We start from the raw sequence: 113,921 nt of genomic DNA on the forward strand, positions 1-113,921 counted from the left end.
GCAGAAGAAAGGTGTACCTGAGAAAGCAAAGCATTCAAGAAAAACATGGAGAAAACGTCCTGGGGAAAATTTTAGCACTGCTGAATGAGTTTTGCTAGTGAGTTGCATAAGATGAGGCTTTTTCCCGCTTGCCCCAGGAAGCACTGCTGGTTCTGCTGCTGGTCACTGGGAACCCAGGGACCTAACTGGTCAGAAGGGATGGCCCAGGACACAAGGACTGCATGGGTATTTACCTCTGCCTTGTCAAATCTCTGCAAGCACATCAAGGCTCAAAGAGTTATCACAAATACTAGCATAGCTCGTCATCTTTGCTTACTCTCCCTTCCACTACTAACGTACCCAAGATCCTCTAAGATACTTATATTTTTCAATAGTTTTCAGAATCTCAGCCATGTTAATGGACTCTACAGTCCTGGCAATACTGACCCACAGACACATCCCCAGAGGACTGAGAAGATGTATCAAGCAAAAGTTAAAACCATTTGGAGAGGCAAGGGTTATTCCTGTTTGCTCCAGGTTTTCTGGGTGGCTCTGGGTATGTCACCAAATCTCCATGTGCATCAACTGCCCATGGCATTTTGCTTCATGTTCTCTTTTTACAACCTAATTCAAGTATAATTAATGCAACAAAGTATCTAAAGGGCCTCTGACATCTTTCTTTTGCTCCTTCCCTCTTTTAATCTTTCTCCTTGTCCTTTTATCAGCTACACTTTATGCCATAATGCTTAAACTAGGTTTTAAAAACAAACTCAAAGCCTACCTGATTTTTGCACGTCATTACTGTGACCTCTGTTTGCACATTTTGAGAAGTGATTCTGCAACATAAATACAGCTACACATATCTAGCAGGGATATTTAAAGAAGATTCTCAGATCAAAAATAGTGGGTAATATAAAAGATCCCCATATGCATGCATGCATGCAGGATACACAGGTTGAACTAAGACTGAATGAAATTTGGGGTTAAGTCACAGTTTTTAATTCACAATTCAAATGTGAATTTGGGAGATTATGATGAGAAGGCCAGACTGTGTCCAGTTGCCCTCCACATCCCATTGGCAACAAAGGAGAGAAGTTCACAGTACTCTAAATACAGTCGCATGCTAAGATATAACCTAGAGCATCTTTCCTTCAGAAACTAGGGATGGTTCTGCTGCTTTTATTTATAGTTCATGCAAAATTCCCAGACAACAATAGTTCTGCAAGTGTAAGAGGGTTAGTGGAAGTACTCAGAATAAAAGCAAATCAGAAATAGGTCTGGCATGGCTTCCTGTGGCCTTGGAGAGCTCCTCTAGTCATTCTTCTGAGAATGAGTAATGCTGGGCATGGGATCTCCCATTCAGCAGTGAGGCTGTGTTGACTGTGAAAACTCAGAACTGTAGGTTAATCTGAAGCACACAGCAAACTGAATAAACACAGCAGCAGTGGCAGATACCGTGAGAACATAAAGTGAAATTTCAAAGCAACAGAGAAAAGTTCAGACCGAGGTGACTCGGTTGCTGAGCATTTACCTTGGCCCAGCATGCAGGTCTGTAAATAATACAGTGTATTAATACACTGGCATGCTTTCAGCCACTGCTGTTTCAGCAAAAAGCAGCTATGTCCTGACAGATATCCACGTGTTTGCAAAGGCCAGATGCCATGAGGTGACAGCCCCAGGGTCTCTCTGGACCTGCTTGATTGAAGGCAGGGGAGAATCTGCCCCTGGCTTCTAGAAATGTTAGCTCAAGACCTATGGGCATGTGAGACAGAAAACAACAAGCATCTCTCACCTCAAAGGCAGGGAGCTGGCAGAAGTGTTTCATTCACAGATTTCATTAGCTGTGTACAGTCAGGTGTCGCATTAGCACAAATTGCTGTGGTTCAAAATTATTTGATTTAAAAAACATGCCTTTGGGTGCTTCTGCAGCATCCTGGCACTTAAAATGTGTACTATTTTATGCCTGCTTTTCAGCGGATTTCTTCCACTGTGGTATTTTTAGCTCTTTACTCTCTCCCACCAAATTGCATATCAAGAGGAACTGACATCCACTGCCCAAACACGTAAATCACGGGGTGTCTGGTCTTGTACCTGCAGAGTGGCTGCAAGGTAACGCTTGGGACCATCCCAGTGCCGTAGGCACAGCTATGGACAAGCCAGCGTGCTGTGTCTTGTTGACAGGCTTTCCTGTTCCTTGGAGGAAGAGGGAAAACACAAAAAGGAAGAGAATAAGACTACCTTTTAGTCCTTTGGTTTCTAGATTATTTTTATTGTACAGGAACGTGAAAACAAAGGGAAGGATCAGCCCAAGGGTGAACACTACGGACCAAACTCACCCTGACACAAAGAGGGAGCAGCTTCCTTCAGGAGCTGTACCCGCCTACTCATTGTCTGGAGGCTTCCCATCCTGCAGTATCTGTTCACAGGTTTTGCAGTGTGCTGTTTTTCTGCTCTTTTGGCATCACTATTGGGATCAGGAAACAAGAAATCTTCTGATTTTTGGTACAAAAAAAAAAACCCCAAATGAGCAAATTTTTATTCCTGCAAGTCGCAAGAAGGGGTGGAGGTGGAATTGCTTTGCTTTCCCCATTTCCATGTGCCCCCTGGCCAGTGCCACTTGAGCTCAGCAGCTCCAGTGCCAAGGCTGGTGGAGCCATGGGCACAGGCAGTGCCATGGAGAAGCAGCCACAGCAGTGCAGGAGTGTGACTATGCTGCTGAGCCAGTGGCAGGGACACTGCTGGCTGTTTCTGATTTAAGGCTTCTGCCAGGGCACAGTGTGGCTCAGGGACAGCACAGAAATAGGCTGTGCAGGCAAGGCTGGCTTTCTGCAGCAGCAGCAGGAGTGGGCCTGTGGAGACACAGCTTCCTACAGCTTGTCACGCTGCTTTCAATTAGAAGTCTGTCAGGGAAATAGTCATAGTTACCAAATCACAGCAAAAGATCTGCAAGCATATGTAGGTGCTGAAATAGGGCATAGCATGGAAAGTGAAAATCCCTGGGGATGGCTTAACAGTCTCAAGGGGAACAAATATTTTCCTTATAAAATACTGCATAGGAATGCCTTGTGCTACTCGTAATGAAAAATTTATGGTAAATATTTGACCCCTTTTCTCTCCATGATTTCTCAACAACTAGGCCCAATTCTTTATGATTTCCCTTCTTAAAGTAGTCTATAAATGTTTTATATGAACACATTTCAACCTAGGCATGCTCTTGAATGCTGTATGGCTTCAGTCTGGATGTTTGTTTACCGTGTTTGATCCATGTTCCCTCATTGCTCATCTAAACAACAGAAGTTATTTTTCTTCCATATTAGACCAGTGAGCCTGCACAGATGGGGAAATCATTTGTTATTACTATGCTGAGAGCATACAAGTGACCACGTAAGAGATCCACGTTTCAGATAAGAAGGAAAGCATTTACTTCCCCAACATGTTTTTATGCTGTTACAGACCCAAGAAAACCAAAGCAGTCCCTATATTAAATTAATTCTCACTGAATTCTAGTGTTCTACTAGCCATATGTTACAAGTAAAAAACATGGAATAAAGAACCAAAGACATATTTTGCTATGAGGTCTTCTTCAGCAGTGACGCTACTCTTCATTTTTCCAAAATGTCATCTTCTGGTAATTAGTGAAAGAGCACTATCAGAAAGCAGGAAATTTTATTTTTCTGTTTCTGTAGTCAAATCTCTGTAGTGAGATTTTGAGGTAGATGAAGCAATGAACTCTTCACTTTTTGAATGGATCGAGTGCTTACCCCACTTGATTTTCTGGAGCAACAAATTATGTCAGTCTGTGTGTGTGTCCGTCTCTCTGTCTGTTTGTGCTGGCTGGTACATGCTCTTTTCTTTCACTTTCTTCACAAGTCATTTCTTTGCTCATATGTTGCTAATCGGGTGTCTTCTATTGATCAATTTTCATTGCATTTCACTTCTGCCTCACTGGTTATGAGGAGCGAGCCATGAACTGTAGACCATATCTCATCCTGTCCAGGGGAGATAAATCAAAGAGATGCTTAAGCCTGGATCCTATGCAGTGTGATAATATTAAGCAATAATATATTCTTTTTAATCTCTCTTCCTTTTCTGACCTCTGTGAATGTGACTTATTAATCAGAGCTTCAAATAAAAGAGGAGGGGGAAAATAAAACTATATACAGTACCATATTGTGGCTCAAATTAACAACATTGTGATACAAGTAATTCTCCCTTGGATTCAAAACTGCAGTAGAACAAATCACATTCTTAATCTTTCAATTAGAATTTTTAAAATCAGAGTCTTTTGAAGTTAACTTGATAACATAAAACCAAAAATGTGACACTTAGCAGAGGTAGGTCCTGAACAATTCATAACAAACTGCCAAGAATCTTCAGTTGATTCTTGTTATTTTTGAAGGAAAATATGTGTGGAGAAAGGACTTCTGTTTTATAATGTTACCAGAGACTTATCTGAAAATCAGAAATTGCACCAAAACAATAATGCAATCCATTGTGTATTTCAAAATTATCAGAGAACAGCTGTGAATATGTTTATTGTTGATGCTCAGTTTTGGACTCCTTTGGCATACAGAAGTTCTGATTTACTAAGCATTATAGCCCTGTTATTCATGAATCCCAAGTCTCTAAAAAATCATTGTATTGATTTGATATCCATAAGATTTAAGTTCTTCTTACTCAAATCTGGGAACTGTACATAGAGGATTCAAAGTTTAAAAGTCCTGAGTACTAAAATACCCCACCTTTTTTCTCTTGCTAAAAATTAATGTAAGATCACAAGAACAGATACACTGGATCAGATTCAAGGTCTAGCTAGTTCAGGATCCTGTCTCTGGCAGCAACAAATATTACCTACTTTGGGTAGAACATAAAAATAGGCAGTAATATAGAAACATTCTCTTAATATAGTTACCAGCCTTTTTTTGACTGCAGCTGCAGAGATGGCATCTTGCTGTTCCACTGCCCCCGTGGATTTTTCTTTCATTAATGTATTCAATCACTTTTAACTCTTTTAGATCCGTAACATCCCATGGCATTGAGATCCACAGCCTAGATACCTGTTGTGCAAAAACAGCACATTTGTTCTTGCATCTCTTCCCAGTCTGCCACCTAAATCTGTGTGGTATACCCCAAATTCCTTTATTCTGGGAAAAAAAACCAAACAATTACTCCCAAATTATTTTTTCAGGTCTTCTCAGGACTTAATAGAGGTCTTTATCATATTACCTCACTTGCCCTTTCTCCTGGCTGTAGAGAGTCCATTTGTCACTCCTTGAACAGAAGAGGTGCCACATTTTTGGTCTGGCTGGTTTCTTCTTTGTGTAGCTTTTCTTCTCTCATTATATATTTATAACAGAGAGTGGGAGAGAGAAACTAGATCCAGATGCACTATGAATTTTTATATGTTATGGCATAATGATAAATAGCATAAGAATGTTGTGCACAATGCACATTAAAATCAAAGAACACTTTGGGCTGGAAGAGACCTTAAAGACCATCTAGTTCCAACCACGCCTGCCATAGGCAGGGACATTTTCCCCTAGACTAGGCATTACACTTGTCTCAGAAAATTCCAGTCTTATGGAAATGATGAAAATATTATACACCCCAGTCTGACATGTCAGTTTAGGCCCAGCTAGGGTTTCAGGCTCAATTTTTGCCTTCAACGCCTCAAATATTTTCAAGTTTCTACTGGTAACATTTTCAAGTTTCTCCTTGAATTATTTCTGGTTCTATTTTGGTGTAGATTATTTCAATTAAAATGTAAGAACTAGGAAAAATGCAGGTTTTTGTTTTATTTTGTTTTGGACAACTTTTCAGCATATCTGTACAGCTGAAGTTCTTCCATGCCAAAATGAAATTTACCATGGAATGTCTCCAGTTACTGAAAAGGTCTTTGAGTGTTTTGGTAGAACTGATTGTGTTTTAAACTGATTTAAGTCAGCCTAGAGACCCATCACTGCACAGAAGTGTTTGTTCTGTACAGGGAGTAGCAAAGTCAGGCACCACAGAGAGGAGTGCATTGAAGAGTAGCAAAGTCAGGCACCACAGAGAGGAGTGCATTGAAGCTACACTGAAGAAAGTCATGCAGAAATATTTGTTTGGGAGTCCATAGGTGAAATGCCCTCAAATGTTATCCAGAGCTTCTTTGTAACTCACCACTGAGGACAGACAATCTGTGAGTTGTGTTTCGTGTATCTAGGAGTAGCAATCAGTCCTCAGGTTACTGTGCCGAAGGTGCCCCCCGTGGAGAGCAAGCTGCAAAGCCCTGAAATTGCACACGGTGTTTCCTTCTTGTTCCTCATCACCTCATGTGGGCTCAGGCGCCGACTTCCCTGCAGCTGGTTTTCAGTTTCCGGAGTTTTTGTGGGATGGGTGGAGAAGAGGGAGAGCCAGAGCTCAGCATTGCAGAGCGGGATGTGATGCAAGCTCAGATTACTCCCCTTTGTCCCTGTTCGATCACAGGGGCAGCAAGCCAGGGCGCTGGCAAGGCTTGTGACAAGTGACAGCCCTTGGGACATGGGGCCCCCTGAGCTGGGACCCCACCCCACAATGGAAGGCCAGCCCACTTTTGTCTTCAGGGTCTTGCCGCTGCGCCAGCGACACCTCCTTATCCCGAGGTGCATGGGGCAGCAGCGATGGACGCGTTCCTGACCCCCACTCCTCCCTTGGGCTGTTGTCTCTTTGAGACACTGGGAGTGCTGCAGGGCAGGGGGAGCGCGGCTGTGTGTGCAAAGGACAGATAACAGATCGCCTGCTCCAGCCCCAGCGCAGCAGCGCAGGAATGAGCGCGGCAAAGCTCATCTCCTCTCCAAAGTTCCTCTGCGACTGCCGCAGCTGAGAGAAGCTTACTTTTGTGGACAGCTAATTTTTTAAACACAGTAATGTTGGATAGGGAAGAGAACTTGCAAGGGGTTTAGTTGCAATTCTTTTTTATATTTGCTTCCCCCAAAGCACATGGAGTAGTGAAAAGCAAAAACTATTGGTATTGGGTGTCTTTCCATGGACTCTCATTAGTATCAGGGCATCTGGAATGCAATTAATTGTGAGTACTATTTGTTTACTAAACTATTACAAGCAGCTACTTTTTGGACAATTTGTAACAAAAATATCTGTGTAATTCTCTTCGCTCTTTCTCCCACCATTGCTACTCCTGGCTTTGCTCCCAGACAACTATCCTCTTTAATACAGAAAATGTCCTTTATTACAAATCAAAATCAACACATCCCAATGAATTTAAAATGTTTGCTATGGTATTTTTTTATTTATTTATTCCCACCTTCTTTGAGTCTACAATGTATATTCTGTGTCTATTACAGTGATACTTGCTTTCAAATTTCAAGCTTAACAAATAATACCATGCAGAGTTATATTTCTCCATCTTCAAATAAATCATTAAACCCAGAAGGATGGTTTTAAGTGACAAGACTGATATGACTTTCCTTATTATCATCATCATCAGCCTCATCATGAAAAATTGGAGGCTGTTTGAGAATAAAGGCAAATATTCATGCCAAATACTAACAAATTTCTGAAATTTCTGGAGTTATTTAGGTGTCTCTTTTGATTCTAGGACTTTGGACAACTGATTATTTTTTAAGTAAGCTTAGGCAAGACTTGGGGAATTAAATTCTGGGGACTGAGATCTTGTTGAAACTCTGCAGGTGTGGAGCATGGTGAACTCCTTGGCTCACTTGAAAAACTCTGCTTGCCTTTTGCTGTTGATGAAAATTGGAAACTCCAAGCCCAGTCACTAAAAGACATGTTGACATGAAGATTTTTATTCACATCAGGAGTGTTTCTTGAAGGGAATCACCTGGCTTTCCTCACAGGGCTGCTTTCCCCACTGTGCAGCAGGTGCAGAAGCCACAAAATGGACTATTTTTGTAAAAAAAGTAAACCAGATGATACCATGCATTTACACATATAAATGCATTTAACAAACTCCAAGTGCTAAAGGCTTCAATCCACAGCACTAGCCCACATCTTGTCCAGGATATCCCCTCTCTAGCACACTTGTGGCCCTTAGGTTCACTGGCACTTCCCTCTGCAAAGCCACTGCCTGCTCCTGTAAGCAGAGCAAATGCCATGCCAAGGATAACACCCTTGGCTAAACAGCTGCCAAAATGTTCAGCTCATTGCAAAATACAGTCCCTGACAATTTAAATATGTTGTTGCTGGAGTGCTGCGCTACCCACAGCACTTACTGACAGAGACATGCATGTGGTGCAGGAGAGAAAGGAGGCAATGGTGTAGGGCAAGGATACAGGATGCATTTTCTTATCATGACTGAGAGAAGCTGCTCTTTTAACATCAGCAGGGCACTGCAAGTCCAGAACTGCAGGAGTTTGCCCTTTGTAACTCTCCAGACTTGTGCTTTTCTGCATTTATGACAGCATTTCAAAGAACTCCTTTAAATCCCGTATAAACTGAGCTGTTTCACCATCTCATATTAATCCATCTTTTTTCAGAGATCTCTATTACCTGTTTAAGTATGGTCAGTGACATCACCAAAATCACTTTAGCTGATATGTGTGTTGTCAGCAGTTATACACAAGTTTCCATTCTATAGAAACAGCATGCCTGGATTTTCAATGAAACTCTGAAGCTGTAAATCTGATATCAGCAGTCATGGTACAGACCTCTATTCACTTCTTTCTTGTGCTATTAGGATGGCACAAATATTTATATTTTTATGTAAGTGACAACCAGGGAGCTTTTAAACTTCAACAATGATGGTATTTGCTCATGAGTCTGTTATTTCTCCCTTATTTCCTTTTAGGAGTGTTTCTGTCATATGACATTTAACTTTAAATTTTACTGTCTCTGAGGGAGAGAAAGTGACCTGTGGAGGTAGGCATTGCTTATGCAAATTGTTCAGTCCCATGGGAAAAGGTTTAGTCACTTGTCATTAGTTTTCTTATTAGCCACTGTAATATATTAACAGTTACTAATTTGGATATACCTTTTCAAAAGTAATATTTAACAAAATCTCTTCTTTTATACAGCAAAATAATTTGTGAACCGCTCCTAGAAAATCTACAGCCTGACGGGGAAAACGTGTTCGTTTTTGTTCTCTTACTGTTAGTCACTACTGTGAGACAGCCAAATGTGCGTGCACGGATAGTGCCCAGAATTAATTTCATCGAGAACAAAGAAACACATGGTGGCGGCGTGAACAATGTTAGGGGCTTTCAATGCTCTGCTGGCTGGGATATTCAGACCCGGAACTCTTCCACCATTGCTAGTTTTATTCCTACAGAATCAATAAGACCTGAGCCAGCTCTGTACACACAGTTCATTTACTTCTTGCATGGCTTGTTTCTATGGTAATACTAAAACAGGAGATATCTGATTACTCATGCTTCCTTATTTAGGAAAAACTCAGTGTCAGATGCCATAAACTAAATCGTTTTAACCCATGCCACTAAGGAAGCGCATAGCTTTGCATCTGGTTATGGCAGTGCATCTTGCTCCTGTGATTACCCAATGTGACCTCAGCTTTACAGGAAGAAAAAAAATAGTGGGTTTTTTCAGATGAGACGGTTCCTCATTTTACCGCTCATATCATTGCTTCCGCTCCTGACAGTCATGGAAAGAACAACATGGTTCCCTCCAGCATCTGTTACAGTGAAATATGCACAATGTTTTCAAAGAGGAATTACCCTCCAAGTTCCAAAAGAAAACCACTGTAAAGGGAAAGTGTGGTTCAACACTAAGTTTCAACTCAGCTGCCTAATTATTCCCTCAGGGAGCAGAATTTCTTCCAGTTGTAATCACGGTAATCCTGGCCCTTCAAAACTGAAGATTTCCTGAATTCTGCACAGTTTGGGGGCCACCTGTAGAGGGTGAGGAGACCTTGTAGAATGGCACATTGCCATTAGCAACCTTTTCCACAGAATCAGAGACTCACAGAATGATTTGTCAGTTTTGCTGCTTTCCAGGAGCAGAACTTCCCACGGTGCTGTAGGGGTACAGGGACCAGCTCCACACTTGGTTAGGTACTATCTGCCTCCTCTGCTGAGTGCCACAGACAGTGTCTGCTCATCCATCTGCTTCTGTCCCACAGATACCACTATGATCCCATCTCTGGGTAGGTGAAGTTTCCAAGGAAAGAAGATCTTCAGCCTCACTGCTTTTCACATTCTCAACATATTTCCCCCTGATTAGCATCTGGTAGGTTCCAGCAGCTGGGGACTGTCCCCATGCACAGTGGGAATCCTTTTTACACTATAACCACCTTTTGAACAACAACCTCCTGCCGGTCCACTACAACTGCTGCCTAATTTTTCTTTACTGTTGATGACAAGTGTTAGATTAATCTTGTAGGGATTTCTTCTTTCCTAACTTATGTAATGACAATCCAATCCAGAAATCCTCCTGGCATTAGGGAAGCAGTCCCTAGCCTTGCAAAAATCTTTCACACTTCACGGACCCAGAGAGATTTAACTTCACGACTTCAGCAACTTGATTAGCCAGGCTCTCACTGATAGAAAACTTCTTCCATCTAATGAAAGACAATCTCAAATACTGCAACTTTAAGGTCGAAGATGAATCAGAAGAGACTGGCTAAGAAGGATTTGTGCACTCCTTTGGAAATTAGTGGTTTGGCATACATTCAAAAAACCATCCTAGTCAGAAAAACAGATGTGGGCGTGATACATGGTGCATACATAGGGGCTTCCCTGAAAAGGACCTTAATAGATAGCATTGCATAAGTGCTTGTAAAGAACTTGAGTGTAGCATCTATTTTATTTTTTTTTCAAATGTTGCCAATTTCCTTTAAATGAATACATTTATCACCACTATCTGATTATTTCAGAGTTTGAAAAACCCCCTCCCTGGAGAAAACCATTTTAAAAGGCTGCACTTGGGTCTGACCTCATAAAGGGGTCCTAACCCCTTAAATTAAATGCATTCTTAAAACTCATTCATTCATTCTAGTGAGAGGGGATATCAGGGCCATAGAGAGGTTAGAGAAGAGGGATTGCTCTCCAGGGAAGCTGGTAGAGTGGGCAAATATGTAGATACAGCTAAGAACCTAATTTTTAATTCTGGAACTGGGCTGAGACAATTACCACTTAATGCTGCTCTTCCCTGACACAAGCAAGATGAGTGAGGACAGGACCATGCCAAAATGTCCTGCTTTGGCCCTGCTGGAAATAATGAATTTGGATGGCAACAGAAGCAAATGATCATATCTTGTATGGGCTGGGAATTGCTCTATTTGAGCCTGCCTTTGAGAACAGAACACAGAAGGTGATGACCTTGAGTGAGACTTTTCAGACTTAACCCCTAAAAATTTCTATAAAATATTAATAGTGATAGCTGATATATCGTTCCTGTTCCACACACACCAGGTAAAATAGGTTGTGTGTATCCAACCAAACTATTTAATAGACCACTAAAGCATCCTGGGGACTGTTTTATGAAGGCTTTGATAGAGAAAAGACTTCTGTAAAAAATACCATTCTGTAGATACCAAAGTATCTATCAGATTACCTTGTCAACACAACACAAGTCTCATTCCTTCCCCCTTCCCTCCCTGTGCTTTGCTCACTGTGGCTGCTGGAAAAGAGGTAGCAGAGGCACTGTGTACAGCTGAGACCCCATGGCCTTCAGTGTGCCACACAGGTGTGTGTGTGCAGGGCTGCACACTTGCAGCATGATGGTGCACCCCAGGGGACAGTGACAATTTATCTCATTTATCTCATTCTTGGGTTTCAGATTAGCCTTCAGTGGTGCTGGGCAGAGTCACCAGCTTTGGGCTGCTTAGTGCTTCCTGACAAACTGGAGGCACCTGGGTTAGAAAGCCAAAAGTAAATAAATATCCCAACGAAGAGAGTAAGGAAATGAGCAAAAGTAAGAGATTATGGTTTCCTGAGGATTTCCTCAGATGGTTCTGGATACCAAGTGGTAAGATTTGGCCAAATGCAACATTTTGTGGGAAATGTGGTTTGGGAGGACAGTTGTTCAGGGGAGAAGAGGGAGGGGAAAAAAAAGTCTGAAAAGGTTTTATTCAGGTAGAGTAGAAATTTTGCATGAGGGAAAACCAATTCCTTCAACAGGTTCTACAAAACAACAATATAAGCTAATTGTGACTTTTAGGAAGTGCTATTACTTATCCTGAGACAAATTTGTTTTCTAGATTTTCTCTAAACAAAGGCTGCTGTTATGTATAGGATATGTTGGTTTTAACTCTCCTTTTTTTTTTTTTTAATGGGAAATATCTGACATATTTTGGGATACTGTAAATAAAAAAGAAGTCACTATCCAGGAGTAATGAAATAGTAAATGAAGAAACAGAGAAGCACCTGCAAGTGACAGTGCTAAGTTTTATATTCAGATAGATGTATTTACATGGATGTTTAAGTGCATGTCCTTGCTAGAAGACTCAACCACACACTTGGCTTGTACTGTGGGTTTGGTCAGATCCAAATGCTGGCAGAAGAGCACCTAAATCAGTTCTGCATTAGACAGACTTATGTCCCTTTTATTCCTCCTTTAACTGCACTCACTGATGAAGATGATGCAGAGAATTAATTACAGCTATGAAGAATGAAAGTGAAAGGGCCATATTCCCTCCTCAGCCATGACCCTGCAGAGGGCTGACATCAAGGAGGTTGCAGGGTCAAAGGAATTCAGGAAAAAGCCTTTGGTAATAAATTCTACTGAGATTATGTCCTGTAACCCAACTGCAACTCTTCAATCAGTGACTGGAGATCACATGCAAAGAGCTCTTAAAAAACGGAAAGCCATCGTTTCTTCCTGGAAGCAGAGTGCAGTTGAAGGTGGGTGCACTTCCCTGAGGCTCTGACCAGGTCACGGTTGTATCTGTAGGTGCTTCTCTTGCTGCGTTTGAAGGAAAGCTAGGACCCAGGTGTGTTGCTTTGACCTTTCCTTTGCCAACTTTGAATCACCTTCTGTTTTTTCACTTGCTGCAAAGCAGGTTTTATTAAGAGATAGCCAACAAACATCCAGTTTTAGAGATGAGATAAATGTTTATTTTAAAAACTGTTTTGGTAGGTAAAGACAGTTTGTCAGCCCAGTCCAGCACCAGCTGCTACTTCTAGCACCATTGGTGGAACATGGCACAAAACCAAACTGGCCACAAACATATTGTTTGCCTGTCCAGGATGCCTGTGATGCTAGGGAATGTGCGTGATCCTAACATCTGTCTGCCAAGGGAAACAAAGTTGACTGCAGAGGGACTATAGCAGCAAGTGACTGTTTTTGCAGCAATGGTTCTTGTGCTCATGCTGATGTTGGTATAAAACAGAAACATGGGAAGTGTCTGAGGGAAGGAAGCATGTCAGGATGTCTCACAGACAACAGCCTCCATGTTCTAGGGCTGATAAATCCACAGACCTTACATGGACCTTATAATAAGCCTCTCTATTTTTAAAAGTTCTTGTTTCTGGGCATTCAAAACCTGAAGGCTGTGAGAGATGATATCCATCAGACGAGGCTGTTTAGGCTTAGGAAGTCACAGGTGTGGAAGCACCTGGCCAAAGCTGAGACCAAATACACCTCTCAACCTCTGATGCTAGGGGCCTCAAGCAGTAGAGAGGGACCAGTCAGCACTGACCTGACCACAGGTCCCCTGAGTCGGCAGATTTTCGTGGGAATTTAGACTGGTTGTGCTCATGGGTGAGGTGATTTTTAGCTTGACTCTGTCTCTCGGCTCTGCACAATGAAGATTACAACTCCTGAAATACTTAGGCACATGCTGATGGCAAAATCATCCACCAGGGCCTCAAACACTGCTGTGTGGAGTCACAGAGAAGACCATACAAAAATAGCATATCTTTTGATCTTCAAACTCAGTTAAATGCAGTCTGCAGATGCACTAAAATCCTCTAATTGTTCTGCGGGCACAGAAATAGGTTTTTGTCACTATGACATAAAGCAACAGGATTAGGACAAAATTCAGGTGTTTTTAGATGAAACAAAACAAAAACAAACAAAAAAAAGCCATAAAATTTCTTTGGTTTTGAGTGGTAGGTTTTTAAGGGGCTAACCACTCTGCATTACCTGAGAACACTTATATTTGGGATTCCCCTCTGCTCCCCAAGGGACATCTATGACCTCATGAGCATACTTGGCCTCCAAGCCCAGCTTCATAGTTTTAGCATCATCTCATCAGCAGCATGGCGCTGTCACTGCTCTTCTGCCATGAAAGATTTAGCTGCCATGAGCCCTACTCTGCACCCTTCAGACCACAGGGTCACTCAGTGGTGGTGAATGCCTCTGCACCTCAAATTCAGGCTGAAACTGCTCCTAAAGAAGGGGGGGTGGTCTCTTTTTCCAGCAATGGGAAGGGTTGGAGACTCCATGGGTATCCCTCATGGCAATTTTAGGCTGCCCTTTCTTTCAGTTAATTGGGACAGCAGAGCTGCTGTACCAGCTCTGTAAGGGGTCTAGGCATCCCTAGGGACATGGGGGTCCCTTGAAATATGCAGCAGAAGAAGTCCCATAAACATTGGAGAAGAAGCTGAATCCTAGCCCTGCTCCTTCACGCAGAGCTGTCCAGAAGGGAATGGCACAATTTCCTCTGACATGCATAATCACAGAACAGCTTGGGTTGGGAGGGACTTTCCCCCCATTTTAAATTTCATCTTCATGTAAATGATGTACCCTAACATAACTCCTGGGGGAAATATCAGGTGTTATTGCAAGGGCAGGAAGACTCTGCACTATTTCCCTTTTTCCCCAAGCCTTAACTGATAGCTACCCTTACAAAAATAGGAGAAACCATCCTACACAGAGATCACCTCCCCTCAGCATTTATGGCTACATAACACAGAGCTTAACAGCACAAACCACTAGACTCCATGTGGGCAGGGCATGACTAACAGTCCGTCTGTGGAGCAAAGAACTAAAGATAGGCCTGACAGCTTCCCTGGCTAGCTCCGTTTCCGAGAGCAGGTGGGACGGTTTTGCCGCAGGGAGTGATTTCGGAGAGCCTCTGGAAATCAGCATCTCCTTCTGCAGAGCCGGCTCTTGCGCTCTGCCCCTCCGGCGGGTCCCACCGGCCTCACAGCCGAGCCGTGGGGATTCAGCCGGCCAAGAGTCGCGATGCTGGAGATGCTTCCCAGCCCCAGCGCCGTCCGACGGGCGCCCCAGGGCCGGCGGCTGGGAAGAAGCCGCGGGGGCTGCACGGTGCCGGGCTGCGCTCCCCTGGGAACCGCCGTGACCCGCGGCTTAACCTTGCACGAAAAGAAAAGTATAAACTAGAAATAATAAGTAAATAAAACCAACAAAATAATAATAATAATAATAATAATAATAATAATAATAATAATAATAATAATAATAATAATAATAATAATAATAATAATAATAGTAACTGCATCCCGGCGCGGGTTGGTGCAGTCGATCCCCAGTGCGTGGAAGCCGCCGGGGCGGGATGCTGTCAGCGGGGCAGGGAAGGGCACTGTCCCGGGGCTCCGCTGCCGTGCCCGGAGCGGTTCCCGTGGCACCTCCCGCGCGGGGCGGAGCGGAGAGGGGCGGGCGGACAAAGCCGGGCTGTCAGCGGGGCGGGCGGGAGAAAGGAAAAGAGGCGGCTGCTGCCGGCGGGGAGCGGAGCAGGTGAGGCGGGAGCCGGGGCCGTGCCACGCTGGCACCGGGAGCGGCCGGGCGCGCCCCGCGGGAGGGGCCCCGCGCCTGGGGGGCTCTGGCGGGGCGGGGGCGGCTTCGTGCGCCCCGGGCGAGCGCCTCGCCCCGCGGGGAACGGGACGGGCGCGATCCCTTCACCCGTGGGCAGCTCGGGGCGGAGGGCGGTGGTGGCCGGCGCTCTGATTCACCCACTGCCTGTGGGGCCCAAAGTACTTTGGGAAAGCAGAGAAGAGCTTACTGCTCCCTGCTCTTAAATTAAAAAAAAAAAAAAAAAAGGGAGTGAATTTTCAGCGCTGTGACGGTGCTAAAACAATCTCCTGACTCGAACCGAGTCCGCTAAGCTGTGGCAGTGAAGCCGGAAAAATCCCAGGAGTATTATGCTGAGTTGCATCACTTAGAGACTAATTAGTATTTAGCGGGCTGAAGCACCGAGAAGCGTGTTTGTGTGTTTGTTTTGTTGCTGTGAATAGTTGGGAAGCAGGAGAGTTGTTGGCTGGCTCCGTGGTGCGCTGTGTTCATGAATTTAAAATCCTTCGATATATAACCAGTTTGCATGCCCCTGCTGAGCTGTGAGCATCCAAAACAGCTTCTGGTAACGGAGCTTTCCTTCAGTGTGCTGCATGGTAGGAAAGCTTTGTTATGAATAAATCCCATTCCAGGGAAAACACTTAAAAGCCTGATGATTCAGCATGCTGCATCCACTGACCAAGGGTGACAGCTCCTGCGAGGAAGGATGCAGCACTATGGGCAGATACAAACATTACCTGAAGCTACAAGCTTCCCATGCAGTAGTGGCACAAGTGAGTGAGGCTGTGCAAAACACCCCCCACCCCCACCCCACCAATTACTTCCAGTTTTTCATTTTGATCAGCTTCTTCTGATAATTCAAATGAACAGCCCTCTGGTGCTTTCTGTGGCGAGTGAGTTATAGTCCTTTTTGTACTTGCTTCCCAAAGGGATAGTTGCTTTTTATCTGTGGCCCCAAAGTGTGTAGCAAATGAATTGAGGCTAATAACTTATAGCTGATAACTTAATGTAGCAAGAAACCTAGAGCTGTGAAGAAGGTGAAAACATTTTACAATAAATACTCTGACAATTTTGCTGTGTTTTAAGAGAAGATAAACACTGAGACTGAGATGACATTTGAGAAGTGGAATAGCAGAATAGTATTTCAAACAAAGCCTTATGCAGCTCAAAGGTTATTTTGGTAAGTTGCACTTGCTCTACAAAAGACAATCTCTTTTAAAAGTCAAATGAACCATGTAAAGACTTCTACAGGAACACTATTGCAGGGTGAATCTAGTCAGGCTTCTGACTACTTCAGTGAAGAGCTAAGTATTTAGAAGTATCATCTCAAGGGCATGTTGAGGTATTTATTATTCACCAGCTGTATGAGCAGCTGTACTCACTGTCATGTCAGGATGCCCAAGTCACGAGCTGAATGCACTTCAAATCCTCAGCATACACACACTCTGTGTCTTTTCTCTGAGGTACAGGGACCCCTGCTTTAATCCTTGTTTATGTCTTTACTCACACAACTGGATGTGCAGGATGGGGCTTTGCCCAATGAGTGAGAAAATACAAAGAGCACAAACTGTCTTTGTCTCACACGGGGTTTGTCAGCAACCACTGCTGAGATTGAATGGCTTCTTGTTAGTGAAACCCTTGCAGTGAAAATCATCCCCAAAGTCCAGGGCAGGAGGGTTAAGACCCCTTGACTCACCTACTGCCTTATCCTGTGGGTGAAGGTTTGAGTTACAGGAAACTCTCCATCTTTCCAAAATCACTCAAGCTTTATGGTACTGCTGCAGTAGTGAAGTTTCATACTGTCCCTAGTAGGGAAAGTTGACTGAGATGCTATAAAATCTATTAAGATTCCACCAAGGGCTTCAGAAATGATTAGCAATTGATAAATTTGACTTTTTCTGAAGGTAAGTATGGTTTCTTTCAGTCTGCCTCTAACTTTGCCTACAAAATCCATGAGCTACTTGAGTTTCCTAAGGTGAAAAGATCAGCTTATTAAGGAAGGAAAAGGTCAGGCACAGCAGCAGGTGGGGCAGCCAATGTCTTGCAGGCTTGGTGTGTATGAGACACCTATGCCTTTTGGAGATATTGCAAAGTCAGGAAAATACGGATATTTTTCTATGACCTCACTTTGTGAGATGTGCCATGGGAGGGAGGATGGTATAACTTGGCCAATTGTCCTGTCAGGCTGTATCAGAATACCTGGTGGTCAGATTTGGTCATTCAGTGGTATTTTCTTCTTATTTAAAGCTTTTGACATTTGGCCACTTGCCAGGTACCTGTTTGGGTACCTGGAGCTCCTGGAGTTGGTCCAGCAGAGGGGTATGAAGATGATTAAGGGGCTGGAGCATCCCTCTGATGAGGAAAGGCTGAGGGAGTTGGGCCTGTTCAGCCTTGAGAAGAGAAGAGAAGACTGAGAGGGGACCTCATCCGTGTCTGTAAGCATCTGGTGGAAGAGTGTCAAGAGGATGGGGCCAGGCTCTTCTTAGTATGCCAAGCAATAAGACAAGAGGCAATGGGCAGAAACAGATGCACAGGAAGTTCCACCTGAACATGAGAAAGAACTTCTTGTCTGTGCAGTGGCTATGCACCGGGACAGATTTCCCAGACAGGTTGTGGTGTTTCCCTCACTGAGAGACTGACTCAAGAATTGGATGCAATACTGCACCATGTGCTTTAGGATGGCCCTGCTTGAGCAGGGATGTAGGACCAGCTGGCCACTGTGGTGGTTTTCCAGCCTTGCCCCTCCTGTAATTTTGTTTCTGTGGTTCTTGAAAGTTAAGTCCTCCTATAGAATGCCCCTTCCTCTGAGAAGCAAAAGGGTCTCTTGTGTCATCACTATTGCTTCTCAGGCAGGAGAAGCTTCCTGTCCACAGGGACAGCAGGCATCACTTCCTTGGGAGGACATAAAGTCTGTCTGAAGTGCATTGGAAAAAACCTATGCATTGATGATACTGACTAGTAGTCTTGGGCTGGGATAGTTATTTCAGCCTTACGGTGTTGTTTGCAATGGCCTCTATTAGTTTTACTGATATTCTAAATTTAAGGCCCCTCTCTGATGACAGAACTCACAAATCAGGTTTCTTTCAGCTCTTAGAAATCCAAGTATTCTCAGCTATTTGTCATCTGGCTATCTGGCATTTTTCTGTATTATTTTTGAACATTCTTCCAAATGCCAGTGAAACATTAGGAGGAGATAAAAACCAAATTATATCCCCTCCACCACACTACACCCACCCTTCCAAATGGATAACCACAATAATTTATTATTGTGGTTTAACCCCAACAGGCAATTAAGTACCATGCAGCAGCTCGCTCCCTGCCCCCACAGTGGATTGGAAAGAAAAAGTAAACCTTATGGTTAACAACAATGTAAGGTTTGAAACAAAATATAGTAATAATAGCATACCACTAATATTAAATATGCTGTCCTCGCTGTGCACCCTCCTGAATTCTTCTGTGTCTCCTCACTTGCAGAGTAAGAGACACTGAAAATCCTTGACTTTGGGTAAGCACTACTTAAGAATAGACAACACATCTGTGTGCTATCAACATTATTCTCATACTAAATCCAAAAAACAGAGCACAGTACCATCCACTAAGAAGAAAAAGAACTGTGTCCTGCCCAAACAGGGACATTTAATAATTTTTGGGGCTTTCAAAATTACAAAAACTTTGGCTGAAACATATAGTTCGAATTTACCTTACAATAGCTTTTATCATGATCGTCTTTCCCTTAAGCCTTGCAACACTGAAACCTTAATACAGTATTTTTTTTTTTAATAGCTTAATTCCAAAAGAGGGAGAAACATTAGACTAATGCAATTAGGTGAGTGGAATGCATTTTCCCTCGGGCAGCTCTGGGGAGTGATACTATATCATGTTAAAAACTGCAAGTGGTTGTGTCAGACCGAGTTGGGCTGGGCAGATTTTGGCATGAAGCATGGGAGGGGGAACTGCAGCCGATGCAGAGTCCCAGTGGGAGCATGCTGAGTCAATGAGGGCCCAAAAAACAACTCTGTCATGATGGCACACACGGCGATGTTGGGTGAAGTTTAAGTGAGATTGTGAGCCTTTCAGCACCTTTATGTATATTATTTATTTTACTGCAGGTACAGGTACACGTGTGTATATAAAAGTCAGTGTTTTGGCCCAGGTCCTCTGAGCAAAGCCACAACTGCTAATGTGAAATCCTTGCAGTTTCAGTGGGGCTTGATTTGTCACTGATGGAAAGGTGAGGGGATGTGGGCAATTCCCTGTACAGCTTTTGCCACATGGATCATGCAGATCCTCTCTGCTGACAGCCTCCACTACATCTGTCTGCAGGAGAAGTGAACCTGAAAACTGAACTCTAGCAGAGCAATGGGTGCTCTCAGGGCAGCAAGAGAAACTGGTGTTTAGTCTGCCTGCAGGAAAGGTGGGGAAAGAGCAGTGACTTGTCTTCTACCTTTTGGAAAGTCAGATGACAGGAAAGGGTGCTGGCAGCAGGGTTCAGGAGTGGGGAGAGGAGAATGCAAAACCTGAACTGCTGGGAAAGGATCCCAAAAATAAGAACGTTCTAGGAAAGGTGTCAGGGAAAGCATTTATCATATTATTTTTTAATTGGATCTCAGAACAGTTTCATGTTGTGTTTGTCCCCAGCGAGCTGGAGCGCAACCCCAGCGCGCAGTCGCAGGGCAGACAGGATTAAGGCACAGACCTGCTCTGGGAGCAGTGCCCAGTGTCAGCAGCCAGCAGCAGGGCTGACCTGTGCTATTTATATTATAGCCATGAACAAAAAGTATTTTAAAAGGACTGAAGGAAAGCAATCCTGCTAACAGAGCCCCTCAGCAAGAGAATAGCTTCACAAGGGGGAAGTATGCTCAGATATGATTAGCAACTGCCGCCCTAAAGAGGGGACAGTTCTTCACAGTGGTCCAAAAAGATGCCCAATGGTAATGAGGAGGAGAAGGACATGTAGTACAGAAGATGAAAACATGACAAAATTTGGGGGGAGAGCTTCAGTGATCTTGGTTGAATGCCTCCTCAGTCCTAGAAACTTTTCTCTTGTGCTGAAGAGTTTTACAGTCAGCCAGCTTCATTCCCCTGAGCCTTTGAAAGCCCCAGATGTCAAATTTGTCCTATTTAAAAGTTTAGAAATGATTCTCTTAGTAGAAGCTTAGTCTTTAACCTGGTCTCTTCTGAGAATGGCTCACCATGTTACTTTTCCCCTTTCTGTGAAGAAGCCAGTAGCATTTCTTCAGCAGAGCAATTTCAGATATTGAGTACACCATTTATTTGATAAAAAATGATAAAATTAGTAGGGTCCTAACACTGAATAATCTACCATACACATAAATGTAAACTTTCAGGTTGGTCTAATTACCAATACCAAAGCACATACATATATCAAGTTGTCAGAAAATACAAATACTGCATAAATTTGACAGGTGAGAAGGATGTAATAATACAGGTCTATCAGCTGTAAGCTTCAGACACCTAAATTGTTTTAATCTAGTACATCTTGATAGAATCATTAAAGTCCGCAGGGGAAATGTGTCTCTCATCTCTCTGCATCACTGGTTTGTACAACATGCAATGTGAAATGGCTGAATATCTTCTCAAGCTGCTACTTATGGAAGAGTTTTATTAAAATAGGCTTTGATCTGGTAACCATTTTATGCCTCAATTAATCCTGGGTTGAATACAGAGTAGTAACAATCTCTTCAGAGAGCTTGAATGACACCGCAAGTAAAGCGTATTACATTTTATCACAGGAAAACAACGTGTTTTGTTTGGCATTACTATATTCAGACTGAGTAGAAACATGCATTCTGGAAGCTTCTTTGCAATATGGCATTTGAAACTGACCTTCGATCTCATGACTCGTCTCTGCTGGGAATGTGGCATCCCTTACAGTTCTGGATCCAAGAATATTTGTGAGCCAGACGCAAAAACACAGACTAAGAAGCAAAATGGAAGAAATAGATTAAGACCTCTCTTGGTTTCCATCAGAGTCCAGAATTCTTCATGTCTGATAGAAGTTCAGAAGACACTGTCTTGCAGGAGAACCTGCAAATGCAAATATTGTTTGGCAGTGTTTAAGTCTTGTGGATTTAATGGCCAAATAAACACATTTCCAAGCACCTGCAAGTATTGTCTGCTGTGTGTTGTAAAGTTGGAAATGGCTCCTTGGCAGATGGCATGAGCACATAGTTAGTATTAATAGACCCATACACAAGGAGAACAGGGGACTTCTGTTTGTAATTAAGCTAATCACAGAGGCAGCAGAGAGCTCCTGCCTCATCACTTATCATTGCTTAAATTCCCACTACCAGACTGCACCAACAGGGCAAAGAGTTTCCTTGGCATTTGATGCTCCCCAGTATCATGTGCTTTGGGTTTTCCCTGGAGTTGTAAGTAGGCAGGGTAGGACATTCCACTCATTGAGCTCTGTTCTGCTTCAACAGGTTAGTCTGCAGGTCTGCTCTAGAGCTAAATGATTGCCAAACAATTGGGTATTTAAATCCACCAACCCAAAGTGTGCCACATATACAGAATAACACTTAGAGCTGTTAATTTAGTTCTTTTCTACTAGCTTTTGCATCTTTTTCTTGCAGCTCAAGTTCTCAGACATTATTAATTGCAGTAACTTTTTATAGTCAGTGTTGCTCCTTTCAACTCCATTAACCCTTTAATTCCCTCATGAATTTTGGTGTCAATCATAATAATGGGAAATATTATCAAAAGAAAGCAGGAAATTTAGAGGTAAAAGAGACTAGGTATTGACAATTGGTTGTGAATATCTCAAGTCTCATTAACAAGCCCTAGAAATTTTCTAGGAATATACATTTCTGTAGAAGAAGGGCTTGTGAGGGGGCAGCTGAAACCAGTCTGGGGAATTTCACAGGAAAATTGCATTTGGTGAAGTTTTGAACAGCAGCTCTAGGTAGGCTGTCTCTTGGAAGACCTTTGAAGTGCAGATTAAATAATTCCAGATGATGGCAAAGAACTTTGTTAAGAAAACAAAAGATCTGGGCTTCGAGCCACTTCAGGGTAGTTGGTTTTGTGCCTGGGAAAGAACCTTGCATCCACGCACTGCTGATCTCAGGCTGCTCCTGGAGTGCCCCTTTCTTTCTTATCTTACAAGATGATCTTATAAGATTTTTCACATTCTTTATCCGTGATGCATCCTGACTTCACCGCAAAATTGGCAGTAATTCTATTCTGTCAGTTTGTTTTTTAATTTCCTCTGGCCTTTGCCTGAAAGGATGCCCCGCTTTTCGTAGTAACAGAAGAGATCGTAGAATGGTTTGGGGTGGAAAGCACCAGTAAAGGTTACCTAGTTCCAAGCCTCTATCCCTGGGTGGCCTTGGACCACCAGTCTTGGACCAACAGTAAACACACTGACTGATTGTGCCACAGATACTCCCCACTCTGCTTGCTGTGCACCTGAACCCCACCTTTTACCAGGCAGAGCCTTGGTTGCTGTTTGACAACTCTCTTGTTTCCCAGCCTGGCCCTGGGTTCAGTAGGAAAGAGGTACCACAGGTTAGCCTCAGCCCAGCTGTGCAGCAGAGCCAGAAAATGCTGTGCTTGACCAAGGGGAATGAGAAGCAGCCTCTGCATTCAGAGGTTGAACATGCTGCTTTATTAAACCAAGAGCTTCTGATCCAGGGGGACCCTGAAGAGAAGAGAGGGGACTACAAAACCAATCAGAACTAAAACTCAGTCGTAAGTTTCCCCCTGAATGTGAAATGTCAGCAGGCAGATAAATTCTATACTTTAAAACATTGCTTCCTCACTAGATACAGGCAGATTTAGAGGAGGTCTTGTAACTATTCTTGCTCAGGAAAGCAAAATGTGGTTTTAAGACTGGCCTTTGCATGCCTGGAAGAAGCTGGCAACAGCAAGTGACATTATCAGTACAGGTACTGCTGAAGTGCCTCCTCAGTAAAGACCAACCTACCAGCCCCTTGCTTGCAGGTGTGTACTCACCTCTCCTGCTTTTGGCTGCTAAAATCTGGTCAACTAAGTTTTAGCAATTTCCTCTGGTTATAATGGTAAAAAGTGTGATTACATTTACAGCTGCATGGTGCTGTGTTTATGCTTATGTTTATGACATGCTAGTACTCCTATCCTGATTTCTGGTCTTGCTCATCTCCTGTGATATTCCTCCTCCTTTCACCCACACCTGCAGATTTCCCCATTTTGTCTGGCAACATCAATTCAAAAGAAGGGATAACTCAACCAAGAATGTCAGAACTGACTAACTGTTTAGTCAGTCATTGCTGAAGTGGAAAGAGAGGAAGCTGGCCCAGAGAAAGCACCTCTGCTAGAGGACCTCACAGATAGGAAGGAAAATGAGATTGTCTCAATTTCTCACAACTCTGCATTTCAGTTGAACTGCTTTCTTTTCTCTCACATGCTCTGTTTAATTTGTGAACTCACTCAAAACTTACAATTTCCTTAGAATCATCAGACTTTCTATAAGGAGTAGAACTGTTTTATTAGCCTTGGAGAATGCTGCAGAATTTTTTTATTCACATACAGTAGAACACGAGATTACAGACTTCCTGCCACAGCAAGAGACATAGGTATCTCTGTCCTTTGAATATGGATTTTAAAGTCAAAGATGCTTTTATCCTGCCTGCAGAAGTACAAAAGCAGTGAAAAGTGAATGCTGTCGTTTATTATGCAACATTCCTTGTTGCTATAAATGTGGGTTTCTTCCTTCATCTGACATCTGGGAGTGTCTAATATTGAAGTAAAAGTTCCACATGGATATATATTTTTTAAAGACCAGTTAGCATTTTTGGACAGAAATGGCCTGGTACTGTGAAAAGCGATGGACCTTTCTCTTTTAATACTCTTTAAAGTTGAGGTTTGGCCCAAGTCACTAATTCTTAAGAAAATACCTCTGCTCTTTGTATCAAGATGGAACAATCACTTCAACTTAAATACAGGAAATGTTGGGTATAATAGTCATTATTTGCACAGATCTTTTTAACAAGTACATAATTTCCTAATCGCTCCCTTGAAAGCAAACCCAGATGATAGAAGCATAGTTGAACTCCTGCCAAACACCTCAAGAACTCTAATTTCACACCCAGCCTCCTTCAGGAGTGCCATGATAACCTCAACTATTCAGTGAAAAATAAACCCCAAATATAAGCCCTATGTTTATAGTTCGTCATACTTGTACCCTTGAAAACAAAAAAACCTATCAGTTGGAATAGTACAAAAAATTAAGAAACAAGAGTGCAGCCACCTAGATGTGTTTTCATTACACACCAAGGCAATATAAAATTCTGCAGGCAATATTGTCTTAGTGGCAACATCCTAATCCATCACCCCATCCACTTGAATTAGGCCTTGAGAGGAAAGAAAGTTGAGGGATTTTAAAATACAGAGTACTTGGAGGACTAAAAAACATGTTTGAATTTTTATTGGTGGTCACTCTGTAGAGAAAGCATGTGTGATTTAATGAGTCATGCAAAGGGCTTTGATGTTGCATCATCTTCATTCTGTAAGTGATGAAAACAAGAGCCTTCACTGGTGGTGGAGTCTTGTCTTGAGGTGATGCAATTGGAAGATGCTACAAGTTCATAGATATGCTACTTTTCAATATAATGCATCTCTAATACCAATAAACACTCAAAGCTGATACACTTCTCTCAGGTTGTTACAATACTGCTTTTAAAAAGCAAGCAATTGAGCAAGTTCACCCACCACATGGTTGTAGACCACGTTGCAGGAACTGCAAATATGGGAGACAATTTTAATTTTGTCTACATTTTCCCCATCAGCTTGTGAAACTGTCAACTAGTTACCTACTTAAGGAAAAGAAAAAACAACCCCAAAACAGCACAGGAGTAGTTGATAAAATTATTATATTGCTTCAGAGAAGATTGTGGATTTTTTTTTTTTTTGTAGGATTTCTAAATAGGATGAAAGGTGGAGCTAGTCATTTAGCCACACCCATGGTGAGGTTTATAAAGGGAGGTTATCAAAGGGAAGTTCTGTTCTACCAGTGTATGACAACAGGCAGTTTTATTTAACAGGTTTTTGTCTTAAAAAATAATACTAATCCTACCATGTCAAAGCTTCTTAAAGGTTCCCGTACTGGAGATACTCCTCTAAATGAACCTTTGAGACAGCAAGGAAAGGTAAGTCATGGGGTCTGCTTTACTACCTTAATTCCTTTTTTACACCTAATATTTCTCTGTCAGAGAATGGAGTATTAATGTAATTTCAAAGGTCTGTATTTTCTCTGCCATTTGTGATTGAAGTTTTTGTTCTCTATAACTTTGTAATCCTCTATCATTAAGTCAAATGGAGAAAAAGCTGCCTTAAAAAAACATCCCCAAAACTGGAGAGGTTGTTCTTTGTCCTAGGGTAGTTATGATTTCAAGACTGATGACTTTGAGGACTAATTTGTACCACCTGGCCTCAACACTGAGGTTAATGTGGCTGGTGTAATTGTGCTGCTGTTTGTCAGTCATACCAATATTAACTTCTCAAGCAGACAAATAAAAGATATGCTATGCTTTATTGCACAATTGCTGTGACTTAGTCATTAGACTTTTTGATACACCCAAAAAGTCTGCTATAATTTTAGGTTTCTACTGTATCACAATTTCCTTATATATACATGCACAGGATTGCTTATGAGTTACTCTGTTCAGCAGAGGCCTTGTGAGTGCCAGTGCATGTCCCTCTGTGAGATCAGGTGCTATAAAAGTTTGTTTGCTTTTGAACACAGGTGTTCACGTTGGTACAATAATTCTGAGGACAAGTCTGTATCAGTTTACAAGATGTCTGGATGAAATCTTTCAGAGTCTTCTACTGAAGTCAAATGCAGTGTATTAAAAAGTGATCACAGCAATGCAGGGTGTGTAGCATGGATGTGGCAAGAACACTGGTCAGCATAAAAAATACCTCTCTCATTACACTGTTTACCGAGCTCTGGGTTTATTGCTGGTGTGATGGTAAAGCAGAACTGTGAGGAATTGGAGAGAGGGAGATGAACCTTAAAAGTGCTTTTTAGGAGCTCCTTTCAGGCTTCTGGGAAACTGGAAGGAAGTGTGGATGGACTTCTTTGAAAATTTAATGTGCAACCAGATACAAGTGTCTTAATTTCTCCAATTACTTTATCTGTACGTAACTAGATCAGAGAAGAGTAGTAAGTTTCCTTTTATAAGCTTTCAATATAGAAAGAGTAGAAGTCACTAATATTTTTTCTTATTAATTGCATGCAAAACATGGGAATATTTGAAGGTCACTAGTGTACCAGTGCTCTGAGCATATTCTGGAATAACTAGCACCGGCTACAGAAATAATCAAAGTAATGTTTTCCACAAAACTGGTGCTCTTGATGGGTTCTCTTTTTCAAGGTATAAGCAAAACTGTGAATGAATGTATTGGCAAAAACTGACTGATGGTGTCTTGGGGAAAATGTCATGATGCAAGCTGGAGAGTGTCACAGCATTTTGACTTTGTGTAATTAGTAGATGTGAGAAAATAAATGCATTTGATAAATACATTTGAATACACACATTTTCTACCTTGATAATGCTGTGGCATTTCTTTTGGAGCTTCTGCTGTCAATGTTAAACTTGTAGGATGCTTAACTTGAGCAGTGTGGTCATTTCTGCTGCCTACCATATGTTTTCACTGATATGCAGCCAATTGTGGCTGTGCTGGATTGTGATGAGAAGAGTCTTGTTTGACAGCATAGCATCTCCTGCAAGGGCAGGCCCTTGGCTTTATCCTCTGCCATTCTTCCGGGAGGTTGACATGCTGTGCTTACATTGTTCCTAGCTATTTTTAAGTGCATTGCACTTATTTTAAGTAACTTATGTTGATTAAACTTTAAAAAAATACTTACTGATATCTCTTGCTGTACTAGTACAGTAGATTGGGGAGATGAAGGAGGAGGAAAATACTGTTAATACTGGCAGAGAGTCTTAGATGTCTCTACTCTTGGATGCTTTTGGATGGGTTTTCTGGATCAGGGAAAAAGTTGAAGCTTTTTCAAATGTGTGATGCAGAGTTACTTACTTTTTGACATCATTACACAGCTTAACATCTTTGTAAATTTGGTCATCTCCCGAGCAGGGATTAAAGTGACTTGGAAAGTAATAACTGTGGAATACTTATCTGGCATAATTCTGGCACCTGCTATTCAACACAAATTACTGAAGTGACACTGACTGTCCTGTGGCTGATTACTTATTTTATTTGATAAATTTAGATAAGTCTTCAAAAGACTACTTCTGAGTAGCCAAACTACAAGCCTTTGGTTGCCACCTTCCTTTTCTGATTTGATTTTTGGAGCCACTTATGTACTAAATGCAGGAAGACTTCTTGGTGGTGAGCTGAATAATTAGGAGACAGATGGCCAATGGCAATCTGTTGTAACTTCCTTGTAACTTCCTTGAGGCAGTGTATGAAGACTGCCACTGACAGAGGCATTACCTTGACATAGTATTCCATTAGTCCCTTCACGTTTCAAAGCTTCTGCTGTCAGAAGATTTAAGCAGAAAATTCAGCATATATAGGTGAATATAAAGTCCATTTTACCTCTACTGCTGAGAAGACCCAAGCTGACCCTGCTCAGCTGCATGCCTTACTGCTTTATGTGGAGTCCTCTGTTCAAATGTTATTTATTTAAATAGTGGGATCCTTAAATCAGAATGCTCTACAGATCTTAAAGTAACTGCAGTTTCTTTTAACATTATTTGATGCACTTAAGTAATGTATTTTTTCTCAGGGCAGTGCTGTCAGAGGACAGAGACAGCTGGCTTTTTTTTTGCCCTAGTTGCAGTCAAACCAACTTTCTAAGTTTAAACAGAAAGACCTGTAGACTTGCAATTTTTCAGGTTTTGTCCACCTGACAATCATGCATATAGGCAACAATTTCCAACACAAGGATGACTGAAATTCAGCTCCTTTGTGTAAGCTGGAAGGGGAGTTGCAAAGGACATGGTGTACAATAAAAACTCTGCTTAGATAACTGAGATCTAAATAATAAACTGAGAAAGAAATATAACTGCCAGTCAGATGTCACTTGATGTCACTGAAACAAAGTTTTTGAGGTGTGTTTGTAAAATGCTTGAAGCCTACATCAGGTAAAGGATTTGCTTAATATCCTGTGTATGGCTTTAGGATGATGTATTGTCTCTGCTGCAGCAAAAATCTTTCACTGGGATGCAGGGGCTACAGGCAACATGTGATCATGGTAGAAAACCAGATAGAGAAATCCTATGATGGGCTTGTCAGATGACAGATGAACTTACTCTGTAGCTGTGGAACAACAAGAAACGTTTGTCTGACGGATGGCAGTGATATCTCTGGTCTCCCTTTGAAAGGAGCGCCTAGCTACTGGTACAGTCCCGTCCATTAAAACAATGTGGCACTAAGGGATTGATGATGCTTTGTTGCAGCATTCCCTGGGTGCTACTGCAAAAAATTTGAAGTGCTGCCTTCTGATTTGTGACAGTGAAGGTCTTATTTCAGGTTTTATTGGTTTCAGTGATACATAATAAATCATAAATAAAATGTGTCTGTTCTGCAGTAGCCTAACTGTACCCATTTAAATCCACTAAATGGATTGCTGGTACAGGATATATGGCCTCTGAGTTTCCTGTATATGTCCTGCTGTACGGTGTGGTGTTATTATATGTGGGTTTTTTTTCTTGATTAAACTGTTTAAAACTTGAAATTGCAAGTAAAGACTTGTTCAGAATTATGTCTGAGGTAAAACTGAAAGGTATTTCTGCTTTACTCATAGACCTGAGCATATGGGTTGGTCCTGGAAGGGGCTGGAGAGCCCACTCAGAAGTAACCAGTGGGAGCTGGGTGTCAGCCTGTATGCAGCAGGGCCTGAGCTTCACGGGGGAACCACACACTCTTTTATATGAGCTTAAGTGAGGTGTTAGGGGCTTCCAGCCCACAAAACTGATTTTATTAGAACATAAAAATAAATGTGAGGGAAAAAATGCACTTACCAACAGGAGAGAAATCTGGTAGGTGGGATTAAAGCTCCTTAATAATATATACCTTCCATGCCCTATGTATCCTGTGCAGGAGGGTCCTTTCTTCCTATCTTTTCTAGCTGTCTAATTTTGTGACTTTTGATTGTTGTTTGATTGTTTGTGACTTCTGAAGTTGAAGAAATTTTGTGCTGTCTCCAGTTTATTTCCACTTCTTGTTGAGTTTGCCTTTTGGTTCAAGTCCCTGGCACAAGCCCAGTACTTTGCTCAGGCATCTCCCATTGTCCACTTGTACATCCCATTGAACACGGAAGGGTTTCACTCCCAGCTCACCCCATGGAGTGCACTCACAGCAGTTAAATAAATAGCTCTGTGTGTGTATAAACATAAAACCTCTTTGAGTTGGATTCTCTTGCCATGCTTCAGGATGCCTTTCTGTTCATATCAAGCACAGACAGGGCCATTTCTCTGGGATGGGGACTGACAAAACAGTGACCTTATTTCAGTTAAAAAAAAAAAAAAGACTATAAAAGAAGCAGTAACTTGTGTTCCTGGACTTATTGAGTTCTTAGTGTCAGAGAAATGTTACATTGGCTTGAACATCCTGTTTTTCTGCCTGGAATAGTAGGGGAAAGAACACAACACTTCAAACAAGAAAGGCTGTAAGCATCTCTACTGAATAAGGAAAGCAGGAGTGTTCCTGGGTTTAGAAAATACTGCACTTCCCAGGGTAGCATCATGTCACCTGGTTAAAGTTGGGACAAGTTCAGTTGTATTTTTCTTTACATGTCTTGTATGTCCAAATATATTGATAATTTTCATATACTGGAAATTAAACTTCAGCATCAATTTGTCATCAAACAGGGGTATGAAAGCTAAACCCTGACATCTTGTCTTGGATTCAGCAGTTTCTCACAACCAACACTTCATGCTGAGGGAACAGAACAACGCTGAAGTAAAATGATGTGCTTGTGCTTTTGACAGGCAAAAGGCATTTAGTTTGATAAGGTGCCAAACAGTGTCACTTGAGAGTGTTGTAAAGACTTCCAGCTGTCTTGCATATTCTAACTAACTCTCTGGGTGACTTGGAATTCATCCCTGTGAGTATTTCACAGTGACCTTGCCTGATCCAGTGACTTCAAGTGCAGCTTGTTGCATTCTCCTAGTAATATTTTTGACCAAGGCTGCATTTCTCTGAGCATCCTGCTCACTGCTGAAGGATAGACTATGTTTTCACAGCCAGGCTCTCCTCTCCACAGCCTCCCTGCTTGCTGCAGGAGATGCTGCCCTGCTCTGTTGACTCATGTGGAAGGTGTGGCATGTTTTTACCAGGAGTGGGAGGGTGTAAGAGAGTTGCAGTAGAGTGCAGCAGACTCTGAAATAGGCCCTGCAGGGAGATCAGTCTTAAGGGAAAACGTAGGTTGAATCTCACATTTTTGCTACGTGAGTTAATTAACAATCTGACTACCAAAAAGGGAGAAAAATTGGACTTGTACCACCAGCATGCATAAAACTGCTCACTGGCTTGGAAGAGACAGACCTGCCTTCAGCTGATGCTGGATGCTTCAGCTGCAGACATTATGCAGCTGCTCATTTTTTCCACAAGTTATTACCTTGATTCACCTTGGGCATGTTCAGTTGAGTAGTATCTTGTTATGGGGACTTTCAATAGCTGACTAATCTTGATGAAAACAGAAAGGCTTTGTTAAATGAGTTCATGACTGGGAAATAAGGACTGTGTTTTCACAAGTTTTATTTAGAGTCCCAAAACACATGTTCACCTTTTGTATATATATTTTCTATCTAGCACTAAAGCAGTCATGCCTGAAAATATCTGATAGTTGCCATCTCAGGAGCCTTTGATGCAAAGAGTGTGAGTTTATGCAAGGCAGGAGATGTGCCAATTGTTCTTTCAGGCTCAGCTGAAGGACACTCTGGTCTTTCCAAAGAAAAACAGCTACTGGGAGGCTGCTGCTACAGCAAGTGCCACAGATTGAAGAGAGCTTATCTACAACATTAACACAGGCTGGGTTCTCAAGGGCAGATTGCATGTGCCTGAGAAGAAACAGTACGACTTGTTACTCTGCACAGAATCTGCTTTACTGACAGGTTTATGGAAGAAGGATACAAATAAAACCAAACCCTCCCAAACACCAAAAACTGCCAGTTTTGCTAATCTAAGCTAAAAGGCTTTGTCATCTAAATGTGAAAAATTGGTTCTTATATAAATCTATGAGGGAAATAGTGTGCATGTAAATGACAAATCAATCCAAAGTAGCTGATTCTTCAGTTAAGTGATGACTTTTCTTAATTGGTTTGGCCAGCAAACTAAAAACATAAGTGTCTGGGAAAGCAGTGAGAGAAGTATCTACACTTAAATTGTGGATACTATTTAAATTCGTTTAGCACTCTTCCAAATCAGTGCTTACACACAGTGTGTTGAAGGAAAAGCTTTGCAGAGCAGAATGTTGTGGAAGTTTAAATTCAACCTGATACTGTAAAATAACTTGAAAACTTTGTAATTAGCTTTTTTCCTAATGAATAAATGATGCATGTGTTCATGTTAGTGGGCTGGTCCACAGTGGCTCTTGTCTGCAGAACAACATGAAGAAACAATAATTCCTGTGAGCTTTGTACTGCAGCTTCTTGGTGGAAATATTGCAGCTCAATAATGCAGCCCAAAAATTTCTGATATGGTAGAATTCAAATGCAGGCTATCCTTTCAGAACAAAGCAACATTGACTTGAGGGGTTGAGGCTTAGCAACCCATCTTTTGAACCCCCTCCCATATGACTTGTTTTCTTGTGTCGTATCATGGAGTACTTAAATAAGGTAAAAAGCTGTCACTCTTATCTCACAGACTGGAATATTTTTCCTTCAACTTGAAATTCACAAGCTGTGATCAGGTAGCAATGCCATTGTAATTGAAGTAGTAAAAAGTATTTATGCAGTTTTCATATACAGTCCTGCCCTGAAGAACACCTCCACCCCTCCGTGGCCTTTTTTGAGTTTCCCTTAATGGGGAAACTTCCAGCTCTACATGCACTCTAGATCCCAAAAAAGCTCAGTTGGTTCTGTGCTCTCTTTGTCAAATATACAGGTTTCCAGTTTTAGCTGTAATTATTTGTGTGGGGCCATTACCACAATGCAAGTGTCCTCAAGCTTCAGTGCATTTTAGCTTTCCCATTTTGCAAGCAGGAGCCCCCTGCTTTCTGCCAGACCTTTTGCAAGTGCAGGTTTCTGATCCTTACTGAGAATGTAGGTAGCTGTTACATTTGTCAGTGAAGTTCTTCTCTTAGTGATGAGAGATGCTGCACCTCGGTAGAGGAAGCAAATCAGCGTTCACTGCTTTGAAACATGAAGAAATACCAAGTTGTATTTCTCTGCCTACTCCCCCAAGAGATCCAATCCTGTCAAATCCCCAGATTTTGTTACCTGTGCCAAGCACAACAATCGCTTCCTGCTTTCAGTCAAAATATGTGTGGAAGAGTGTGAAGTGTTGGTGGGCTGTTCCTCCACCATGTAGATGAGAAGGGCTGAAGGATTGATTCAAAACATGAGATACTAAAGGGGATCTGCCCCTTAGCAGGTTGGAGCAGGCTTAAAACATGCTCCTCCAGTGTTTAATGATCACTGGGCTGTGACAATATCACTGGGACACCCTGCCCACGTTTCTCCACTGATGAAGTAGTGTAAAAGATTAACACGGTCCTTTCAGCAGAGATGGGAACACATGGATGATTGTCACACTGTGGGTCTATGGAAAAGTGATTCTTGCATTCCTCCAAGGAAAACTGGGTGGTTGGGATTGATTAGATCAAAAGGAGAGACTTCTTTGGGTTTTGGTTTATGGGAGCACCTGTGATGGTCTGTGCAGGACAAATGAGGTGATGCTACACACCCTTCAGTGTCCTATCAGTTGTCACATGAGCACCTTATCTAATCAGAGGTTCACAGGACGTTTCTACAAATTATAGCCTTAAAGCCTTCATAGGTTTGTACATACATAATTGACTGCAGGTAATCCATTCTGCTGACACAAGACAGGAGTCCAAGAACTCTTATTTGCTTCACAGTGCTGTAAAGAGAAAAACTTTCAGGTTTAGATTTATGTATTAAATATTATTTATTATAAATATATTTATATAGTGTATATTTAGATTTCTAAGGACTGAAATAAAAATCAAGTCACAAGTCTTGAGCTGCTTTAACTATTGCCGCAGATACTGGAATCTATCTTTACATCTTTGAGTTGGTCCCCTTTTTCTGTTCAGCAATTTAAGGTAGAGAAAGATGCCAGAACTGTTAGAAGGGCTGAGATGGCAGTTCATAACCCTCACTCTTTCCTGGGTAAGGCAAGCAGGCAACAAGTAGCCTGCAGTGATACTTCTACATGGAATCACTGGATGATACTGGTTGAAAGAGATAATCTTGTCCAATCCTGTTCAAATCTATCCTGAACAGATCAAGCCGCTCAGTAACTTGTTGAGTTCTGAATATCTCAAACATTCAGATTTTCCAGCCTCACTGGACTCAATGTTCAACCACTCTCATGATGAAAACACTTTTCCTAACATGTAATCAGGATTTTCCCTGTTGGAACTTGCCTCTTGCCTGTTGCCTCTTGCTGAGTCTGTGTGCCTTTGAGAAGATCCTGGTTCCATCTTCCCTACACCCTCCCCTTTAGTAGCTGAGGGCTGCAGTCATACATCCCCCACACACCTTAAAACTTCTCATGTTCAGACTGAACCAACCCAACTCTCTGAGCCTCTCCTGTATCATCCACTCCATCTCCTTAACTATCTTGGTATGGTAGACTGGGCTCCAGAGTGTCTGTCACTGGTTAGTGGCTCCCCAGTACACAGGTACTGCACTTTTGCAATCCCTGAGTACAGCAATTACTGTCCTGGATCTGCAAGCCCAACCCAGTGTAGAGTTGCCCTCCTTTTCTGCAAGGACATTCTGCTGAGCATTTTTCAATTTGTTGTCCACTGAGACCCCTCAGGTCTTTTTTTTTTTTTTTTTTCTCTGAAGTTTGTCTCCAGCTAGCTGGCACCCAGCAAGGTCATTCCTTCCCTGGGGCAAGAATTTGATACTTGCTTTCCAGGCCTGTTGTCCTACCTCTTTCCTGGCTTGATATATGCACAGGTAGTGAATCTTGCACTGTTTTGGAGGACTTTGTATCTTTTTAAAGGAAGTTATTGAATTCTGTAACTTAGCAAAGACCCCCAGTAAAGCACTAGGTTAAAACAGAGGGTTGGTAGGAGCATTTATCCCCCTCTGTCTAGCCACCTAAAGGATTTTTGCTGAATGTTCTCTGATGTGCTAGATTTTCTTCACTCACTGTAAAGAGAGATCTGAAAAACTAATCCCACAACAGTGGGGGATTCAGCCCATTTAATCTCAAGCACCTGAACTGATGATCCACCTGCATTTTTCTCAGACATAAGTTACTTTTTGAGTTAAAACATGTGTTTTTTAAACCAACTTGCTCTTCTAAATGTTTTCCTGGTGCTGAAGTTGGTACATTTTATATCCCTGAAGTAATTTTGAGAGTCCCCCAGACACTGCATAAAACTCCTATGGAAGTTATATTTGGGCACTTCCTACTATGCTTGTTCAGCAGGCTCATTTTCAAAGATTGTCAGCTTGGAAAATTCAGCTTATTATTATGCCATCAGGACTCCTCATGTTAACTTTGGGATTTGCTGTTTTAAAAGAACTTCAGAAAATGGCTCAGGTCAGAATACAAAGACAGGCACTTTTTTTGTGGGTTTTTTTTTTTGTTGTTTTTTTGTTTTTTGGTTTTTTTATTTTGAATGTCTATTTTAATGCTTTCCCCTTGAACCTTCTTTTTAATTCTAAGTTGATGATTAGTCTATAAGATCCAGCTACAGAATGAAGCTGAAAATTGAGTACAGGAAATGATAAATCTGGAGGCTGGTGGTGAGTTGACCTGGACCAGAGCAGCTGCTGCTAACTGTCTTCCATGTGTCTCTTACTCCCTCCATGCTGGACAGGGGAAGGCTGATGTGTGTTCTGCCTTAGCTCTGCGTATCCCCAGTCTTTAGACCATATCTGAGGAGTCTGTGTCTGCTTTCAAAGCTTGATATTCCCTCCCACGCAGTGGAGTTATTCCCTATGCCTGTTTCTGGCCAGCAATACCAGCCAGTGAGACAGATCCTGTCCTCCCAGTGGTGACATCCCAGTGTTGATGGGGCCTTGCTGTGTACTGTAAAACCCGGGAACTGTCCCAGATTTACTTAATCTGAAAAATCAAAAAAGAAGGGTGACTTTGAAATTAGATCCCTTTTTGCTTCTGCTTCAGAGTGGATGGGATTCAGAGTTCTAGCAAAACTGCAGAGCAGCCCAGAGACATAAATAAGGAGCAAACAGTTAGGGCTGGAATGCCTTAAGGCAATATTATTGCCAAATTCTTCATAATGGGAAACCTTAGTCAGTGCTGGCTTTTCTTGCCTCACTATAAAACATGCATCATCACAGCATAACTTTGTTTATAAGGAAATATTAAAAAGAAATGTGTTCAATTATTCTAGTGCATGAAACTAAGCAGAAACCTGATCAACTCTAGTAATTTTTAAACCAAGTGCTTTCTGTAAGATGATATAAAGCCTACCAGGAAAAAAAAAACCTAAAGCATAATGTATGAGTACATACAGAAGTGCATCAATAGCAAACTGCAGTCCAATGTGCAGACTGCAGACATGCACCAAACAAAATTGGTGATTGTGTTGGATGTAGAAGTCAACAGACACTGGCACTGACACTGCCAAGTGGGTCAGACTTTTAGTTGTGTGATAGAAATTGAAATGTAGACATCAATGACTCTGAACTAAATTTTAAAGAAAAGGATGCCTCAAATAATTGAAGGAAGATTATTTTCTCCAAATGGAGCAAAGAGATTTTTTTTTTTTATAAGTGAGATGTGGCAGCCTGCTGCTAAATACAAAGAATGATAAATACACAGTCTCATCTGGTCATCCTATTAGGTCTGCCACCTACTGCTGGATATACTGGTTTGGTATTGCTTGTCATGCAAAAGAAAAGGTTTGCCAAATCTATCACACTAGCTAAGTAAAATCACACAAACTGAGCTCTGTTACACCCTTTCCAAGCTGGAAGATAATTACCCTGTCTCAGAGTTACTGGGCAGGAAGGCAGTGAAGGTATTTATTAATAGGAGGAGGAGTAGGCTGCTGTAGAAATGAAGTGTCACTGCAGCTGGCTGGAGCTTTGAACCCAGCAGTGTCTGCAAGTCACGTGGATCATGGAAATTCCCCTTTACAAGAAGTTGAGGAGGGACAGGAGAGGACGGTAGAAATTACACAAATCAGTTTACTGCTCTATAGGAAGAAAAATCTAAAGGCTTCCCAAACAGAGCAGAAGCTTTCCTGAGAAAGGATGCATGCTCTTTCCTACAAAGTAGGACATGCTTGAATTTACTTTATATGTAAATGACCAAAAAAAGTTTGTGTGCTTTGTAAATGAGAGGGAGGGAACAGAGTCTTATAAGAAATCTCTAGGACCTTTCTTGTGCCAGTAGATGACTTGAAATCAGAGCACTGGAGAGAAGCAGAACTGCTGGGACAAATCCGCGTTTGGAATGGGAAGAGCAAAAGAGGTGGGAAGTGCTCAGTATCAGCATCTCACATCTTCTGGGACTGCTTTCCTTGTGAAGCACTCTGGATCAGACAAGGTTTCTTGTAGTTTTGAAGCTGGAGATAGTACTTAACTCAGCTCTGTTTCTTGACTTCTTTGCTTTGGGTGTTTGCCTTTGTGCCTTCCCCGTAGTGCCCCAGAGCCGAGCCCTGAGTAGATGCAGAGGAATTACTCAGGAACAGTGAGACAGCATAGGGCTGGGCTGTTAGTTACCAGCAAGCTGAGAAATCTGCCAAACTGTGAAGTAGATGGGGGGTTTTGTTTTGGTTTTTGTGATTCATGCACAGCTCATAAAAACAGCCGTTCTTTCCTTTGACACTGGAAGCCGTAAAATTAATGTTTCTGTTTATCTTTTCAACAGGAAAGCATATGTAAATAGTGATATACATGGTTTTCTGATTTACACTCTGAATTTGTCCATTTCTATAATTTGTCAAGCTATTCTCCACTCAGTAAATGCCTGGATAGCAGCCACATGGGGTTGCTTGAATTCTTTCAGTTGCTAAAAATAAGTTGGGTTTGAAGTTTTTTTCTGTAACTGCTGAGGATATTTGAGGCAATAATCAGTGACTGTCTGCCCATATTACAAATTGTTTTCATGCAACACTGCATTTCCAGTCTTTGGCAGGGGGAAGAAAACAGATCTGTGCAGTATGGAAGAAAGCATACAGTACACAGAGACACAGTAGCAGAAGTCAGGGCTCAATGCCCACAGGGGAAACACAGTTTCTGGAGACAAAGTTTTGAACTAGAAGGCGTTTGATTTAAATCACTTTAATTACATTCAGTCCTAATTTTTCCTCTTTGGTCCTTCAAATTAACAAGTATGGGTACTACTTATATTACAATTGTAGTATGTGCTTCTGGGTGATGTTGTTCCTTGTTTACTACAGATTCTCTGATGTACTTTCTTCTTCCATTTAATTGCTTTGCTTTCTACTCGCATTCTCATATCCCTCTTGCCCAATTCTTGTTTTGTTTGGGGTGACTTTTTTTGTTTTGATTTGGTTGGTTTTTTTTTTTTTTTTGGTCAATATTCATTCCAATTAAATTCAGTGCTTTACAGCATTTCAAGGGATATTATTGTAGAAGCCCCTTCTGCATCAGTTTGTGTCAGTAGGTTCCACACTGTGGGTGCAGGAATAGCTACTGTGCACGGAGAGAAAAAATATATGCTGAGAGGGAGCAAGTGAAATCCTCCTGAGACCAGGTAAGCCCTGGAGGGCAGCAGTCCTGCTGAATCCACTGGACACCCCAAGATCCCATAAACTCTGAAGTGTAAAAGTTTGCTAAAACTGCCTGAGACATCCACTAGCATTCATTAGTATCAAACAGGATTATAACCCAGCAGCATCTGAAAAAGTGGCAAGTGTAGGCTACAGAGCTGCATACACAGCTGGTGAAGGAAGGGAAGGGACCCCTGAGGAACTCTCTGGAAGCCAGTGGCCACTAGTCCAACCTCCCCACCTGGGTTTCACTTCCTGACTGTAGCTGTAGTGGGATGAAACAAGGGGCTATGGGACGGGGAGAACTGAATGTACTATGTGAACAGTCATTGGCTACTAATAAAAGCTACTCGATTCTATTAATAACAGCTAAACTCAAAAGCATTTTATGATAAACATTGATCTGTTTCCCCCAGTGTAGTTCGCTCATCAGGGAAATGGATAGTCTAACATAGGGAACTTGCAGCTATGGGTAACTTTACACATACCTGCAAATATTTGCATGACAACAACATAGAGCAAATCATAAATTTCTGCCCTGAAAAAAAAAAAAAAAAACACATAATAATATCTATCTCTTTTACTGCATAGGATTTTCTGAAACTACTCTTTAAACTGCTCTTAATTTTTTTTTTCTGTATCTTAAGATCTTTTCCATTTTCCTGATCCTCTACATCTTCGTCCTCTTGTATTTTACCCTTTTTGCCTATGTTTTCCAATGTGGAAGAAGGAATTTCTTTAGGTATATTGATAGATGACTTTTTAGGAGATGGGCACCTACTTTAAAATCAGTTCAGCCTGTGTGTGTTGCGGAGTTTTGAGGAATTGAGCTGTGCATAGCCTGCCATGAAGTAAAAGGACATGGCATCCTTTTCTCCTTGCCTTCATTGCACATCTTTTTTCCTCCACCCTTTCAAAGGAGAGTCCAGCTCTCTATCCTTACCTTCCTTACACCCACTAGGACCTTTACTGCATTCCTTTGTCCACCTAAACTAAATTCCACGCTAATGATCTGGTGTTTCCTACCACTCCCTTGCCTGGGCTGCTGCAGCATCTCGAGCCAGAAGGACGGGTTGAGGTGTTGGCATGGTTCACAGAGCAGGTGGAGACCTGGCAGTGCTGCTGCACACAGCAGCAAGTGTCAATTATCTCATCTGGCCACAGCGACTGCGCTGCTCCCTGCAGCTCAGGTAAGTACCTGTTTGCAGGCAAAAAGGCAGGAGCTGTTGCTGAGATGTATCTCTTTGGCTTGACCTGTGCAAGCATCAGCAGAATCAGCTTGCAGGTTTTAGGAACTTGTGCTATGAGGATTTTTTTATTTGAGACAGTATGAATGAAGTTCGGTGTGGTGGTGTTACTCAAATCCCTCTCAAACTGAGGTCTACATACTGAAGACAATTAAGTACCTCTGACTTCAATATGCTATAAATATCACACTCTTCAGAAAGTGTAGCATGGAAAACATTCCATGAGTGTATTAAGTGTCCTATTTCTAACGGGATCACTATGTCTCTCCACTGCTGCTGCCTGTTAGAAGTTCTGCTCAACACCTCCTGGTGAGACATGTCTTCTAACCATTATTTCAACTAGTAAGGATGGGACACTCTTGGAGTAGTGCTGTCAGATCCCAGCTTAACTTCAGTAGGGCACTACTTGGGCAAAAGCCAATATACCATGATGGATTTGCTGTTCCTTTGCCAATAGGATGCCTGAGGTTTTCCAGCTGTGCTGGAATCACTTTCCACATTAAACAAATGGAGGAAAAAGAGTACATTGAAAAGCAAAGCTTAAGAGGCTTGGAGAGATTCAAAGAAATGAAACAATAATATGTTTAATAGCTAATTCTCATTCTGGTTTGGCTTTAAGTTAGCTTCAGCCTTCCAGTTTGCTAGCAGCCCTCCTAAGTTCTCTGCCAGGATGAGTCACAACTTCTGGAGCTGGGATCCAGTCCTTTAGACAAGCCATCTTTAAAGGTCTGATTACCTTTTCCAGATGATAGTGAAGTATAGTGAGAATTGCTTAATGTTTTCCTCCTCTTAAAACAGGGGTTTTGATTCACCTGTGGGAGCTTCTTACATCCCTTGGTCCCTGATGCAGTCTGAGTACCCCTGGGATCCTATTTGGTGTGGTTTTGTGCTGTTATGCAGAGATAGATGTCTTTGGAATACTCCTCCCTGTTGGGCTGTCTCAACTAGTTGACTAGGAATGCAAAACAAGCAATAACCAGAGCCCTGGTCTGATTGTAAACCATTATTTACCTGCTAGGAGTGATATTTCCTGCTGACTGTGGAGTTGAATTAAGAAACTTAGCCATGTAACCACAGTTTGTAATTCAGGGCACAAACTGAAACCCATATAGGGTGGCTCCATCTTATGTTTCTGTAGTCTGTAATGTACCACTTGAGAGAATGGATGTGAGGACAAATTTAGCATTCATAGGCAATTCCCTCCAGGAACACAGAAGGGAATAGGCCTTAATGTGGCTGCTACAAGGGGGCAGCACCATGATTTCATTGTTAAGTGAGACACTTCAAAGGACTGCCAGTGTTTTTGTGCTGTATTGGCAAAAACACAGGCTTTCCTGGATTACAGTTACTGTGCTTCTCAATGGCAGATTTTTTTTTTCTCTCTGAAAAGCTGTTCAGGCAAGTGCAGCAAGGCTCCAGTTGCATGACACAACGGTCATAACTGATTGCCTGTGCTCGGAAGAAGCCTGGTTGGATGAAGAAAGACCAGTGTGCCTGGAAATCATGAATAAACTCAAAATGCAGCACTGCATGAGGGAGCTCATAGACCTGCTACTATATCAGGGGGCATCTGATTGTTGTGCAGATGTGTTAGACACTGAGCCATTGTGAACACAGCTGAATTAGGGCATTGTAATGAAGGATTTCTACTCATTTCAATTTTCAGCATACAACTATTGCATCACTGCTCAACCAATGCAGACAAAGACCATCCAGTGAATCTTTTTTTTTTTCACTCCTATTTGGTAGCTGAACTAAAGGTTTCATGTTTTCTTTTCAGTGCCAAATTGCTGCAAGGAATAATTCAAGCCGGCAACCAGGGAAAGTGTTTGGATGCTCAAAGTAAGTATGTTTGCGCATTTGTGGTTTTTCACCCAAGAACTTGTGTTTGGTGTCTGTAAGGCAGTAGCTGGATAGGTTTGGTATCAATAACAAGTGATACTGCTTTCCATCAACTTTGACTATGTAATAGTCATTAAACAAAACTGACGAAAGCTAAATGAGAGGCCACAGACATCTTAATTAATGAATAATTTTATAATAAATATAATAAGTAATATGTTGTTTTGTTTTTTTTTTTCTTTTTTACTGGAGTAAGAAGGAAATGGTGGCAGAAAGAAATTAAAAATAAAAAAACACTAGATGTGGTCAATGAATCTGACCTCTCTCTTCTGCTTGGGAGATTTGAGAAATTGTAGCCTTCCCTGCTTTTGTTTTGTTAACTGTTAGCTCTTCTGCACTTTGTTAGTGCTGCTATCATAATGTTAAGTGGAAAAAGAGCAAATTACATGAAGCACAAGTACGGAGTTAGCAATTAATGCCACACAGAATTTGTAAGGTGCTGTCCCTTTTTAAATCCCTAACTATGGGAGTTTAACTTCAACCATCCAGCCTCAAGCTTGGCATCTGTGAAATCTGCTCAGGATTTCCCCAGTCACCTGGGGAAAGTCATATCAGACCAGTGATATCAGACAGGAGGCCCACAAGGTGGCAATGTTTAGAAAGCCTTCGGAAGGGATGTGCCCTGAACAGATCCCTGCTTCCTGCAGTTGCCATCACTTGCTGCCCTTGTACCATTTCTGCTGCATCGGTGCTGTTAAACAGAAAATGCCAGTGTTGCCAAAATCGAGCATAGGATACCTGGTACCAAACCTCTTGTTTGAACGGGTTCACCATTGGCAGTGCTCACCATGCTCTACTGGATAGCATTCCTGCCTTTTCCCTTGGAAGGAACGTGCTGCAGTGGTTTGCAATAGCTTGGGGCTTCTTTATGCATAGCTAGTAATAAACATATGCATGGTACTGGAATGATGCTCAGGCTGTGTAATGAAGAACTTCCATTTTCAAAACATACTGCTGCATTTTTGCTAATGCTTGCAAAGCTGTTACAGTGTGTAAATAAATGCTAACTTTGGATGTAGGAGGCAGCTCAGTTTGCAGTGATACTTTGCGCTTCACAGCTAAAAGTGAAAAGATTTGCTTTACTGCGAAACTGGGGAGTAGCTCCAGGTTATGTAATGCCCTGAAAAAAAAAAAAAAAAAAAAAAAGGAAGTAAACTTAAATATGTTTGCTGAAAGATTTCTCTAGATACCTGATAGGTGTAAGAAACTATTCAGAAAAGTTCTATGGTGAATACAAGAATTGCCACCAGCAATTGTTCACCAGTGCAGACATAGGTTAGTAGGAGAGGGACAGTTAAACAAGGAGCCACACAGTCCAGATACATCAGATTGCAAAACTAACTTCAACAGCAATTAGCAGACCTGTGGAGCTCAAGTGTACTTGGAGATTCTCAGGACAATCAGCCTATAATTTAGTCAAAAGAGTTTCTTATGCCTCAAGGATGAAACAATAAATCTAGAGTACAGGAGGCATCTCAGAGCAAGAGCTAGGAAAATGTAATTTTCTCCCCCATGGATGCAACCCTTCCCTGGAAGGTGTTGCAGATGGAAGTGCAGCAGGACAATGCCCTGTGCTGAGCCACAGAGGCTTTCATCTGTTGCTGTCTGCTCTGGCATGGAGTAGAGGCTGCTCCCTAAAGTCAAGCTTTGTCACTGTGGTTATACTGGCATTGTCACAAGCACTTGGAAACAACAGGAAATCTAAGGAAAACTGTGAGCATGGAGATAGTGCACAACCACCAAGTGGACATTTATAAAAGCAGACTGCATCCTACCTGTCTAACAGAAACTTATCTGACGCGTGCAGATTTCCTGCAATGTGTAACCCTTTCTGCGAAGCAACAGGCATTTTCCAGTGTATTCCCAATGGATTGCTGCTCACTCTTTAGCCTTTCCTTTTCAAATCCTTATGGCCTATTATATATCCAAATGAAGATCTAGTTATCAGCCTTCTAATACCAGAGATTCATTATATTTCTGCAGAATTTGCTGAGCTATTACAATTCCAAATCCATGTAACAAGCTATTATATACTAGTCTTTGCTCAGGAAACCTTCTGGTCAGATTTCAGTGACTTTGAGCCTGACAAATGTGTTTATTTTTTTGTGGAGTTAAGCTATATGGACAACAACATGAGGGATGGATACTGGTATGTTCAAGAAATTTTACAGTTCTTGTATTAGGTGCTCTCATGTGTGACATGTAGATAAGGGGCCTTTTGGCAGTAGCAATTCCTTGATTGATGCACTATCACCAAAACAATTACAATACATCCTAATCTTAGAAAGCAAGGCTGGTTTCTACTGGAACATTAGCTCAGGAATTCTTGTTAGATTTCAGTTATTGTGAGATAGGGGAAGAGAAAGAAAATACATTAAAAGTGTGTGCATGTATATATATCTACATGTGTATATAAAGTATGTTTGTATGATGAACTACTGATTCATGAAGTGTTCAGGGGAGATCAGAACAAAGGCCTGTATGAGCTTTTTTCTTCCCTGCAGACATAAATATCCTCTGGTTGTTCATGATAAAGGTGCATGTACTTACCCAAACCAGGCAGATTAATAATTGCTTCCTCTCACTCCTTTCTCCTTACCTCCCAGCACGAGAACTGGTGCAGAATAAGCCCTATTTGTAGATGAGGGCACTTTTTTCCCCACTCGGTTTCTTGCTACTTGTTTCCCCCAGCTGGTTTTGACAATGTCCACCAAAGAAGACTTGACTTTCCTAAGGGATGCCTTGCAACTTCAGTCAAAAGACTGAAGAAGTGTGAAATAGGTGAACTTCTGGGCTGAGGGGAGAGCTTTTAAAGCATTTTCATTCTGTGGAAACACCATAAAGTCCCCCAAAATGCAGTGGAAGACATCTGTTGAGGAGTCGGTCCTGCACAGGACACAGATGCTTTGTAGATCCAACATGAGAAAAGGCGGAGCCCTAAATCCTGAACCTGAGGGAGCAAAGTTAACCAAATGGAATGTTTGTTTATGGCTGTGCACTCACCAGCCCAATTCCCTTCTTAACTTAGGAATTGGGTAGCTTGGATAGCCTTTTATGGTGCTGTCTGAAGATATTCTGAACTTTGGGGTGATATTTATTTTTCCAGTACCCAATACCAAAAATTATCCCACAGGAGCTCAGCAAAGCAGCTGATGATTCATCAGGAATGTAATTTTGCTTTTCAAAAGAGATAACGTGTGGTTTTGTTCAGAGTTAATGAGATCCTTTCCAACACAGAAGCTGTCAACAACACTGACATACATTTATAGTTACAAAAACACATAGCCTTGTGGTTGGGGCTTTTATTAAATAGAAACCTCATTTTCTACTGTAACCAGAAAAAGGCACTGTTTTCTTGCCACTAGTACCTTTTGTACTCAAAGTGTTAGAAGCCTTTTATTATTATTATTATTTTATACACAATGTGGCTGTTCAGAGGTTACAAAGTGGTGCCACTTAATGCCAGGACTGCTGAAGCCATGATAATATAAAATAATCTACATATAAAAGAAGATACCCTTGTTTCCAGTCATCTTTTATTGCCTTCTGCATCTTGCCTATCAATGGTGCTTCATTTAGAAGCTGGAGAATGTTCATTAAAGGATGATTCAAGTAAAGATTTGAGTTTTGCTCCAGCAGAAAAAGAAACCATAAAATGTAGGACCTTGAAAAATATTAATCCTTGTCAGATATATCAAGTATTTATAGATGCTATAAAAATAACTGTGTAATTTTTCAAAGCAGTTTCTAGATTTTATACATATAATTTTACATGTGCCCCTGTGCTGTGGTATGGTAGGCACCAGGGAGCTTTCCTGGCCTCTCTTCCCATGCTGCTGCTGAAGCTGCATCTGCCCAGCAGGCACTGGGATACTGAGCTGTGGTGCTCGGGGCCTCCAGCAGCAGAGTAAAATCCAGAGGTGGACAGGCTCCAAGAATCAGCATTTTTTAATATTTCTCTGCAATCACTGGAGCTGGAAACTTTGGTGTTCATTAGCTGACTGCTTGGATTCTTATACACTTCAGTTGCTCCATGATCTGCAGCTTGCAGAAAATCACACTCTGTACTGAGTCAGAGTAAAGTGGGAGTCACTGGCAATGCACAGCACACTAATGAGGTCAGGTGGAAGCAGCACATAAGTTGTTCTTACAGTAAAATTGTTCCTTATAATAATGGCTTCTTCAACCTTCTTAGAGAGATGTTTAGCACTAGGTCAAGTATGAGAAGGCCACTTTTGTGGAGAGCGCTGTTGTGTTACAATACAAGGTGGCAAAATTAGAGGTTTTCAGGTCTCGGGACCTAGTAATTTGTTGCACTCAAATCCAAATGTTGCAATCATCTGTAGCATCTTGCATGTCTGCTCCTACCTGAGCCTGGAGCAGGCACAGGAACAGGAATTTGGTGGGAGGTGCAAAGGGGCACAGGGGCAAAGTCAATGGCAGCTGGCTTGAGCCTTAAAAGCCTCAGCTGGAGATCTGCCACCAAAGTGTGCACAGCTTCCACCCATATTAAAAATCCTCTCTGAGTCATTAGACAGGCCAGGTACATGTCCTGGGTACCATTTACTGTGGGCTGGGTACCATTTACTGTGAGAGCACGTGTTTTAAGTCTCCCAGTACCTATTCCTTGTAGAAGGAAGCTGGCAGTGCCCCTGTCTTGAGGTTTATGCAGTGGCTTCCATTAGAACTTCATCCTCTTACAGAAGGTCTGGATTTGGCACACCACTAATGACCTGAGTGGGATGTGTGGGATAAATGCCTTCTGAACAGCACTACTGGAAACTACCCTTACATCATGTTGTAGGTTTTTAAACAAATAACTAATTCTTGTGTCTGTGTAAAAGAACAATATTGACTGTGCTCAAGTATTTTCAGGCTTGATCTGATTTCATAGCTAGGATCATTTTTGTGTAATGTAAGAGGCTTCACATAATCACGCTTTTAAATCTACAGCTTATGTTTGACAAGTGGGTCATTGGTTAATGGAAGCAAGTAAATCCAGCTGTTTATCTTTTCAGTAAGACCATGCACTTTCTGTATGCTCTTGTCTGCTCAGAATGGAGATGTGTCCATTTTTAATGACTCTCCCTCTATTTCAGAGTAGGGGTGTGAGCTTTATCTCATATTTTATTTCTTCCCTACATTCAAATAAAATAAAGTCACAGTATTACTTAGTATTACTTCTGCTGGTATCCCACCTGATCTGCAAATTTGTGGCAGCAGTTGTGGTACTATTAATTTAATTACTATGTGTGATTTTTAAAAAAGTTGTTAGTTTGACTTAATGCAGAAAATTTGCTGTTGGACATTGCTTAAAAGTTTTCTTGCTCCTTTATTTCTCCTACCCAAGCCCCCAGTATTTCTATGTGTTGCTCTCAAGAAATGCACCTTCCACTAAAGCAGACCAGCAGTAGCTTTCTCCCAGATAGCTTTAAGTCTTAACATTTTTGGAGTAACTTGAAATTTCAGGGTTTCAGAAATTGCTATGTAAACCTTCTGTAGGGTCCTAGCATCTAAATAAAACACTTGCAGCACTAGGTTAATAAAGTGCTCAAAGTATTAATGGAAACTTGGTCTAATAGGTCAAGCTCCAAAAGTCCTCTTAGGGAATGTCTGTCAGCAATATAATTTTTGTGACACAGTTTTCATGTATTCTAATTTTTTTTTCAATTCAGACAACTAATATAAGTGTAACATGATTAAAGCTGTCTATGAAAATTATTTTTCCTCTTCATGTGAAAGCTATTTTATTAATAAAGACTTAGCATAAACACTAAGAAGATAATGAGCATTAACTTGCCAGGGGAAAGAGTCTGTTTTCCATCAATAAGTGAGAAAACTAAAACTTTGAGATTAGTTAGGGTATTGTGCTAAGTAGCAATTAAATTATACTCAACACTTTCTTGCTCCCAAATGCTTTAGTACTTGCAAATAGAAACTATTACTTTTAGAAGTGTGTTACAGGTCTAAATTCTTAACAAGTTTAAAAGCATGTGGGTAAGAAATTCTCAGAAAGTAAAGAGCAGAATTCCTCAGATGCTTGCATTTGGCTGGGAAGGAGCCTGAATTAGCTGAAAGCAAGTCTATTTGTCTATGGGAAGGCAAGCTTCTGTTTGAAAATATTGTGTGTAATACATGTATTTGCTCTAGCCCAAAGAGGAGGCACTCCCTGATTGCTCTGGGAGCTAGAGATCACAAATAAACCCTTGGCAACCTAGTTTTTCAGAGGCGCTGAGGTGCCTCAGGGATTTCAGCTCTTTGGTGTGTTAATGGCAGCAATGTGTCACACGAGGTGTGTGAATCCCGGCTGTGATGCAGCCTTTAAATACAGGTGTCACTTCTTGGGGTGGCTGCGTGTGAAGGTTCGTGCAGCTCAGCAGGCAGTACTGCAGCCCATTCCTCCGGGCCGGGATGGAATGAGGAGTAAGTGGCTGATGACAGTATGCGAGCTGGACAATGAGTATGCTGGGGACTTGTCCGAGGGGAGGAAACCAATTTGACCCGGGTTCTCTGCAGGTGGCTGAGGAAGGGAAGTGGAAATTGCCCCAGCCTACAAAGGATTATGCCTGACAAAGGAAGAGTGGAAAAGAATGGGAGAAAAAACAATGGAGAAACCTCAGGTGTGGAACAAATCCTGAGATAAAAAGGAGGAGGGACTCATTTAGTTGTAGCAGTGGAGAAGAAGGATTGGATTTGCTGAGCTGCAGAGCTGGAAGTACTGAAAAGATTAGAAAGCCACCCATGGAAGAAAGGATGGAGATGCGCCACAGTGATGCTGAGGATGACGCTCGCACAGACTTGTGACGGTGTTTTGTGAAAGCTGGTCATAACAGCAGGGCCTCTTTCTGTGCTTGTAAAATGAGGAAAGCTGACAGAAATCAGTTTTGGTAAAATGCTATGAATGTCCCAGATAAAAAGCAGCTATCAGGAGAAAGGGGAAGGTTGCACACAAACAGAAAAGCACACCACCTTCTGTGTAACTTCTTGGCATTTGCTAATTTCATGGGCAATGAGACACCCTGGCTCTGTAAGAGAGTGATTTGTAGTGTGCTGTAGGGTCCTGAGGAAACTGTAGAGTATTTTGCAGCAAGGCACTCACCGGATTTTTGGGCTGGGGCTTGCAATCACAGAAACACTCACACAGTACTGAATGACTTGGCAGCGTGATTTTGATTCTGGTCAGGCATGAATGCACAATGGATTTTTTTAAATGTTAGCTAGAGCATGTAATACTGTTTATGTTGGCTTTTTGCTGGGTGTGGGAGGACAGACACTTAATTAACAGTTTCCTGGGACAAAGTAACCCCTTCAAATCCTAGTTTGTAAAGATCCAGTCTTTGTCAGCTAGTGAAACATTCATGATCCAGTAAAGTTTAATAGACCATCTGCTGGAATCATTACTTTCTCGTGCCAGCCTTCTCCCTTCCTCTTTAGCAGTGGCGAGCATCTTGGGCAGGTCAGACAGGTCTATATCAATTGACTGAAATGCCTTCAAAGTGTATCACTAACATTTTCAGTGTAGAGCAGTAAGAAGGTATATCAGAGATGGAGACTGTCCACTCCCACTTGATTTTTGATCACATTTTTACCTTTTTCCAGACACCCCTCCTGAGCCCCAAGTAAGCCAAAGATTCCTCAACAGCTGAAAATACGTAAATAAATGCTAGACTTAGTCTCTCACATTTCCAAGCCCTTCCAGGCTTTCACCATTTATAACTTGTTTTACTGGTTTTGTTTAAGATACCCATGTCTGAAGCTCTGACTTTTCCCAGCAGTAATAGTCATAAACTGTACTGTGTGGAAACTTGAAAATCCCAAATCCTTCTCTTCTAGAACACTCATCTCACTTTCATTTAATTCAAATTTTGTCATCCTCTGAAAAAATGTAGGAATCCAGGTTACCTGAACATTTTTTATGATTTTGCTTTGGCTTTCCTTTTACATCTGACTTGTGACAAAACAAGCCTAGAAAACTAGTTAACACCTCGGTGCTAATGGAGGTGGTAATGGTACATCTAGAACAGCTCCAGCCAAATAATCCCATGTAAATGTATGCAAATGAGCCATGAGTCAGTTTCCAGTCTCAATTCCTTTCAACCAGTATTAAAGACCCAGGAATCCTTACTCAAAGCATCTATTGATCACAGCATCCATTTCCAGGTTTTTAGATGAGAGCAGCTCCACAAGGTGGTCTGAAACTCTACTTTAGCCCAGTGGATATCACTGAAAACAAAGAGACAGACACTAAATAACTCCAAATGTTGGGTTAGTTTGGAGTTAATGGAAGTAAAAATTCCTTCTCTTTGGAACCATTCCTCATTGAAGTATTTCCTGCTCTCATGGGAGTTTTTTGTTATGTAGAAAGTATAAAAATGTCCCGGCTATTCGGTGTGAACTTCTTATGTTTTAAGTAAGGAATCCTTTGATGTATACTGAAGAATGCTTCTTTCTAAATAGGAATTTGAGGAGTTTATTCTTTAAAGCAGCTGGATTCAGCTAATTCGATTTAATATATGTCCATTAAACCAATTTATTAATTTTGATCTAAGAATTAATGTAAAAAGTACACAATTAGTCTTAAAATATCTTATTCAAGGGTTTTTGAAATCCTGTTCCTGTGAACATAAGTCCTTGTTCTGTAGACAGTTCTTGAATCTTGAATTAATCCTTTGATTTTTATTTGATTTCTACAGCAACTATAAAAGGTAACTTTTATAACTGGTCTTTCTAAAGGAAAATATCCACAGTCTGTGGCTCTACAAGATATCTCTCTTTAGCAATCAATTCATGCACTAATGATCAGATTGGATTTGTAGCTCGTAAGACTAAATTTTCAAGTACCCTTAGCGTACAAAGACTCTGAGATTTATTTTATTCTTCCTCACAGGCACAGAACACCTTTTAAAATGTTAAATGTGAGCTCTGAAATATAAATATGTCTGTATATTTAAAAATAGACTCGAATTACCTCATAGGGATGTGGTCCATGCACATTGTGTAATTGGGACAGCCCTCTCTTTTTTTTTTTCCCTCTTTATCTGTGTCTCTCCAGGGAAGGCAAATAATCAAGACTTTGCTTAAAGTGGCAACACTAGAATCCCCAAGGGTGGGAAACTCATTCTTTGTCTACAGGATGTCTGGAGTGATAAGTAGCTGTTTAAATACAACTTATGCAGTGTTTCTTTGTCCTGACAAAATTATCATTTGCTGTTTGTCATAGTGAAATATGCCCAGAAATACAATGTATAGAATGAGCTGGTGGGATGGTGGTGGGACAATTTATTTAGGGCTGTGTAAACAAAGAGAGTCTATAAAGTTACAGTTTTGAATTTTTACCTGAAGTGATTTTATGACACTGTTTTCCTTTGGGTTGATCAGTGCTGTTGACAGTATGTCAGCAAAATAGGAAACACCAGTTCTACAGAACCCAGGTCAGCTTGAAACTTACCATGCACCTCATCAGGTCTGATATATGTTTGCTGGGTTAGTAACACTGCTGTTGCTGACCCCTTTATGGATGTTTCTGTGTGATATGTTATTGTCACAGGTTAGAACTGTGCTCTAGTTTAGGCTGGCACAAGCCAGTGCTCTCTAATAGCCATTCAGTTGCAGACACCTCACTTGTACTTCACACAGATAACATGCAAATCTGGATCTCCTGAATCTTCTGTTCCTAATCTGCTACAGGCAACTTTAGAAATTAGGCTGATTTTGATGCAGCCTAATTAAGTATGTTCATGGTTATACCCATCTTACTGACCCTCCTCACGCTGGGAATAAAGTATGTCAATGTACCTTAATGAATTGGGACTTCCTTGAACAACCAAGGTGCGTCCAAGACTTAACAGAGCAACTTCTTTTAGCTCTTTCCAAACTTTCCTCCTGAGTTGCTTTATTCACTTATTTTCAAATTTAAACACTGTCGGCCAACTCCCTCAGGAGAAAGAGACTGTTTCTGCATGGATTTCTTATAAACATACATACTTGAGTGCTAGAATTAACTGATTTTAATCTACAGTGTGTAAATCTGTGGCATTACAGAATTCTGTTAATCTTTGTTGTGATAAAGGAAGACTATGATAATAGTTAAATTACAAAAGTAGACTACATTGCTTAGGACTGCTGCTTTCCAAAAGTTGTTGCTACCTTCCAACTGTTTTCTGAAATCTAGTCTTGGGTTTTCTTTCCCCAGTGAAAAAAACTGCACTTGTGACAGGAATGTTCGTGAAACTCCTCAGAAAACTGATGTACATGGCCCAAAATACTTATACTGGCATGATGTTTGCTGCAGTTTGTAGCTGGGCTCTATTCTGAAAAGACTGCAAGCAATATCACACTGACTCCTTTACAAGCTTGAACATGAACAGAGATGTCAGAGATGAAGGATGCTTGCTGGCCACTCTAGGGTTAAATGTGTTTTTCTTAGTCTCACTCCCTATTCCTCCCACCGCCCCAAAGTTATCCAAGCGGTGGGGAATTTCTGCAATCATTAATTGTATTTGTAGTTTGGCTATGTCATTAAATACTCCCTAAAACCATGGTGGGGGAGGGGGGTTATCCCCTCAAAAATGCATCAGCAGAAGTCGCTAGCCTGGCCATCACCTCTGCTGTCAGAGGCTGTACATTGATTGCTTATCGGCATTAAAATATTTATAATTTATTTCCACATTAGCTGCCTAATAGAAAATTCTGGCTTGAGTATGTCTGAGGTCTTTCTAATGCTGCATTTTGGGCTTTTAGAGGATTTTACTCTCAGACATTATAAATTAGGCTTCATGGCCTTCCTACTGCAGTAAGCGATGCTTAGAGCAACTAAAGAGAGAGAAACTGAAAACAAAAGCTCTGAAGAGAAAGGAGGAACCAGATTTTGGAGAATGATGTTTAGGCCTATTCCAGTACTTAGTAGTATTACTGGATACTTAGTATCCAGTATTACTGGACACTGAGTATCCAGCCCTTAGCTAGTATTCTCTCTACCTGGTTCACCCAGCAGAAATCAAAGTACTGGAATGCATGTGATGTAGTACAGTGGTGCTTTTTGCATCAGCAGTACACCTGGGACTTGCTATGTGGCTAGAATGGCATGGGAGAAGGTGGACTTGAGAGGATGTGACATCTCATCCTTGAAGATTTTCAAGATTTGGATTGATTACGATCATGTCACCAAATGTGACCTGATCTCATACAGGTGATGATCGTGCTTCAAGTGGGAGATTGGACTGGACAACCTCCACAGGTCCCTTTCAGCCATTGCCTCTGTGGTCTCAGTGCTGAAGATGTATTACATCAGGTTTTGTAATTCCACCCTTCGGCATTAACTGCTTTCCTGGCTCTTTGCTTTGCTTAGTCGGCACATCACTGGTGAGTACCAGATTTCAGTACTTTCAGCATTCCACAGGTGGGGCTTTTTGTTAACACCAAGGCTGACCTTCTATTCTTTGGATCAATTCTCTATTTGTGTGCCTAGTGCATGTAAAAATCTATAAATGCAGCAAAGATGTACAGACATCTAATAACAGCAACAAGTTTCCTCTCTCTTTGACACCTTTAAGCTTAGAATGATGGAAGTGGGAAGAACATTCTGGTGGCTTCCAGCACCTAAAGACAGGAGTTGTGCTTGTGGGCCACACAGTGCCCAGAAACAGAGATGTAGGTAGAGGGAATGCTGTGCATATCGCACCCATATTGCACCCGTGCAGTCCATATTGCACCCAGAGCCTCCGAGGCTGTGCTGATGGACTGAAGCACACTGAAACATGTGCTTTCTGAAAATCAGTACCAGGCTTCTTTTGCTGATGCCTGGCTTGGTCTCCATAAAGGTAAGGCACTGTGCTGAGGCAGAGTGCGTTCTTCTGACCTTGAGTCCTAATGCAGAGGCAAGAAGAGATCTGCAGCAAGGCTGCCATGCTCTCCTCACCTGCACTTCTCTTCTGTAGCTTTGTTGGTACATGTTTTAAACAGCTTTAGAGACTTCAATAAAGAAGCTTCTGTTCTTTGCCACTGGTGAAGAAATAAAAATGTTTTTATAAGTTAGGGTTGCAGAGTGTTTTACTTCTTGCTCCCTAGCAGAGCAGGTAGGGTTATGTCTGGTAGATAAAGACCTGCTATAGATTATTTTTATATTATTTATATTTTTATATATAGCATTTCTGGCATGTCCATGTTCTTGAGTGTTACTAAGACACTTACTGGCCTTTTTAACAGAATGTTTTTTGTTGCTTGTTTTGAAAAAGGCTCAAACGTAGCTTCCTCCAATTACTAGATGAATGAAACATCTTTCAATAAAGTGTGCCAATTGCAAATGTCCATAGGTTACTGAAAGATAAATATGAATATATTTGAAAACCTAAGATTCCCTGTCTTGATGTGCAGAGGGCAGTGGCAAATTGGCAGACTAACTTGAGCCTTGTTAGAGATTGCCCTAAAATGTGTGTTAGTCTATACATCTGATTTAAATCCAACAAGATTCTCAGCAGTTCAAGTGTTGTGCAGTTGGTGTTATTGATTTTATTCACCTTACAAGCTCCCTGTGAATGGCCTATATTATGAATATAATAATGTAAACTAAGCTTTCAGTAGTGTCATTTCAGTCTGAAAGATTAGGTAAAGATTAGGTAAAATTTCATTAAGTCACTTTCTTTGTGCAGAAAAAAATCTGATCAAACTCATACTTCAGAACTTCTGAGTTAAAATATCTGCATGTGTCTCTGAGAAATATTAGAAGTACTCACATGACTTTTGTTTGACCTACCATCTTAAGATTCTTTTTAAAAGAGAGTTAGATGTGGGGGCATGTATTTTTTAAGATGTTAGTAGATCAGCCCAAATATTTTGTATCTAACAGCCATGAGGTCATATAGATCTGTTTAGAGACTGTGTCTATATACATGCTTGTTGGTTTCTGCTTAGAGAAAACAATTTGTAAACAGCTGGACAGTGTTTTTCTACTGTAGTAGAACTGTGGGTTTTGATGCATTATTGGGACGTGAGGGTAGGTTTTGACCATAGTGAAGTTCAGGTCTGCTCCTGAGGATGACCAGCATTGATCTGTGGTAAAGTCAGACTTTGAAGCACATTGCTATTTAGGCAAGGGGAGATATGCAGAAATCATAGAGCTTTGCAGAGGGAAATGGACTGGGGAGGATGCAAAAAGTCTTCTAGAAGAAGGGAAGGAAGGGATGAGGATTGTGTGATTGGTGGTGCTAGCAGTGCCAGAAGTTCAGTGCCACTGCCTTGGCAGGTCTCTTCCCTTCTTGTTTCTGATCCAAGGAAGATTTTGAAGGATGTGCCATCAAATGTTTTTTTCTGTGTAAGCCTGAGAGCTGGAGAATGCTGGAAATGTGCAATGCAGCTTGTCAGGTGTTATGCTGTGCTCTCCAGTGAAGTTGTAAGCAGAAATACAGAGCTTGCTATCCAGAGCTTTGAACATCCTGGTGCTTGGGGTGGAAATGCAGGCAGAGTAGCAGACACAGGAATCGGGGGGAAAAAAGAGCATAAAATAACGAAGACCTTCTTCATGTGCTGCTTTATAATTAGGAGTTCATTAATTTTTACATCTTATAGTCTCATGTCACTTAATATTTATGCCCTTTTTAAAAATAAAGCGTTTGCCATGTGAAACACGAATCCCACGCGATGATTCTTGCGAGCTGCAGCCCGTGCGGGCGGGCTTTGTGCGGTGGGGATGGCCATCGCCCCCGGCACACCCGCGCCGAGGGGAGATGCTGGGGAGAGCTGGGCGCCGTTCCCTGCTGCGGCTCGCCGCTGTGTAACCGAGCAGCCCGGCGTGGGGGCTCCTTCAAAGGAAGCCCGATAGCTCCTTGGTGCGGGGAGACGGCGGACGATGCTGAGGTACCGGGGCACGGAGGGTGACGCTGAGGCATCGGGCGTCGAGGTCTCGGCTGCTCTCGCCCGAGCCGGGCGCGCACACGGCTGTCACAGGCGGCGGTGGGCAGGGGCACGGCGCGGTGCCCACGGGCGAGGCGGCGTTTCTGTGCCGCCCACGGGTGCACGGACAGGCGCGGGGGCGGCGGGACCGCCGTGCGCGGCCGGGGCGTGCGTGGGGGTGCCCCGGCGCTTTGTCTGTGGCTGCGCCGAGCGGGGGCCGCCGAGCAGCTCGGGCCGCTCCGCCGCGGGGGGCGGCGGCTGCCCCGCACTCCCGGGGCGAGCGGCTCTTTGTGTGGGGGCGCGGGGCGGGGCGGGCCCCTCTCTCTCCCTTCCCTGCCTTCCCTGCCCTCCCTGCCCGCTGCCGTCCCCGGGCGCAGCGCGGCGCCGGCCGGTTGCCATGGCGAGGGGCGGTCACGTGTGGCGGCGGCGGCGGCGGGGCTGACGCGCGGCGGGGCGGGGCGGGCGAGCGGCAGAGTCGCGGCTGCCGCCACCTTCCGCACACCAGCAGCAGCAGCAGCGGCAGCAGCGCGGGGCTCTGCGGAGCGGCGGGAGCGCCAATGCCCGGACCGACCCAAGCCCTGTCCCCAAATGGCGAGAACAACAACGACATCATCCAGGATAACGGGACCATCATCCCCTTCAGGAAGCACACGGTGCGGGGGGAGCGCTCCTACAGGTACTGCGGGGGGGCTGCGGCGGCGCGGGGGGCGGTTGCATAAGGCGGGCGGGCTGCAGCCCCCTCCTCTCCCCCCGGCCCCGCATTGTCCGGCTGCGGAGCGCTCGGGGGATAGGCGGGATGCGTGCGGGGGCTCGCCGCGCCCGGGCGGAAGAAAGGCGGTTAAAAATGATAATTAAAAAAAAAAAAAAAAAAAAAAAAAAAAAGAGGAGGGGGGGAATAAAAGGGAAGGCAAGAACGCCCCCCGCACAGGCAGCCAGCTCCCCTTGGAAAAGAGCCGCAGCACCTCGCTGCGGATCTCGGAGGGAGGCGGCACCGTGCGGGAGGCGGCGGCCGCGGATGGCGGGGCGCGGGCAGCCCTTCCCCGCCGCGAGAACCGCACCGGGTACCGGGCAGTGCCCGCCCCTCGCCGCCGGTGTGGGGGTGACAGCCGCCCCCCGCTCCTCGGGGCGGGGGTGACAGTTCTCCCGGTGCCTGCGCGGGGGAGGGCGGCTCCATCCCCGCCCCCCGCTCCCCGCCAGCCTCATTTTGTGTTTATTTATCGTCTCTCATTTGGGGGGACACCCGTCTTTTGTCGCAGTTGCAGGCATTTTTGATGAATCGTTTGGCATGCGTTGCTGGCAGAGCTTCTGCATTAACATCTCTGACAATATGTTCCGGCAGATAAGCTCATTAAAATTGTTTGCATTGTTTGATAAGGGTCGCGGCGCAGCCCGGAACGCAACTGGTTTGATGTGCTCCTTGCTGCCGACTCGAAGGGCGATAATACGGCCGGTGGCTCCTTATGTCAATATACAGTTATTTTAAATGCTGCCTGGATGACAGCAAGCAGTGCCTCTGCAGCGACACGCCCCTTAAAGCTGATTTTCGAGCAGCAGGAAATGATGCTGCTCTCAAATATCTGACTAAAGTGGCGAGTTGTAAGCTCGAATACATGAAAACAAACGTGGATGACTTGGCTTGTTTGTCTGAAGAAAATCGCAGTGTTTTTTCTTCTGCTGAGGAATAACGGAGCTGCTACCAGCATTTGGCCATTAATAACCTTAACAGTGAATCTCATTGTTGATCATGCACTGACGGGTGAGCATGAAATGCTTTGGAGATCCCAGTATGTGGTTAGTTTGAATGGCACAAAATTTAGTCCGTGTCTCTTTCTGAAACTGCTTATACTTCGTGCAGTGGAGCCCTAGTGCACACATTTAGCACAAAGTAGCAAAATTTCTTTTGCAAGGACCTATTTCTACTTGCAGAAAGCCTGGAGCTCTCACTTCCTATATCTAAATTTCAGCTGAGTAGTACAAGATTCTGTTTTAGGGGAAAGCTGTATTTCTATCATGCAGCTAAACAGAAATATGAAATAGATTTGAAATGTCATGCATCTACCTTTAGTTACTCTGACATGTCATAGGCACCACCGATTGCTATCTTGTTTCCTTCAGAAGAGTTCTTTGGAAAACCTCTGTTACATGGGGCTCTCCATTCTTCTTTTTCAGTCCGTTTGTATGTGTTTTTCTGCAATCATCAAGTCAGTTTTCTTGTCCTTTTGCCTGTTATATCATACACTGAACTATATCTAGAAAAGACATTTTGTGAGGCTGCTGTGTTCAGCACGTGATGACAGGCATAACTATATCACTTGCCCAGTTTTCCAGAAATTGGGAAGATACTCTGCATCTGAATAGCCTTTTGTCCAGAGAAGTACTCCGTAGTCTTTTAGGGATTTGTGTCCATTTGTATCCTTCTCTAGAGCAATATAAAGGAATACAGAAGTGCTGATGCTAACATTGCATGTTATTTTTGGGCAGTAAATAAGTAATCCAGTTCAATATATTTCAGAAATAAACCTTTAATGCACAAATAAAAATTTCTACTGAGGAATATCTATTTAGGTTGTTTCTTTTCCTTTTGGAAACTTACCATGTTCTGCAGAGTCATATCTGTTGATTTCTTCCTTTCTCCATATCTGTTGATTTCTTCCTTTCTCCAGGAGTAAGGGAGAATGATACTTAACTTGCTTCCATCTGTAGCTGAAGTAGGAAGTAAATCTCAAGCACAACAGAAGGGAAACATTACAGAAAATACATGAAAACTGTGATCAAACTTCTCCTTGATACTGAAAAAAAGGGCTTTTAACTTCCATGACAACCTTTAGTAGCTAGGCAAGTTCAGTTCTTGTTCAGTGTGAGTGGCAGGAGGAGATCACAGGGCACAACAGATGAATTCCATCACTTTTAGTGCCTGCTGCTACACCGGACTGTCGGTGCCATTCCAGACTTCTGGAGCAGCTTGTAGGACCTCACCATATGACACATCAAGTTGCTATGCCTCTGATTGTTGGGCTGGCTTCTTCCATCTAGGAATATGGAATAAATATGTCATTAAACACACCCTGAAGCTTGCCAGCAGATGAGCAGTTGTACAAAGCTAAAACACTTCTGCGTCCTGCATCTTTGCTCCTAAGTTAACCGGCATCTACCATGTGTGTAGAGGTTCAGTATTTGCCTTTCCATCCTTCTCTCCTGTAGTAACAGAAATGCTTTCTCATTTTACAACTTCTAATGTGTTCTGTTCCATAGATATTTTAAAACAGAAGTAGTCTTTACTGATCAGAAAATTTGTGTTCATCAGGTTAGATATTCTCAGACCTAAAAACACCCCTTTGCTATTTTTAATACCAGGTTTTACCAAAGATTTGATATCCAAATCCTGAAGCAGATTTAAAAACAACTGCAGGTTGTACCATTTTACAGACTAGGAAGCCGACATGGACAGAGCTGCTGTAAGTTATCCATGGAGTTGAGGATGCAGCAGGGAATTGAGCTTATACCCCGAGTCCCAGCCATGTGGTCTGTATGCAAAGCCACAAATAGTTTTCCCAAGTCTTCCAAAGGACATATTATATTTTGCAGACTGGGACATACAGGCCCAAGGTGTTAAGTTTCTCATCCAGCTTTACTTAGCTGGTAAATGGAAACCAGGCACTTTGGCATAAAATTTAGTCACAGGGTGACGTTACCTTTCAGAGTTAATAACTGTAATCAATCTGTATTGCTTGAGTGAAATGCTGTTTCTTGTGCTTCAGATCAGGAGACTGTTTAAAATTTGGTACTGAGGTGTCTTTTTGTTGGCCCGAAGTAGACTTGGGGTAATTTCTGAGAACAGCATCACATTTAATGATAGTTTTACTTCTGTGTTCAAAGATGGCTGAAAAAATTAAATGAGAAACCAAATCAACAGTTGTGTGGATAAGTTTTTTTTTTAAATAAGACCTGTTTGCAGTGCTTTTTTTGCCAAACTCCAGGTATGTTGTGTGGTTGATCCGCTCATCATATTTTTACAAGCTAAAGTATTGAGATGAATACTTCTCAGTTCAAATGGCATACTTGTTCTAAACCATCCTGGTACTAAAGAGACAGACTTTGTACCTTCCTTTGCAGGATACTGTTCTTAACTTCCGCTTTGTCTCTGTGTGTTGCTAGAAAAATGGTTTTCTGGTCCTTCATTCCCTGGCTATATTTAGTTTTATACCCAGAACTTGCATGAAGCAGAGGGGAAGGGGCCGACTTCCTGATTATTTCTCTTGAAATCACTAGGCTAAAAGGAAAGAGTATTTCTTTTTTAGTCTTTATCTCTGAGTGTCTACCTTTCTAATGTTATCTGTTTTAAATATTTGTTTTTCCTAAGTGTTGTCTTCAGTCTAGAAATCACTGTGTAAGCAGACAAGTGATGGTGCTGTGCATAATATGAAAGCTAGACAGCAGTGGTGATTTCCTCACCCACTGCTGGAATAAGTTGTGGGGTGTTACAGAGCATATCTGGCTGCCTTTTACAGCACTATGAGCTGATAACTTCCATGCTGAAAGTCAAGATTTACGTTACAGCAAAATCTGTTTTGGTCTTTGCCTTCCGAAATCACGGTGAATTGCCGGATGCAGGCTGGCCCTGGGCAGCAGAGAGCATCCTTCCCTCGGCAGGAGCTGCTGTCCCTGGCTCTGGTATCTCTCAGCCTTTCACACGTGTGGCTTTACTCAGGGTTCAAAGGGGGACCTGTGGCTTTGCCTTACTCTGGGCACAAGGAATTTCTTGCTCTAAAATTAGACTCCACTGAATGTGGTAAGCAGGTAGTTACACTGAAGTAAAAAAGACCATTTGTTTAGATAAAATGAATATATAAAGGCCCAAGCTTGAGAACTGGGAAGATGATACAGAGTAAAAGCAGTGAGTTGTCTTCTCACTTCACAGTATTGATAGGCGTGGCTTCTGCAACTGTAAACACCAGCCAAAGCAAATGCTATTAAATATATTAGCAAGTGAATATTTTCAGAGGCATTTGCTTTTGATCTAACAGTTTTATTGCAGATTATGACAATTTCACCCTAGATGTCATTGAAAGCAGGAAAAAGTCAATAACAAATGTTAAAAAATCAACAAACTAACATAAATAACACCCCATAAATTTGGCCTGTGCTTTTCTAAAAGCTGTAGTTGTGATAACCCTCTTGTCTGCCAAGCATCTGGATTGCAACAAGTAGTTACTATCAGGAGAAAACCATCCTGATGACTTAGAGCCAGCAGTTTATTAGCCAGCATTAAAGAGGAACCATGGCAGAAATCTTTCCTTGGTTCCTGTCAGCTTAGGTACCTCTATTTTCTCTTCTTTCACTTTCATAAAGCTGTCTTCCTATTGCTGCCACTGCTGTTCTTCTTTAATCTTGTTTTCTGCTTAGGGAGTACTCTGCCTAGAGAGAGCTGTTTTGGTGACAATCTTCTGCTGGGCAGATCCAGCTCTCAAAAAGCACAGGGTGAAACTCTCTGAAGATAACTGGGAATCACATGTGAGTGCATGTAAAACTTTCTGAGGGTTAGGAGACTCTGAGATTCTGTTCAATACTGCATCAGTAGTTTGAAACTTAGAGTGTTGGGATATCTCAACGTTATTGGGATATCTCTGTTGACCTGGATTTAGATCTTCCTTGAAGGAAATAATACCTTCATAGTGTTTTGGGGGCTGGAGGTATTTGTTTAAATCAGGGGCTAAAAGGGAGGCAGCTTTTTGGGGACTGGGGAGAGGGGAGAAAACACTCCACAGACAGCCCAGTTTGTGTAAGGACACTGAGATAATTTTCAGGGAGCACAAACTTCTCAGCTTACACCCAAGTGCTCTCACCATGAAGGTCTGAGAACACCTAATTTGCACCCAGCCTCCGTGGGTTTCAGGAACATCCTGTAGGTGGGAGGCTGCATTCTGGTTTTTGTTGTGTGATGTGGGGGTTTTTTAACTACCTTGTTGAGCTGCGTAGCAACAGCAATGTTTTTTTGGCATATTAACAGAAAAAGGAGCAAGTTTGGGACACGCAAGAACTGAACCTGATGCTGGCACTTTCAGAAACAGACATTTTGGCTTCTGCCTAGTGTCTTCAATCCAGTCTTCCTAGAAAGCAGGCACTGGAAAATATGCTGCATTGTGAAAGAAAGGTGATTTGGAGGTGGAGCAAGAGACCTTGATTAAAGCTATTTCTTTGGCTCGTTTGAGGGAGATGCAGTTACCTCATCTGGACCACAGGAATGTTCTTCCAGGGGGCATACCTGGACTAACCTTTTGTGATATAAAACTTGGTTTGGGAGCCACTAAGAAAAGAAAATGCGTGGTAGGTCTACATTTCAAGCCTTGGCATTTGAATGTGTGACTCTTTAAAAATATCTTCAGAGGTTTTGGGGTTTAGTGGGGAAGTTAGTTTAATTTGACAGTCTCTTCTCCTTCCTCATGCCCAAAGCTAATTATAGCAAAGGCTTGCTAAGGAAGCAGATAAACAGTGTGCCAGCTTTTCATTTTGGAAGTGCAACTTTCAGCCTTTGTTTGATAATTGAAAATGAGTGGTCTCGCCACATCTGTTCTCAATCACACCAGCCACTGAGTGCGATGGCACGAAGGCCGTGGCGCGGTGGCGGCAGCAGCAGCAGCAGGCTCGCGCTGCTCCGGGACAGCGTTTGGCTGCTTGCATCCTCCTCGCTCCCTGAATCCTGGCCTCCAGCTAGCAGCGCTGATCGCTCGCTCCCAGGATCAGTGCTGGGGAATGTAAATGGAAAACATCCGCGTTTCTTCTGTGGATGGTGTTAGCTGCGCACTGCGTAGCTGTTTGGATCTTGCTCAGATCTCTGCTGCCTGACTCACCGATAAAGTATCTTCTTCATATTGTTTCATTACAATTAGGTGGGAGGGGAAAGGGAATATCAGCTATAAACATTTACTAAACATGCATTTAACACTCAGGGTTTAAAAATAGTGTTGTTTTCTCTTTTTTTTTAGCACAGTTCTACTGTTTTGTGCTATGAAATATTTAATTCAAGATTAAAATCTTGCCTGTGATATTTTGAGAAAAGTTTGTCTAGTTTTCTAGTGATATACTAAGTTATCAAATATTTTGTAGAGAAGGCTCTGTATACGGAAGCACACCCATTAAATGTCTCAGTTTAGCCACTCTGAAGTAATTTCTTGTTTCTCATAGAGCCCCATGATTAGTGAAGGGTATCTTTGTGTTAAATCTGTTTTTTTTGCTATGCTATCCAAACAGGAAGTGTAAACATTCATCAGTGAATCGAGACTTAAGGATGTAGCTTCCGTAGGAAATCCTACAACTGTGCCAAATCATTCTGCCTGGAGAGGAATATGCCATGCAGGCTGTACTGTTGATCTTCTGGCCTTGTGTATGACCACCTTGCATTGTATTGTTTCAGAGGCTTAATTTTCAATACTATGTTTCTTGGCAATTTGGAGCCCTGAGAGAGATCTCAGTGGAACCCTTAGTTGAGATCTGTGCACTTCAGTTTTATCTTTTAGGAGCAACTCAAGTGAATTTTCCCCGCTAAGGCAGGGTTCCTTAGTACCATACAGATTTCCTACCCAAGCAGCTGTAATTATTCAGAGATGCACATGAATGCAAATTCTTTCCTGTCACTCTGGAATGCAGTGTTGATGCTCAGAAGGGCTTGTTGGCAGTATGTATTAAACAATTTGGGGGGAGTGAAAATTCATTTTAGGCAAATCTTACGCAGTTGTTACGCTTCGCTTCTTAAGGTTAATCTCTGTGGAGCTGGTCCAGTAATATCATGAATAGGAAGCACTGAAATATTTGAAGTAGAATACTCATTTGTTTTACTTACGGATTCAGTGTTACACAAATCATAGCTTGTTAAAATAACTATAGAATCTATGAGTAATTGTTTGTATGGAAGTGAACACATAACGCAGTGATATGAAAGTCCCACGGGAGCTTGTGTATACAGAAAGACCATGGTGTGTAGGAGTGCTGAGAACAGGGAGGCAGTGGTAATTGGTTGGATAGAAGGGATACATTTTCCCAAAAGGACAGCATTCAGTTGTAATTAGTCATTCTATTGGAAACCTTGTAATGCAGAATGGTGTTTGTTATATTTTTGGGGTCCATATTGCTGCTTGCTCGTAATAATGTTTCAAAGTTATACATGATGTAGATTCTAAATCAGGGCCTAAATACGCTGTTTTCAACATATTCATGTTGTGCTAGTTGTCAGATTCAAGGAGGCATAAGAAATATTATCTTTTTATTTTTTTACTTCCTTTGATACATCTGCAATGAAGGCAGACACCTGGGGTTACTCAGCCTGGAGAAGAGAAGGCTCTGGGGAGACTTTAGAACAACCTTCCAGTACCTAAAGGGGGTTGCAAGAGAGCTGGAGAGGGACTTTTTACAAGGTTATGTAGTCGTAAGACAAGAGGCAATTGCTTCAAACTGGGAGTATGTTTAGATTAGGTATTAAGAATAAATTCTTTACTGCGGGGTAATGAGACACTGAAACACGTTGCTCGGAGAAGTTGTGGATGCCCCGTTTCTGAAAATGTTCAGGACCAGATTGCATCGGGCTTTGAGCAGCCTGGTCTAATGGAAGGTGTTGCCGCCCGTGGCAGAGGGGCTAGAACTATATGATCATTAAGGTCCCTTCCAACCCAAACCATTTTGTTATTCTGCATATTTCTGCCTGCAGAGGTTTGGCTCTCTAGTGCACATTTTTAATCTGTGGTTCCCAAGTGTCAACTGAATTCCACAGGGGTGCTGTAGAACTGCCTTGTCTCGCAAGCAGCTCTATTTTTAATATGGTGAGATGCTTTTTTCCACTACCACATTATGCACACCCCCTAGTTGTTCCTGAAGGGTTACACAGTATGGACCTGGTGGTGCTGGTGAACAAGGTGAACATGAGTCAGCGGTGTGCTCTTGTGGGGAAGAAGGCCAAGCCCATGCTGGGCTGCATTGGCAGGCATGTAGCCAGCAGCTCCAGGGAAGTGATTCTTCCCCTCTGGTGCTTCTGAGACCACATCTCACATACCGTGTCTGGATTTGGCCTCTCCACTTTGAAAGAGACAAAGATATACTGAAATGAGTGTGGCACAGGGACACCAGGATGGTCAGGGGGCTGGAGCTTATCACCTGTGTTTGGCCAGTCTGGATAGGAGCCAGCTCAGGAGAGGGGAAGATCTCATTGCAGTCTTATCTGTCTAGTGGGAAACTGTGTGTAAAGAAGATGGAGCCAGGTTCTTCTCTGAAGAAAGAGAAAGGATGAGAGGCAATGGCCGTCAGCAGCTGCAGCAGTAAAAAATACTTTGGATATTGGGAGAAATGTTTACACAGCCAAGATAGTCAAACACTAGAAATTACCCAAAGGGGCTGTGGAATATCTGTCCTTGGAGGGACTTGAAACAGAGATAAATGGGATCATTGGCAGCCTTCTCTTGCTGTTTCTGCAATGACTGGGAGGCTGGAGCAGATCTCTCTGGAGTGCCCTTCCTCCTCAAGTCAGTTTATGATCCCATTCTGTAGCTCTAATAAATATAAATAGCTCATGACTTAAAAACACAGTAACAAAATCACATGCTTTAAAAATGAAAGGAATATAATCTGGAAACAACTTTTGTACTTCCAGGGAGATGAAATCAGCCTTGTCATCAAAGGTTTCAAATGGAAGAGAAAAATACATGTATGCAGTCTCAGTATGACTTCATCAATATCAAACATTTTCTAGTTTAATTCTTGTGAAAGCTATACTGCTGCTGCAACACTACATTAATTCATATTCATATAATTTCATATTGTGTTCTCTAAATCACTGAGAGCAACTTCTGCAGTTTAGTACCCAGGGATGATCGAAAGTTTGTAGTGACAGAACAGAACAAAGGCATAGTTTTGCTGTATCATAAAATTAATTGTGTACATTGCAACCAAAGATTGTCTTGAAGTTAACAGCTGATAAATTGCTTGCTCTGCTTTTAAGGGATTGTAGCTTTTTTTCACACAGAAAATATTAGCATTATTGGTGAGTTTAATCTGCAGAAAATGTTTTAACTATGAGCACACTTCTTAAACTGTGTCAGATGTCTACTTAGTTTGACGTGCTTTTACAGGGAGTGGTGCAGAACTGTCTTGTCGCATGGCCTGCAGCAACACTGAGAGGGTTGAAGGAGCTAAATATTCACATTGCAACCCAGATTACCCTTGTAACTGCGCTTACATCTAGTTGAAGGTGATTCAAGCAATAAACTTTTTTCTTCCTTGTTTATTGTGAGAGTTGAACTTGGTAGTGTCACTGTTTGCCAGCTGGAAGCAATACACTTTAGGAATTAACCTCAAGATATTCCATGAAAGGAGGCCAAATCCTATTAAACAGTACATCTATGCTTCTCTTAGCTTAAGGTGCAAGGCTTTACTGGGGCTTGTAGATAAAGAGTGTTGTAAGTAATTCAGTTTCTACAATCACAGTTGCATCAAAGCAGTAAGCACCTTCTAAAGAACATTATTTAGAAAACAAAGCTTTGGGGATTTCCCCCTTTAGATAGGCAGAAGATGTTAAAAGTTAAAATCTGTCCAAAAGTTGCAGTTTCACAGATCTTCAAAGACCAACATGGTTGAAAAAAGAAGTTTTGGCGAAGCTTTAGTTGATGCTGGTAGACACCAATTATGTTGGTGCTGCAACAATGGTAGAATCAGTCTGTGGTTACTGGCACACAGCAAGAGTAATATGTTACATAAATCACAGATGGCTGAGCTAGAATGTTCCTACAGGGCAATTTACTTCATGAAGGATTAGTGAATTCTAGTTTTAGTTGCTCCAAAATTAATTTAGCAGTTAAGTAGTTGCACTTATAAATTCAACTCTGTTCTAGATTGTACTTGGTAGGATTAATTCTTAAGATATGTCATTTACCAGTAGTACGCTGGGCACCAGAATAATTTAAAAGCTTCTTTAAGTGCTTCTTTGTCTGTTATAGTGTTAACTCATGAGAACAAGGGAAGAGGTCAACTTACTTTGGTATCCAAAACCAAACTTAAGTGTGTGGCTGGTAGTCTTAACACTTGCAGTCTGTATAATATTAGAAATGGTTTCTAGGGAGTTTGTAATAAGCCAATGACGGGTATTTATTTGGGCCTATATCAACAGCATTGGAGATGTCAGAACTCCCAAGATTTCTTATTATCATCATTATTATTTTTAGTCTAGCTTTCAGCAGTGGTTGAGGGAGAAGAGGGAGAGAGGTTGGCCTCAGAGCCTACTAAAAAGCTCTGTGTTGGTGCAGTGGTCTGCAGAGGCAGTGCTGGCAGGGGACTTTCAGCTGGTTCGTGTCACAGGTGTTGTCTGGAGCTTGGTCCTGCATTCCCAGCAGAAAGCCTGGTGCTTCTCCTTTCCCCCCACATGGTAGCAGAGCCGTGATAGCAGTGGGAAGCCTGGACAACCATACTAAAGCTTAATATTTTCATTACAAAAATACACAGGCATGTTTTAGAGAGTGATGCACTAGTGAAAGCAGCTAGCATGGCTGCCTGTTGCTTCATCTGTTGTCACATGCTTGTTTACATCTTCAGGGCTTAAAATAAATGTTGTCTTATACCCCTGATCAGTGTTGTCACCTTCCTGCCAGGATGACTTGTTCAAGGATGGAGTGGAGCTGGCTGCCTGGCTGATACCTCAGCAGCTCTGTTGTGCACTCTGTGCTCCAGCACCTTTGCCCACGAGTCCTGGGATGGTTGCATGAATGGTTGCTGTGCTGTTTCTTGTCCCTTACTTGGTATCACTCCAGGAACCTTTGAAGTGAAGGTGGCCTTAGAAGGCCACTTAAAAAGGGCCTCATTTTCTGCAAGAGTGGAGAGTTGGACTCAATGATCCTTGGTGGGCACCTTCCAACTCATGATATCCTGTGATTCTAACATATATATATATTAATGTTAGAATAAATGTTGTAATGCATAAATCAGTGCATATCTGCACTGATTTTTAACGTAGGAGAGAGAAGAGTTGATGCATGACCAAATCCTTGTGCTCTTGCATCATTTGTGAGTGGGAAAGCTGTACTGCAGTCCCTCCTTAGCTGGTGCAAGAGGTTTCCCATGGGAGTGCTCTGCTCCTTAGCTTCGCCTGCTTTGGACAGCCAGGGTTTTTAAAGTGTACTGCAGTCTCTTGTTAGAAAACAGCAGCTATGCATTAGGAGAAAGGCATTGCATTTCCCCTTGCTGAATCCTCCTGTTTTTCCTTTACCCAGACTTGTCCTCTTCTGAAACCCGTGGATGTTCAGTGCCTGACTCCTGCTGATTCACTGCCTCTTTTGCCTGGCTCTGCAGGCTTGTGAGGCGCTTGGAGGCTGCTCAGGCCCCCCGTCAGGAGGGCTGTATAGTATTACAAAATCTCATTTGCCATTAGGTTATGCTTGGAGTAAATCAGCGTGTTACTTTAGCCTTTCACCTCGGAATGTATACATGCCCGAGAGGAGGAGGGGGGCAGTGAAACCCCGGATAGGTCAAAACTAAATTCATTTGGTGACTTCATCTGTCTCTAGTTGGATCTCATCCCTGCTGAAACTCCCGAGCCTGCCCGCAGCGTTTTCTGGACTTAAAAGGCGGAAATGGCAGGAGCCGGGAGCAGCCGGGCTGCCAGAGCTGCTGCTGGGCTGCAGCGTGGCTGCTGTCCTGCTGGGCTCTGCCTCTGACACAGTGCCTCGGTGCCCTGCACTCCCAGTGCTCAGCACTGCTGGCTGATCTTAATCGGGGCTTCTGCTTGTCCCAGCCCCTCCTAGTCACGGGCAGGTATTCCTTGGTGTAGATGCAGGTGGCTGCTTAGGTGGGTGGCTGTGTCCGCCGTGTTTTGCCTGGAACTCACGTGGGGCCAGTGGATTTGGGGACAAGCTCTCCCCCACTGCTGTCTTCATTTTCCCCTAAGTCTGCATTTGCTAAAGAAAGTGAAACTGTTCATCCATCAACTCTTGGGAGCAAAATAATAAAAGGTTCCCTTGTTATTTTCAGTACTTAGGCTAGGAACTGAGGTTTGCTTGCATGGGCTGCCTCTCAAGGCATCCTTTCTTCAGTGGTCAGCACTGATGTTACTGTTGCTTTATAGGATGTTTTTAATCTCTTGGAAATCCTCTAGCAATGTCTGCTTGGTAATCTCTTATTATCCATAAGGGAAAAAAATGAAAAAAAGGAGAATTGAAATTCCTGCTAGTGTCTGGATGAATTGAGACTTTGTTTAATAGAAGATTAAAAGTTGGTTTACTTATCAGCTTTCTAGTGGTTTTCATAGACATCTTCGGTTTTCTAAAATGTAGGTGTTTCTAATTGACTTGAGTTTATTGTATAAGTCTCAGAATTATTTTCCTTTGAATTAACGTTTTTTTTCCCCCTTCACAATCCCCTTGTCTATTGTGAAAGGTAGACTATTTGCCAGCGTCTATTGTGAAAATTTGACAGGTTGAATGTCTTACTTCAGGGCATCAGAGCAGCGATTCAAGCTTAAGATCTTAGAGTTGAAAGCCTCGGCAGGGGGAGGGTAATAACTGTAAGTGAAGGCAGTGAAGTTTTTTTGCATTGCAGCCTTGCCACGGTTAGGTTCCCCTTGTTTAGCCTACTTCAAAGGTTTCTTGTTGTTCATCATTAATAAAATGCCTTCTTAATTTGCAGTCACATTCTTTTTATACTGAATTTTTTGTGTCCTTACACCATGTTAAATAGTGCCTGTCTGTTCAGCAGAAAACATTACTATTGCTTTGTTCAACTGCTCTAAGGCGTGGTTTGGTAGTGCTGTGCACTGCTGTGGTTCATTTCTAACCAGAGTGAATATACCTGTGTGGAAATGGAGTGGCCAGAGGCTCTAAATCTTTTGTGTAAGCTATTGATGTCTGCCTTTCTTGAACCTCTGTCCTTTGTCAAGAATGGTTTTTTTTTTAAATTAACATTTGTTTCCTCATAGAAATTGATGAGGAACCTTCCAGAGCATGCAAATACTTTCAGCCATAATGAAGATATTATGTAGTTGGGTGTTACTGTTGCATTGTACTTGTGATGGCAAAGGTGAACCCTGAAAAAAAAGGAATTTCGTTACTCTAGAGACATGACACTGCTGTTTGATTGCCACAGTTTCAGTGGCAGCAGGAGTGAGAATGTAGTTGGAGAAATAAAGACTTATGATATGCAAAAACAACTGGCAGATTCAAGTGAGTGCAAATATGACTGGCAGATGCGAGTCAGTGAGTGTGGTTTGTCCTTCTCAGGTGGACCTTTAGGTGCCCTGAAATCTTCAAAGCACTAAATAATTGCCCTGGAATTTGAAACTGTTATTTTCATTTTTGTGAACTACGCCAGTTTAATAACTGGTTAGTGAATAAATTCCTATTTCTAAAAGCTATGCAGCATACACTGTAATGCATTGCTAGTTATTAGGCCATATCAGATGGTTTGGCTCAAGTTGTGCACATTATTGGAATACTTCTAGTTGTGTTTTTCACATTTGAGGAAACTAAATATCTGAAAAAGAATCAGTATTTTTCTGCCTCTTGGATAATAATTTTTTTTGGGGGGGTGGTAAGTTTTCTAAAGGCATATGTAGCATAAAACAGAATTACCAGGAGCCTTTATAAAAGGTACTCAGATTTGGGTCTAAAGCAGTCCTTTAGACCCATCATAAACATTTATGTAGGTCAGAACATCCCAGCATTGGCAGGAAGCCTCTAATTTAAAAGAAAAAAAATTCCCTAATCCAATCAGAGTGCATCTCTATTACTCTAATTTCACTTGCATTTAAACAGGGAAGTGCAATGAAAACAATAGAAAATACACAGTTGGCTGTGTTCAATGTTAATCCGGCAATATTCAAGCCATAAAATGTACATGGATTGCCTCTGTTTCATCTAGACTCTGTGGAGTACTTCACAAATGATTTTAGGTCAAGTCAGATCCGTGTGGTAAATGTAAAATGGCATTCGGAAGTGATTGAGATATGCAGAAAATAAAAATATTTCTAACATTTCAGGGCTATTTAGTAACATGGGAACAGTGCAAAAGAGATTTGACATTCAGCATTTAAATACATTATTTTCTTACAGCATTATAATCACAGGATTATTTTATTCTTTTCTTTTCTTTTTTTTTTTTTTCCCATGGCAGTACCTTATTGTGATTAATCTTGTCTCTTACTCAGTTTCTGGCTAGATAGAGCCTTTGTGTTGCTTACTGCAAATATCAGTGCAGTTGCAGCCCTCTGATGCCACGGTATTTGCTGCAGAAGTACAGCATAAGTCAAAAGGGGAGAGGAAGAACAGTGTTGTCAGCACTGCACAGGAGCTTTTTGTGTTGATTTTCTGTCTGCAGGACTCCTTTCTGTAAAGACAACCTCGAGCACAACTGGTCTCTAATGACTGTGGCTACAGCTGTGTGCAGGGAGTGTTCAAGAAACAGGCAAGGTCCAGCTGCAAATCAGTTGTCATTTCAGGATGGTATAAAAGGATGAATTTTCCTTATACAGGGAGTTATCCACTGCGTCTGGCAGGTTTCTTCCTTCAGGGATTTCTTTGTTTTTGCAGTAGCTTTAATCTAGAAAGCCTTTTCACAAGCGGCTGCAGCAGTCTCACTCAGCTTCATCTTAGCCTTTCTGCTGTTATCTTCTGCTTCTGCTAATTTTTGGTGTGAGATCTTTTGTTTTATTGGCAGTATCTTATCAGGTGCCAGGTTCCAGAAGGTTCCTCTGTACTGTCACACAGTATTAAAAACTTAGTATCTGTTTGTCTCTTTGTACTACTATTTAATATATATATATGTCTTTTTGTACTAAATGAGAGGCAGTGGGCAGAAAGTGGAACACAGGAGGTTGCACCTGAACACAAGGAAGAAATTCTTTACTGTAAGGATGAGTGAGCACTGAAACAGGTTCCCCAAAGAAGTTGTAGAGTCTCCTTCTCTGGAGATAATCAAAAGCCATCTGGACACAATACTGAGTAATGTGCTCGAAGTGGCCCTGCTTGGGCAGGGAGGTTGGACTCTAGTGGTGCCTTCCAACCTTGCCTATTCTGTGAAAATGTGAAGGCCTTGCAGGTTCAGAGGTGATGGCAAGTGTGGTGAGGTTTTACACTACAAATAGATTCTCTGCTGCAATCCTTCTAGTCTTGTCATTATTGCTGGTTTGTTGTGATACAGCTTCTGCTGTAAACAACTGTTAGTTTATCCCTGGAAAAATAAAGTAAATTTGCTTCTTGCGAAACTGTCCTTAAGAACAGCTGGATAATACCTTGTAACAGCTGCAGTTATCTGTAGCAAGAGCAGTGGAAAATATCCAATATCTCAATGTTCAATGCTGCATATAATGCCTTAAAAAGTTAATAGACTTTTGTGTATAATGTTTACCATCAGGCATGCTGAGCCAGTGTATTTCTAACTGAGGAAACTGCTTAAGCATGTACATGATTTTCAACACCTGCCTAATCCTCCAAACTCATGTCTGTGGTGTGTAGTTGTGCATGTGTAAAGTGTTTTCCTGAAATGGCCTAGACTAATATGGGAAGAGTTTCCTCAGGCTTGAAGTAAAACAAGGGAGAATTGCTTGTGCTTAGGCAGTAGTGCAACAGACAGAGGTTTTTAATGTCCCCCTGTGCCTCCTGAAGTGGGAGGTATCATGTGCTATCTTCAGTCTTTCAGTTGCTATAGAATCACAAGGCACCTCCATGGAATTCTGAAGATGCCAGGTAGATACTGGGTTTCAGGCTTGTGTAAGCCTCATTGCAATCTTATGATTCAGAGCCTTCAGTGTAAACAAGTGAAAGCCTAACAAGTTGAAAATGTAAATAATGTTATTGGAGAGAAGTAGTGTATTACAACATAAAATCAAGTTGTTAGCTATTGGCTGTTCAGAGTATGGCCTGTGTGTCTCCACCTGTCCAGCTGTTCTCTTGCATCAGCTTACACATGTTTATTAATGTGCTTTGAAGATGGATCACATTTTTCAAATTACTTCAGCACTTTGGGAACTCAGTTCTGCAGAAAACCCCAGCCCAGCTGTAGATGTTGAGCACAGAGGTTTTTGACTGTTGTGAGCATGGTAGCTGCTCTACCTACACCTGCTTGTTCTTTTTTTTTTTTTCCTTTTTTGTTTTGTTTAAGATCTCTCTGCGTGGCAAACAGGATATGTGTGTATCTGAGCACCAAATTAGAACATGCTTACTGTAAAGGAAACCTTTCCCAGCTGAGTTTATTTAGAAGATAACCAGTAGGATGTTGGGGAAAAAGAGATGCAAAGACAGGGTGAACTCTTTCAAGAGAAGCAGCTGTGGAATATTCACATATATGTCAACAAAACACTTAAGAATGAATGGCAGTGGCATGTTATTGAGTTTTTTAACAGAAATTCTGATTCATTTTGCCTTTGCTTACAATTGTACTCATACACCCTTGTGCACACTTGTGTACAAATCCGAAGTACTTGTCTCTAATAAATAGTCTGAACTTTTGTTTGACCCTTAGACCATAATAATTAATTCACAGATGCAGCATAAGTTGTATTGCAGGTATCCTTCAGGGTAGCATTGTAAAACTCAAGGTTATTAATTTACTCACAGTTTCCTGCAGTAGAATTCCCCGCCCCATGCAATGCAGCAGAGGAAGTTGTTTGCTCCCCTGTGCGTTGCAGAAGGATGGGTATTTCTCTTTGCATTTCTTTGTGGAAAAAGGTGATGAAGGAAGTTCTGCTTCCTTTCTCTGTGTGTGTGTATTTTCTTGATCTTTTTAGTAAAGTGAACTTTCCCTTTTCACTGGTGGTAGATGATGGTTTTTCTGAGCTCTGCCTGGCCTCAGAGGCCAATTAAAATGTTCTTGAAGTAGTGGCAATTACAGATCAGAGTAGCTTTGTTTCAAATATTCTCATTTAAATATCTTCAGTTGCTCTAGAATTCAGTGGACTCCTCTGTATTGAACTGTCAGTTTATTATTAAGCTCACTATTAATTATAAGTGAATATTAAATTCATTATTAAGCTGTTATTTCAACTGATCTTACATACAATATTCAACATGTTAGTTTAATGGTGACAGTGGTACTATCTTTCTGTTAGTTTTTTATCCATATAAAAAAGCTAAAAATAATAAAATAAAACCCATGTGTTTCAAACTTCACATGCCATTAGTATCAAAGGGGTTGTTTGCCTGCTCAGTGCCTTCCATCCTGATGTAGAAGCTAAGATTTTATGGTTAGCCATTATGGTGTAGTTTTAAGAGTAAAAGGGCACTCCCTGTTTCTAAAACTTTGTTCCTAGCACTTGATTCAGTCCAAGCACTTAGTGCATGCCAAGAAAGCGACCTTTGCTAATTCTTACAGTGAATACAGGGCTGTGTTCACACAACTGGCTGTGCTGCATGCGAGCCCGCAGGAAGAACGGAGCAGACTGAGCACAGGCTGATTCCTTCCATGCTCCAGAGCTGCCTGTACAGAGTGGGTAGGGAGGCAGCCTGGTTCTGAATGAATTTCTGGCAGTGGTTGCCTGACTATTGGAGCATGAATTTTTTGACCCTATTTTCTCTCTCTCTCTTTTTTCTTTAATTTCTCATAAAGCAAATTTGAGGATTTTATGTCTTGCATTATAATGTCAGTAGATGGGAGCAACTTAAACAACCTTCAATTTGTGAGATTTGTTTTCTAGAAAGTGACCTGTATTATGAACTTCATAATCATGTATTTAAATTTATTATTTGTGTTATGTACTTATACACTTACATGTTACCAAGTCCAAGTTTTGTGCTGATAGGTTTTTCCCATTTGCCATTTTACCTAGGTTGCCCCACCTAGTTAGCACATGTAACTATGGGTGGAGTTAATCTGCAGTCTGTGTTCTCTGCAGAATTGTCTATCAGGCTTCAAAGTGTTACATCACTGCAAATTCTCAATGGAAATAGTCCATGGAGACCTTGGATCCTACAGAGAAGATCCTGCTCTCTTGCATTGACTGAGAAAGTTGAGGTCCAAAGCTGAGATGGCAGGAATGGCACCAAAGCTAGACAGATAATTGTTAGCTACAGATTGCCACAAGAGACAAAGGTGTGCAGTCCCCAACAAACCAAGAATAATCGTTCAACTTTGACTCTTTGGTCATTTCAGACACACTTCATACTTGGACTGCTTCGAGTGGACTTTCTGAAGTCCATTACTCATGAGAACATTACTTACTCTCTCCATGAATTTGATTCTGCTCTTTGAAACTGCTGATGAGATAAACTTGAGTGTGCTCATGTTTTCTCTTTGCAACATCTTGCAACAGAAAGATGTGACTAGGGTAGGATAACAGGGAGCAAAGTTCAGTAGTATGTGTTTCTGGTCTGTGTACCTGGGAAAATGATAAAAGCCACTATGAATTGCCAGCTTCCAGGGAGGGACCTTTGCTAACTAGAAGAATTTATATAAGGTGATATAGCTGTGAAAACTTCAAGCACAGAGTGCCATTTACCAAGGTCCCAGTGAAATGTTATCTGAAGACTGTTTGAAACTGTCTGTTCAAGAAGGACTGCTGGCATGACCGGTCAGTGAAAGTCTGACTTGATATAAGAGACTCACATTGATTTGTTTAATCTAGACTACCTGGGCATTGGGACAGACACTGAATGCTGTCTCTAAAGCATTAGGAAATCCATTCTGGGGAAGAAAAAGCAATTAGGGCTGGAGGATAATGTTGGCAGAAGAACAAATTGGTTTAAGCTGAGAGGAAATGTTCCTAATGTTTGAGAAGAATCGGGCTCCATGGCAGTTTTCCAACCACACAGCTGAGGGTGCAAATCTCAGTTGCTTTCAGGATAGACGTTGGTGCACTGATAACAGAGATTATTTGATATTCACTCTGTGATTGTTAGGAGCTGAATGAATGATCTGAAATGGCCCTGTCCCAGTAGGAAATCAGTAATAGAACAGCTACATCATAATTTAGAAGTTATCTAAAATTAAGTGTTGGTTTAGGGAGCCTGATCATCCTGCAATGGCAAAAAACTGGCAGATGTCGGATCACTGTATTGGTGCAGCACAATGTGACAAAATCTTGGGTCTCTGATCCTGTCTGTGTATCTTGAGGTCTGATTCTGGAGTTTTTTTCTACCTTATTGGCATGAAGCAGAGTACCATACGTTTGTATGTTCTTTGAGTTCACAGTTACAGCCAGAGAAATATGTTCATAGGTTCCAAGGGGACACTGAGGAGGTTACATATCATCAAAGAATAAAAATTACCCCTCCTTTCTCAATAAATAAAGAGAGGGTTTTGAGTTTTCTTTCCTTCTTTTGAACAGGAAGCATATATTCATTGTATTTAGAAAACAATTACCAACATGTCAAAAATATTTTTGTCTCTCTTTTTTTTCCTAGTTGGGGAATGGCGGTCAACGTGTACTCTACCTCTATAACCCAGGAGACTATGAGCAGACATGACATCATTGCATGGGTTAATGATATATTAGCTTTAAACTACACAAAAGTTGAACAACTCTGTTCAGGTAAGAAAGCACATATGCTCTATAAATGTTTATTTTAAAACCACTTTAAAAGTCTGATTTGTTGAAAATAGATAACTTTTAACTTTGACATAAACCAGTTACTCTGAAAAAAGAGACTAATGTATGTGCACAGGAAGCATTTTTGAGTTTGTGTTAACCATGGGAAGATAAGGTACCTTGGGAAAGCATAACAAAGGCAGAGGTGAATGGGACAAATGTAGCAGGAGATACATAGAAGTAATAAAAATGTTGGCTGAGGAAGCAAAGAATACAGTGATAAGTTTCAGTGTTTTAAAGCCACTGGGGTGGTATCTTTTCAAATGGAGAGTGGACATAACTGAGAAAGACACAAATAGAGAACCAACACCCCAGATGAACAAAATTCTCCAGCTCCTTTTCCTTCCTGAGGTTTCTCAAATCTCTGCTGATGATGCTTGCAGGAAAAAAGCACATGGAAAAGGCTGAAGAAAAAACATGGATTTGAGGAAATGAGGCTTAAGCTGCTGAGAGGGCTTTAGAACTTTGTCAAAGTCTGCCTGTTTCTCTTTAAATCTGAGTTACTGTTGTAAGTATATTGGGTAATGAGCTCTGAAGAAAGGGTAATAGTTTGAATACTTCAGACATTTTGGTTGATCAGTGTTACAACTAGAAGATAGGAGTTAAACAACAGGGTCTGTAACTAGATGATGGCTAAAAATGACACAGAAAAAGGCTGATGTTTCACTGTGAATATACACGCCCCCAGGGAATGATTTCTTTCTGATTTCCAACTTTGATTTTTAAATTTGAAGATGTTTGGTGGAGGAGGAGTTTGTTTGTGGTGGAGGAGATCTAACTTAGATTGCTACTTCCAGACAACTAACATGCTGGGAATATCTTATGAAGGTATAATCTTATCTTATGAAGACAGTGCTCAAAGCACATGGAAGAGGAACCACATGACCAGATTTCAGCTATTTCTTGGTCCAGATGAAATGAATAAATGGGGTCTTATATTCCTATATTTGATTTTACCTATCATTCTGGGTAAATTTTGTCTCTCAGAGATGTTCCTTGAAAGATACAAGTAATACTTTCAGGCTGATCGTCTCATAGCCTGTTCTTCAAAATTTAGAAAAACATTTTTCAGCTGCAGAAATAGAGTACCATACTTGCAGCCTTGCACAACAACCATAAAAATGAGGTTGAAGTGCAAGATGAAGTCAGTGTAAGCAGCTGATATAAACTGAACAACTAAATGCATAGACCATGGGAAATATTTTTTAAACTGTTATTAAACTTGAAATTGAAGTGTTATCTCTAGCTGTTGTTATATTTACATGTCAGGAAGTTAGCCTAAGTATTTTATTTCGGTATATATAAAGACAGAATTCACAAAGGGAGTAGCTATAGATAGATACAGATAGATACATGCATGCACACACTGAAGGAGATAGAAACATAGAAGGAAATGGACGTTTGCATCCCAAAATACCCAAAGTTTGCTATTGTTTGAAACAGGAAGCATAGTAGGCAAGTTATTGACTTGTTCCTATGTAGCTATTTAAATGCTCATAAATAGTTGAAAGGAAGCTTTTGAAGTGAGTTCTCAATCAAGTTAAATGTGTGTGGGCTTAAACCAAAAAAACCAACTAAGACATAAAAAAAGTTCACCAAAATCCTTTCTGAAAATAGGGGAGAAGTCATCTAAGAAAATATTGACTAAGCAGAATAAAATGAGTTAAAGTTATGTAAGAAGATCAGATAGAGAGACTTCAGCTGGGTGGGGCAAGGAGGGGAAAAGCATGGGAACTGTCACAAATCCACTGTCCCATTTCATTATACAGCTTCTTATACAACTTTTTCTGTAACCTACAGAAAGGATTTTGGGACACACCCCAAGGGAAGAACTGAAAAAGGGTCATCTCATTGCAGCTCTTACTCCATTCTGTATAAAATTAAATATTTTCTTCCTTTAGAATTTCCTGGATTGTATTGATTGTTCTTGCTACCTGATGCTTCTACATTCTCGTCTTTACGGGTGAAAGCTGTTAATTTGAATTTCCTCATTTGGTTTGGTAGTCAAACTTGATGCTTACACATTCTTGTTTTTACATTCATGTGCTTTACAATCCAGAAGGGGCTTTAGTGGCTCCTTATCTAAAGAAGCATTCAGCACAGTACTTCCTGTGTTCTGGAGGACTTTACTCTCTGAACTGATGAATCTAAACAGATAGATTCTTGCAGACACCAGAGCACAGTAATCTTAGTCTTAATAGGTTCTTCCCATTTGAGAATGCATAGTCCATTTCTCATGTGCAGAGCATCCGTGTGTAGGGATTGAAGACAGATGGACAAGCAGGTTTGGAAATTTTTCTGCATTTAATATAGTTTACTGTGTAAACTCGAAACAATTTAATAAATGTACATATATTTTATTTAGCCTATTTCTAGCATAATTTCAAGAGAGATACTAAGGGAACAGTAGTACAAATGATGAACCAACTAGCAGGCAGAGCACCAGCAAGCATGGTATGGACTGCAGTTTGAGAATAGCCAGTCTAACTCATTCATTCTGGCATTCCTTGGCTGATGTCCCTTGAGCCATTGACAGCTTTCATGCAGGTTAATGCTTGTTTCCATAAAATATGAACATTTCTCCAGGAATTTAAAGGGAAGGAATATGTGGGAAACTCTTTACAGCTATGAAGCATTTCACAGCATTAACAGGGATCTGCAGAGCTGCTGTAACTGAATTTTTATAACCTACTGTAAAATTGTATGGACATTTTCTTCTTTTTTAGAAAAAAGCATTAACATTAGTCATCCTGTTTTAAGACTATTCAGTTCTTGTTCATTTTTGTTAATAAGGAGCAATCAAAATGCCAGAAAAAGCTAAATGTGGGGCCAAAAAATGTGGGAGAGGGAAAGCGGGGGGATGTTATATCTGAATTAAAAGCTCAAAGGAGTTACTTTTAGGAGGTAGGAGCAACCTAGATATGGCATATGCTTGTGTTCAGTACCTGGCTGTGAGACCTCACGGGTGCCCACATTTTGCAGCCAACCTAGCAATAATTTTTGACATTCAGAGCTTAAGCAAGAAGGAATAATGTGACATTCTGCCTTTACTAAAGGCTTTATTCAGAACATATCTGAAGCTTAATGTGACAGTAGTAACAATGACAGAAAAAGCAATCCAACCTCCTTTTCCTCATTGCTGTGGAGAAGTAGCTTTTATAACACACATACTGTAGCATTACCAGCCTGTGTCTCAATTTCCACTTAGAGGAACAGAGCAGCTAGGATGAGGAGTGGCAAAGGAAGAGGTTGGCTTAGTCATAAAGTATTTGTATTCTTTGGGAGTCTTTGATGTGGGTTTTGTCTCTGCTAAGTAGGCCAGGCAAAGTGCAGTGTCCCCTGAGCTTTCTGAATGCCTGCTGTGGTAGTGAGGTGCCAAGAAAGTTAGGTTATGGATGGGTGCAGCTCTGGAGAGTCTTAATGCAGTCTGCAGCTCCTCTGATAATTTAGTTTTGACAACTGAACAGGGAAAATCTCTCCAAGCATCTCAATACAATTCTTTTTGCTTTAGACATGTGTCACATTGTCAGTTTTTGGACTCTGGGTTTGATTTCTTGCAAAATTGTTTTACGTGAACATGAAATTTATAAACCATGGTTTTAATAGAAGGCACAGTGCATTCCCTTTAGATTGGCTTTAGAGAGAGCATTTAATTTGATACATCAATGAAATATAATAGAGAACAATTGAGAGGATGTAATGTCGTAGTAATATGCAACACCCATAGGTTTGGGGAACAGGACTTTCATATGAAGTATGACATCAGTTGTTTCTTAGGAGTCATGCTATTTTTTTAAGGAAAACACAGTGATTTCTTAGAAAGAATTCTGACTAAGCAGCTTATAACTGAATTTTCTTTAGTAAGGCTGTTTTTCATCTCTAAGGAATACCAAGTGTATGTGTTGCTGGGCTTTTCATGACTGTTAGAGTGTTACATGAGAGCATATTCAAAATAAGAGTCAGGCAGGAGATTATAGAAAGCTTGCATATGAATTAAAAAGAAACACCACAATGTCTACAAGCTATACAATGTCAAGGAAATGGTAAATGGATAGAAAGGAAAATGTGGCCTGGAGCAAGGTATAATTTTTAACTTAGCTAGACTTCTGTGATTCTATGAGATTAAGGAGATACAGACTCTCCCCACTTTGTGTATTTGAAAATTCTCAGTAGAATTATAAACTTGCAAATTGTCAGGCCCCCAGTGCATACAGACCTGTCTTTGAGGATTTGTATGCAAGGATCAAGGATTGAATGCAGGGTTGTTTTTTTCCTTGGTTTTAATAAATGGCCTTATTATAAAGAAAGCATGTGGTTTGGCATTTTCAAATTTTAGACTGTGATGCTTTCTCTACAGCTGCCCTGGGTGCTGCCAGAGGGAATTTCTCATGTGGTGACTTCTGTCCTGTATGTCAGCTGGAGTTCCTGCTGTGGAAATATGCAGTCCCTTTAAATATACGTTTTGTTGGCACTCTGCCGCCCTGGTGTCGGAGGAGAGCAGGCAGTGTGACTGCAGGACAGATGTCACCCTTTGTTTGACTTTGTGTCACCTCTCTGGCTCGGCATTTGGAGGAAAACGTCACCGCAGGCTCTGTGGGCTGTTGTCCCTTGCGACTGGCGCTGTGCAAGGGAGGAGGATCGTTGCTGGCTTGTGGAGGGTGCCCATGGTGTTCTGCTTCCAGGGACGCGGTACTGCGCCCCAGCCCCTCGGCAGGGCAGTGCCTGTTTGCAAGGCAGCCATCATCTCCAGCCCCTGAGCCTCAGGACCCTGGGCAGCAGCAGGGAGAAGCACACTGCCTCCTGAAACAGCAGTGCTCCAAGGGAGCCGGCCCCTCTCCTCTCCACCACACCAGAGGAGGGCTGAGGGGGCTGGAGAAGAAGGGTGTTGGCCAGACACAGAAATGATGAGCAGGGCTATTTTTTCTGAAAGTCAGTTGTGTAAATATACACACAAACGTGGTTTATTCTGCAGGTTAGCTGTGTAGGATGTGTGTTTCCATGTCTCAGAAGGTGTATTTTGCTCACTGCCTATTACTTCCTACACGCTTATTACTAAAATCTGCCTAATAGGGCCCTGTTGGAGCATTTGGTGCCAGCATTTCTCTGCAGCCCAGAGCGCCTGAGAAGCCAAAGTGTGTTTCCACGTTGGTGGTTTTGGTTTTTTCCCGGTTGGCAGCCTTGCAGAGGTTGGGTCTCTAGCACAACTTGGGAACATGATTAAAACATGGCTTGCTCCCATTTGCACTGTGTAACCAAGGCATGTTTCAAGGAACTGGCATGTTGTCCTGAGGTCATGCAACACAGAGCATACTCAGTGTCAATGACTCTCTGATGTCTTCCATATGATATTTAGGATTAGAGGGATACAGTGAATGTTAATGATTGGATTTAAATCATTTCCAAAACTTTCTCAGGAACCTTGCAAAGCAGCATCATGAGATTGCCAGCCAATAATTTATTTTTTTAAAATGTCACTCATTAAGAATTCAGGAGGAATAGAACTTGAACAAGGTTTTTACTTTTTAAAAGTAATTATTTAATTACTCATAGCACTCACTTGCAGTCAGCTGCTTGATTTCCCTCTGGTTTAAAGAGCTTGATAGATTTTATGTGCTACTTTCTTTAGGCATGATGAGTTATGCAGCTATTTTAAGTTAAATGGGAACTGTGTTTTCTGAAATTGTTCTGATCTTCCTATTTAAAAATTAATAAATTCCAAAATAAATTATTGCCAAAAATTTGAGTATTAAAAACTCTGCTGTGTATAATTTATGAGCAGCTTAATGATTTACATATTTAGAGAAAAAGAGAGTACAAGTTAACACAGGGGAAACCTCCCTCCAGTATCCATTATTTAAAATGATCACTGGATATTCTGGATTACGTCACACACATGCCCTACCTGTGTGGAACAGGACTTTTGGAAGCAGATGTTATTTAGGTGCACGTGCTCTCAGGGGCTGTTGGTAAGACTGGTAGGAGGTACATAGTTCTTTTAGGCTGTTTCCTGTGGTGGCAGCACTGCTTTTTCGAGCTCCCATCTGTGTGCAGGGACTCATCCTGCCCTCTTTGAGGCAGCTGTGCTCATGCAACTGTGAGCAGGAGGGCAGGGCTGCACTCTAATGTGCATCACTTTTAGGGCTTTTTAAGTGTGTCCCAGGACTGTTGCTGGGGAGGGTGAAGCTAGACCAGGGTGGCTTCACTGATGCACAGCCCCATAAAAGCTTGCTTCTCTACAGCTAAGTAGGTGGTAAATTGACATATTCTTGAACATTCACTGGCAAACAGGCTGAAACTTCTTAAATTGTAGTGAAGGTGGTGGGACTGGGAGAGGGAGTGTGGGGGGGAGGGTGTTAACTGGAGAAATAAAATTATGTTGACCACATACTAGGTCATACAGGTGTTGCTGGAAATGCAAATAGGAATTTGAAGACTGTGGTCTCTCCAGTGGAACGCTCAAGATAAAGCGTTCTATTTCTTAAACGTGTGGCTGTATGTAACACAACATTATGCTCACAGACATGGAGTCATAGAATGATTTCTATTGGAAAAAACTGTAACAATCATGGAGTCCAACTGCCAAGTCCACCACTAAACCATGTCACTAAGAGCCACAACTACATGACTTTTAAATACCTCCAAGGGATGGTGAGACCACCACTTCCCTGGGAAGCCCGTTCCAATGCTTGACAACCCTCTCTGGGAAGAAATTTTTTCTTATAGCAAATCTAAACCTCCTCTGCCACAACTTGAGGCTGTTTCCTTTTGTTCTGTTGCTTGTTGCATGGAAGAAGAGACTGACCCCCACCTGGCTACAGCCTCCTTTCGGGTAGTTGTAGACAGTGAGAAGGTTCCTCCACAAGCCTGATTTTCTCCAGGCTAAATAACCCCAGCTCCAGCAGCTGCTCCTCTTAAGAGTTGTTCTCCAGACCCCCCAGTTTAATTTTTATAACAACCTTTGAATTGCATAACAGAACACCCATATTTGAAATCCAAATGAAAATGTATACTCTGATACATGAGTTGAAAAGCTGCTGCTGTGTGCTTGCCTAAACATCACTGCTGAGGGAGCAATTCTAGAAAGCCTAAGGTAAAAGCCAGTCCTAAGTGCTGCTGTACTGTAAACAATGATTGCTGGCATTTGTGGGTTTTTCTCTCCCTTTCTTACCAAAACTATTAAGTCACACGTGCTCCTTGCAAGTCACTGCTTTTTTTTTTTTTTTTCTTTTTTTGATTGTGCTGTCATCCCAGCAACAGAAATATGGGGTGTGTGCAACTTTCCATCAGTGTAAGCAACCACTGTGAACTGAAGTACTGATGACTAATTCATACACAAATCATCCTGTATTTTCCAAATGCATGATCAGGTGGTTGTAGCTTTGGAGAGAATGAATAATTTGAAGGAGTTTGTATCTAATATGACTGGATATGTGTTTTTGTATTATCTAAATATTTCATTAAAGCAAAAAAACTAATTTTGTTACAGAAGAAGGTACAGTCAGCCTTTTTCACAAATGGAATTTTTCAAAAACTGAGTGTGTGAAAATCAAACTGAGTCCTGGTTAAAAGGTTTAAACTTGATTTCTTTGCAGTTTTACAACAAAGCTAATACTAAACATTTATCCCAAATTTCTAGTGTAGAACTTAGCTCTGTTTGCTGTGGTTTGGGTATCAGAATTAAAAGAAATGAGCCCCACCCCTGCCCCAGCAAGGCCCTGTCTTTTCATGGGCCCTTTGTTTTCCGTGTTGGCTGGTGTGGTTTTATGTGGTTTTCTGGGATCTTGCTCCCACACACTGCAGGGATTTAGGGAGGAGCAGTGAGGAACACTCTTTTGACATTAGATTTGAAGGATTGACCTAATTTGTGTAGGGCACACACATAGTGGCTTATATTTATACCTGCTTATATTCATAGTGTTTCTACTAAATATTTTATTAGTATAATAAGTTCTAACTATAGTATATTAAAAGCAGTTAGTTCGAAAATAAAGTTTTCCTTTTAATTTATAAATATATAAACATCAATGCTAAAGAAAACCAAGCATCTAATCTTGGTTTCAGATCTCTAATCTGAAATCCAGGAAGTTTACTGAGTGGTAAAAACTGGTTGCATACAGGATTCTCTTGTCTTCATTGTTACCTCTTTTTATTTCCTTTTGATTTAAATAGTGAGGAACAGAAGTATTTTTGATAATAAAGAAAATACTTCTTTGCATTTGTGGATTCATCAGCCTCCAGATCATGAAGGAGAGGAATAAACTGAAAATCTCTAATGATGCAGAGAGCATATGCTTCAGAGCAAGCTAAGTCAGCATGGACAGTCTGGGGAAAGAAACATAGGAGCAGGGAAGAAGACATACAGGACAAAAGCTAAAATTAGTTCAGCATTGCTTACTGCAAGGGACTAGTGAAAGATTGTCTACAACTCTGAAAATGCTGTAAGATACCCAGTTTTTATAAATTTGGTAGTAATTTTCTGCTTTACCACTCCTTTACTCTGTGGCAAAATTCTTGAATTGTAATAGTTTTAGACAACCACCTTTTCAATTCTGAGTTTGTTCTCTTGTGTCTGAATTCTGCCCTGGTATCTCTTCCCTCCTCTGGCAGCTGCTTGTCCAGCCTGGTGGATGCAATGCCCTCCTTCCACTTGCTGCCCGCTCTGCCCCAAGCCTGGGATGCCCAGGAAACACCTGCAAAGCCCTGATGCTGCTGGGCTCTTTCTGCTCACTAATGGGGCTAAAAATAGCAACTGCTGGGGGTGATTTCAGCACAGCCACGTTTGCAGGCTCATTTCAGAGTCTGGCCTGTGAATACCTTCTATAACTAATGGCTGCATCAATATTCTAGATCAAAACACAAAAGGATTTTTAGCCAGTGATTCTAAATTGCTTGTTAGCTAATAAAGGATTAGAGGTTTTTAACATTGATCCCTCTTCTGCAGTGCCACCAGCTGTACTTTTCATCTTTCATTTTAGTAGATGTCAAATTATTTCTTGTGTGTGTATGTGCATATTTATGCATATAGAAATTTTTCAGTCAGAAAGATAGATTTATTGTGAGAGTTATTCTGGCAGTGTGTTTTCAGCTTCTCTGTACACATTTGATAAGATTTAGGTTTGGGGTTTTTTTTGGTTATTTTTTTGGGGGTGTGGGGGGGTTGTTGGGGTTTTGGTGTTTTGGGTTTCTTTTTTCCCCAGAAAACGTAGGGAAGTTTTTTAATACTGAATAAAACACAGTAGCATAAAATTCTTTTGTTTGTGTAAATTATGCAAGAGGGATGTCAGAAGCCATAATGTCATTATCTCTACTGTCGTATTCTTTGTATTCCATTAAAAATGTTCCTTTCTCATGCACCTGCATTGAAACATCAGTTGTGAAGTACATTGGATAGGCCTAAAGTGCTGTCCCATATGCAGAGGACCACACAGATATGCTGTGGCTGTAAGGTAAAGGCATTGCAGTCTCACATCACTGAAGTGGGGCTCCCCTTTCTGCTGCCTTCAGGAAGTCTCAGCCACGGGCAGTGTAGACAGTAGCGTCCCCATTCTGTTGCACTGGTGTTTCCCATTTAAATGTAATCTGACAGCTACAAGCTTTAGGGGATAAAATTTTAAATTATAAATAAACACCTATATAATATTAAATACATTCATAACCTCAATGTCCAAAATCAGGTAGTCCCAGTTAGACTGTAATGATATTTTTACTTTCTCCTATTGGTGTGGTAGGCAGGTCTCTGGCTTTTTGGAGCCTGGAGGAATTTCCTCTTTGTATTTCAGTGTTTAGTTCAATCCATGTTTGTTTGTTGCCTCTGTACTTGAGGAAGGAGTATTTTAATGAACTGTATTTGCCAGTGCAATAAAATCCTCCTGTTGGGGAGACGGTCCAGCAGCCGCTCCAGTGTCAGAGAACAGCTCTGTGCTGCCATGTGGATGCAGTCCAGTGTTTTCTGCCCTCCAGTGTTGTGCAGACCCAGGACCACCTCCTGGCTGGCAAAGGTACAGAAACAACTGCCAGCAGAGAAAACACAAGGAAATACCCTAACTAGAGAGAGACTATCTAAAGGCATGCAGAAGGAATTTGCATTACCAGCAGAAGGAGAAAAATCTCATGTGAACACTTTGGGCTTCTAGTTTTCTAAAAGGATCTAGATGAAAGGTTGTGCAGTGCATTTTTAGGGCCTCCAGGCAATTACTTAGATATCAGAGTAAAGCTTATAATTGGGGTATGGGGAGGATGAAAGGACAGAGTTAGGAACAAATTCAATTTATAACATTAAATGATTGCATAATAATCTTTTTGCATTAAATTAAACAATAATAAGTGTACTCAAGCTATGCATTATCTGTATATCTATGCTTTTAACTGTAATGTATTTTTTCCATTGCCATGTATTTACAAATTCTCTTGCTAAAGATGAGTTTTGAATAAATAATTGTGTTTATAAAGTTTTCTGCAAGAAGATGCAAATTTGTCATCTGATGCTTGTAACTTGCCAGAAGGCACCTTTCCCTTTAGGGAATATTTTACTTTGATTCCTAATCATATCAAGACCATTGCAAACAGCCAAGCACAAGGTGTCCTTGGAAAAATGAGGTTTTAATAACCATTTTCCCCACAAAGCTAGGCAATGTGAACAGATTCTTTTTTTAAATGGCAGTGGTTTTCAGCACTAAAGCTGGATTTTTGTAAGTCCCTTGGCAAAATTTGGGTTGGTATTTCAGAGAACATTTTTGAACTCTTCTCTTAAACTCTTCTTCTGTTTGGGAAGCGATGATGGCTGACTGGATACAGAGAATGAGAACCATCTCATGCACAAAGTTGGTCATGTCAAAACATATGCATACCCATGGAGAAAAATCACTTTAAGTTCAAGTTATTGTTGACTCTCCTGTAAAATGGACAAGCCAGGTGTCTGCTTTGTTACTTTGGTTTCTCTGCGAACACTCAGAAATATTTGTGATAACTAATCATTTTTGATAGTGGGCCGAACTGTTAGGTGAGATCTGGACACTTCTTTGTCAAAAGTGATGTGCACTAAAAGCACAGCAGTCTTTTTTGTGGAAGTGAAATTGAACTTGTCAGGAGTAACTGGGCAATCACTTCCCTGCCCTGATGCTCAGGCACAGGGACTGCACCCTCTACAGTCCCATGTGGATGTCACTGAATCTTTGCTGAGTATAAAGTATTTTGCAGAAAAATCTTCTAAAGAAGAAAGAGAATTGCTTTTCCTCTGATTTACTTAAACATTTTCATCTTGATTTCTAAACACTTGAGTGTGCCAGCAGTGAAGGTTTTGCAAATGACAGTGGCATGATGCTGTAGGAGGAAGCTCCCTGCATACAAGAAATGCTGTCTCTGTTATCTATCCTTAGGATGCTGGTTAGAAATTTTTCCATATACTTCCTTCTTTGTTCTGGATTAGTTATACACACACATCCCTACTGTCTATGTAAGTTCAGAGAGCTCTCAAAATTGAACTTAGGAACCTGGCTGAGAGAGAACTAAAGCTGTTTGCCCAGCTTTGAAAGCCATGGGCGGACTACACTAAAGTCTGCTCATTTAAATGCTTTTCTCAAGAAATGAAAATTACTAAGGATGTTCATTGCAGAGGGGTGGGACCTGACTAGTGTGTTTTAACAAGCTGGAGCCTTGCAATTAATTTTTTTTAATCATGGCTTGATATAATCTTAAATAATTGCATTGGACTCACTTGGCATTTAGGTACAAGGGCCAGAAGAAAGATGATCCTGGCCTGTGTGAATTCAGGAGACTGTGGGGATTGAGGAAGCTTATTAAGAGATTTTCATTTTCACTGTTATCTTCTCATTGTATGGACAGTCCTGCTGTGTATAGGGACTCCAAGAACATCCATTTCACTTTGCATTAGTCGAGGTGATTCCTCAGATGCTGCACAGCAGCGCATCGTGCATCCAGATTGAGTGGAAAAGAACCGCTTGAGTGTGTCACTGCTCAATGTACATTAGATAAGCACGTCTTGGGTGCATAGTGTTAGGCTGAATTACAGCAGGGACCTATTCAGCACTGTTGCTTTCTGCTCATGCTTTCTGCTAATGACATTAAACACCATTTGGTCTTAGCTGGGTGCATCTGGATTAACGTCAACGCATTCTCTTGTTATAGGAGCAGCTTACTGCCAGTTCATGGACATGTTGTTCCCAGGGTGCATTAGCTTGAAGAAAGTAAAGTTTCAAGCAAAGTTGGAGCATGAGTACATTCACAACTTCAAACTTCTGCAGGCATCGTTTAAAAGAATGAATGTGGATAAGGTAGGAATTCTGTATTTGTATTTCGATCGCTGCATGTTTCAAAAGTTACATAAATTGTGTAAAATTAATAAATAGGGAAAACAAGCTCCAAAATGTACTTTTGAAAATGTACTTTTTCAGCTTTTGGATGGAGAACTAGAATTGCAAGTAGATGTTCTTGACCTTTCATCATCTGAAAAGGGTATTTGGGCGTGAAGGAAGAAGTTTGGCATTTGGCTCCATTTAGGTACAAATTGAAAATTGAGTCCACATGTCTGCTGAGGACTTGTGCCGTCTAACTCATTATATCTTAATACCAGAGACCCTTTGATAAAACTCCATGTGTTGGAAATTCCTTGTCATCAGTGAATCTTCATTTTTTGATAAGTCAAATTATTGGTGACCTGAATTTCCAACAAAACATGTTTGAAAATATGCTGTTCTTATAAGTATTCCTTTTTTTTTTTCTTTTGTCCAAGGCAGGGTTTGAGGAATTTAAATTATTCAAAAGCTGGAATAATTTACCTGGTGATTTAATAGATGGGTAGCACATGTGATCTTGTAAAGAAGGGAAACCTCTGAGAAAATGCTTGTTCAGCCTTAAGGTATTTGGTTTATGCTTGAATGTAAGAGTTTGACAGACTCACCAATATAAATTACTGTGTGGATAAAAACGAATAATGGAAGTTACGTTATCATACTTAGTTTTACACTGATGCACTACCTGTTTACCCTTTTAAGGTTCTGCCCTGGCTTTTAGTATTGCCTTATTCTGCAATTTAAACAGTCGTAACACAGGGTCCCTTAAGACTTCTATGAATAACTGGAAAACCCTCATTGTTTCATGAAATGTTATGGATACTTCTTTTTACAGTGTGACTTCCTAGTGAAACATTGGGAAGTCTAATGTAGTAAATTTTCCTGTAGAGAGCAAATTTATCATGTCTTTTTAATGTAGAGTTGAGGCACACATGGAACAACCTGAAAACACATGCAGAATGCAATGTCAATTCTTGCAGAAACATCATAGATTTATAAAATGCTGTACAGTTGGCTTAATTCTGAAGAAGAAAATGAAAACCCTTTTCCAGCTGAAAATTCATAACATTCAAGAGGCATTAAGGTCCGCCTAACCTGGCTGTTTAATCAGCTGCATGAATTAAGCAAAGCAGGGCAGCAGAACTCTTCTGCAGCTGTAGTCCCTGTCTGCCCACAGTGTCTGGAAGCCTTGAGTACTGTGATATTGGCTGAAGACACCTTTTAGAGGTTTCACATCTATGAAAAATTTCTAAGATATTGATATGGAGACATCCTCTTAGCCTTTGTTTTACTAGAACTTTATAAGGCATTTAAGTCAACTTCTGCATGTCCACAAACTGTTCTATGTATAGCTATATGTGGAACAGAAAAAAATTACAAGGTTAAAACCTCAGGCTTGGTTCATATGATGACCATGTGCTGCCAAAATGTAGGTTGGTTTGAACTTTAGCATGTCTTGGAAAAGCTGCTGGGTTTTGTAGTTCAAACAGTAGGACAGAGAGAAAGAAACATCTGTCTGGAGTTTTGAAGACTTGTTTGTTTGTAGTACGTCAAACTGTACCATGTCCATTAAAACCAGAAACCCCTAGTTGGCTGAATATAGCGTTACTCCCAGAACAGTGTCATTCATCATGGCATGTACCCATGGATGTAAGGGAGTACCTCTGTGGAAGCATAGCTATAAAGGCTTACATACACCTACTGTATCACTGCTTCAAAGGCTGGGCCTCATTGGGTTTTCATTTTTTAAGAGCATTTGCAAATTGACCCTTTCTTTTAGGAACAAGACAATGGCAGAGGTTTATTTGTTGATGCAGTTAGTAGGTTTTTTTTGAATAAGTGTGTGTATGTAATTTTTATATTTAAAAATGGCAGTGACGTAATATTGGATGTTAATATCTACCTTTTAGGTAATTCCTGTGGAAAAACTGGTCAAAGGGCGCTTCCAAGACAACTTAGATTTCATTCAATGGTTTAAGAAGTTCTTTGATGCTAACTATGATGGGAAGGAATATGATCCTGTGGAAGCTCGACAAGGCCAAGATGCTCTTCCTCCACCAGATCCTGGTGAACAGATCTTTAACCTGCCCAAAAAGTCTCACCATGCAAACTCTCCAACTGCAGGTATTTTGCCTCTTAAAGAATTCCATTTCTGTCTCTGAAGACAATTATAAACTGTGGTCCACTCTACTTAAATACTAGTTAAAAATTATTTCTGTGGGTGGTTGTGCCATTCTTTTTACCTTATCATAGGCTTAGCATCTTGAGACAGCAGAAAGTTAACATCTTGTGTGCACTAATTTGGCCCAGCCCTACTGAGCATAGGATCTCCTCCACTGAACCCCCTCCATGTAAATGACATGGACTCTGGTAATGTCTGGTGGTGGAGACAAAGGCTTTTAACCATCCTGTTGCTGAATGTGGTGTGTGCAAGTGTATTCAAGAACATTAAATGAAGTGTGTTCCTCTTTCACACATCCACCTTTATAGGAAGATGCTTGCACAGGCTGATTTATTTTTTAATTTTTATGGTATGTAAAATGTTTCCAAATCTTAAGGGCTGACCAGAAGAACAAAAATTAAGTTATTTTTGGTTTTATGTGTGCTTATTGTTTGGGTATACTAGTCCTCCTGACAGAAAAACATATAGGTTTTGCTCTTTAACAAAGATACTTCAGTCTTCTAATTTTTTATTTTGTGCTTTTGTTGGGTTTTGCTAGGATAGAGATGACACTTCAGAGGAGATTGGTGCTAAATTTTGAATTTAAAACCAAAACAGTGTTGATAAGGCATGGATGTTTTAATTATTGCTAATCAGTGCTTACACAGAGTCCAGGTTTTTTCAGTTTCTCACATTGCCTTGCCAACAAGCAGGCTGGGGGTGCCCAGGAAATTCGGAGGGGACACAGCCAGGACAGCTGACCCCAATCGACTGCACAGATAATCCATACCACATGGCATTGTGCTTAGCCAGAAAAGCTGGGAGGGAATAAGGAGAAGGGTGGGGAGGGATGTTGAGAGTTACAGCATTTGTCATGCCAAATCACCATTGTGGGTGATGGAGTCTGGCTTTCCTGGAGATAGGTTAATTCCTGCCTGCCCAGGGGAAGTGGTGAATGAATTGTTTGCATGGCTTTTGTTTTACCTATTAAACTGTCTTTATCTCAACCCATGAATTTTCTCACTTTTCTCCTGAGTTTCTCCCCATCTCACTGCAGGGGACAGTGAGCAATCAGCTGTGGGGGCTCAGCTGTCTCCTGGGGTTAAAGCACAGCAGTGTTTCTGGAACAGGCCAAAGGACTAAACCTGATCTTTGGTGTTTATGTAATCTGGGTATGACTAGTCACTAAGCAGATGATGTTTTTGTTAACTGAGAATTAAGTGAACAGGAGAGCAGCTAAGAAAAAGAAATAGTCACTAAAAAAGTATTACTGGACATAGGTTTGTGCATATGGAAATACACATGCACACACACCTAATTCCTTTATTGGTTTGTCCTGGGTTTATGCTAACTCATTCCTCAAATAAGGATTAATATTTAGTTGATTTTAAATCTGTGACCTGTCCTCACATGGGCTCAGATATGCACCAGTACTCACAAAAGCAGGGGCAGGTGTGAAGTATGAAGCACTCTCACTTTTAGGCCACCTTGTGCTCTGGAATCCTACCCAGATTTCAGTGTTCTGCTCCGATCACTTCTGACGTCAAAGTGGAGCATACTTGGCCAGCTGCCTTCAGCTCATTAGTGCTTCCAGGAAATAGGGCACCTAATAGCAGGCCAGTGCTACTCTGAGCTTCTAAAGCTTGTTTACATCTTTATGTTGCACTACCTTATGCCTGAACTTCTGAATTTCAGGGTCTGGCACGTTCCAATTTCCCATGTGATGTCTTGCACTCCCTTTGGAAACAGAAAACCCAAGTGCTAATGTCAAGATGTTGTCCAATTCAGAAATTGGAAGTGAGACTTTTATTAAACACAGACTTTACTGTGCTTGTTAGTTCTTTTTACAGATGGTCTGTTCTTCCCAAAGTCACAAGTATGTCATCCAAATTAAAGCTGTGCAGGTGACAATCCTACAGAGCTTGAGTAGCTACTGGAGTGGAACCAGCCAGCTGATCTGGAGGATAATGCAGTAATGTCATGTTGTGTTGTTGGTTGTATGAAGAGTATGTCCTGTGCCTTCCCAGCCTTTGTATGGAATTGTACAGCTGAGATAGTGTGATGAGTCTTGATAAGATCCTATGGCTGTGAGAGTTAGCTTTTTCATGGAAAACATCCTTTATTATTAACTTAAATATTGTCCAGAAGTATGACAGGCTAGACACTAGTTTAATTTCTGAGGTGAGGATGGTGGGGTATGGATATTACATGATGCTGTGTGAAATGAGAGTTCCAGCTTTTCTTGCTGCTTGCATTTCAGAACAGAACTAATTCAGTTAGGTGTCAGTCATTCCATGGGTTTACTGAATTCTGGGTGAGCACATTTTCATGGCACTGATGCATGGTGGCTTTGTGCCTCACCTCACCCCATCACAGAGCCTGCATGTTGACAGGAATGGGAGCCTTTACTGATGCTCTGGGAGGAGTTCTGTATGCAAACTTGAGAGTGCCTGATCTCCTTGTGTGTGCTGTTTGGGAGTAAATTGGGATGATGCAGGAACAAGTTCTGGGCAGCTGGGAAATTACCATGAAAGATGTGTTTCTGTATTCATTAAGCTGCTGTAGGAACCATAATATAAACCCCAGGATATTGTTGGCCTTCTGGGCTGCAAGTGCACATTGCTGGCTCATGCTAAGTTTCTCATCAGCCAACACCCCCAAGTTCTTCTCAAGGCTGCTCTCAATCCGTTCTCCACCCAGCCTGTATTTGTGCTTGGGATTGCCCTGACCCAGGTGCAGGACCTTGCACTTGGCCATGTTGAACTTCATGAGGTTTGCACAGACCCACCTCTCAGGCCTGTCAAGGTCCCTTTGGATGGGATCCCTTCTCTCCAGCACATGATCACACCACACAGCTGGGTGCTGTTATTAATTTGTGTGATTTGCTTCACCTTAACAGTGGAGCTTTGAAGTTTTAGTACTGCCTTGTCAGTTCATTAACAAAACAAAACTAAGCACTCATAAGAAAAAATAAAGAACCCAGAAGATCTTTCAGCATAATCCAAAAGTTTTTAAACACCATGCAGTGGAAATACCTAAATGTACATATATATTGTTTGGTGTCAGGAGCAAGCAGATACATGGGTGCACATTCGTATTTGGAGGTTTGGCAGGCTTTAAAATATGCCTATTCAAAATTGATTAGATATATGTATTTCTAAAGGAATAATTTACTTTAGCTACTGGCAGTTTCATATGCATTTCAGGTGATTCCTTTTGCTCCGTGGAGTAACTCTTCCAGTGCCCTTTGACAGAGTTTTGGGCTTGAGTGATTTAGGAGATGATGACTATTCATAACTGCTTTGTAACACTGTTCTAACAATTTTCAGAGGTAGACTAAGATATATGTCCTTGAGTTAACAAATGGTCAGATCCTTAAATGCTGCTCTGAAAACTTACCCAGAAAGGTGCTGGCATGAATTGAAATTATTTTGATATATTAATCAGACTCTAAAGTTTGATGAGATGCTTGGTATCAGGTAGCTGCTTTCTGTACCTGTAAATGGATATTAACCCGTATTTCTATCAATGCAGAGTGTGGTCTTTATTTAACTTGAAAAATAAACATTTTAGAACAACCCAAAACTTGAGAAGTCTAAAAATGCATTTGTGTTACTAGTGAGCAGGCCAGCAGCCATAGCCCTTCCCATTCCAAAGGTGATCCTACTGGGGAGTCAGTGCAGGTCAAGGATAATGCAGCTTGGAAATGGAAGCATAAATAGGTCCCTACAACTAATCTGCTGTGCCACCCTCGCTGCCTTGTCCCTTCCTTCAGAGACAGAGCCGATTTGTGGCCGAGCTGATGGTGGTGCCGTGGGTGGATGGCTTTGGTAGCATGCCACAGTGTTTCTAGAAGCAGTAGGAGCAGCAAGGTTTCACCAGGTGAATGCAGCTCCCAGGTGGGGAAATGAGGGTTTTTTCCTCCTTCAAGGAAGCAGCACAGACCACCACTGTAGGTTCTTGGCAGCAGCACCACAGCTGCTTTTAGAGCTGATGCCATCTGCCAGCCCTGAGCTGACTTTCAATCTTCCACAGCCTCCGCTCTTCTCTAATGGTAAACAGCCTACAGATGTAGAGTCAAAATTGTGGTACAGGATTAAAATATTAGGGCACTGTTGTTTGTGCCAGTTCTAATGCTCCCTGCGGGAAATAGCAGAAAAGGCTTCATCTGATCAAAATTGAAAATAGTGATCGGGTTGTCAGGATTTTAGCTTAGTGTCTTATGTAAGTATTCCTGTATGTCAGAGCAAATCTCCATGGAGCACTCTCTAGTGTATGGGTGGGGGGTGTCAAAAATACACGGGTATAAGACAGCTTAATAAAATTAATTATTTACATGTAAGCTAAAAATGTGAGAGGTTCTTAGATCTGAAGGCTGTTAGATTTTTTTTAGTTTGAAATATTCAGTGAGAGCAGGATGACTAAAGCAGAGCTGGAAAATACTGGAGGATCACATGAGGGCTAAAAATACTCACGCTATGACAGGGAAAATAACCAGGGCAGAATGAACTGTTTGTGCATGAATGCATTATATATAATGTGCCATCGAAAAGCCAATTGCACAAGAGAAATACTGATTTTCTGTAGGGAAACAGTATATCCTGCTGTGACAGATGTGCTGCAAATTAATTTTGAGGGATAAAAATACTCAGTGAGTCCGGTTTTTATTTTAGCAGCTAGTGATACAATTAGGACCCCTGGGAGACTAGAGAACTCCTAATGCTTTTTTTTTCCACCAAGACTTGCTACCTTTTTCCCCAGTGGCAGGCAGTAGCTATTGGCAATGGCAATTTTTGCTCACAGTGGTGCAGTGCTCCAGGACAGCGTGGCAGAGCTAGAGATGGAAAAAGCTGCAGGGTGACAAACTGAGAGTGTTTTCATCCCTAGTTCATACAAGGCCAAGGAATTGTACTAACTGAGGGGAACAGCATGTGCAGTGACAGCGCCGGCCTGGGAGGTAAAGTGGCTCAGCTGTAACACAGACACATCTCCCCTGCCAGCATGAGGAGAATTTAATTTTTAAATCCACTGAGCTCGAGAATTTAGACCAGGAGGCAACGTGCTTGCAGTGCACGAGCCAGGGCCTTTTTTCAAGAGAGATGATTGTGTTTGGAAAAGCAGTGGTGAAAATGGCTATCTTAACTTTCAGTGTACCGTGGGTGTGGTTTCAGTGTCTGTGTTGCACAAATGTTTGCACATGCTTTCATTTTCCAACATGCATTTCTTTGCAGTTTTTTTTCAGATTTTCCTTTTGAGACTTTCTCCTTAGAGCTAACCAGACAGTGAGATTTTAGAAAACGCAGGTTTTTAAGAGCACTTGAAATTTTAAATTTTGTTCTTCTGTTAAGCCTGTGGAATTGTTCCATCCATTGCATACTTAAAAATATTTCTAGAGCAAATAGAGGTTTCAGTTGAGAAGAAACTGAATTCAGTCATTGATTATTTTAAATAATAAATAAATATTGGTTCTTTTAAATCTAGAGTAAAGTCTTCTTTTCTATGGGGGAAAGGCTTTGGTTAGTTTTGGTTTGGTTAGTTCCCTTCTATCAAATCTTGTATTAAAGACAAATTAAGGCAGTCATGCCATCAGTAAAACTTTTTCATTTGACAAGTGGCCTCCACTGGATTTTCTTACTTGGATAGCTCTCTTGAAATTGTGAAAGTTTCAAGTACTCATACACGCTTCTCTTTGCCAGCTGTCTGGCAGAGAGGATGAATGCTGAGCTCACCAGGCTGTACTGGACCGGCAGCAGTGAAAGTTCGAGGAGCTGAGAGGACAGCAGGGTCCTGCCAGCCAGAGGAAGGCAGTGCCACAAAATAATTAGGACAACTGCACTGCAGCATGTTGGGATTTGGAAAGTCAAGTCAGATTTTGTCTGAGGTCATTTAATTCCCATTAAGTATCATTTGTCATCGCTTATTTCATTCAGTGTCCCTAAATTGAGCATTTTCTTGTGTCCTGGTGTAGCTACAACAATAAGAGTGTGTGAATATTAATTAATCTACTGTTCTTGCTCTCTTGGTTTAGGCGGGTGGAGAGTTTTTCTTTAGCTTGTGAAGAAATTACTGTGGCCTCTTGTTGGGTTGGGTTTTTCTTCTGTGGTATGAGTCAGGAATATTCATTTTATGAAGTCCTTTAATTTGACTAAAATAGACTGTGAGTGATTCCCAAATTCCACTGAAGCAGTGGTTGTGTGGGCTCAGCCAAATCTTGTGCTTGCTCAGGGCTTCCATTGCTTTCCACACTCTCCTTATGCACGTCCACACTGTATTCATGCACGTGTTTTCTTGAAATTTTGCATAAATATTTAACAGCATACTAATTACTCATATAGCTTCAAGGAAAATTTCTCTCTAAACGTTAAGTAGGTCTCTTGTTACAAGACTGTGCCTGTGATGTAAAGAGAACAGGAATTTGCAATACAGCTTTTTTGTACCCAAAGCTGCACAGCGCCAACATCCACTGTTTTATGTTGCAGAAGTTTGCATCTGCTTGTAGAACTTAGGTATTTAGCAAAAAGAATAGTGAAGCTGAAACTGTGTGGGACACATTTAATTATGGGGGTTTTTTTACAAAAAAAAACTAGTAATTGTTTCTGGAGTACCACAGATGGAAACCTCTAATGCATTTCAAAGCTGGCTCATCTTAATTCAGTACAAGAACAGAATAATTTGTCTTTCAGTTGTGAATTTACTTTTCTCATCTTCTGCTAGTGTTATGTGGGCAGGTACAAAAAGTTATCCAGGTGCTAATTGAAACAGCTGCAATACTGTTTACAAAAAAAATTCTATCTGGAATCCTACACTGACCTAAAATCAGAGCATGCTGTCACAGAAGTTCTCACAGAGCAGTGGAGGTGGGAAGACACCTCTGAGATCATCCTGTCAAACAGTTCTGCTGAAAGCAGGGTCACCTTGAGCTGATTGCCCAGAACCATATCCAGTCACATTTTGAGTATCTCCAAGGCTGGAAATCCCTTAACCTCTTTGGACAGTTTGCTCCAGTATTTGATAATTCTCAGAGTGGAGTTTTTTCTTATGTTTAAATGGAATTTCTTGTGTATCATTTTGTGCCCATTGCCTCCCATCCTTTGGGGATCACTGAAAGGAGCCTGTTTCCTTCCTTCTTTGCACCTTCTCTTGAGGTGTAGATAAGATCCCACTTGAAACCTCTCTTCTCCAGGCTGAACAGACATAGCTTTCTGACTTGGCTTGTATGTGAGGTGCTCCATTCCCTTAGTCTTTGTGGCTCATTGTTGGACTCTCCAGTTGACCCATGTCTGTCCCATCCTGGGGAGCCCTGAACTGAACCGAGCATTGCTCATGTGCCTCGCCAGTGCTGACTAGAGGGGGAGAATCCCCTCCCTCAGCCTGCTGATGATGCTCTTCCCAGTGCAGCCCAGGAGGCTGCTGGCCTTCCTTGCTGGAAGGGTGCTCTGCTGGCTCATGCTCAGCTCGGTGCCCACCAGGACCCCAAAATCCTTTTCTGCCACAGTGCTTTCCAGTCTTTTGGCTGCCAGCATGTTTTGGGGCATGGGGATGTTCCTTTCCAGGGAAGGGCCCTGCGTTTCTTTTTGAACATCAGCAGTAAGCTTGAAGAGGAATTAATAATGGCAAGCAGTTATGTTGCAAATTACAATACAATTTTCTCACTAATCAGGGAAAATAGATGATTGTTGGATACTTTTTACCTAAAATACCTGTATAAAATTTTGTGCTTTCTCAGAATGTGAAAACGGGTCATTTATAAATATTTTCATGGAAGAAATGATGTTGGAAAGAATTTAAACTGCTTAGGTTATGTAGTCCCTCTGAGCCGTGCATTAGGAGTTATTCCATTATTGCACTAATTGACTGCAAAACCATTGCTCAACACCAAGTCATTAAGTCTATCAAGATCTTTTGTCTCTGTTCAGATATCTGGCTGTTTCAAGTACTTTGAATTACTCTACCGGCCAGCATCCTTTAATTGTGTTATGAAATTAGGCTTCTGCTGGAATGGAAGCTTACTTCTGGGCTGATTATAAAACTGATGCCTTAGAATAAATGTGCAGTAAAGCTTTTTTTTTTTTTTTTTTACTTCCAGGGAATTTTAAGTTAGAAATCCCTAAGCATTCTGTGTTGCTATTAAGCTCTATTCAGCTGTCGCTGATACCTCCTAGTAACTAGTTAGCTGGTTTTTATCTGTGTTACTGAAATTGGAATATTGTGGTCATTTAAGAGCTGATCCTGAGCAGTGGAGCAAAAGTTGATTTCTTTTGATTTGTCTGGACTTTATAAAGCTTAGTGGCACTTTGCTGTAGAAATTCAAAGGGCTTTGTTGTTTTCAAAGGAGGGCAGAATATGATGCCACATATCAGTGCTGCAGGCACTGGGGATGAGGCTTGCTCAGCACACTCTGGGAGGGCACCTCAGCTGCAAATTAGAGAGAATACCTGGGGATCAAATGTTTGTGCCTGCTCTTTCCTTAGCGCTCTCTGTACCAGCTTTAAAGTATTTACTTTTCAATTGATACCCTGAGCCTGCATCTTGTAGTTGTAGAATACAATAAGAAGTAAATGTTGCTGCTCTGGTCATTAAATAACTTGAGAGCCAGCTAGAATGCTAGAGTCAAAGTGATTTTATTTCATGTTCGCATTCTTATTGTGTATTTTGACACTTGTTTACTTCTGTTTATCTGCTAATCCAAATGAAAATTATTTTCCTGGCTTTGAGAACATTTCAGCAATCCTGCTCTAAAGCAGCTGATTTTTACTTAGTTATAATATGGGCTGAACCTAGAAAGCATTGAAGGCAGAAATGCTAAAGTTGAGGCAATTTAATAAAGAAAAATAGCAGCAAAAGATCTTGGCATTTTTAATGTTTTTCAACAAATTATTTATTCTTTGCTGATCTAAGTATGATGTGAAAGCCTGTGTACTATATCTGAAATATGCTAGAGAAGAGTTTGTGTATGCAACAGACATGGAAGCTATTGGACTCACCAGTTTCTAAAAGAAACAAAACCAAAACTAAAAACACCAAACAAAAGGGGAAAAAATCCACAACAAAACGACAAAAAAACTCTCACCAGAACGCTTTTTTTCCCCCTTATCTGTCTTATATTAAAGAGCATAGAAAAGGAGGATGGCTGTCTTGCACAGAAATGTTTACACATGCTAACTGAATTATCAAGTTTGTTTGTGTTCTGTTGGCTTTAGGTGACCCAGTTAATACAGAGTTATCCATAGGAGTGGGAGGAGATGCTTGCTACAGAGGGAGGCCTGTGACTAGATCAGGAAAGCTTAAGCTTGATTAAATAACCCATTGGTGCTCTCCTTTCCCATCACTTTCCAACCCCTCCAATGAACCACTGTCACAGTTCTAGGTCAGTGAGCCTCTGTGAGCTCCACAGTCTGGGCATATGGACAGCCCCACAGGCTGCCTCCTTGCAGTTTCTTCCTAGTAATGGCACTTTTTTAATACGCTGGTTTTACAAAGAATTGCTTTATTAAAGCATTGTCTGACACTGGGGATACATTGTGGAAATGACAACTTAGAACAATTTGTGGTGTGCCATAAATTAAGCAATCCTATGGGAGGAGCAGCTGGCGAGGTGTGGGGTAGAAGGTGGCTGCCGAGAAAGCCTGAGCAAAATCCCTCTGGAAGTGCTGAACAGTAAGCTCAGAGCTCAACTGGGAGCTGGGTGCCTGCTGGATTCAGGCTGTCTCCTGCGTGGCTCAGGCTTCAGAACTGACAGCATTTGATGGTGGAGGATGGTGTGAAGCCTGTCAGCACATTTGGACAACTGCGTTTTGCTCGCTGTAGGAATCAGTGATGAACATGGGTGCTGCCGAGCAGGACCTCTGATTCATGTCCCTGCTTAATAAATCAAAGAGGCCAGAGAGAGGCTGGGTTTCTGTTTTGTCTTCTTAAGCAAACCAGTATCAGATGTCCATCCAGTGCATCTCAAATTTATTCCTTGTTGGAGGGAATAAGGAAAAGGCTGAGTCAGAGTGCACTGCTTGTGGGAGCTGAGGCAGGGGGAGAGCTGTGAGCCAGGCACTCGTGTTTGGGCTGAGTGACTGTAAGGAACAGCCAGCATCAAGAGATGAAAGATGGAGAGGCAGAGCAAGGCATAAGGAGCTGGCTGGGAGGCTCCTGTGACGGCACTACAAACCCTTTCACACAACTGCTGCTCTGCTTGGGCATTTATGTGCCAAGTCATCGTGGAAAAAGAGTATCTGTATGCACTCATTACTTGCCATTTTTGCTGGTGAAGATGTTGCTCCATATTCTGGCAGCACAAGTAATTTAAAAATAAATAGGAAAACCTAAGGATATCAAAACACATCTTCTGCTCACTGTGGCCAACTGTGAGTTCACCAATGGGTTTAGTTCCGCTCTGTCTGAGTTTCAATGCCCTTTTCTTGGGGTGGTTTACATTTGACAATGAAAAAAAGCACAGAGGCAGTTTAGCTGACTTTATTTCAGCACTGTCTTTCTCCAGGGAAATTGAGGATAACTATGTATGTTAAGTAATAGGCTGGGGGAACGCTCTCTTAACAGCATATTTTTTCTTTCTGAGCTGAAAGCTGCTCAGATCTAAGGGAACTTTTGATTCCTGGTGTGATGTTGTTTATTTTGGTTTTAGAGTTGCCTCACTCTCAGTAGCAAACTCAGATTGGTAGGAAATATGGTTTTTCCTTTCCCAAGGCATAACAGCAGTGGAATTTCCTCTACTGTCACCTTGAAGTAAGAGAGAGGGTGGATGGCTGTAAAATCAATTCTTGTGTTTCAGTACCAGGTTAATAGGAATGCATTTATTACAGAGATCAATCTTGTTTAATGTTTACTTATTTACTGTGTTTTTCAGGTGCTGCTAAATCCAGTCCAGCTTCTAAACCAGGATCAACACCTTCTCGCCCATCTTCAGCAAAAAAAGCTACACCAAGCAGCTCGGCATCCAAATCAGATAAAGATTTGGAAACTCAAGTCATACAGCTCAGTGAACAGGTAAATTTGCTTTAGGCACAAAAGTAGATGCATTCACTGTCACAAGCAGGCATGAAATCTAATATTGTCTTCTGATGAATGATGCTCTTCAGAATTATGAAGGGACAAAAAGTGGAAATAGTTCAGCTGGAAAGAAATAAATTTTAAAAAAAGATTTATTGTGAAAAATAATGTCTGGCAGAGATGACTGATTTTTGCCAGTGTTTTTTAATTATGATCTTAGGAGTGACAGGTAAATCTTGCTGAAGCATGATAATTTTATTAGATGTTGAAATATATCTTTTATTTCACCTGGATAGGAAAAATCCAAATAGTGTCTTTGCTCTTGTGTATTACTAATTTGAAATAAATAATTTAATGTGCCACTGTGGAGAAAATTAGCCTGTTTGTCATACCAAGGTGTTAAGAGATTTGCAGTTAAAGTGAGACTCGATCATTGTGCTCTGCTTTCTGGAAGGAAGGTGTTAAAGAAGTTAACACACCATTTTCATTTGAAAAAGTGATCTACCTTTCTGAGAATACTTAGTTATAAATAATGTTTTGTGATATAATTTGAAAGGTTCAGAATTTCTGTAATGTTAGGAATGTAAGGGCTTCGTTTTTGTTTATGCTCTGGAGCTTTACACCATTCTCTCATTTCTGAACTACAGGAGTGTCTGCTTTGGACAAGAATAAATACCTGCATCTGGCTAAAGACTGTGCTGTCAGAATGGTGTAAATGCCACTATATGAGGCCTGATCCCTGTATTTGTCCTTGGTGAGGGAAAATGGAAAGGAAAAAACTCATATTTTAGGGTTCCTGACAGCTGCATTCAGGAAGCAGTCATTATTCTGGATCAAGTATAATTTTCTGCAGTTAAGGGCATTTCAATTTCAGACTTTCATTGACCTGAACAGCAATGATTTCAGTTTGCTGGGGCACGGTTTGCATGTTTTTGATGAGTCGTACACTGAAAGGTGGTGGATGGATAGCTGCATCCCAGACATGGCATTCTGTAGATTCAGGGTATTGTTCTGAACAGCAGAGAGCACAACAGGGTCCACCAGCTTCCCAAATGGGCTCTAGATTGTTGCTGTAACAGAAAAGTTTTTAAATGTTGCACAAGGAATGGATGTATATATTTTTTCATGGAATCCTTTTTTTTAATCAATGTCAAGCAGAGTTCAAGTGTCAGCTTAATGCAACTTAAACCACAACATTTGTACTCAGAAGTCAGAATGTGTTTCCTTCAGGAGGAAGACTTGTTTGGCATCTGAGCAACATAGAAACATTTGATCTTTACTGAAACAGACAGTCACTATCATATCCACTGCTAACATATTCCTAGCACGTTCCATGTGTGAAAACCTTAAGCTTTACATACAAATAACCCTGAAGCAAAACTGATGATTTCCCCCATCACAGAAGAGAAGAAGAAATTTTGAGGATATGAAAAACTGATTCCTTAATAGCTAGTTTTTAAGAGACATCATCTAGCTAGAATGGTTTTTCTTAATGCTGACAGCATTTGGTATCTCATTTCCCACTAATGGATACTTGTAAACCATGGCCATATTACATGAGCCAAAAAAGCTATGATGCAAGCAGCTCTGAGCCAGGTTTTCCTGACCCCCAGTGTGAATATGCTGCAAGAGCCAAATTGCCTGTTTTTTACTGCTCTGCAGCAGTTGTGGAGATGAAGGCAGCAGTCACCGTTACCGTGTTTCTGTGTTGATTATAAGTGCTGAATTGTGTCTTGGATATCAGAGTCCTATGTGGCTCTAATAGTTTTTTCATTCTTTTCATGGATAGCAGCTGAGGGAGATGGAAACATCTGAACTTCCATGCAATATGTAGCAGAAAAGTTTAATTAGTGGGGATGTCTGTACACTTTGTTTTACCATATTTTTAATATTTTTTACCAATTATTTAATAATATTTACCAATTTTTAATAATTGTCCCTAACATTTGCCAGTTAATGGCTCCCTACAATCTCAAAGTTTCTCTTAAAATCGTCTTCAAACTGTGCCAGTAAATTAAACTCCAAAATTAAATTCCAAGGATTGTCACTCTGCACTGGAACTTGATTACCCATAGCACTGAAATGACTCTCTCCCAAAGTGTGTCTGAGTGCAGCTGAAGTGACAACACAAACCAGGGACTATTGCATACAGAGAAGAGACTTTCATTTATGGAGAATGGTCCCAGGAACTATTATCTGTGTGCTGATACACATGTAGTTTCTGCAAACAGCATCATTGTGGCTTTTTGTCTACAGCTGGGCCTAATCTGCAGCCTGGCTCTGCAGCCCTGTGAGTATTCATGTACCACTAAGTGCCACTGGAGACAAGACCAGTCAGTAGGAACTGCTGCCTTTGCACCATTAACTGGGTTGCAGAGGAGTACCTTTGGTCCAGAAATAGAGCATGGGAGGTGATGTGAGCTGTTCCTCAAGTGTCAGCCTTTTGGCACGCTTATGGAAGGAAAAAGTAGGATGCAGATGTGCAAAGTATCTGAAGAAATATGGATTCACGTGGCACAGACAGGTAGCTGGAACTGAAGGAAAGCATATCTAGTTTGGTTATAACAATGTTTACTATATACAGTAGTTAATTAAGTCCGTGCATATGTTTATATAGTTTAAGGATTTTGTTTCTTTAAACAGCATGAATGTGAGAGAATAAAAACAGGAGAATGTCTTCACAGTAAATAGGTCAGAAGGGGAGATAGTCTCAGCTGTTAGCTGCCAGTTTTTCAGCTGAAGTTCATTATTTTCCCAAGCTCTAGCAAGCACAGAGCAAGAGATCTGGAAGCAGTTACATTCTTATTCTGGCTGCATTCAGGCGTTGCTCTCAAGCAATATGCTATGGCAGTTCCAGAAAGGCACATCCTAAGTATGAGGTCTTCATCTATAGACCAGAATATTGTAGAATCTTGTTTCATTTTGCTATTCCTACTTCTCTAAAAAAAATAGTTAATTTTAAGATGACTGGTCGTTATATCCATAATGGATTCAAACTGTCAAGGAAGACTTGAGTGTCACACTTAGACAGCTGGTCAGAAATGAATTAGTGCATAAATTAGATGACCTGAGATCCTGCTCTGATAACAGGTCAGTTCTGCTGCTTGGTGCCTTTGAGAATGCAAAGGTCAGAAGAAGGCATCCCTAGCTAAACAGTCATGGAAAAACAAACTGAAAGGATTTAGTAGGCTATCAAAGCATTGTTTGAACTCTGCTGGTATTTTTACTAGTGAAGAAAATAAATTAACTTGCAGTAGGACTGGCAACACAGAAGTTTCTATTAAATCGTATCAGTTCACTGAAATGTAGTCTGATATGATTTAATTCATTTAGCATGTTTTATTTAGAAAATCATTTGTATAATTGCAGGCTTTAAAATGTGAATGTTAATTTGGCTGTAGTTGGATGTGATTGTGGTCAGTGTGTTTACTGTAGAAAGCTTTATCTGTGATTATTTCTGTTGGTTTTTACGCTGCTATTCTCTGCATTTCCGAGCCACTTAGATGTTATCCTGATTACATATACCCCATTAGATAGAAGTTTATATGTTATGCTCCCACAAAACCTTCCTTTTTAAGATATATATGTATAAAAATATATTGCTGCATCTGTTGTGATTTATACAAAACCTAATCATTAACAGCTACATTGCCCATGAATTATTTGCAGCAGTCCTAGAGGTGAAATTGAGGCTGACAGTGTAGCTTGAAGACTCTTGTGAACAAGGTTGCAAGGAGAAAAACACTTGGCATTTGAGAGAATTTGTTGGTAGAAACAGCACATCAGTCAGAGCAGGTAGCTCATGGTGCACCCAGTCATGGCAGCAGCTCATGGTGCACCCAGTCATGGCAGCAGAGTGATGAAAAAGAGTTTTGTAAAATGTGGTAAGTGAGGAGGCAGAACAGTAGAGGTGGAAAACCAGCATAGCAATAGCATATTTTTAACTAGAGGACCTTTTAATTTCCTAACTAAATTACATTTTAGTACATTTTAGGACTATTTCTGTCCTCTGCTAGTTAAATGTATTTTTAGGCAAGGAGATATTGTAGGTTTCCCAACAACTACACATTTGTCCAGGCAAAATAATGCAAGTACTGAGCTGCAGGTTTTATGAGTTACCACTACATGACATTTCTGGCAGCCCTGTTAGGAGACATGGCTTAGGTAGCCCTGATTTCTGCACTGCTGCTTTGAGCTTCAGTTTTTAAAGAGTGCTGAGAAAATTGACCTTTAAGGATCAAGGTTAAGACATCTGCAGGGAGAGTAGTGGTGGAGCCTGAATCTCTGTGGAGTAAGGTTTGGTTTAGCACTGCAGAAAGAAAACTGAACTTCATTTCAAGCTATGAAATGAAATATGTATTTAAGATTGCTCTGCTTACAAAATTTTAGATTGTGTTCTTTTGTCTGTAGTGCACCTCAAAACTGATGCATCATGTCTTGGTTTATATGCAGGTACATTCATTAAAACTTGCACTTGAAGGCGTGGAGAAGGAAAGGGATTTCTACTTTGGCAAATTAAGGGAGATTGAACTTCTCTGCCAAGAGCATGGGGGAGAGAATAATGACCTTGTCAATCGGCTAATGGAAGTCCTTTATGCTTCAGATGAACACGTAAGTTGAAGCTAAATGGTTTTTATTTTAACAAAAAAAGCTTAATTGCGTAAAATTTTATTGGTGTAGTATTGGGTCATATCCCATATTTAGAACTGCAGAACTGTAGCAGCTAGGATTCCTGTGACTCCTCCCTCAAAAGGAGGTTTGCATTTACAATTGCAAACAACAGACTTTTTAGCTTGAGGGGAGGATTCAGGTTTGTTGCTTTTCACTGCTTCAGTGTAGGTTTTGTATTTTGGGTTTGCTGAGCTTTATCTAAAAGGGGAGGGTCGGTGTCACAATTTTAAATTGACTTCATATGGTTCTGAGCCTTAGTTTTGTTTTTTTCATCTCCCCCTATGTGCATGAAGTCTTTTACTCATGTTCTTTAATGTGTTGAAAATCACAAAAATTTTGGCAGAGGTGCTGTTCGCTGTCTACAGCTGTGAGCCTTCTCTGGCCCATGCAGCAGTTTTGGAAGATGTATGGTGCAGGTTGCCAAATACATAATTATATCTACAAAGATAATGCTCTTTAACATTTTTTATCCTGTTGCTATAGGCAGAATTCTTCCTTGTGCAAATCAAATAATCCTCTATTAGCAAAATTTCAGAAGTGCATTGTCTGCAAGATTAAGCAAGAATCTCATTGCATCTTAGATTTAATGGTGTAGACACTGAACAAAGCAAGAAGCTGCAAAGGGTGCTGGTTAAATTCCTCAGAGACATTCAGGGATAATGATTCAGTGGAGATTTAGCTGAACTACTCCCATTCATGTTAACCAAATCCCTGTATGGATTGTACTGACAATTGACCCTTCAGACACCAGCGGAGGAAGGCTTTGGCTCCAGAGTGTACAAGCGTCAACTTAATCCCTTGGCAGCACTGTGGTCCCATAGGTTGTTCTTACATCTGCTCCCAGAAAGCTGTTGCAGCAGCAGTCAGCTGACTTAGTTTAATATCAAAACTAGTGCTGAAGGAGCTACTAATTCAACATACTTTTTCTAAAAGAGGCTAATGTAGGGCCTAAATGTTTGAAAGTCAGGTGCAAGAGAACAAGTTTGAAGCTAACAGGTGCCACTGCTCAGATGAGAAGTGACAAGGGAAAGAGGATTTGTTCAGCAGTGCAGAGTGAGTGCTAGAGAGGAAAAGGAGGAGGAAACCATTATTTTCATAGGAATAAACAATAAGACAAATTTGCCAGGCATGTGATAACAGGGTAAAAGTGTTACATATATATAGTGGTCAGAGAAAATGTCTTCTGGATTCAAGAGCAGTGATTTATTTATAAAGCAAAGCCAGAAAAATCCCTCTTCACCCCATACCCCTACCACATCTATCTGTCTGTTGGCTTAAATAGCAGAGTGGTTCCCCACCAAGGAATGCATTTGTTGCTTTTCCTTCTGCAGTTTTCCTTACTGGCAGAACACATTACAAAATGTTCTACTTCAGTCTGTTTCCCAGTGTTTTTTATCTGCTTCTTCCCCCCAGTCCTTTCTCTGTTGAAATCATCATCCATGCCTGCATGTGAGCTACATACAACTGTGCTTTCATCTAAAATGTGGTTACTGTTGGAGACTGGGTGTGTCACTGCAGCAGGAGAGCACTGCTCCTCCAGAGAGGAATACAGAGGCCATTCCTCACACCATTTTTTTTGCTCCTTTCCGTGGGAGATTTGATCTCCACAGCTTAACCTTGCTGAGGAGTGACTTGCTGAGGTGACCCAAATGCCTTAGCACTAAACCAAAGACTGTAGTTTAGTGCTGGTTCAGATCCTGCCTACTTTTTGGTTTTGGACTTCACTCTCTTATTGCCCTGCTTTGCCCTTCAGATCTGGGTTTTTTTTTTTTCTCTCTCCCTTTGTAATGAATTTGTCCCAAGTTAAATTCCTTATCTTGCAGTATTTTGCAGGTTAGTCCCTTGGTAATAGCAGTTTGGCTTTCCTAGTCAAGCCAAGAGGCTGTTAGGTGAATTGTGTACAGAATGATTCAAAATGCAAGTATAGAGTTCAGTCCCTCAAATAATCATTCTCCAGATGTTTGAATATTGTAGTATTGCATTGAAGAGATTTTGATCAGGTTCATGTCTTGGGGTAGGGAATGAGGTAATTATTTTTCTCAGAATTTCAGTTAATAGTGTAGTTTCAGTCATGTCACCTCCTAAACTTCTGTTTTGTTTAACTCAGTAAGAACTAATTTTTTAAGACTGAACAAGCTTTATTTATTTCTTTTTTTCTTTTTTCTTTTTTTTCTTTTTTCTTTTTTTCTTTTTTTTTTTTTCTTTTTTCTTTTTTCTTTTTTCTTTTTCCTTTTTTTCTTTTTCCTTTTATATTTACTTTTTTTGCTTGATTTTTGAGCTTGAGCAGCACAAATATCAATCCAGTTGGTTCCTTCTCTTTAGAGCCTTCCTTTTCTTTTCCCTGTTATGATTCTGCTTAAACTTTATCATTATGTCTCTGCTTAAGCAAGAGGAATAGCATATCTTCTACTGTCATGTCTGATCAGTCTGTAGACCTTTGTACTTTTTAATTATGAATTGGTCATTTGTAATCCTACTCCTTCATCAAAAATATCAAAGTTGCCAGAGAACAGTGCTCGAAGGCTACATTTGAGTGGTGGAGAGACAAGGCGCCTACTTTTCGAGCTCTCAGTGTGTAAAGCACTTGGTCACGTAGAAGAGCTTTTGCTTTCCTGCACAGGCTGTTGTGGTTCAGTTCATGTAGAAGCTGGGTTGGGTATCTCAGTTGCTTTGCTCAGTTTCCCAGAGCAATTGCTCAAAATGCAGCTGGTTTGGTAACTTTCTGCTCTAGCAGCTTCTATATCTGCTGCTACTTTTGGAAAAGGCCCCCACCTTCCCCAACACTTTCATAGTCTTAAGTCTTCAGTCTGCAGGCACATCTGAATAGTTTGAAGCAGATGGGTCTAAGGGTCAAAAGAGACCATCTCTCAACATGGGAGACAGAGATGACCATGGTCATGTGGCTCAAGCCAGAAGTAAATGCTCTAAATAGATCTTCCACTACTTTCCTTATTAGGGGATGCTGTTCAATGAGATTCCACAGTCTCAAAGTAATTGGACTCATGTATTTATACAAGCTGTACATACTCAAAAACATGTCCCAAGTCTCAGAACAACTTCTAAGGTGGTTACATCATAAGATTCACTATTTCCATTAAAAAGAAACCTGGCAAAATAGGGGCCACCACTCCTCTTCAGAGCTGTGGAGTAGATTCCACTCCCTGTGTTTAGAGGCTTTTCCTATTGTATGGATGAGAGGAAAGCACATACATGACCCAGAAAGTCTGCACAAGTGGGCTTTCTAACAGTGCATCCCATCAAGTCATCACACACAGGGCCTGTGGAGCATGTGCATTCCAGAGCAGGTCACCTCAGCACAGAAGGAGGGTCAGGACAGATGGGGTTAAGGCAACATCACTCACTGCAGCTAAAGAAGCTTCAGTTTTCTCACCCTGCAGGGCAGGGTCATGTTCTCCCAGCTGTCAGCTCCTCCCTGTGAACCTCCTGTTCTCTGCACATCCTGAACCTTTGCAGCCCATCACAGGAGCTGCAGTTTTTAGGTACTGCTGACAAAGCTGTTTTGACATGATGTATCTACTGTATGTAATAAGGGCATCATTTCCCCCAAAGGGCCAAAAGGTGCTTAACTTCAGCTGCCCTGACTGATGTATGACTTCTACCTGAAAATGGCACCTGAGTGATAGAAAGCTTGCTTTCAATTGAAATTGGGCTGTTTCTGTATGTGGTAAATGGATGACTCTTCCCATTGTATCAGCAAATGTTAGGAACCTTATTCCACTTTAGCTCTTTAGATAAATATTTAATGCCAGAAGGGAATTAGTTGCTTTCATAAGCTGCTCTGGACTGTTGTGGGGAGACTAACATGATGGCCTTCCTTTTCTTTTGATTTTTGCGTCATATTTGAAAACTTAGCAGTAGCAATTTGTTAAAGTTTGTTGTTCAACCCACTTGCATCTAACAAAAGTTAGGAAGCCAGGCGAGTTCTGCAGAGGTAGCCCACTGGGGATGCTGGATTTTGAATGGCAGCTCAGTGTCCTGGAAAAGTGTTTTCCTTTGGAGCTGCCTACAGCAGAGCAGTACTAATGCAGGGCAGAGCATACACGAGAAGGATCTCTTCAGTGAACTGTGCTGTGGAAAGATGGAAAGCACTTGAGAGGAAAGCTGTAAATGCAGCTGTGCTTAATGGCAGTCCAGAAGGGATGCTCTAAAAGTCAGCCAGACTTTTTGAGCTCAGATAACATTGAGGTCAACTCAGGATAGTAGGCCTGTTGCCTGTAATTTGAAAGTTGTTCAGAACTGGTGTCACCTGCAGTGAGGATACAGCCTTTCCTTGTGTTAGGGATTCATCTTCCAGTGGGAATGTATATTCAGAGAGACAGCTTTGGATAATGCTGAGCATAAAAACAATGGGAAGTGATTACTTAGTAATTAGTGATTACTTAGTAATTAGTGCTTTTTACAGTAGCTCTGTAAGTCAGTGAATATGGGGTTCTTTGCCCCAGCCTCCCCAAGAAAATGTGTTTGCAAGTCTATGGGAGTTGGCATGGGTGTATTATTTTGGGAAAGTAATATGCCTGACCTCAAAAAGGAGGCTGTGTTGAATTTTTCAGGCAGGTGATAGTAAAAGTGTCTTGTCCATTTAGTGATCTAAACCTTGAGAGAAGATTGTGTGAAAACTATGGTGGACAGGTTCAGAAAACCTTGGACAAGCTGAAAATGGGAGGACATCAGGATGGCATACCACTATCTAATTATTCAGTACTGCATATGCCTCAATTAGAAGTAAAGAAAGTACATTTTAATGTAATACTTGCTTTCCTCAGGCAACAGCTCATTTTGTACTTCCTTGCATGAAAATTGTTAAGTTTTATGCTAAAGTGAGCACCATGGGGTAAGATTACATGAGGAATGCTTTCTGCTGAAGAGTGTTTTGGGATCTTTTTCTCCCTACAGGAGAGCCACACAGATGAGCATGAAGGTGAAGAGCAAGTCCATGAACAGCCCCAGCAGCAGGATGAGTACTGACTCACGCAGCATCTCTGACAATTTTCGTTTTGTGTGAGAACTTTCTTCTGGAGAATGGAACATGTGCGGCCTCAAACTTGAAATCAGTTCACTCCCAGTCTGCCATTAACATTTATGTACAATAGTGAGTGCCAGCCAACCACTGCATTCTGTACCAATACTTTGCCAAGATGCATTTGCAGGCGTCTTCTTTCAGTGTATCTTCCCAAGAGGTTGTAGGGCTACATCACCTACTATACATCACTGCAACGTCACCACTTGGCTGCTTGAGATTTGTTCTGATCTTTAAAAATATATATATTTATTTTTTTTTCTTTTTCGTCTTAAGTATGATACACTTGTAACTTGTTCTAACATATTTATATTGGCATTTTGTGTGGCAAGGAGTTCTGTACCACTAGCTGTGTCTCTCACTTTGTGGTGCTTTTGCATTTTCTAGTACATCTGCCTTGGGGCATCAATTTGGCCAAACAGTCAAAATAAAGGGATACAGTGGATGTCATACTCAAGCCATAATGATGAGGTTGTGTTGTGGAGGAAAACGCTTGTGTTGCTCACATTTATTCCTTTCCTGCCTTCACAAATGGAAGGCAGAGCATCTGTTTCACTGGGAGATTTAAACCCCTCTGTTAGAAAGCTGCATGGTGTGTTTTTTGGCTGATTTCTGGAGGAGCAGACATCCACTTACGCTTTTTGAAAACCCTCCCAGTTTCCTAACTAGTCAATAGACATTTCCCAGCTTTTCTTCCTTTCTGAGGAATCCAGTCCCAACCTCCAGCTGCACCTCTACCTCCGCAGAGCTCAGTACTGAGGGAGGAGAGAAATCTCCTTGACACAAGTGTAGCTGCAGGACACAGTCTGTACCATCATCCTTGGCTTCCTACTTCTCAGAAAAGGAGAAAGTAGGCCAGCCATTTCTTTCCACTTTCTTTCCCCTTTCCACTGCCCCAGCCATACAAGTCTAGAAGACAGAAATTTTGTCACTAGTGCAAAGTATGGGGGAAAACAGCAACAGCACCGGCCCTGAACCGTACCCCAAACTCCCCTGTAGGTGGATGGTGGACACTTCACAAGTTTAAGGCTGCTTCTAAAGCATGGAGAAGCAGTGAGGAGTCCTCTTGGAGACAGGGCACACATCAGAAGGGGACCATCTGACTGAGGGCACTGAACTGGTTCTGCTCTTGGCTGACCTTCCTCCTTCAAAGCCAGTGTGGTGCAGAACCACGTGTGCACTGGAGATGTCTGCAGTGGGAGTATTCCCTTCCAGTGTGGTCCCATGGCCCTTTTCTAAATGATGGTATTTTGTAAAGAGAGGTATGAAGTATAAAAAGCATTCCTTGTTCCTCTCCTACCACTGCACATTGTAGTCTCTCTGGTTATTTAATGCCTGGTATTCACTCACTTCATTTTCTGAGTTCTGGTTTGTTGTGCTGATTTAGCAGGTATGTGGAAGTCCCATCCCAATTGGAATTCACTGAAAAACTCCACAGCCTATTGAACAGCTAAATCATTTTAGGTGCTCATAGGCTTCTAAAGCGTTAGGTCCCCAGATTATACTTCCATAGAAAGGTTTCCAATATATCAGCCCTCAGGCACACACACATGCACATGCAGTTTTCCATTCCTAATCAATCTTCTGCAGCTAAGTGGCTCTTAGTTAAATGTGAGAACCCTGCTGTTGTATTACACCACCAACAATATATAAAATGCTGCTGAGCACCAGAACAGGTATTTCCAGTTCCTTGATCCTCCCCCTGCACAGCAGAAGAGTTTCTGGACCCTGCAGGCTGAAGTTTTTCCGGCCCTGCACCCAGTATTGACCTCACATCCTACCCAGTGATAAAATCAAAGTACTGCAACCTGCAGGCCAGCGCTTTCCTCTCCCGTTTCAATTGGTTACAAATAAGGTCTGGTTTATAAAATAGTGTTTTTTCCAAAATAACTATTTCCAAGAATCACCACAAATGGGGGAATTGTCATTTTTGTTGTATTTGTGTTTATTAGAACATATGTACTTATTACAATTGTCATTGTAATAAACAGTAGTTCTTCATAATACTGTTGAAGAGCAGTTACTAATTTTTTTCCAGACTCCAGAATGTCCTTTAACCTTTATGGGATCTCTGAATGGGGCAAGGAGTTTGGGATCAGGCTATAAACTTAATTTCATCAGCACGTCTCTGCTTACTGGAGTTCATCCTTCTGCCACTACTTGAGCAGGTACATGGAGAGCACTTCAAGGGAAAACATTTTTCTGAAGGTGCAAATGGTTGGGGTTGCTGAGCTCCCCAGACAGTTCATAGCCAGGCTGTTGTGCCTCTCTTCTTTTCTCTCTTTTGAAGCACATATGGAAAAAAAAAATTTAAAAGCTGAACTTCGTTTCCTGAAAATTCCTTGCATCCTGTTTCTGGTCTGAGGACCTTAGCCCTCTCACTGCTTGTATCAAGGGGGGAGTGACTGATGTAGGGAGCCAGGGCAGTGCAATTCTTTAGGGGCACCAGAAATGTGGCTGTGCTGAGGGGAGAGCAGTGTTCTGAAAGGGGAAAGAGTTGTCCTTCTCCCCCATCCCCTGTGAGTAACCCATTCTTCTGTTATGGTTTTAATATGCATTTGTAATTACCTTTACTAAATAGCACACCATAAAGCTTTGGTTATATATTAAATGTAAACTGAAAGGAATGTAAACATATGTATTGTTAATTATAAATAGATAAGT

At 41.4% G+C, this 113,921-nt stretch overlaps 1 protein-coding gene across 4 annotated transcripts; it reads left to right on the forward strand.

Moving 5' to 3' along the window:
- Positions 1 to 15,551: 15,551 nt before the first annotated feature.
- Positions 15,552 to 113,263, forward strand: MAPRE2 (microtubule associated protein RP/EB family member 2). 4 transcript variants are annotated; one of them, XM_053938245.1, is made up of 8 exons: positions 15,552 to 15,570; positions 41,531 to 41,592; positions 75,897 to 76,024; positions 88,226 to 88,371; positions 90,300 to 90,513; positions 101,406 to 101,545; positions 106,001 to 106,159; positions 111,134 to 113,263. In XM_053938245.1, the coding sequence occupies exons 3-8, from the start codon at positions 75,904 to 75,906 to the stop codon at positions 111,203 to 111,205; spliced, it is 852 nt and encodes a 283-aa protein (XP_053794220.1). In that variant the 5' UTR covers positions 15,552 to 15,570; positions 41,531 to 41,592; positions 75,897 to 75,903; the 3' UTR covers positions 111,206 to 113,263. The 4 variants fall into 4 exon arrangements, with proteins under 4 accessions (XP_053794220.1, XP_053794207.1, XP_053794213.1 ...); XM_053938232.1 differs by lacking the exon at positions 15,552 to 15,570 and adding an exon at positions 25,621 to 25,769; XM_053938238.1 differs by lacking the exons at positions 15,552 to 15,570; positions 41,531 to 41,592 and adding an exon at positions 56,013 to 56,215.
- The last annotated feature ends 658 nt before the right edge of the window (positions 113,264 to 113,921 follow it).

This window comes from Vidua chalybeata, chromosome 1, assembly GCF_026979565.1.
Source record: "Vidua chalybeata isolate OUT-0048 chromosome 1, bVidCha1 merged haplotype, whole genome shotgun sequence".
Taxonomy (NCBI): domain Eukaryota; kingdom Metazoa; phylum Chordata; class Aves; order Passeriformes; family Viduidae; genus Vidua; species Vidua chalybeata.

Bases quoted from the DNA above. Each gene is read 5' to 3' on its own strand.
- MAPRE2 (XM_053938232.1), top strand. From the start codon at position 25,698: ATGTCAAAGCTTCTTAAAGGTTCCCGTACTGGAGATACTCCTCTAAAT. The intron at 25,770-41,530 runs GTAAGTCATGGG...TTTTCTTTTCAG, and splicing joins CTTTGAGACAGCAAGGAAAG to TGCCAAATTGCTGCAAGGAA. The intron at 106,160-111,133 runs GTAAGTTGAAGC...TTCTCCCTACAG, and splicing joins TTTATGCTTCAGATGAACAC to GAGAGCCACACAGATGAGCA.